Source organism: Nelumbo nucifera, chromosome 3 (assembly GCF_055504915.1).
Source record: "Nelumbo nucifera cultivar China Antique chromosome 3, China Antique-T2T, whole genome shotgun sequence".
Lineage (NCBI taxonomy): Eukaryota > Viridiplantae > Streptophyta > Magnoliopsida > Proteales > Nelumbonaceae > Nelumbo > Nelumbo nucifera.
The window spans coordinates 93,883,718-94,019,636 of NC_142651.1; the positions used below are offsets into that span (position 1 = coordinate 93,883,718).

At 37.3% G+C, this 135,919-nt stretch overlaps 4 protein-coding genes, 1 long non-coding RNA gene and 1 pseudogene across 10 annotated transcripts; 1 reads left to right on the plus strand and 5 right to left on the minus strand.

Annotated features, from left to right (window-relative positions):
• Positions 1 to 2,653: 2,653 nt before the first annotated feature.
• LOC104586585 (small ribosomal subunit protein eS26y-like) lies at positions 2,654 to 3,801 on the plus strand. The gene is made up of 5 exons (XM_010243870.2): positions 2,654 to 2,764; positions 2,865 to 2,957; positions 3,070 to 3,154; positions 3,278 to 3,408; positions 3,519 to 3,801. The coding sequence occupies exons 1-5, from the start codon at positions 2,762 to 2,764 to the stop codon at positions 3,582 to 3,584; spliced, it is 378 nt and encodes a 125-aa protein (XP_010242172.1). The 5' UTR covers positions 2,654 to 2,761; the 3' UTR covers positions 3,585 to 3,801.
• A 10,011-nt stretch (positions 3,802 to 13,812) lies between these two features.
• Positions 13,813 to 20,264, minus strand: ACD32.1 (alpha-crystallin domain 32.1). Its single transcript, XM_010243869.3, has 6 exons — positions 20,023 to 20,264; positions 18,920 to 19,033; positions 18,551 to 18,833; positions 18,053 to 18,167; positions 17,743 to 17,907; positions 13,813 to 14,023 (listed from the first exon to the last, which is right to left on the minus strand). Exons 1-6 carry the CDS (start codon positions 20,110 to 20,112, stop codon positions 13,987 to 13,989), a joined length of 804 nt encoding a protein of 267 aa, XP_010242171.1. The 5' UTR covers positions 20,113 to 20,264; the 3' UTR covers positions 13,813 to 13,986.
• A 15,823-nt stretch (positions 20,265 to 36,087) lies between these two features.
• LOC104586582 (uncharacterized) lies at positions 36,088 to 52,830 on the minus strand. 3 transcript variants are annotated; one of them, XM_010243867.3, is made up of 7 exons: positions 51,444 to 52,826; positions 47,122 to 47,361; positions 41,655 to 41,744; positions 37,824 to 37,973; positions 37,517 to 37,641; positions 36,997 to 37,126; positions 36,088 to 36,437 (listed from the first exon to the last, which is right to left on the minus strand). In XM_010243867.3, exons 1-7 carry the CDS (start codon positions 51,999 to 52,001, stop codon positions 36,312 to 36,314), a joined length of 1,419 nt encoding a protein of 472 aa, XP_010242169.1. In that variant the 5' UTR covers positions 52,002 to 52,826; the 3' UTR covers positions 36,088 to 36,311. The 3 variants fall into 3 exon arrangements, with proteins under 3 accessions (XP_010242169.1, XP_010242170.1, XP_088757063.1); XM_010243868.3 differs by lacking the exon at positions 41,655 to 41,744 and having other exon boundaries at positions 51,444 to 52,830; XM_088900937.1 differs by lacking the exon at positions 36,997 to 37,126 and having other exon boundaries at positions 51,444 to 52,830.
• Positions 52,831 to 57,410: 4,580 nt separating this feature from the next.
• On the minus strand, positions 57,411 to 63,911 carry LOC104586581 (uncharacterized). Its single transcript, XR_733477.3, has 3 exons — positions 63,353 to 63,911; positions 63,095 to 63,215; positions 57,411 to 60,903 (listed from the first exon to the last, which is right to left on the minus strand). It is a non-coding gene; the product is annotated as an uncharacterized LOC104586581 (long non-coding RNA).
• A 5,947-nt stretch (positions 63,912 to 69,858) lies between these two features.
• LOC104586580 (26S proteasome non-ATPase regulatory subunit 11 homolog pseudogene) lies at positions 69,859 to 103,098 on the minus strand (annotated as a pseudogene). Of its 2 annotated transcripts, none has more exons than XR_016083741.1 (3): positions 102,759 to 103,098; positions 102,585 to 102,661; positions 69,859 to 71,433 (listed from the first exon to the last, which is right to left on the minus strand). The product of XR_016083741.1 is annotated as a 26S proteasome non-ATPase regulatory subunit 11 homolog pseudogene, transcript variant X1 (transcript). The 2 variants fall into 2 exon arrangements; XR_016083742.1 differs by having other exon boundaries at positions 69,859 to 71,379; positions 102,759 to 102,961.
• A 5,721-nt stretch (positions 103,099 to 108,819) lies between these two features.
• Positions 108,820 to 118,132, minus strand: LOC148801734 (uncharacterized). 2 transcript variants are annotated; one of them, XM_088901905.1, is made up of 5 exons: positions 115,233 to 118,132; positions 115,074 to 115,142; positions 114,317 to 114,435; positions 110,636 to 110,739; positions 108,820 to 109,659 (listed from the first exon to the last, which is right to left on the minus strand). In XM_088901905.1, the coding sequence occupies exons 1-5, from the start codon at positions 115,301 to 115,303 to the stop codon at positions 109,555 to 109,557; spliced, it is 468 nt and encodes a 155-aa protein (XP_088758031.1). In that variant the 5' UTR covers positions 115,304 to 118,132; the 3' UTR covers positions 108,820 to 109,554. The 2 variants fall into 2 exon arrangements, with proteins under 2 accessions (XP_088758031.1, XP_088758032.1); XM_088901906.1 differs by lacking the exons at positions 108,820 to 109,659; positions 110,636 to 110,739 and adding an exon at positions 111,991 to 112,203.
• Between the last annotated feature and the right edge of the window lie 17,787 nt (positions 118,133 to 135,919).

The window sequence follows — 135,919 nt, forward strand, 5'->3', positions numbered from 1 at the left end:
ACAACTCCGTACAAGGCTCAGAGACATTACCATACAGCACCTGAACCTCGGGTATCTATAAAAAGACCCCAGGACCACTCCAAAAGGTATGCGCACATAAACCCTCACTCTCTCATATTCTCTCCCATAAAGGATAATTCGCTAACTTAAGCATCGGAGTGACCCCCTGGGTAAAAATCTACCCAGGCGCTCTAACCTCTCTTCCTTTTCAGCTCTCAGCTCGGACCCCCAGCTTGGCTTTATAGCTCGACATTGTAGCTCGACTCACACCGTAGGCTGAACCTGATCCGAGCCACCTCATCAGACCTAAAGGAGTGAACAAATTCTGTGCCTCATCTATTGGTGGGACCATTTTTGGCTTCACCAGTAATATTTACAAAGTTTAAATTATAATGATAAGTTTTTAACCATACATTAAATTACTCAATTTGATCAATAAACATAATATAAGTTTTAAACTATATATTGTATTAATCTATTGAAAACCAAGTTTTAAAGAATATGTTTCATTTTTTTTAAGGAGGAGAATAAAGAAAGAACGAATTCCACGAATAGACCCTAGAACTGACCTCAGAACCATCAAAGCCAAAACCATCTTAGAAACCGACCTTTATAGGATAGATTCTGGTTCCAAAAACCTAAAACTGACCCTACATGGTAGGTTCCAGGTTCTATTATGAAAATGAACCAAAGTGATCCATGCTCACCGCTACAAACTACATATTGCAATATTGGTCTTATTTATAATTTTGTACAATTGTGCCCTTTTTATTTCACTTTTCTTGTTACTTAATTTATCTAGGTTGGGAATAGGGATGTCAATTTTTCCCATTTTTCCTATTCTATTAGAATCCGTTCCAAATGGGGCAAGGATGAGGATAAGTTTTCGAGCACAGAGATGGAGAAATTTTCATCCCATTGGTGGGGATGGGGAGAGTACTTCCTACCTCATCGGGTTGGGATTTTTGCAGGAACAGGGATGTGAGCAAGGTTTAAAATTTCAATATGATACGACTGATACGGGGCGTATTGTATCATGTTTTTGAAAAATAGATACGGGATATACATAGTGTTTCATCTTTTTTCATGTGTATTGAACCCTATCGAGGGTGTATCAGGGCGTACTGGGGGTGTATCGAGGCATATTGGGGGTGTATCGGGGCATATCGGTAGCATATCGATGAAAAAGATACAACAAAAAACTAAAAAAATAAAGGGAGAAAGCAAGCTTCTTTTCCTTGAAATAAACCTTATTTCACCCCCAAAATGATTGTAAAACTCCAATCCTCATTCCTAGAGTGCTAGATTTGCAAAAATTTGCACCAAATAAGTGTGAATCGTTGATTTTTTTGGAGATTTTTCAAATTTTGAAAAAATATAAAATAGGCATTTTTTTTCAATTTTTTATAATATCTTGTGATTTCTTTTTTCTTGAATGTTTAAATTTATGTTGATCTATATTTCTTACATTCAAAATCACATTTTTTTTGTATTATTAATAGATTTATGGAAATTTCATAAAGATATTTGGGGAAAATATAAATTAACAAAAAATTTGAAAATGTAATTTTTTCTCTGCCTATAAAGACTAAATATGTTTTAGATCTATGGATTTATCTATTATATCCATAGAGCAATTGAAATTTCTTCTTTAATATTTTTTATATTTTAGAATTAAAAAATAGATAATAATTAATTATATTTTAACATTTTATCACAACAATTGAATATATTATAATTCTATGGATGATCTATCATATCCACAAATCAATTGAAAATTCTTCTTTAATAACTATTTTTTTTTATTTTTATATTTTTAGAATTTAAAATAAATAAATAATTAATTATATTTTATCATTTGATCACAATGATTGAATATATTATAATTATATGGATGATCTATCATATTCACAAAGCAATTGGAGTTTCTTCTTTAATAACTATTTCTTGAATATATTATATAATGTTTATTTATTTTTTATAATTTTTGAAAATAAATAATAAATAATTATTAATAATATTTTCACTTAGAAGTTGTGCCAATGCATGTTTTATTCTTGGATAGGAGAGTTGGAATTTTCCCATCCCATAAAACATTAAAACTTAAGAATTATAATTTATAAATTACAGTTAAGCATAAGATTTTTAATAAAATTATAATTAACTATAATATATTTCTTCATAAAACCATTAATATATATTAATTTAATGTATATACACAGTCTTATATTTATTATTGTTGATGTATTTTTATGATTTATTAAAGTATTTATAGTATTTCCAAGCGTATCTATACATATCTTAGTTTTTCTCCAATACTCATATATGTCCAATGCCTATCTTGATACATCTCTTAAAATTGTCTTCCCAATACACTTGACATTTCCGACTCCGCACACTGCATTACCATTCATTCCTATGCCTAGTTGGGAACGTTTCGTTGGTAGCAGATCGCTACCCATTTTACTCATCAACCCGTTTATAATTATAATTTTATAACCAGCCTAAATGGATGTTTTCTAACCGATCCGGTCAGTCCCACTTCAGTCCAACCAAACCGCATTTCTCCCGGCATTTCAGCTAGCCGGTCCGGTCTGGTTCAGAACACCGATCGAGGGTATTCATATAATTGCAGCATAAGTGACGTATGCCCATAAATTCCATTCCAAAACCCTAATCCCATAAGGCATAAGAGACCTTTTTCTCTGTTTCGCTCCATCTCGCACTCCTCTCCCCTTCGAGTAACAGAAGTCTTCGAACAATGGTACGGTATTTCCAGATCTTCCACTACTTCTCTCCTCTCACTGGTTTCTTCCTTTCTTTCTTCTCACATGGTTTATTCTCTTCTGATATGATCTCTACAGACATTCAAGAGGAGAAACGGAGGACGAAACAAGCATGGCAGGGGCCATGTTAGGTTCATCCGCTGTTCTAACTGCGGCAAATGCTGCCCTAAGGTTCTCTTTCCTTTTTTCCATTTTTTTTTTCATTTTTTTTCTGGCAAAAATTGTGTTTCATTGTATTTTTATCAAAATTTGATTGATTTTTTGTTATTTTTTTTTTCGTCAGGACAAGGCAATCAAGCGATTCCTGGTCAGAAACATCGTAGAACAGGCAGCAGTTCGTGATGTTCAAGAAGCTAGTGTTTATGAATGTAAATTTTCTTACCAGATCCTCCATTTTATTCATTCATTATTTATTTTTTGGCGGATCTATTTTCCTTTTTTCTTTTTAGTTTCGCTTAATCTATTTTATCTGTGAATCTGTATTTGTAAAGCCTACACACTTCCAAAGCTATACGCGAAGATGCAGTACTGCGTTTCCTGCGCGATCCACTCTCATGTGGTTCGTGTGAGGTCTCGCACCGACCGTCGCAACCGTGAGCCTCCGCAGCGTTTCAGACGTAGGGTAAGATTAACACTCTTGATCTAATGCCTTATTCTCAATTTTTATTGATCAATTCTTTGGCTTATTTCTTTAAATTTATGTTTAATTTGGTTTGGTTTGATTTGATTTAGGATGACATGGGTAAGCCAGGACAAGCTCCACGCGTAACTGCTGCCGCTGCTCCAGCCCGCACGTGAGGGGTTTTCAGTGCTCTCACTTTATTTTGTTAGGCTTTATAGTTTTCTTTGCGCTTAAGCAAATGTAGTCGACTGAGAGTTGGATTTTGTTTATGGGATTTAATCTACAGTTCAGATTTCAGTGATTGAATATCGTAAGCATTTTGCAATTGAACCTCTATGAAATATGTTGGTTTTGCAACGATTGATTATTTAATGCTATGGAAATTTATTGTCATTGCCTTTTCTATTTCGGTCTTTTTGTTGGCATGGTTTGTAATCACGGTGGCTGCAATAGTATGTGTGACTAGGCGTTAGCAGTGATATTTTAATGCAATTTTTTCTTACAATCACAATAGGATAAATAAGAAAACTAAGCTATACTTTCAATTTCCAATGCGTCACCACGCAGGGATTGCCTAAATCCCTCCATCAAAAACTAGAAAGCAATTAGACAATTCCACAGGCAGCCTTTTCATGAAACCAAATAGTATGGTGCGTTTCAGTGGTTCAGTATAAACAGGCACAACTAAACATGCATTTTTACCAAGCATTGCCATCTTTTTTTTTCTAGTCCATGTTTTAAGTCATACTTCATCTGCTTATTATATCATTGTTGGCCCCCAGATCCTATTTAATCTTTTATTATGGTTATACCAAGATATATTTCATAGATATTGATGATAGGTTTGAACATTGATTCCATTTCATTATAGATACTGATGATCTCTGTAATGCAATATCATGGTTGCCCACTTTTTTGTTTGAAGTTTTAAACCGTTTATCTTCTCTTTAAGAGTAGTATATTCATACCAGAACAATGTACATAAATTCCTTGGTGTCCTAACTCATTGAATCATTTTAGTTTGAATGCTATGCCCTCAGGTTAAACCGGAGGTGTATATTGATTATGTGATGGCCTTTTTTCATCAGCAATTGTGTCATGGTCATTTTTCTGCAACATCCAGTTTACTGGCTTGTTGAAGAATCTATTGTGTTTTACCTATAGCACAAGTTCTGATTCTTTGGTCTTGAGTTGCTCTCCAGGTGGTCTAGAAGGAAAATTACCCATTGTTGTCTAGGTTCTCTTCATGTCCAATATTTTCATGCAATCCTTGATGAACTATGTGAAAGCTTTTATGGTAGTTGTCTCCTTGGTTAGTAGGACGTCAAGTATAACGTTCATGTCCTGAAGTTCTGATTGAGGTTGTAAGTGCCAGTCACTTACATTTGGTAGGTGGGCACATTACTTGCTTGACATCTTGATAGGTTATGTGCGAACCTAGACTTGTATTTAAAATTACCTGGGTTAATAGTGCCTTCGCAAGAACTCTGAAGATTTACTGGGTTACATATAGGTGCTTGTGTTGCCTGATTAACTAAGGTAGTAAGGTGGTGTTTGGAACTGTGGTCACCTTGTGGGTGGACCGTTTTGGTCCATGCCACGGGATTGCTACAGAATTCAGTTTGCTATGGATGGGATTGGTACACAATATATTTTAGATCGGCATTGTCCACACCCTGAAATTTCCTCAACACATGTACATGTGTACATGTACATATAGGTGCTTGTGTTGCCTGATTAACTAAGGTAGTAAGGTGGTGTTTGGAACTGTGGTCACCTTGTGGGTGGACCGTTTTGGTCCATGCCACGGGATTGCTACAGAATTCAGTTTGCTATGGATGGGATTGGTACACAATATATTTTAGATCGGCATTGTCCACACCCTGAAATTTCCTCAACACATGTACATCTGCCTTGAACTATTTTCACTCTTTTTTACTGTTGGAAGCTTTTTCATTGCCTCTCCTCCATTGTTGCTCCTCCACCGCCTGCCTGTGCATTGCAAGCATAAGCTCTCCTTTGCCGCCCCTTTGTTTTTTTAATATTAGTTGTTCAATGTTTTTATTAATAAAATAATATTTTTTTTATTTTAAATGATTTTACTATTATTTTTTATTAAAATTAATATTTATTGGTTTATTAAATCATCAATGCCTTTTTTTAATTTATTTATCATATAAAATGTAAAAAGTAGACATTTATGATTTGACTTGATAGATCACTTCATAAACTGTATATGAGATACATAGAATCAAAAGGTGTATTGTGTCCAGTCCACAGTTCAGAATGGCAGTAGTGTGGCGTGGATTGGTATTGCAAGTTTGCCACAGTAGTGTAGTGTGGACTGGTTAAAAATGCTATTTAAAAAAGCAATATTGATTTCAACTTGCACAACCAAAACTGGTTTCCACCTGCTAACGAAAGTGCAGCTGATGCTTTCAAGTTTCAATCCATCATGGCAGATTTCCTGATTAATTCTCATGCTTTAGTCATTGCTGTTAGTCTGGCTCAGGCTTTTTCTAACCAAAGTGCAGCGGATGCTTTCAATCCGTCGTAGTAACTTTTGCATGGTGGTTGAGCAAGCAACCACTTACCTTTTATTCTGTTCTACCAGAGCAGAAGCCATATGTTGCATGATATGCATAAAATGGCAATACAGACTGATATGGTCAGTATGTGTTTATATATAAATTTATATTATTCTTATGGGTTCTACCATGAAATGAGATGTCTAAAATATTTTTGACCAATCAGCTGGTATCATAGCCAATCAGGTATTATTTATCAAAATTCATTGACAAAAACTCTTCCCCATGCTATTTCTTTCCCGCATCATAGACTTTCCCTATTCTTATATATGAAGTTTGTGCATAATTTTATGGTATTTAAAGATTGTGCATAATACGTTTATAAGTTTAGTAAGGGTTTATATTAAGCAATTTATATAAATAGTGTATACTTCTGAAGTTTAGAAATTGTAATGGGATCATGTGTGTTTTAAATTTTTAATTTGGTAACTTGGGTCGTGTGGTATTTAAAATTTTTAATTTCAATATGTACACAGATATGCTGTTAAAAGTATGTATTTCTTGAGGTTTAGAATCTGTACTTTTGTGTCTTGTAAGATTCATGTGGGCTTTTCCTGCTCTGCTAAGATTTCTTTGCAACACCCGCTTGGAACCTGGTTTTTATATTTTTGCACTAGTTGCCATTCGCTCTTGGAAGTGTGGCTTTTTATCATGGGCGGGGTTACAAGAGTTTTATATTAGACCATACTGTTTAACGAGTGCGGATATTCTGTTATTCTAATTAATAAATTTTAAGGTGGCCGTCCCCCCACCTTGAGTGAAGTTATGTTAAAAAAACGAGAGACGGGGAGATTAGGGCATTTTGTCATTAAAAACTCATCCAATTTTGAAATTGAAAAAATGAGATAAAACAGGGCTTCTCCCACAAGTTCCTAAAAGGAATCATTTGCTGCTTTGTCAGGTTTCTATGTGCCTCCCTGATGAAATTTCACTAGTTCTGACCTCTTTTATCACCACCTACACGCCAATTCATGGCACAAAAGAAATCGGCGCTCTGTTATCTCCTCAATGCACCAAAGAAATCTCGACTTCTCAATCAGAGTCCGGGTCACCTGCCAACAAAACACGTTCCAATCCTTTACTAACATAATCTTACTCATGTTGGTGGAAGGTTCGAATGTATTTTGTTTAAAGATCTCAATTCATTTTTTTTTTATGCAAATTAAAAAAAAATCTCAACTCAATCAATTTATGCAAATAAAGTATAAGCCAAGATTTTTAAACCATTCCTTGGATGGTTGGACCGTTTGGACCTGAAAACTAGTCAGGTGTTGGTTCTGTTTTAGAACTGTTGTTTTATTCACCCTAGATAATGGTTTTTGGGCCAGATTTTTATTTTATTATTTTTTAATTTTTTAATTTTCATTGAACTGTTGACTGGGAAACCTGGTGGCCAAAGCGGCTCTAGATTTACTCATTCATATCATATATTCTTCAACAAAATATGCCTTCTCGCCTTCTCAGTGTCCGTCTATTGAGAGTAAGCGTAAGGAAATAATGGAGAATCATACGACTTCAATCTTGGAGAAATTAACTCAAAAGCGTAATCATTGTTTGCTTTAGTAGCAAATTAACAATGAGCCTCGCTACAATGATGATCGTTTCTTTTGTTTTGATTTATGTTGTTGGTTAGCATGTGATCTAAGGTGTAAAACTTGTATTTCAAAATCAATTATATCAGTTTTGGTTATGTGATGTCATCATGATTAATAATTGAGTTGGTTCTATTTCTTTCTTGTTCACCCCTCGACTAGTTGTTGTCCTAAGCTAATATATAAAATTTTCTTTTTTTTTGTAATTTTTATTATATTTTATGTCTAAGATGGTAAATTTGATTGACAATATATAAAATGATTTTAGTTAAAAGACATAAATAATTTACTATTTTATTATCATTTTTATTAAAGTTATATTATCACAAATCAAGTCTTTTGTTGTTACTTATATAAATAATTATCTGTTAGTCTGGTCTATCAGGTCAGACCTGATTATCCCAATTCTTAATTAGGATGGTTCTAGGTAGGGGTGATCATGGTTTGGTTAACTGAATCATGAGGGTTTTTTAGAAACCGAACCAGTCCTACTGATTTTTTCATATCTCCAAACCAAAACTCAACTGATGCCATCAGTTGGCCGATTCGGTTATTGGGTTTTTTGGTGTTTTATATTTATAACATATGTTATAAATAAATAAATATAATATAATATATTATAAATAACAAATGACATATAATATATTATAAATATGTATATGACATTATAAATACTATAAATATATGATATATTTATAATATATTATATATTATAAATAGATAACTATAAATATAATATATGTATATATTTATATATAATATATAGATAATATGTGAGATATATTAAAAATATATATAATATACATATAAATACACATCGGTTGATTCGGTTAACCGTCAATTTTTTCTAGGTTAACTGAAAACCAAACCGGTCTTTTGGTTTTTTAGAAATACTGAACCGGTCGATTTGGTTAACCACATTTTTCGGTTTGGTTTTCTTGATTCAATTAGTTAGGCTTTTCTATTTTTTATGAGCACCCCTAATTTTAGGTGTATGGTTTTGCCCCAATTACCAATCAATTGGGATTGGGACACCTTGTCCATACTCAGACCTGACTCGTTGACAGCCAAATTATGCCCTAAAATGAAAGTGTTAGCTTTACCTTTCAAAATTTGTATTTTGAAATTGGCAAAAATCTTTGTATTTATAATTTATCCAGTACAATTTTATTATCTCAAAATTTTGATTTTGATGATGGAAAAATTTGTTCCTTCGAGGGTATTCTCGTGCCCATTGATTTTATTCCCCGTTATGCTGATGTGGTTCCATGAAAATTAATTTGATATGGGCACATAATGGCTGATTTAATTTGATATTTCATACTAAGGGTGATTTAATTTGATATTGCGACCTCATTTGGCACATTCTAGGCATGACGTGGATTTTTTTTTTTAATTAAAGCGTACATGGGGAATTGATGGAAACATCAAATATAGTATCTTGAAACACTTCTGTTAAGGTTAATTACTTTATAGTCTGTGATTTCACTAAATTAATAAAATCGATCTTATGGTTTTAAAACTACTTAAAATATATCTTTTAAAGTATTTAACCGTCAAGAATTATAGAAAAAAATTAAATGGACAAAAATATTCCCAACTGTTCTTTAATTTTCAAAATATACCTGCAAAGAAAACTCGGCTGGTGTTTGAATGGCTGCACAGGAATCTTGTCACTACTGAAGAATATAACATCAGGGATCAATCTATTCAGGCACCCTAGCCAAGAAAACATGCCCAATAAACCCAATAGCGGAAACTGAGTTGAAAGACACATTCTATAACATGCAAACCTCTAGATGGGGTTGAGTGAGAATGGATGGCCAATAGCGGAAAATACTTCTCCTGTATTCTACCGAAGGCATTTTATATGATAAATTTAAGATTTAGGATTTTGGGTTTAGTGATTTAGGCTTTGAAATTTAAGGGTTTAAAATTTAGATTTTAGGATTAAGATTTAGGGGTTTAAGGATTTAGACTTTAGGATTTAATGATCATATACTTTAAATTATAGGGTTTAAGGTTTAGGAGTAGAAGCCAAGTTTTGCTCATAGCAAATTTGCAAACATGATAATATGTGAGTGCCTGAGTGGGGTAGGGGGATTTGCAAGTTTGCCATGTCGCCGAGGGTTCAACAAGTCATGGGTTAGTTCAGGGGCGGAGCCAGGGGGTGGCGGAGGGGAACCATGGCCCCCCTATGTCTTCAAAATTCCCATATAACCCATTTAAATTTCACTTATATTTTGAATCCCTTATCCATGTTTCTTACCTTTTGACCCCCTATCCATATTTTTTAGGTTTTTAACCCCCTTCAAGAAAAAAAATCTAGCCCCACCTTTAGGTTAATTTTTCACTTTGTTTTCACTTTTCAAATTCAGACAATAGTTTTTTTTTTTTTTTATTGCCTTCAAAAAAAAAACTACTGTCTCAATTTGAAAAGTGAAAACAAAGTGAAAAATTAACCCTTTTTCACTCTTCCATCCATAAACCATAAACATTCCTAGAAATTAAAATACATAAGAAGGCTAAAATTTCATTTATCACACTCTTATGCTCAGCAGTCAACTCTACTCGTCAGGGCAAGCGTCCGGTGACCACTTAACCATGGCCAGCTACCTCTCTTCTCTAGAAAACCAACACTTTCAGCTGATCTTGCCAACTTCCCATGACCTAAACCATTATCTGAAAGCCCTATTGTCATTTATACAAAAATTCCGAATTTTCAAGTGAGATGCCCCTTCTTTTATAGAACCAGAAAGGGCTACACAGAACGGGGGTAGCGTCTCTAGAATCAAAGCAACAAATAACACTTCAAGGCCTAGGAATGGAGCTATTAGAAACTTCGTTGGAGTGCGCATAGTTAGCTAACCAGTTCGCAGCAATATTTCCTTCTTTGTAGATGTGCTGATACTCGACCTTTCCTTCAAATCATTCCATCAAAGCTCTGCAATCTTCACTAATTAGATGCACTCTCCACAGGGGGGTTGGAAATTCTTTTCAAACAATCAATTACAAGCTTCGAATCTCCTTCGATGATCACTTTGATACAAGAGGCATGCCTGGCAACACATCCCTGGCAAAATCGACTTTAATAGCCTCATGTTCAGGACTAGTCCCTCTAACGGGGAGAACTTCCTTCTTTCTCAAATCACTTTGATCTCCATCTATCACACATTGAAGATCCAAAAACGCATTGTAAGCTCTTTCAATGATAAAGGAGGGAAACATATTCCTATTTTTAAATACAAGATGCCCCTTTGAATCTGTTCCTAGCACTGTCAAGAAATGTTTTTACCAGACTATGTTGGTCCTTGTTCTCCATTCTATGGTCCAGACTCATTTTGAAGAAAACATATGTCATGTACTCTGTGATTGGAGGCTCTAGAAGGCATAAAAGGAGTCCAATAGAGTATTCATCCATCAAAGTTATAATTCACCATTAATTCTAAGTCTACAATAAGATCTTGGTGATATGAATTGCCATATTCATAGTTGACAGGAATTCAACCAGATGTATGCCCCTACTACATGTCTTTGAATCTGTTCCAAAGACACGTTGCAATGGTTCTACCAACTTCATATCTCTCCACCACACGACCATACAAAAATCAGCCTCTGGCATACTAGTTGAAAGCTTTTGTATGGATGCTCGATATAGACAACAAACAAATCATGTTGCAATGGGCTTGAAAGCTGCTTCCGGATTTTGAGAGCAAGTAATTTTACTACAGACTGAGACTAAGAGATGTGCCCAGAAATTCAGATTTCTTCTGGGAAAGAAGCAACTGAGGCTCATGGAAATGAGTTTTATGCAAAGTTGCAAACTGTTGCAGTATGTCTGGGTTCTGTTTAACTGAGAAGTGAATTATAAGGGTGCAACCCTATAACATCCATAAATCAACAACTGGAAGGGCCAAACAAATTCTAGACCAATCTCAACCAAAAAAATGTCTATGCTTCTGATATTAGCATACAAAACTGGAAGAGTGTACAAGTTACATGCTTCAGATAAGTTCGTGTCTTACCATATCTAGATTAAGATGAACAGAACTTCACTCTGGTCACAACTCAAAAGGAGATACTTCTATTTCCTTGACACTGGGGGAAGAAAGGTAAAAGACAAGAGAAGACATAAACTGGAAGAGACTTATCCTAACATATCACTTGATCCGCTCATCCGCATGCTTAATGAATATAAATCAGAAAGGCCAACTATAATGCTAAGGAATGGAATTCAAACTGTGCCCCTAAGTTCCTAATAAAACCATGAAAACTCTCTTTTACCTTGGTCTTCCTCCTTTAAATTGTACGGGGGCTCTTTGTAATAGATCCACTGATTGGTTGGTCCCTAATAAAGCTCATTCTGCTAAAAACAGTACCCCGGCCACTGGGAAAGGCAAATAGATCCACTGATTGACCAAGAACACAAAATAAATTGTTTTCCATTTAATTAAGACAATTACAAATAAACTGGGATTTCAACAAGGTGATTTAGGGGCATAATTTATCCATGGATAATCCTTGAACTGAACTACAAGAACTTCATGAGATTAAAGTACTTCCAATATTCATAATAGAAGTATTCTTGTAAAAATCTTTAGTAGAGTTCACTCAACAAAACATACCGATTAGAAATACATTCTGTATCATAATTATTGCTCTAAACTAGAATTAGAAATTCCTGAACAGTATTCCCCTAAACGGAATTTTGAGCAAAACTTCTTCTTTTTTGACAATTCTCTATGAATCATAACATAAACCCTAAAACCTGAAGAAGCCCAAATCGAATCAATTCCATAAGATTTTATAGCAGTTACCGAGAAAAAAGGAACTCAATGCGGTGATTAAATCAAGTAGACCATTTTTGGGAAATTCATATAAACTCAAGATCAAAACGCAAGAAGTTGTGGATAAAGGGATTCTTTTCTACAATTTCAGCACACGGGGAACAAGATCCCCCAATTCAATCACAAGGCAGAGCTACAAAATATCTTCTTACCAACATAAATTCAAAATAGAAAAAAGAGATATTGAGAGTGAGAGGGAAACAAATGAGATTGAAACTCATTCACAAGAGAACACTTGTTGCGGTAACCTCCAAGCCTCATAAGTGCTGAAACACATGTCGTCAATAGAACCGCTGAGGCACCATCGGCATTTGGAGTTCTGCAAGCACTCAGATTTCGAAGCCATCTGTCTACAATTTGGGATCTGGTTGTTCTTCTGGAGACTCAGAGAACTCCGAAAAGAACCCGATGAGATCCATCGATCGCCGCCGGCTCCATGTGGTAGCGAAGAGGCAACATAGAACGTATTGAGGAGTAAGAGCAGAGCAATAGTTAGAAAAACAGAAATCCTAACCCTAGACGCCATGGAAATTGCTCTCAACTTGCAGTGACGAACAACGCTTAAACAGAACGGTCACGGTTCTGTTGGTCCGTACTGCCTCCCTCTTTACTGCGATTTGCAGATCAGCTTTATTAGGGCAAACCTGTGCCGAGTTCGGCTTCAGTCAGGGGAAAGCTCATTCGAGCAGCTTTTACTGGCTTGACAATACAGCAACCTACCTCCGTACCTGTGCCCACACCGTTCGCAACGTTGCATTGAAAATACGGGGAGGATGACGGTTCAGCCCGAGGTCAGAATTTGTAAGCCCAAAATACATGTGGATAGTTGCCAGCTCCGAATTGAGGCAAATTCACAGCGGGTATGGATGCGTAGAGTGTGGGTTTTTGAATTTTTAAATGTTTATAACTCTACAGTGGAAATAAAAAATATGCATCGAATATGTTTATATTTTTCATTGAAAATCTCTCTCTATGAAACAAGACATACAAGTATGAAGATATTAAAAACAGCTCAAATAGCCTCTGCCCTAATTGAAGCCGAACTCCATTATAAAGTAGTACACAAGTATGAAGATATTCTCAGTGCAAGGCAATAAAAACTGCTCGAATGAGCTTTGCCCAGACCGAAGCCGAACTCAGTTGGGACATGTTGACTCCTGCCCGCTCACAAGGGTGTGCCTACTAAATCCAGTCTCTCCTCACGGCTGTGTTTGGTTATGAAGAAAAGTAAGAGAAAATCAGTAAGTTGAGGGAAAGTAGTCACTTATCAGGAGTTTCATAAAATTTGTTAAGAAATTTCCCTGAACTTTGTGTTTTTCTTTCTTACCAAACCAAACACAGCCTAAGCAAAGTAGTAAACCATGCACACTAATCGCATTTATTAATTTCCCATTCTATTTATCTGTTCAGTAGTATCCGAAGGCTGCATCTGCATAGTCCTTACAGCAGTAAGGTGGTTTTTATATGCATACATAATGAACTTCAGAAATTAATTGATAGGATTTATACAAAACAGCTAAACCATATACATTGAATATGTGAATTGAATTTTCAAAGCTTAGGAAGGGTGACTTGTAGGACTCCATCCCTGCACAAATAGCAAAACACCCAAAGTTCAGTAAATCCATTACAGCAGAAACAGAACATGCAAGCAGAGAGATACAGCATATATAGATATATCATTATGAAGGGTTTTGTATTCATAATTCAAACATGCAACATAGAAATGTAATAAAGACCCTGAAAGGTTCATCAATGGATAAGCTAAGTGGCTTCTAAGGAAATTTGAGATGTCAATTAGGGTTGTTCTACTAGGAGATCAAACTTCAGCAGGAGTAATACAGCAAGGCTGCAATTGCAAACTTATTTTCCTGGCTATATTCAATGCGGAAAGGCACTTCACTAAAACTAGGACACCTTCAAGAATGTGTTTATTCCACCAAAAAATATGTTGAGTTTCTGAATGAAGTTTTTTTAGAAGTTGCATTCTGGAGCCCATAACCTAGAACAAACACCTTCAATTAGGAGTAAACCAGAGAGCAACTAAATTAATTTTTATATCTGTATTTAAGTGAATGATGCATCTAACCTGTACTTAAAAACTATAAAACTTTGAAGTTTCTGTTTATTCTATTGAAATATGTCAGAGTTCTACATTCATATTTTTCAATGAGTTGCACCATAGAACCCAGAACCCGGGTTTCACATTTCAGCAGTAAATCCAGGTAATATCCATATAGCCCAAACTTATACTCTTAAGACAACCACATATATGATGATAGATAAGATTCATTTTCACTACTGAGAGGCTACTAGCAACTTTATGGGCAGGGAAAGAGGATGTGTTATTTCATGCCTACAACATCCTCCATCTTTTATTAGTCTAACGAGACTGCTTGTACCTTGAAACCTTTTTCATTTGACCCTATTGTAAAATGGAAAATTCATTTGCACTCCCATGCTTTTACACTAGTGCAAATGAAATTACACTGCAAGACAAACCAAGCTCTACTAAGAACATGAAATATATTAATAATGGTGAAGCACCTTATGAGATCCTTACTTGATATATAATTGTATCCAAGTCTCTGATAGCAGGTTGCAAGAGCAAACATGGTATTTTTATTCTCAAACTAGGGTAATTGCCAATTCTGTATAGTTTCTAACACCTTAAAAAATTCTCTTGCTAAAACTTCTCATAATCCCTTCTTATATTGTCATCAGCATTCCACCCCTGATTGCTCACATAACTCTCCAACTGCACTCGAACTATACAGAATTTCAGAAACTCCTAACCAGCCTATTATGTCTGGTTCCACATCTATCTACCACAACAAGCTACTGATTTTACTCTTCCAAGATTGGTCCATTCTTATGAGAGCCCTTTGTAACTACTAAGAGTTGTTTCATTGCAACCAGGGGAGCTTTAGCTTTTAGTTGCACAAACTCTCATTTCAATGCAACTTTCCTCATCTAATAGCAGTCTTCTCTCTGTGCAAAATAAATTCAGTACATCATAATTTCTCCTTTGGATTACCTCATTGAACCTCAAACACTTTCCTGTTTCTGATAACGGCATTAAATATCTGACTAAACCAAATCACCTTTTGCCTAAAAGACAACGAATTTCAATGTGCACCCACTAAGATGGAAACTTGAAGGTATGTACTCCGTTGCATCTCTATGAGGAGTCATAACACCCAACTTGTGTTTGGGAGGATGAACAAAAATGTCACTACAAGCTCAATCTATGCCTAGTTGTATAAACAGTTCAGGCAGATTAAATAGTTTATGTAATGATGAATAATGTAGTAATTCAAGTAGAGATTGCAGGAAAAAGAGGCACTGTTAGTTTGAGAAACTGTGTCCACTCTATGCATGTATTTCTAAATGTTTCTCACAACATAGAAGAATTGCCTAACAAGCAATAAAATCCCACTAAAGATATGCACAAAACCCGGTCAAGTACAGGGGAATAATTAATCATGAGGGCAGAAAATGGACACAAGACCATGAATGGGGGAGCAATATGAGAAGGTGTGTCTAAAGATTCAAGATCCTCCAAATTCATGTTTTCTTTAGTGAATGTGAATTATGAATCAAAAGAGCATAGAGGTATATATAGAAGTTAAAGATTTGTTTACTACACCATTATCCTTATTTGAACTGAAAGAAATACTGTAAAATAGGTTAGAACCTTCTCTGCACTCTTTCACCCACCTTATGGATGGGTTTGTTTTCCAAGACAGGAAAATAGAACGGCCATTATCTAATGTTAGTCCCAGCAATGGGTGAACTGGACATGGAGTTACAGACCTAAGCTTTTGGCATTTTTTTTTCTTACACAAAGTGGCTTCTCTCAGACTTGAACCTGCATTATCATGCTTGTCAGCCTGAGATTCCATTCTCATAGTCTTTACAAATGCAGGAATAAAGCTCCTCACTTCCTTGCAGTCCTAACCTTGTCATCCCCGTTGCTGGAATTCAAAGTATCTGTTAATTAGGAACGTGGGATTATGACTCAGGTTCCTAAGATCAATGATGGAAAGAGAAACGGCAATGCTGTTATGGAGGGGGAAATCTTGGTTAACATGTCTAATCCTCATGGTCAAGAATGGTCCTTGAATCAAGTAGAGAAATCACCAGTAGATCCTTTTGTTTATCATGCTTCCTTTCCAATGGAGAAAACATCCACCATGTAATACCAAAGAAATCTTAAGAGAAATAAATCTTTAATTGTGATCATCAAATAGATTACCTCACTGTTGGATTTCACATTACCTTAACCACATCATGCCTTTCTAGGTTAAATATCTTGATCATGTAGCATGCTATTTTTTATCCCACAAAACAATATCGCTTGTTGTATATTTGTATCTTCCTCCCAACTTCCCTAAATCATATATAGACTCTAGTATAGGGTAATACTACAGAATCGAAAGGATTCAAGTATTTTCATCTGTAAGTTTCTTCTTCATCATATATCCAAATCAATGGTAGTTTACCCTCCCTACAGATAAATAGATACACTGTCATTTTGACTCTTTGTAAAGAGTAATCATTTCAACCATTTGGAAGGTGGGTGTGATGCTTGAACGGCTCATTGCTTAGCACAGTGGTAAAACTTTGGACTGACAAGTGAGAACACGGCTTTGAGTATGAGAGTAGCCACTTCATGAAAGAATATGCCAAAGGTTATGTCCACATCAAGTTCATCCCTCCCAAAACCCACATAGCCAGGATCAACATTGGGTGATGTCACTTTCTTGGTGATGCCCAAAGAACCCTGCTATAATTATGTCATTCTAAGACTAAGCTTCTTGTTAGATAATATCGATACCGGGAAGCTACATGTAAATCATTGTACAAGGTTAAACTAGGACAGACTTCAAACATAATGGCAAGTAGATTGAAGCAAACCATATTTAAAAATAACACATAAAAGGAGATGACAAAACAAAACATAAAGATTTCAGATTCCCTTTAGTCAATCTATATTTTTCTGAATATGTTCCTAAACTTGTGGAGAGATGGATTTGGCAATGCATGATGTAAGCCATATTAAATTGAGGAAACCATATTAAAAGATCATTATACTGAAGGCAAATGACAAAACAAAATACAAACAATTCAGTTTCCTTTTTAGTCAATCTCTATATTTCTGAATTTGTGCCAAAAGTTGCAGAGAGATGGATATGATGAGCATGATGTAAATCAAGCAATCCTATAACATTAAGGAAGCAGATCAGAAGGCAGAGACCTAAGAAATCAACAGGAAAATGACAAGGGGGAACTGTTGTTACTTACAGAAACTCAGCTGAAACACTATCCTTGTTCACATCATTAGGAAGTGGCCAAACAACCTGGTATGGCCCTTGTGACATTTCCCTTCTGCGATATGCTGCTATAGGATACCCAGAACCACAAGCTACTTGCCACCATTGGGTTGACTGTTTACCCATCACAACCAAGCTGTTGACAAATGGCATCACTTGTCAAAAATTCAGAAGCTACAGAATTTGACTTGGATGAGATTTTGAAGCTTGAATGATCCTGGAAAAATATCTCAATAGAAATTCAGAAATATTTACACACAATCCTCAGAAAGGCATCTTACTTTTGGTCATCAACCTCCACCTTTATGTCATTAGCACTGATCCCAGGAAGTTCTATTCTGACAATATAATTTCGTCCAAACTCTGCAACATCCATCCGTGGATACCATTCATTGCCTGCATTTAACGTAATAGAAATAAGAAAGAGCAAATTAAATTTTTCAAGAACAAATTGATATTAGTAACAACCATATTCTCCTTTACTTGGTAGATCTCACCCTGACTCTACAATGAAGAACAACTACTTGGATAATCATTTTGTAGATCTTTTCTCTTTAATTTTTCACATTAGCCTCTAATAATAGCAACTTAATATGCACTTCTAGTTAGAACTCTGACATCTTTGAATGCAATTTTCCTTAAACAATATAAAGACCACTTCTACAGTAAGTCATAGCTGATGCTATATGGCATACTTATGAAGAAAAAGAGGGAAAAGACAGAAGAAACAAAGTATGTTTTAAGAAAGAATTATTTATCATATCATGAGAGCTTTTTACCATTAGATCTTGAATTATGCCTTATGTACTTGGAGGAAAACTGCTTTCGTCCTTCCAATCCTTCATTTGGTCTGGCAAATTTAGGAGGCTCAATTGCAGCTAATCTACAGTCTTGCTTAGCACATTGGCGATCTGCAGTGTTTGGTAACTCAGGTTCCTTTTTAACTGGTTTAGAGAACATGGGGATGGGGACTCCAGAAACATCTGAAGAAGAGTTTCCATTAACAGAACCAGAGCAACTGAGAGGCACACCAGACTGAACCAAGCTACCTTGCCCAGAAATCTAGAATCACAAAGCAGCAGATAGTTATTTCCAGAACATTTGAAAAAATAAATGAAGAAAATAGATGTAAAAAGAAAGTTCGTCACCTGTTTGTTTGAAACTTGTCTCATGAAACAAGCTTGGGATATTGATCCTTGTCGTGCAAAGAAAAGTCTATTATCACGCCTCTGGATTACAGAGTTCACACTACTACTGCAGTTCTGTCAAGAAAGACAAATATTTTAGATGGGCATAAGTACGTCAGAATGATGGGAAACCATACAAATGTTACTGATCATACTGAGCTGGTGATCCTCGGTTATTGAATATATAAGAAACAAAGAAGCTCAGGTAAAGCATGAATGGAAATTTTATCTGGTCCGAACTATAAAAAGAACATGGTGAAAATCAATGATCAAACGTAGAACCTAATTTTATCAAGAAACAGATGAACTAACATTTATTATAACCCAAACTAAGAATTTTAAGTTTCTCTTATTTAGCTGCAAATCTATTTATTTATAGTCTGTGCACGCATGCAATAATGCATGTCCCAATCAACAAGAAGAATCACAATTTATCAAAAGGCAGCCCCAGAATAGAAGGTTGAAAATTTCTTTTCAATTTGAAAGCACACTGTGATCTCACTGCAGGAACAGCTACCCATTAAACCACCACGCATCGGTAGACAATCGAGCAATAGTTGATAGTCCAAACTTCTCTCTCTACTCACCACCGCCAAGAATTAATGCTAAATTTTCAAAAGCATAGCAACAACTAATTTGAAATTTTGTTATAGATGCAGAAAGTCAGTGCAGACAAAGATGGCAGCGTTGGGAAGTGGGTTCACAAATAACGAGTACAAATACAAATATGTAGAGTGCAAAATCTTGTATTTTGTATGTATTTGTACTGTACATATTTGTATTTGTTTAATCTTTCAAGCAGAGTAACTTACAATAGGCATTAACATATTATAACATTATGATATAAAATAAAGCTAGCAGATTATAGCATTCTATACGAAAACAGTAAACATAGAACCTATCTATAAAAAGAAAACATCAAATCAAAACATTAAAACAGTGAATTTCACGACCCCAACTTCATATCAGAGCTAATTTCAAGTTCAAATGATCATGAAACAGGTAAATGGTTGAGGAAAAAAAACTGGGATAAGCGCTCTGAACAGAATTGTGGAAAAGGTTACCACAGGGAAGACGTGACTGGCTGATAACTCCTCGTTGCCAGCAAAGTGGCCCATGATCAAGTTCATCCTCCTCGCCACTTGGTTCTCCATCGTAAACTCCCCAAGCCCAGAAAATTGAAGATAAACTTGGCTAAAGCCCTCCACAAATGAAGCAGAAGTGTTGTACGTGGAGAGCAAATGACTACTAAGATATGTTGCCCAAGCTTAAGAGGAAAAAGTGGTCGACAATCCCGACAAACCTGGAACTGGAAGATCTTTTCCTCAACCAGTATAGATATTTTTGAGGGAAGATTTTAATGGGTAGAACATAAATATCTTCTTCATAGCATCCAAAATTAGGATCAACGTGTTCAGGATAAAGTGAAGCTTTCTTGTCTTTTAGCAAGTTCAGCCCATAATATCTCTAGTTTTGCCTTGAAAGCGAACGAACCGAGAGATCACCGTACTGTCATCTGTGTGGGAAATCTCTTTATTCAAGAGTAGAGTAGCAAGTTTAAATCCTGCATGGAATGGCAGGTTTCAAGATAACGGGTTGTTTTATTCTGAGAAATATATGGATATTGTTACAATGATTTCAGACCACTGTTTGAATCAATGTGTTTATATATATTTTTTTCAAATATTTATGTAATCAAATTAATACAAAAATATTAAGAAATAGTGAAATATTAGTCTGTGAGAATCATAGGGTATGAGAAAACATCAGCCTCTCATTTCAACCCAATGTTTTGATAAGTCTATGCTTTTTAATCTTTGAGCTGTGATAAGCAAATATGTGACAAAAAGTCTTGTAAGCATTTGGTTCTTTTTAAGAGATATCTTCAAAAAGTCTTTCTAAATCTTAAACATCTTGTACACATTTTGTTAAGTGCAATATTGCATTAGCCATGGTTTATACTGCCTCAAATGGATGAGTCCTTTATTTTATTTTAGGGAAAATTTTCGATTAGTATCTTGTAATTTCTGTCTAGTGCCACTTTCGTCCCAAATTTTAAAATGTGATAATTCAGTTTTCAAACTTTTAAAATGTGACAATCTAGTATCTGTCATTAATCAGTGGTTAATCTGTTATTAAGTGACATATGAGAAGGGTACAAATGTCTTTCGAGTGTTATTTAATCTTCTTTATCAACCATCTAAACATCCTTGCTTCTTCCATTCAAGAAAGTTGGGGTTATGTTTGAGTGGACATTTTGGTGATCCCAACTTTGTTGAATAGAAGAGGCAATAATTTATTTATTTTTTTTTTGTGAATAGGTATAAAGAAAATTAGATGACACTGGAAAGGCATTTTTATTTTTTTCAAATGTCACTTAATGGCTGATTAACAGCTAATTAACGACAAGTACTGAATTGTCACATTTTGAAAATTCAGATACTAATTATGGCATTTTAAAATTCAGGGACCAAAATGACACTAGACCCAAAATACATGATACTAATCCAGAATTTTCCGCTTCGTAGGTGTAGACAACAGTGTTAGCCCATCCCCGACCCTAGTGGCAACGGGATTTGATCTCTGCTACAACCCAGACCTTAACCAATTGAGCCACTTGACGCTGTCTAAAAAGGATAGACCTATAATGTGGGCCGTGTACATGGCACGTATTGAAGGTGGCCCGGATGCCATTCGCGTCGTGCTGTATCAGGCCTTGGGCCTTGGTGGGTTATATTTGGGCAGCCAGGTCACCTTCCTATATAGGTCAGGTCTGGCATGGTTGTGGCCCGATTCCCAGTTGTGTCGGACTGGGCCTATTTTTTTCTTTTCCAATTTTTCTAAACTAAGAAAAAAATAAAAAATAACAAAGAAAATTAACATGAATAATAGACAATAAATTGAAAAAATTGTGAGAATTTTATTTCATTTCAAATTTAATGTGTACAAAAAAATAAAAAATACAATGAAATTGAAGATAAAAATTATAATAAGATTGGATTATTAGAAAATGTTACAAATAATTCTCAAATCTGAGCCAGATTTCCTACTAACCCCATTCTGCTGCCTTTCCTACTGACCCAATCACTTGGTGACAGTTGTCCCATTTTTATGTGATCTCAATTCTACGTGCAACAATTTACACGTGTGATATCTTCTGCTCCCACCCCCTTCTAACGCTGATTCAACTCCGGCTGGTAGGAAATCCCCCTCCCCCTCTGGTTCAACAATGCTTCAATTTTCATTAAGACATACCTTCCCGAAGCAAGCCCATGTTCGTTTTAACCAACTTTCACGGGAACCTCCTCCTAATTCTCTCTCTGATAGCTATATGCTTGTATCCATGCCGGAGACTATCGGTGACCGTGAAAACTCCGTTAACGCCGCCGATGAGCCAACAGTAATCCAGAAAAAAGAATTTTCGCTGTTGCAGATGGTAACTGATGTAACCGTTTTTGGTCACGTACCATTTTTTGTGATGTATAAATTTTTTGGCTAAGTACCTCGTTGTTTGACCCGGTGGTGACGCCTTGGTGATGCTACTTGGTGACGAACTGCCTGGGGGCGGACTGCCTAGTAGCGAACTGCCTGGGGGCGAGTTGCCTGGTGGCGAACTGCCTGGTGGACTCGTCACTTGACTTTCTCCTAGGCGGCTTGCAACTCAGAGGATGGTGGAGCTCCCTAGTGCAGCGCAACCCAACTACCCTTCGCGTGAGGTGATTTCCTCTCCTTTGTAGGCGGCGGGAGCTGAGGGACCTGCGAGAACTGAATCAGAGGACCCGGGGGTACTTTCCCGGCGGGGACTCTCCGATGCCTAAGTTAGCATTCTGATTACAGAGAGCTTGGAGAGAAATGAGAGAGCTAGAGAGCAGGGGTTACCCTCCTTTTTTCCACCTCCTCCCCTTTGGGGGGTGAGGTCTTTATATACCGGAGTCCTCGCGGGTTAGGTGGGTGAAAAGCCTCCAAACGGTAAGACTCGTCACATCCCGTCAGAACCGAGATACGGTGCTGAACTCCTCGAGGTCGTCAAGCTGGCGCTTGTGTCAGGCGGCCAGGTCGGCACCTGGGCCAGATTGTCAGGGCAGCACCTGCATCAGTCGGCGGGTCAGTGTTTGGGCCAGGTTGTCAGGCAGGAGATCTTCCTACAATACTTGGGGATGAACTGCTTAGTGGCGAGCTGCCTATGCAATGCCAAGTTGTCTAAGTTGCCAGGCTAAGGGTGAATTGCCTGTGGCAAGCTACCTATGGCAAGCTGCCTGTGGCTAGTTGCATGTGGCGAGCTGCCTGTGGCGAGTTGCCTATGGCGAGCTGCCTGTGGCAAGCTGAGCTGCTTGTGGCGAGCTGCCTATGGCGAGCTACCTGTGGCAAACTGCTTATGGCGAGTTGCCTATGGCGAGCTGTTTATGGCAAGCTGCCTATGGCGAACTACCTATGGCAAGCTGCCTAGTTGTCAAGAGGCTACACTTAGTTGGCATGAGGTGCCAGGTATCACAATTTCACTGGAGGGCCAAATCTGCCCTCATCAGTAACGACTCTCACCCTTCTGCTCGGTCCCTTACATTTGGTCGCGGCATTGATTCTCATGGCGTGCTTCCTTCCAAATTACCTAGCTTTCTCGTGCGTAGTAAAATTATTCTCCTTTTCTCCGTCAGCTCTGCTTAGCCTTTTCCCTCTCTCTCTGCTTTCGTCTTTCTGAATTCTGACACTTTTTTTTTTCAGGATATATGTTCTGCTCTTGTTTTTTACTGTGCTTCCTATTAACGAAGAAAGTAAATTAGGTCGAACATTGGCATGGTAAAGTCGTTTTTTCCCTAATTTTCTTCAATTATAGTTTACCAAATAACATTTTTCTTAATTTTATGGTGTATTTTGCATGAATTTTCAGGTACATCTGTTACCATTGCTGTGCGTATTTTCCGGTGACGCTGCATGTAGAGGATATAAAGGCGTTTGAATCCAAAGGAGCTTATGGTATGCATTTATTCATTCAATTGCCAATATATGATGTTTCAGTTCTTTTTGGCCTGCCCGACGGTCCTGAATCCTAGACCAAGACTAGGTTACGCTGATTTTGTTCATGACGGACTCTATCCAATCTGGGCTAATACGGAGCTGGTCTATCAACTTTTGCGATTGGAACACTGTTGAACCAGAGGGGGAGGAGGGGGATTTCCTATCAGCCGGAGTTGAACCAGCGCTAGAAGGGGGTGGGAGCAGAAGATATCTCACGTGTAAATTGTTGCACAGGATTGGGGTCACATGAAAATGGGACAACTGTCACCAAGTGATTGGATTAGTAGGAAAGACCGAAGAATGGGGTTAGTAGGAAATCCGGATTGGGCCCGCATGGCCTAAGGTAGTTAAAGTGTTTCAAATAGAAACATCCAAGGTACCAATATTGACTGTAATATTAAAAATTAACTTTGGGAATCTTGATCAAATTCTCACAAAATTTGTCTTTACACTCTTACACTTGCAGCTGTGCATTGGAAACATTTCTCATAAATGAAAAAAATATAAATACGAGATGTTTTGGGGCGGGGACGGTGTGAATACTGTTCAGTTAGAGTAACCCAGATGACAGATTTTGGGGGGACTTGGATCTCCTATCCACTGGTTGTTTCCGCATCTCTACCCACGTGATATAACAGCCATATAGGGAGATAATCCCAATACACGGCAACGGTGTTGCGTGAGTATAAATGATAAATTGGTAGAGGGTTCGAATGCAAAACACTGGGATTCTTGTGCTAATATGCCCCCCCTCAAACTTTTATTAAATTTGGATTGAAGAAGATGAAACCATAGTTTTCAAACCGGATGGTCGGACTGAAAAATCATGAATCAATTAGGTGATCGGTTCCATTTTACCCTATAACCATTATTTTACCAAAAACTGTTGATTTGGTCAGCAAACCGTTAACCCAGGCGATCAAATCGTTCGAACCGTCCAATGGTTCAGTGGTTTTGTAAATTTTTAATTTTTTTTTATTTTTTTTGTCAAAATAGGCCGTCCATTCGATTCGAATGGTCCGGCCGCTTGACCTAGAAACTAGATCCTTGACCGGTCCATTGTCTGGTTCAGTTTTAAAAACCTTAGATGAAACTGAGAGGAGAGTCCTTTAATTTAAAGGGTGTAGCGCTGATGTTATTACACCAAGGGGGCATTCTTTTTTTGGATTTTGAGAAGGGGGGGGGGAAGTTGGTTGATGGGATTTTGGTTCCCATTGACCAAGAATCCCATGTTCATTTTTCATATTAATGTGGGGACCAGGGAAAGTTTATTTTCGTGGGTATCACTTACCCATCTCCCAGGTGGGTAATAACTTTTCCACCTAGGAGGAAAGTTGCTAACACTTGAATGGGACAAAAATGCCCCTTTTAATAATGAATTTTTATGACTAAAATGGTCATTACCTTATTTACCTAAGAAATAAAAGAACATGGATAAATGCACTTACCTGGGAAAGTAACTTACCGAAAAGCGAATAGGGCCCAAATGACAGGGGGAAGAAGAAAGGGAGATACCCTAGGCAGATATCCCCCAATATAATGGGGAATCCAAAAGAAGATGCTTCTCCCCTTGCAAAGCCTTCTTTTGCTTTGGTTCTTTCTTGTCTTTCTACCCTCTCTAAAGTCTATTCTCGTTGTTCCAGTATTTTTTTTTTGTGCCAATTTGGAGTAACGTGAACAAGTTGTCTTCTTCGATCCCTAAAGAAATGCTTAAGAAATCTCATGACCTTTTTTGTTAGGCATTGGTTGGTAAGTGTATTACGCATGGTTGCTCACCCCTACCAGAGAGATCAAAGAGTTCATTGATAAAACTTTCAGTTTGAAGAACCAAGTGTGGATAAATAAAATAGCTCTTAATTCTAAACACATCTTGATTCGATTTGCTGAGGAGGATTTTCCGAAGGTATGGATGAGCAAGGTTTTTAAAATTAAATCCTTTATGTTTCATTTATTCAAATGGATGCCTAAGCTCGAATCTAGCTGGGAATCTGGATCAGTTTTCCATTTTTACTAGTGTTTTTTGTTGAAGGCAAGATTTTGAAAATCAGATTGGACTGAACAGATGGCAAACCAGTTGATCCAAGAACCATTCAGGCAACTAGTTCCGTTTTACCCTAAAATTATTCCTGTGCCAAAAACTGTAGACTTGGCCAACAATTCATTGACCCAAGCGATCGAACCATTTAGCTTGTAGATCCAAACAACAGTTTTTTACCCTTTTTATTTTAATTATTTTTTTGCTTGTTCGAACTAGACAACTGAACATCCGACAAAAACCAATGGCCAAAGCAATTCCAGTTCTAGATTGGTTTTTAAAACATTGTTTGAAGGGATGCTTCATTTGATTGCTTTTGGTAGTCGGACCAGTTCTCAATTTTGATTAAACGACTATAACTTTAACCAAAACCATAATGACTATGGTTTATGTGGAACTTAATATGCTCAAGCATCATCCGAGCAAGATATGGGTTGATACTCGTCATGATGGAATTCGGCAAGCCGAGTGTGAAAACCTCCTAAAATACTATGATAACTACCATAAGGTTTGATGTCACGCAATCTAGAAGCTCCCTCGTGTCTAGTGACTCGGACTCCAATCTAGACATCTACCTGGCTAGGCCGAGCTGCAATATGATCAAGCTTGTGTTCGGATGACCGAGTTGAAGTATGTTGCAAAGAGAAGGTGAGAGTGCCCAGGTGTCTTTTTACCTGGGGAGGGCACTTCGATGCTTAAGTTAGAAAGTGTTTGAGAGTTCTTTGGGAGATTGAGAGAGTTCTAGAGTACTTAGTGCGTGTACCTTCTCAAGTGAGAATAGGTGCCTTTTATAGGCACTAGAGCTTAGGGCCTTCTTGGTAACGGGCCTGAGCTCTTCACAGAGCTGTTTCTGTTTTATCTGGCACGTTAATGCGTCAGTTACGAGGTCCCCATGGAGGCTACGGTCTGCCCAAGTAAAGTCGAGGCATGCGACACGGCGGGCCGTTCTAATGGTCGAGGCATCGGTGCTCTTAGCAGCATACTACTGGGGATAATGGTTAGCGAGCTCTCCCTTGCAGGTCATCTTGAATCTCTACAGCTCGGCTGACTTCTAGGACAGGTTGCTGCAATCTTACGAGGTCTGCTAGTTCGGTCTTGCCGAGGTGGAGGTCGGCCCGGGCGAGGTGCTCCAAGCTAATTTACTGAACTGGTTTGCTGACTCTGAGTTGAGGTGTCAATCAAAGGCCACATGTCACCATACCAAATTACCCCTCATCAAGGTTGGTCATTCTGTTGCAACTTGTAAACACAATAAGCCTAATAGACATTCTAGTGGTAAGAAGGATCCGGATGAAGGTTATAAGGAGAAGTATCTTGTTGATAAAGACAAGAAGGTAGTAGCACAATATTCTCCCATTTCGAAAGCAACAACAATGTTGAATCAAAATAGCCAAATACAGTCTTGACTCCTGAAATTTCTTCTAAAAATCCTAGCGTTAACCCAAGAGATGGAAATACATAGACAACATAGGTTTTGGATCCTCCTTTGTCCAATCCTATGACCATTCCTCCTAATTAGGTTACTTCTAAAAACCCTAGGTTTGAAGAGAAAACCCAAGACTCTAACAAGGTACAAGTGGCTTTGGATTCAAAAGATGAGGTGCAAAAAGTCTCGGCCGATCTAGTACATTGTCAAAGCCTGAAAGGTATTTGAAGAAATGCCAACATAGGACCCCTAAAATAAATAAATAAATAAAAGAACAAGAAGATCAAAACATAGAAAAATGTGTTGCTATATGTGAAGGAAGTTCTAAGATGGTTGAGGTCCCGATTGTTCTCAATGAAGACAACCCCATTTAAAATAAAAATATAAAAGCATAAAAGGGATTTATGCAGGTAGGTGACCAAAGACTGAAACTTATTCGACCCATCGTGACGGGATTTCTCTGGCATGATTTGGTGATTGGTGTTGGAGAAGAGGTGCAAGGTCAAATTAGTAGCTCTCGTCATTACAAAGTGTTAAAGGTGAAGAGATGAGAGATCCATCGTATGGACGCCCAGATCTTGCGGAATAAGGGGGCAAATTTCAAAAATTTTTCTCCCATTAATTGGGAATCGCATTCCCTATTTAGAAAAACATATTTTTCAATGTTCAATCTTGAACCATGAACCAAACCAGATCTGAACCAAAAGGAGTAGGAGGGAGGATGTACCTGATACGGAGAAACAGTATCTCCCAATGGAGGTGTTCACGCCCAAGGAAGGATCCGAAATCTGCTCCCACTGAAGATGGCGCAATGCAGGATGGACCAGAATCAGCAATGTTCTTCCAAAAGAACTTGACCCTTCGCAAGAATCAACTGGATGGCTTATGAGTACAACTTCAATTAATCTTTTCCCAAAAGATTGGTATCAAGATCAGATCTTGATTTCTCCCAAGAATTGGAGATCGAACTGAAGGTAATGGTGGCGGCAAGAGAGTATTTGCAGGGTGCAGAATTCTCTCTTCTTGTGATTTCAGCACTCAAGAGGATCTGAATGTATGTCTTCTCTAGGCTGCCGCCCCCTTTTTCTTTTGTTAATCCTAAAGGATCAGCTCCTAATCCCATTAGGAGCTGTTTATCCAAATCATATTTGGATCAGCCCTCTCTTTAGGTGATAAGGTTAAACCATTATCTTATCTGCAGATTAGATTATCTTTCTCCTAATCTCATTAGGAGGATTCTAGATCTAAATCACATTCAGATCTGGACTCTCTGAGTGGATAGGGTCTTGACCCTATCCTATCTACTAATCCATCTCGGAATTCGCCCCATTATCAACTAAATAAATAGCCCAGTTTGAAATGGGTTTTAGGCCCATTAAGCTTATGTACTCACTTAACCTTCCTAACTACTGCCCAGTTGGGCTTCCTTGTATGGCGTGGGACCCAAGCATTGATCTACACATAAGCCACATGGGTTCGGCCCAGCCTTTGTTACAAGGCCTGGCTGAATACACTGTTATGGACAATGCACCCCCTGAAACCCATCAAATGGGCTCTATGGGCCCAACACTTACCCTAAGTGGTCCCTGGGCCAAGCCACCTTGTAACACGCAGGGACTGTGGGCAGATGCAAGATTAGCCCATCAGGTATTACCCTCAATGGTCTTACACATAACCTCTCAGCCCATAATGATCATACACTGCCCGACAAGAGAGGACCTCTCCCTCGGCTACAAGGAGCAGTGTTGCACTCTCCACTTATATGGATCCTAGGAATTAAAACCTTCTTGCAAACATTTTAGAAACCATAATATATATACTTTTATATCTCATATAAAATACTTTGCAAAACAAATATCAACGGTTGAAATCGGCTGCCGATAGTCTTGGTTTCCATCAGTGAGAGTGCATCCCCGATCATTACCTTTATCCGACAAAAGGGTTGATCCTGTCACTATGATCACCCACTCAGATGAATTCTCAGATTGTCTCAACATACCCAGGTTTTGACCCCCGCTAAGAATCTCACTGATTAGTACATCAAAGACAGCCCAATCCGACACCTAGTGCAGTATCATAATCGAGTCTAGGGGTTCGGTGTAACTTTCTAGTTTTGCCCATCAATCTCCAAGGTCCAGGGCAATACTGGAAATCTGGTCAAGTTCATAGATTCAATTAATCCCACATTGTATGTGCCTAGGGTCTCACCCTAGCAGCTGAGACAGGCCACCCCAACCGACTTGGTGGCACCACAGTGTCAAGCTTGTCAGGATAGGTCTCCCCAGACCGACCCACTGGTTGTGAACATTCTAAACTAACACGAGTCTCATTAAGTGTCCAGTTTAAGGGTATTACACAGAAACATACCAAGGGAACACGAATCAAATATGCACTTTTATTCATTTACAATAAACTCATAAAATACATAATTCTGATTGAAGCTAAGGGCATACAAAATTGTTTAACAAAATGAGCTTTGAAGTGACACATATAATGTTTATTGGATATGTAGCCATCCTTGTGAAGGTAGGCAATTGCAATGGTGATAATTCAATTGAAAATGATACATCCAAAAAGAAAAATGACCCAAATAAAGTTTGGATGACAGTAGAGAATAAGAAAAAGAATAGGAAAAAGAATTTTAAGCCTATGAAGGCTCAAAAGACATCTCAATCAAATCTAGTTTGAAGATCTTCAAGAACAAACAAAGCTTACGATTCCCGTTATTCTTGATTTTGTATTGTTCTTAGTTTTTTTGCTTGATTATAGGGCTTTCTACTCATATAGTTTTGAAGGTCAAGTTTTATGCCCTCCCTTTTATGATCATTAACAAATTATTCTTAAAAAAAAGAAAGGGAGATACCCATATCAAAAAGAAGATATTGCAACCAAACAATTTCGGCAGACCTTAGAAAGAGCTCAAAATTCGGCTTCAGTTCTAGAGTGAGAAACTATAACCAGCTTGTGAACTCCCTAAGAAACAAGATTAGATCTGAAATAAACTGTATAACCGCCAATTAAGCACCAGCCATTTGGATAGCTGATCCAATCAACATTAGATCAAGTATAAGAGAATGCAACATTAAAGGATTGTATTTCCTACTTGGTATATGAACATTTCAAATGTTCCAACCATTCTTTCAAGATCTAATTAAGAGGTTTGATGGAGACAGTCTCAGGATCGATGCCAATTTGAGTTGAACACCAAATGGCTCTTGTAAGCATGGTTTTCAAAACTGGACCAGACCGGAAAAACTAGGAAAAGATTTGGTGACCGGTTCCATTTTACCCCAGAACCGTTATTTCACCAAAAATCATTGATTTGGTCAGCAAACCGCTGATCTAGCCGGTCAAACCATTCGAACTGTCCAACGGTTTTGGCCATTTTTATTTTTAAATTTTTTTATTAGAACGGGTTGTTCGTTCGGTTCGAACGGTTGGACCCCTGACCGGTTCGTTGTCCGAATCGATTTTAAAAACCTTGTTTGTAAGGGAGCAAGTAAAGAATAGGTGGTGAAATGTTTCTCAATGAAAATTGTTGCAATGCTAATATGAGATTGGGATCCATTTAGAACATTCATCTTTGGTTAATATTCCATGCCATAATTCTTTCTATGTGATGAAAATTTCAACAATTTCTACTTGATTTGAGGACCAAACCATTAGGTTTCTTCAACCACTCCATATTCACTCAACTTTAACCTCTACATTTACTCCTCCTTTAATAGCCAATAATCATATTGTTGGATTAAAGAGTGCAATTGTGTAACCTCCACAACTATTGAATAATTCATTTGATGGGAAGACATACAGGCTAAAAGCTTTCAAAAGTGAGTTCGAATTAATCCAAATTCTTTCCTACTCCAGTTTTGTAAGAATCTCTTACATTCTTTTAGTTTAGAGGTGATTACTTAAAAAGATGAAAATCCATGGATTTGCAAATTCCAAGCATATAGAATCACATCATGGCAACCTGGATGCTTAGTCCAAAAAAGGTAAGAAGTGGAATTGAGGCTTTTGGTTGACGGGGTGGTAATTATGGGTAATTAAGTTGATGGAATGAGGGGGCAATGTGTGGTAGGTGATAAATAGTTAAATACTAGAGTTGGGGTATAATTGTGACCAACTTTTGGTTATAAAAGCATGCTCTAACCGTTCTAGAACTTTTGTTGGACCATATTATCCATTAGTCCCAAGTGAAAGAGAGCCCACAAAGTCCAAATGTAGGAGGCGAAAAAAATTGAATGAATTTGTTCATGGATTTGGATAATTTGGGCTTCCTTCTCTAAGGCTTCGTTTGGTTTGTGGGAGATTTGGGTGGGATGGGATGGGATGGAATGGAAAAGTGTAAAAATTTAACTTTCCATTGTTTGGTTTTATATAGGAAAATAGTAGGAAAATTATCATCACAAAACAGAGTTCTCGGATGTTCAATCCACAAAGTTCTCAGAGGTTCAATCCGCAGAGATCAATCCGTCGCTTGATTTCCCTTCATCACCAGTGAACGCCTTGGTGAGGATCGTGCGAAACTGGAATCCCGTGTCTGTGAACCCAGATCTAAGTTCTACCATGGCAGAAAACCTCCGATCTATGTTTGCATTAATCTGGGTTCTACCATGGTGGAAACCTCTTCAATCTGTGTCTGTGAACTCAGATTTAGGTTTTATGATCTATGTCTGCGAGCGCCAGAAGGTAGAAGGGAAGAAGATTACCAACAGCGATGGTGGCGGTAAAAGGTAGAAGGGCAAAGGAGATTACCAGCAATGGTGGTGGCGGTGATTACCAGCAGCGGTGGTGGCGATAGAAGGTAGAAGGGCAAACCCAACGGCGGTGGTGGTAGTGATTACCAACAGCGGTGCTTACCAGAAGGGAAGGAGAAAGTGAAGGTGGGGCAAAGGATGAGGATGAAGAAACTCGAGTTTTTTCCACCAGGGTTGCACTGTTTTGGTCCAACCCCGATTACTCAATTTTGGGATCTCGCATCCCACTTTTTTCTCATCCCATCCCCCTATTTCCCTTGAAACAAATGAGAGAAAAATGAATATTTTTAAAATATTCCCTTTTTCTCATCCCTATCCCACAAACCAAAGGAAGCCTAATAGTTCTTATGATCTTGATAAAATACATGTCACCTATATAAGAATTACCAAAATGTTGATTGGAGATTAGAGATGTATGATTATATTAGGATTCCAACAACAAAGTAAGCCACCCAACTGACCCTAACTTCTTTGTACAGGTAGTGGTCAAAATGTAATTTCATTGCTAGAGCAGCATTATTGGCAGCTAAGAGATTGGTTTCAAAGAAAGTGAAATATTAGGAATTTTACAGAGTTTTTAGAGAGGAATCGAATTGTTTTTGGGTTGTTGGCTCCTTTAATGTTGCAAGATATGATAATCAATTGAGAAGTAATACAAATACAAATAGCTAATTAAATAAAGTGTAAAAACTAAGGGTTCGTTTGGTGTACAGTTAGAATCAGAATCGGAATGGTCTATTTCCATAGTATGTTTGATTCAAAAAAGAATGAAAATAAGAATTAAAATTAGCATGAATAGGATTTTATTCCCAAAGAAAAGGCAGGGAATGACCATTCCCTCAAATGAGAAAATGTCATTCCAAGAAGAACAAAACAGTTGGAATTGAAATAGCCCATTCCAATTCCGATTCTAAACGCCTATTCCCGCGAATCAAACTAAGCCTAAATGTTGAATTAAGAAAACTAAAAATCCATATCAAGTTACCTGGGCTGATAATGTGGGAACAAGGAAGGGGACATTAGCCAAATCCCGAAAGCCTGATTTAGTGATATAATGCGCAAGACACTTGGCTTCATTATTGGGAAGAAGCAGACACATACTTTGAGAGTATAGTGCATGAAGAGTACTTAGAAGCTGAGAAGAACCACTTGGCATTGCATCCATGTATCTGGCTTGGCTGAGTTAGGCGAGTTGACTCATTGGTATGAGGGTGTTATTGAGTTGTAGGGATACCTGTCACTACCACACCTGAGAGATCAAATCAGCCCCCCACATAATTGCCCCTCACAACGTCCCACAGCATATCTCTGCCGTATATTGGGAATATTTTTTGATGAGATCATCATTTTTTATATTATCATCGAAAAATGTTTCCAATACATAGCAGAGATATACTGTGGAACGTTGTTGGGGGCAATCTTGTGGGGGCTGATTTGATCTCCACACCTGAAGTAAGTAGTTATTGGAAGAATCTAGGCGCCATGGGTGCTTATGGCCTCCTGAACCATCTTCAATATCTTCCCCTAAAGGGGTGAACACCGGTATATTGAAAGGTTTTTCCGGCTTACATTCAGCTCAAAGCCAATCACTAGGAAAGTCAATAAACTTATTCTTGATAAACTTTTTGTCATCTCTAATCTCTGGATTAAGGCACTTGCAATTGTTCTACATATGACCTACCAAACCACAGTTAGCACAAATAGTTCTAGGTAGTTGCTTATAGTAGTACCTTAACCACATTGGCTTACCTTAGTAAAAGATAGAAGTGACTGATGTAAAATGCCTGCGTAAGATCAACTATGATTTTCTTCTTAGGGCACACTTGTTTTCTAGTAAGTGGGTATGGGTAAGTTAATGGGTCCCATAGAAAAGAAAGAAACCCATATTTTATTCGTGTTTTAGAATTAGTGGATCTCATAAAAAATAATGATTCTTGATCAACTTATTTACCTTAATAATGGCACTTTATGGATAAAATAGTTATTGTATAACTTTACTCAAAAAACAAAAAAACACTGGTAAGTATGCTTATTCCGGCAAGTTTTTCCAAAAAATATTTGCATGAGTAAGAGCATTTAACCAAGTAAATGACTTATTATTTAAAGAACGAGGCCTTTAACTTATAGGCCATGAGTAAGATGGCCTGTTGGAATCTTCTCCTAGTTAGGAATGACAGTACCTACATATCAAAAAACAAAGCATACTCTTGAATCCTCGGCCATCCCTCTTGGGATCTTATGTATCTGTAGCCATGCATATTTTTTGCATCCACACATAACAATATCCAGCTCGACGTATAAAACCATGGCCCACCTTCAAGAGCTGTGTTTTTCTCACTTACCTCTTCAAAGACAAGCTCTGTATTGCCCCCATCAATTAATGAAGTTCATTGCTACTATTGAAGTTAAACCCCAAAGAGTCTTCACATGTTTTTCTAATGTTTCTTTGCTTATCTGCTAGCTGTCTGGGGAACATTCGACCCTTTAAAGTAAGATCCGAAACTTTCACTACTTCAATAGGGTCAATATTTGGGATTCATTGATCTTGATCACCAGACCAGATACTGTAATTGTTTGAGCAAAGTAATCCTGGAGATCTTGATCCTCATGTGCATCTTGGGTTTCAGCTATGAAAATCACTTCTTTACCTTTGGAAGTGCCTGCCATGGAGGAATGAGGAATCTAACTTCAATCCAGGCTTACTCCATGTTCTGATTCAACCAAATTTCTTTTTTGTTTTTGTCCTTCCCTCTCAAAGTTTAAATTAATCCAATAAATGACCAGCATTGAAATTATTAATCACATTATTGCATATCCTACTCCCCCAATTTCAAGCTCTCTGTGTTCTTGAACACCATGTATAAAACCCAAATAGCAATATGTTCAACTTCAAGCAGCTAAGGCTAAGTAAATGGTTCCCAACCATTAAATTTCTTAGGGTCCGTTTGGTTCACAGTATGAATTGGAATCAGAATAGTTTATTCCCATGTTGGAATTCCGGCTAAGAATTGAAATCAACTGGAATGAAAATGGGATTCTGATTCTACTGCAAATGACATTCTATCGGCCATTCCTTCAAATGGAGGAATGACATTCTACCAGGAATTGGAAATGGGATTCTGATTCTGCCCAACTAAACAGTTGAAATCGGAATAACCTATTTCAATTCCAATTCCAGACCCCTATTCCCACAAACCAAACTAGCCCTTAATTTCAAAAGCTAGTAAAGAAAATTACTTGACTTTCTGAGTCATTTTTATTTCAATTTATTTTATTTTTTTAATTTTAAAAACATTACTGATTAACCATTCAGACCGAATGTCAAACCATCAATCTAAAATCGGTGGCCAAAGAAGTTCCATTTTTGGGTCGGATTTTACTTTTTTAAGACTTTGGAATGTTGAGCATCAGCCACACAATTCCAACTTGCAAGCATGGTTCAAAGTATTGATATGTCTGTGTATGGGCAGAGGCATATCGGTACTTAAATACACACGAAATTAGCTTTTTTTTTTTCAAATTTTGGTTTTTGAGGAGTTAAAAAGGATTTTTTTTTATTAAAAAAGGATGAGATCCCAAAACACCTTTCGGAACCCAAAAGATACAATAATACGGGGCGTATCGTATCGCTTTTTTGAACCTTACTTGCAAGTTGTGCTACTTTACACGCTCGCCAAGGGGCCTTTTTTCTTTTCTTTTGATATATAAAAGAATTCCTTTAGAGGGAATATCTTCAGACTTCAGTCTTGCCTAAACTTAGCAATTAGTAACTAAAACATGTAGATGCACAGACAACAGTTACCTTCACTTCAATCATTCAATGGTTGGGCACCTTCAAATTAATCAAGAAAAAGCAATGCAGCGTTACTTGCTAACAACATACGAGCAGGCGAAAGGTGCAAAAATATAACAGCTCCTTTTCGTACGTGGTGTTAAACCACTTGCCTAGTTTTCCAAGATTCAAGCTCAACTCCAAACAAAGAAAATAATGAACAATTAGAACTTTAAAATAGAAAAGAAAATGTTTTTAAGGGTTACAGCGAGAATATTCACAAGTAATATGATACAGTCAAGAGCTTGGCTATTTATAATTGCATATGTACAGCATGTATAGAAGGATCAGAACTCTATGCCACTATTTAATTGAATAGAGAACGAGGGTCTGCCAACATTGCTGAGAGGGGTTTCAACTCTAAAAACTACACCAGAGCTCCCAATATTCCCATTCCACTTCGACCTGCCAAGCTATAATACACAAGAGAATAATTCAGATACATTTTAGGGAAATATATATTATTCACAAAACATCACCGATAAATAAGGACACAAACAAACGTATATTTAAAGCTTATAACTAGCCCTGCTGAGAGAGATTTCAACTTTAAAAACTATACCAGAGCTCCCAATATTCCCATTCCAAACTATTACTATAAACTTTAAACATACCGTATGCATCAGTGAGTTTAATTCCTTCATTCAAAACTATTACTAGAAAAATGATAAGAAAATGGCTATAGTATAGTTATAAGCTTATAACTAGCCCAAGTTGAAAAAATTCAGTGTCTGGAAAATAGTATCATCAAAGGATCATATGATTCGTGAACTATGAAGAAAGTTCTTGCCACCAAATGTTGGCATACCATTCCACTAAAAAGCAGATCCCCTCTAAGAATCATTTTCAAAAAGATAAAATCATCTAGTTGATTTTTCTGAGTTTGCCTTCGACTTGATACCATCTTTTGTGTGTGTGGGGGGGGGGGGGGGGTGCCAACAATTCCACTGGAGGGTAATCTTGGTTACTTACAGATATTGATGCAAAAGCAGAAGGATAAGATGCATATGCACAGCCACAGATTAAATTCAGTTTGTCCTTCACAGTGTGAATGACCTCTGCCTGCAACCCAGGATTGCTTCCACCAAAAGTGGGGCATATGCTGAAGAGTTAAAAGAAACACAGAATAAATAATAAAAAAAGGAACAATTAATAATGCTTATAAGAAAAGGAAGAATCGTGTGAAACTCAATAAAGATATATCAGACCCAAAGGTGCTTAAAGGCTTGCCAAAAGGTGGTTTTGCCACTTCTCTTTGCAATATATATCGGGATGAGATCCCCTACCTCACCTGGGGTGGGGGGTGGGGGGTTGGGGGTTGGGGGTTTGGATTCTGGGTTTGGGGGAAGGCTATCCCCCATTAATAAGTTATGTAGGTCATCATTCAAAAGGCTATAGTACTCAACAAAAAGTAATGTTAGATATCTTATATGCAAGAAATCACGGCAAGAATACAATTAGAGATGAAATAATACAAGCATCCATTACACACCTTAATTGGACAGTTGGTCTCATCATGAGACCAGATCTCTTCCAAGCTAAAGCTTGTGAAAGGCCAAGGGAAAAGGATTTATCAGGCCACTGCACCATCGGTGTAATGCACGTTCCCCACTTGTTCTGCAAGAAAGATAAAACATTAATATTTTGCTTCCAATAGAGAAAGCAACATCAGGAGTAATTGTGATAACATGATCCCTTTCAACAAATCCGTTGTGCATAAGACGCCCAATGGCACTAATGGTAAGGTCACCAGACGGAAAAAGAAACAACCATACAAAGTAAAAGGTTCAGCATATAACCTTGCAAGAGTAGCTAAATCTCATTTCCCCTGGGTATTGACCTTGAGCTTGAAGCAGTCCACCAAAAACAGGTAGAAAAGCACTTGAAGTTAGCCCTTCACCAGCTACATAGGTAAACTGCCCATTTGGAAACTGCAAATCCATGAAGGACTGAAACAGAAGATAAAGTTAGATAGTCCATCACCAAGATGCTCCACAGTCATAGGAGTAAGAATTTTTTACAGTTATAATGGTATTGGTTTCAGAAGAGACCGATTTAAATGGTAATCATTAGGAATCACTTGTTTAACCCAGAATACTACAACTTAGGACTCAACGATAACTCAAATAGAGTAGATTTTGGTTGCAGACAGAATACAGGAGACATTGATGTCCACTGATGCTCAGATTTATTGCATCCATACAGAGCTCAATTGTTCAACAAGATGAGACTGAGAAAAGGTCTTGGAATACAGCAGATCAATGTCTAATTAATTTAACTTCTATGAGTGTGAAGGTTGTGCTCATTTCATCTAATAGCACTGTTTTATATGAACTTATAATCAATGTTTCAAAATATCAATCCCATGTATTAGAAAAGAAATCACAAAGATACATTTGGCCAAGAAATGCCAACCATCAAATGCAATCTAAGAACTAAAATGCGTTCTACTAAAAAGATGATAAAGCAAGAGTAACCTTCCAGAGCAGTACTTTATTTTTAGATGAGTTACTGGGAATCTCTATTGCACTGCATACAGAGCATATGATTTGCAAACTATGTGCATGGATATCGTTGCAAGATTTTGGATTCAGCAAGACTGAAAAATAGTCAGGGGACATGAATAGTATAATTTTTTTTTTATCAATAACACTTTCATTAATTCATCAGTAGAAAATTTACAAGTGGAAGACAAACACACTTATCTTCCAAGAGTCACAAAGAACTTCAAGAAATGAAAAAAGAAAATACAAAGACACAAAGACACTAACGTTACAGCTTAGTCCAAAACAAAGAATCCCTTTCTGCCCCTTGTTTTGCTAAACCGTCAGCTAGGGAATTAGCCGATCTTTTAATCCAACATGTCTTAACTTCCATCTCCCGCACCAGCCATTTGAATTTCCTCTTCTCATTATTATACTTCCATAAATCATTTTGATCTTTAGTCAGCCACCCTATCACCACCTCTGAATCCCCTTCAATTATAAGTTTCTTGATGTTCAATTCCTTAGCTTTCCGGGCTCCTTCCATAACTGCACATATCTCAGCTCTAAGGGAGTCACCCACTCCAATTGGGCCTGAGAACATAGCAGAGATGATCCCATTTTCATCTCTAAAGACACCCCCGATCCCTGATTGTCTTGGGTTTCCCCTACTGCATCCATCAAAGTTTAATTTCAAGAATCCACTAGGTGGGGGGGGGGGGGGGGTCCAAGCCACACTCATTACTGACTTGGTCTGCGTGCAATTTGCAATTTCACCCCACTTCCTCAACATGTCATCCACAGTGTAATCTGTGAATATTTCCAAAGATTTCAGCCACTGTACCGCCCTAAAATGTATGATAGCCCTCAGATCTGCTGTTCCTCTCTGAGTTTTTGAGAAAATCCTGGAGTTTCTTTCTTCCCACAGTGTCCAACATACTGCAGCCCTTAGTCCTCTCCACATTGTCCTTCCCCTTTTTAACCGCCACCTAAAAAAGGAAGGTGAGAAAAGGCCCTGCATGTCTGATGGGGGATTCCAGCTGCATCCAAATAAGGAGAAAGCCCAATCCCACAATGACCTCGCAAAGTGGCAAGACACAATTAGGTGAAAACCAGTCTCCCCATCTGCTTTACACAGAACACACCACTGAGGTGATAAGCAAGTATTGGGTCTCTTCTTTTGGAGTAGATCACTAGTGTTGATTCTTTCCAGATAGGCTTCCCAACAAAAACTACCAACCCTAGGAGGTATAGCTCTGCAGAAACCTCACCAACAGGGAAAGGGGACAAGGTAGGACTGGTGGACTGACTTAAGACTTTGAAGAACGAAGCACAAGAGAAAATGCCATTGGGGGTAGGTGTCCAAATTCTAGAATCCGCCCTAGTGGGGTCTAAGACAACGTTATCAAGAAGTGCAAGAAGGCTCGAAATACAGTCGAAGTCTGAGTCCCTCAAATCCCTTCTTAGACCCAAGTTCCACCCAATCCCAGAAGTGGATGAGGACGGGGTGGTGAAAGACGAGATCGGCTCATTTTTCAAATCAGAAAGAGCATACAAAGACGGAAACTGATCCTTTAGAGGGGCGCTCCCCACCCAGGTTTGTTCCCAAAATTTTATGGAGTTACCGGAATTCAAGTCATACCTGATATTAGGAATGAAAACTGGTAGCAGGTCATGAATGACTTTCCAAGGAGAATTGCTTTGATCCTAGCTCTGATTCCAATGTCCCATCCATTGTGCTCTAGCCCATGAATACTTGCCACTATTCTAGCCCATAGTTTCTCCTTCTCCATAGGAAACCTCCACAACCACTTTCCCAGCAGAGTCATATTCCACAACCACTTACTCCTACACACTATCTCCCAGCTAACTCTATGATCCCTCTTCTCTTCTCCCGACTCCCACAGGAAATCTCTCATTATCTTCTCTAATCTGTTAGCAATCTTCACTGGGATTTTAAACACCGACATGAAAAAGATGGGTAAGTTAGCAAGTGTGGCCTTAATTAGTGTAATTCTCCCACCAAGAGAGAGGTAGTTCTTTTTCCAGGATACCAATCTTCTTTCAAACCTTTCCATCACCGGGTTCCAGAAACTTTCTCTCTTGGGATTAATTAGTGTAATTCTCCCACCAACATGAATAGTATAATTTTACATTAAACATTTAGTTTTTAATTATATATCTTGTATGAGTAATAAAATAATTGTTGAGAAAGAAAACACAATTAATGTAAAATAATAAGTCAATGCAAACAGCAATAAACAATTAAAATAAACAACATTATGCTAAATTATTAGCAATAGTTACAATTTATGCCCAAAACTTCTCCAGGGTACAACATTCTTTAATCACATATTGAGAAAGAGAAGACTACCCTCAGGTGTTGTAATGGTGTCTCTGTCCAAATCACCTAATGGGCTTACCATAGTCAACTGAACCTATTCAGATTGATATCTACATATGGCCAGATTACATGTAACCCATCTACCCTATCTGTACATTATCAAAATATCCCCCAGAACAACTGATTCCTGTAAATCCTTTCCTTTGCCAAAGCATCAACAAAGTCATTTGCTGATCCATGTATCCATGAGAATGTAGTTCTTAGTTCTTTTGTCATGTTCCCATACTGTCCTTCTAAGTGCCATGTTCCCATACTGTCATTCTTTGTCCAACCAAGTGCAACCTTTGAGTCTCCTTCAACTATTAAGGTTGTGATATTAAGAAACTTCCCAATCTTAGCCTGTTCTTTCTATTGTTTCATTCATCCATTTTTAATAAAGCATGAAATTGTTGTAATTGATGTCAATTATTTTCAATGACAAATAATTGAATGAAATTCTGTGGCCAATTTTAAAGGAAAGGTTGCATCTCGTGCCTTTCCGTGGGGTTACCTGTAACTCTTATTCGCTGGATTAATAAAATCTTACTTTTTTATCAAAAAAAAAATTGTTGTAATTGATGTCCTTCCCATGATAGCTTCAAAAAATAATGATGTCCTTCCTATGTTCTCTTAATATTGGACATGTCTACTAGCCAAAATAAATAGAGAATATTTACAGAATGAATAATAAGCAATATCACATGACTGACCAATGTATTAATTTTTTCTTTGTGCCAAAACCTAAAAACAAGTTTTAAACTTACACAAGCCAATGGGTTGAGACAAATCATTGACATCAACAGCCACCTTCTATGCTTTGACCACACAGCTGGACAGAGAGAATGCATTCCATTCTGTGAAATACAAAAACAATGTCTCAACATTAATCAAGGCAAGTGATGCAAGAAATCATTCATATCCCAGATCAGGCCTTGGCAAACTAACCAATAATTATAATATTGGAGAAGGGAGTCCATGACCTAACAAAACAGAGTAAAGAAAAAGAAGGAAGGGGTTGATATATATAGTAACACATTTTATTAATATGAAGAGAAGGCAAGGTACACAAATAGCAACCCATAGGTAGATAAGTTCATCTCACCCAGAAGAAAAAAAGTAATTACAATTGAACCAAGAATATCTGTTCCCTGTTTGCCCTTACTTGGCCAAAGTGTCAGCCAAGTCATTTGCCGACCTGGGTACCCACTTATAGCTTATCACCAAAGTCCTTGTTGACCATTCAATTTGCTTTAACACATTTCTAATTCTTTATAGCTCCAAACTGCTGTCTTCTATTCCAAGTGTGAAGTTAATGAGGCATTAAGAGTTCTCTTCCCTGTTTTACTCTTGTCTCAATGTAAACAATCTCTATTAGACACAAAGTATCTAAACCCCCCAAAGTATTACATCTGAGCCAAAGACAGACCGTCTCTCCTTCCTCTTTCTACATCTTTACTATAGTTATTATTAGTTTTTTGGTAATAAATAAAAAGGAAAATTTTTAAGAACTAAAGAAGAGATTACAAAACAGGTGACAAGACATTATCCACAGAAAAATAAAAAACTCAGACCCCAAAAAACCCAAGAACCTCCTACCCCTTTGCACACATACTTTTTCCCCAGCAGATCTCCAATGACAAAAACCCCAAGACCACACAAGAGACCCAAACTCTCCTCCTGCACCCCAGACCCCAGACGCGTCCCATTCAGCATCCACCTCATAATCAAACCTCTGCACTAGATCTATTAACACCCAAACTATTCTTCTTTTCCAGCTCCAAAAAGATTTCTCTTGCAAATTCTTCCCCACCCAAGAAAAAGAGCCCCAATATTTTGCATATTTGAACTTCTGTTTTAACAATCTTTTCCAAATCAAGTTTTTTTTTGGCTATCCTCCTCACTTGATCTAAAGTCAGCTTATCATTTTCCTCTTCCCCTTTTGAAACGTTTCCCTCATCTTCACTCTCTACCCCCAACAGCTCTTCCTCTCTCATTTTAAATCAATCTTCTTGAACATCAGAATTTATTCCTTTCTTCATCTTCTCCACTTTTCCCTTCGAATTATCTGGAGAGCTACTCCTAATGTTTCTCTATTATTTATTTATGACCTTCTCCCCTTCCTCTTATAGACCCTCTTGAATTTATTACAAGGATCTGCTCCTAAAAGACCATCTTTCAACCAATAAAAAACTTCAGTAACATGAACTAGGCGACCATTATTTAACCCTTTGGGTTTTCTCAAGTTCGCCAAAGGTTTGTCACCTTCTCTGGCCCTGCAGTCATGCTTGTAACCCTTTTGCACCCCAAATCCACCCCCAAGTTTCCACAATCACTTCAATAGCAGTCCCAGAAACCATCATTTCCGCATCTCCACTCAAACCTTCAATTTCTTTGGACTTCTCAGGGCCTTCTTTTCCCCACCTTGGCAATGTAAATCTTCCACTCTCAGAAGAGTCAACTCCAATAGCTTCAGAGGCATCCCCCACCTGAAGAGAATCTTTCCCTAAATTGATCTCATTCATACTCAGAACATCTGCAACATTGTCTTGCTTTTCCGACCTTGTTGTATCAACATTATCTGGCATTGCCTCTTCAATTGTACAACCTGAAGTGACATTCTCCAAGCAGTCCATTGCCAAATCTCCAATAACCGATACAAAACCCAACTTCAGTCCTTTACCAAAAACATCTTTACTTGCGGTTGATCAATTACCTCTTTTGATGCTGTAAGAATAGAACTCTTAGCTCTATTCACCTTCAAAACCTCCTGCAAATCCTCTTAGCTTACCGACACTTATCCCATTGTCTTCCTTCAAAACCTTTTCATCATGTTGAACAAGCCTAGTAACCACTACGGGTGGCAATTTTTCAACCCAACCTGCTAACCCGCCCAACCCAACCATTAATTGGTGGGTTGGGTTGTATCCATTTAGTCCCGGGTCTGGTGGGTTGGGCAACCCAATAAGGGAGAGGCTTAATGGTTTGGGTGGGTTGGGTCATGGTTATCCAACGGATAACCCATTAGCCTCTTCATATTTCCATAGGCACTCTCTTTATCGGTCTATCCTCATTTGTCTTTTCTAGTAAACAAATACCAACATTTTAAAAACGACCCGGAAACGGAACCGTTATGGCCATCGGTTTCCGGGTCGACAATCCGATCGTCCAGTTAAGGACGGCCCGTTCTGACAAACAAATTTAAAAAAATAAAAAAACAGTCAAAGCCGTTGAACAAGTTGACGGGTCGACCACCTGGGTCAACGGGTTGTTGACTTTTTCAATTGTTTTGGCCAAAAACCAGGTTTGGGGTAAAATGAAACCGCTTGCCTGGACGGTTCCCGGGCCGAAAGATCCGACCGTCCGAGTCAATGGCGGTTCGAAAACCTTGGGAGAAAAGAAATCATCAATGTTTTCGAACCGCCATTGACCCGGACGGTCAGACCGTTTGGCACGGGAACCGTCCAAGCAAGCGGTTCCATTTTACCCCAAACCCGGTTTTTGGCCAAAAAACGTTGACCCGGGCAGTCAAACCGTCGATCCGTTAAATGGTTTTTGACCATTCCTTATTTTTAATTATTTTTTTTTATTTTTTTAATTTGTTTGTCAAAGCGGGTCGTTCGTTCGAACCGAACAGTTGGACTATCGATCTAGAAACCGGTGGCTAGAACGGTTCCATTTTCGAGTCATTTTTTAAAACGTTGTTTTCTCCTATGATTTGTAATTGTAAATGGTGATCAAATCGATTAAGGAAACAACATCAATGGCTCTCTCGAAGCGGTAGCAAAGCCCTATCTTTTTTTCTGATTCATTTGTTTCATCATTCACTTCTTAGTAGATGCTCAACAAACTGAAAAATTCAGAGGGCGCAGAGATATACTCAAGGGTTTGGGCTGAGTGTTGTAATTGTTTGCATTGGGAATGATGAGGTACATGAGCTCCCACTCCAATGTCATTGCCAATTGCGATGAAATACTCAATATGAGCCCCTTCACCTATATAAATCTGGTTTCTGCATATTCATGTTTTTGTTTTTTGTGTAGCTTTTTGTTATTTTTCTATAATTTCTCCTTTCTTCATTTTTTTATGTTTTCTATAATTTTTGTTATATTATTTTACAATTTTGTTATTTTTATGTCGTTTCTGCTTTCTTTTTTTTTTGTAATTTCTAATAGTTTTCTACAGTTTTCGTGTTGTAATTTTCACAGTAATATTGTTTTTTCCAAGGTTTTCGAACCGCCGTTGACCCGGATGGTCGGACCGTTCGGCCTAGGAACCGTCCAGACAAGCGGTTCTGTTTTACCACAAACCCAGTTTTTGGCAAAAAACCATTGAAAAAGTTAACAACCCATTGACCCGGGCAGTCGAGTCGTCAACCCGTTCAACGGTTTTTGACCATTTTTTTATTTTAAATTATTTTTTAATTTGTTTGTCAGAACGGGTTGTCTGCTCGAACCAGACGATTGGACCGTCAACCCGAAAACTGGTGGCCAAAACGGTTCCATTTCCGGGTCATTTTTTAAAACGTTGGTTTTTCAAAAATGAAAGTTGCATATTTTTTCAACTTTTTATGTAATTTCTATTAATTCTATGCATTCTTGTGTTTTTGTTTAATTTCTATTTTATTTCACGTAATTTCTATTATTTTTGTGTAATTTTCATTATTTTATCTAAATGGATTGGGTTGGATTGGGTTCAGGTGGGTTCGGGTTGAACCCAACCCATTTAATTCTATCTAATTGGGTCATTAATGGGTTGGCACCTCTAGTAACCGAACCAAACCCAACCCGCCCAATTGCCACCTCTAGTAACCACCCAATCCCACATGTCAAGAGGATTTGTAGTTATTATTAATAAAATCTTGTTTGTACCAATGAGGAAAAAAAATAACATAAGGGCATCTATTGGAGAGTTTAGAGATAAAGATTAACATTCATGAGGTCATACAAAGTAAAAGGCCTTCTTTGTCCCATTCCATATGTGTGTGATTCGCAACATGGGTTGCAAAACCACTTATAACTTACTAATCTCCTATTCTGTTGTTCTAGGAATTTGGTAGAATTTCTTATAAGTGATGCCAAGTTAATGCCACCAGATAAGATAAAAGACTATCTAGATAAAGGCTTGAAGGCTGCTTTCCTTTGTCAGTATGGTAAAGGGGAATTCCTAAACTTTCACTGATAAGAAGCAGACTCAAGAATCATTGATATATTTCATATCTATTGTGGCTCTCGGGGTCCATACAAGAGAAGATCTCAAACATCAGGGAGGGAGGTTGGTCCTATGTAGCTTCTTCATCATTAGTAGAACCATGACCATTTGGAATCATTCTGCACCCCAAAAGAATATGTCATTAAACTGTAATCTGGCTGCTCCAGACCATTCAAGAGGGGCAGGAGTCCTTTCAGAAATCATGTGGGAGATATTATTCAGGTTTATCTGTTCCTATATGCACTAGAAATTTCATACAAGCTGAACTTATGTCTTTGATTCAGAGGTAGGGATAAAATACTTCTTTATGTGATGTGACAACAGGATAGAAGTTTAGGAGGATTCATAAGTGGTAATTGGTAGATATAGAATGGGTTTACTAGCCCTTGGCTCCTATTTCATCTGAATACGGTGGCTAAATCTTTGGCATCAAGAATGAACATCTCTTTCAATTACGTAATGCTCCACAGAATCACTAGTCAAAGAAGATGTAAATTTGGCAAAGTTGTTTTGAGGATCACCCATATTGGGCAAATTTGGCAAAGTTGTTTTTGTATTTTTGTACCTGGTAGTGGATGGCTAGTTCCATCCTATTTCACCTCCCCTTCTGAAAGTTATTTTGGCTTAGCTGTAATGTATTGTTTTGGCATTCTTAACTTTAATCAGGCTCCTTTATCTAGTTAGAGGTCAAAAAGAAAATAAATGTATTCAAGCAATACTTCATCATGAAACTATAATGACCTCAAGAAACAAGATTATGAAATGGCAAAATGTTTCTAAACGAAAAGAAAATTGTTTAAGAGCACACAAAAACAGATGACTGCAAAGCAATACATATTAGAAGGGGGTAATAACATGCAATGATTTGGGGAAAATTGCAGGTGTCACTATCAGCAACATTTTCCACAGAACACAACTTAATATCTCCATGTCCTTAAGTATCTTAGTAATGCTCTCATCATGGTAGTTACCTATGGTGGGTAACCCCAATTTGGCCAATAAGAAAAAGTAAAACATCCTTACCTTCCGATCATAACCATACCAAAGCAAGTGTTGCTTTGATAGATGAACTGGCAATAAAAGTGTTGTATCACGTACAAAAAGGACTGGTCCAAGCTGAACAAGGAAAAGTGGGGAATTCTCATTTCCAGAAGTGGAACCCCCATGCGATGCCTCTACTCTCCACAAGTCCCCCCTTGCAACAACAGAACTTTCAACATCATGTGTTCTACTGTCATATGTTGATGTAATATTAATGGTCCCCTAGACTCAAAAGTAAAATGAATCAGTTCTTGAAAATTATATTGAAAAACAGCTAGTTAAACAAGTTTTTCAAATCACTTCACTGACAAAAGAAATCCAACTTCTACAGCCAACAGATTATTATATGCAAGTTTTCTTCAAAAACATTTATTAGCAAAACATCATAATAAGAAATTTGACAGGCAAATATGCAGGATAGATGATGTTTCATATCATACAAAATGCCAAAAAGAAATAATAGATAGATGTAACAGCCACAAGCCAAAAATTGCCCAACTAAATATTATAGGATTGTGGTGGTACATTTTTTTATCAGCAACACAATAAAATTCATTAATATTAGAAACCAGCAGTATAACAAGAAGTTACGAAAAAAATACAACAAACTCAAAGAAACTAATCCATCCCAGAGTATTATAAGTGAGCCCAATACATAGATTGTCTCTGAACCTCTTGCTTAGCTAAACCATCTGCTATTTAAACTGTTTGCAGATCTCCTATCCCAGTTAATTTGAATCATGATTTCTTTTGATAGCCATTTGAAACACTGAAGTCATTCCTTAGGTGCCAAGTCACTCCCTCCCCCCTTTCAGCCAGCCCAAAACTGTTCTCGAGTCACCTTCAATAATCAGCCTTGCAATGCCCAATTCTTTGGCTTTCTCAATCCTGTAAACTGCTGCCAAGAATTCTGATTTAACCACATCGCCTTGCCCAATTGAATCTGAATACAAGAAAGTATGTTTCCTTTATCATCCCTAATTACTCCTCCAATACCCAAAAGGCCCAGATTGTGCACACAACTACCATCAAAATTCAGCTCCTTCCAACTCTTTGTATTCTAGAGGATGAATCAGCTATTGCACCCCAAGACCTGAAGAAATCTTCAAACTTAAAGTCTGAGAAGAGATTCAAGGTTTTATCCCAATGTGCCACTCTTGAAGTTTTATTTCGAATAAAGTTAACCTTTTTTTCAAAAATAATAGATATAGCACTGTTACCATCATCTTATCATGTTCATTACAACCTAACTCTTTAACATATGCATTCTATAATTTCACAAGTATCATATCTAGTTTTTCCTTTTTTTAATCCTTTTTTGGTAACAAGTAAACATTTAACTTTTTTTGGAAGATGTGCTTCAGGAATGCTGTCTGTGAATTGTGAAATGGATACAAGGCTGTGACATGAATGAAATATAACAAGTAAAAAATGACAAATAAACTAGAATGTATAGGGATAGCACTAACTGCCAGTGAGGTATACGGAAAGTAGATATCTAAAATTTGGCCACATTAACTTGAATAAGTTTTTTTTTTTTTGAAAATTGAGAATTAATTCATTAATCAAAGAGAGATCTGCTATACATAAATCCAAAGAGAGGCTCAAGGTGCAGCCTAACTCTAAGAAAGTATCAGAACTACATGAGAAAACAGAAAACCACTAGTAGAGAGGTAGTACACAATTACAAAGCTGCACAAAACAAAGAGTCCCTGTTAGCCCCTTGTTTTGCAAGAAAATCAGCCATTTCATTTGCCAATCTTCTTACCCAATGGATCCTCACTATCATATTTCTTCTTAAGAAGATCTCTTAAACCCCAGACAGTTGAGTCTGGGTTCAGCAACCAGCCCACAACAACCTGGGAATCCCCTTCAATTATCAGCCTTTTTATACCAAGTTGACTAGCTATCTGAATCCCCTGTACAACAGCTAGAAGCTCTGCTTTGGTAGTCTCCTAAACCAACTGGGCCTCAGAATAATGCTAAGACATCTGTCCTTTAGGGGTGGATTCGAGCCAAGCTGAGCCGAATAGTACCAGGCTCGAGCTCGGCTCGAGAATGTTCTACAAGGCTCGAGCTCAGCTCGAGTCAAAAATTCATAAGCTCGAGCTCGGCTCGGCTCGAGCTCAATTTTAAGAAAAAAATATTCTTCGAAGCTCCTCTCCAGCCAGACATTAAGGTCCAACCCCAATCTTGGCCATTCAAAACCTTCCAAAATCTGCCTAGGATTCAAGGGCCTCCTAAAAATCATTTGAAGTGCTCCACAAATATACCTGCTATGTCATCCTATGAGGAAATCTCTTCGTAATTGACCTTTAGCTTACCCACAAAATTTTTCCTCCTCCTCCCATTGGCTAGTGCATGAAAAAAATTTTGTATTCCCATCACCTTCCTTAATCCAATTATTCCTTGATTTCCGCCTCCAAGAAATTTCGTCTCTCAAGAGGACATCTTCCAACTCCTTTTTTAATTTCCATCTTGAGTCCCTCTCTTGGTCATTCAAGGAATCTTGACTCTCCTTTCCATCCAAGTCTTCACTTTGAGACATTAAGAGGGCTTTTTGTTCCTCTACTCTCCCAAACTGAACCTTGTTCCACTCCTTCAATTTGGCCCCAAGTCTTTTCAATTTCTTGTGGAATCTAACCCCCTTCCACTTCACTCCTCTCAATTCCTCATTCTACCATCCCTTTATCTTATTCACAAAATCTGGATGAGTTAACCACATATTTTCGAACCTGAATGGTCTTGGTCCATTTCCCAAGGATTCTTGTCCAAGTTTAATAGGGCATTGATCAGAGGTAACTCTAGGTAGGGATCTAGGTACTAAATCCTTCCAATGATTTTCCCACTCCTCATTGAAAAGAAATCTATCCAGCTTAGAGCAGACAGGGTTTTCTCGGAAATTTGACCAAGTGAAAATAGCTTGCAGTAGGGGAACCTCCTTCAACTCACAAGTACTAATGAACTCGTTAAACTTACGCATGCTAGTTGTGATAGTCTGATGTGGGTTGTTTATTTCATTACAAAATCTGATTACATTAAAATCTCCACCCACACACCAAGGTCCTCCCCACAAGCCATGTATTCCATACAATTCTTCCCACATCTCGCTTCTTTCCTTATAGTTGTTTGGCCCATACAAATTGGTTAGAACCCAAACAAAACCACCATCCACATTTCTGGATTTGAACGAGATTGAGAAGTTGCCTAACAGCTCCTCTAGAGGTTCCACAACATCTTCCCACCAGATGGTGACTAAACCTCCCGAAGCACCCCAAGATGGCAATAAGGACCAATTCACTCCTCTGGCTCTTCACACCCTTCTAATCCAATTCCTGTCGAACTCCTGTAGCTTTGTTTCCTGCAGCGAAACTACATCAGGTCTCTCTTTCCTTAACAGGTCCATAATTACTCTCCTTTTCCTAGCACTCCCTAGACCTCTAATATTCCAGCTAACAATTTTCAAAAGAAAAAACTTGCTAAGTAACCTTTATAACCCCACCAAAATCCCCTTACTTTGCCTCTTTTCTTCTATCCCCTTACTTAAACATGAACAAGAACAGAGTTTTAAGTAGTGAGAATGAATTGTTTCTGCAACAATATTTTGTCGTCAAAGGATGCTGAGTTAAAGAAGGGTGGATAGTATTCGATGTAATGGACTGATTTCTACTCATAAAAAAAAAAAAGGAAAAAAGAGGCTTCAAACTTATTCCCATGCATTGTGTAAATCTTCCAGGATTGAATCATAACTGACCATGTTTTTCAGTTGCAAGTCAATCAAGAGCCAGTTGATCTACAAGAAAGTGGAAGCAGCAGAACCAGTAACCATACTATAAATCCTAAGAGTGAACTTCGAGTAACAGTTGACCCTTCACTTTACAAATTTTCTACAGATCCACCTTTCATGCCAAGACACAAGAATGGCAGAGGAGATTATCAAGGGACATTGTTTTTGCTCACTATATTAACAAGGCCAATTTGGGCATGGAATTCGATTAACCCCTTCCGAAGTGCATGACAGCGTACAGTTCATGTACTATGATCATTTCCGTGTTTTAAGTTTGCATACATGATATCAGTAGTTCTATTTGCAGTATTTAGAAAAAGACTCGAACATAGTTCTAACCCAACCCAACTAAACATTTGAATACTATATATCTGAGGCTTAGAGAGACAAGGAAAATAAATGAATTAAAAGACAAAAGCCACCAATAAAACTTACTAAAAAGAAACATAAATGAGATAATAGGAAAATAATCATTGATAGATATCAAAACTAAACAAATTAATCACCAAAGTCTTACCTGAGACTTTCCAAAATGACCAGAAGATTTCAGATTAAAGCCGAAACTTTCCTCATCCATAAATTCATCGCGAATAGAGTTGTCTTCTGCAAATCCGTAATCCCTAAACTGTTCTGCCAATGATTCAAAATCCGCCTTCTGCCCATCCACAACCACGTCCCTTCTTCGAGAATCCAAATCCGCCCTGAGCGACACCACGCCACTCTCATCTTGTCGGAATGGCATAGGCAACCTACGGAAGAACTGCTGGACAACTCCATTCAAGCAAGCCCCAAACTCTGCCCCGGCTTGCCCCAGCCTATTGCCAATATCAAAGATCGCAGAAACTCCATTAATTCCCGAATTATCCGTAGCTAGACCGAAGTCCCTTTTTCCGAAACCCTGGGTCGGGAATTCAACATCAAACAGCTTTGGCGTCTGAGGACTCGGCCATGAGAAAGACGACGGATTCATGTGAGAGTGAAGCAAGCCATTGAAACCCTGCGCGAGCCGATCCGCCAAATCGTGGCCATGTCGTTGCACCTCTTCCCATGCTTCAAACGATCTCTCAACCGACATCTAGCAGCAACTATAGGACTTGCTCTTCTCAATAAGCAATCAATCAGGACGATAGTTTAAAAAAGAAAAATTACAGATTTGAAAAACAAGAAGCTAGGCTTTGCCTTCCGAGGCAAAATTAGTCAAATAAACGGCCATGGAAAGGAAAGAGTGATACAAAGGTTGGAATTTTTTGAGCCAGAAGTTCCGCAGGATACAATCACGACATGAGAGAGGTTAAAGTAGGGTATCAATAAGAACCTCGAAATAATTACATACATGAAGAAGAAGAAGAAGAAGAAGATGAGTGAAAATTAGGGTTTCTCATGCCCTTCAATCCGCTAGAATAAAGGCTGAAGTTGGTGGACTCGGGGACCGCGTCACAAAAAGACCAAAACAAAGCATAACAATGCGTTTGTTTGCTTGCTTGCTTGAGAACGATGATGGGCTCTTCTCTTAGGCGCGCGGGGGTGCGTACAGCGCATATCCTTTGGACCGTGAATTTTCGAGTGTATCTCCGCTTTGGCCTTTGGGTCACACAACAGCTGGGGCCCCGAAAATTGTGAATATGTTTGAAAGTTAAAACCATGGGCGTGAAGGGTAGGAGATAAAGATAGGGAGAATGACTGGTCACACAAGGTCAGAATTTTGTAAATATCTGTTTTCTTTCCGTTTCGAGTGGAGGAATCTTCAGTTCTTCACCATCATAGCAGCTCGATGGAGGCGAAATGTAAATCAATCTTTCAAATAAAGTGACCAGCTTAGCTTAACCATCTTCTATATGCGAAAGCCATAATTGATGCAATACAAAGAAACTTGGACCATTTTGATTGGAAATTGGATCAGTCTTTGGAACAGTTTAAGAATTTATTTAAGTTTTTTGTCTCTATAAAACTTGTATATATAAGCCCAGAACTCAAACTTACTCTGCCCATCTCCTTCTGCCAAAAGAAATCCAACTTGGGATAACATCCCAGACTGCCACTGGCTGAACCTTGATTTTCTTTTTCTTTTTTTTGTGTGTGTTAATATAGATTATTTTTTATCTATTCTATCAACATATATATATATATATAGTGAGTTGTGACTCATCCGGACCACACCGTTCATTATTTTGATTTTTGAATCGGTGGTTTTGATACGCCAGCAGCTTAATTTGTACACGTGCCAAATTGCAACGTATAGGGCCGGCCAGCAGAACGCCAGAACCAAACAAAATGCTAAAATCCGGAAGCTCCTCCCTCAAGGTCGGAAAAAGACAGAAGACACCATCATTATTCATTACCAGAAAGAGCCAAGGGCGCGAGTGGATAAGAAGAAATGGGAGTGCTGGTTCTGGTGGCAGCCAGGGATGGATGATGGGTTGTATTGGAATTTTGAATGCAAATTTGCATGATTCGTAACGTGACTTGGTTTCCACCCTTAATTCGAGCCCCGGTATATAGATCTGATCTCAGGTAAAGGCAGCCTCGTTGAGAGTCCTCTGTGGAAGAGTTGGTGCCACGTGTAATTTGTATCATCCAATTTTATTATATTAAGAAATTATCTAAAATTTACTCTTAAATGGGAATCCCATATCGACCTCCTTTAAATATGTGTTTGGTTCTGTTTATATTTTTTCATTCAACATTTGTACTTTATTTAATTGTAAAATTGAAAAAGGTAATAATTGCAACAGTAAAAAAAACGCTTAACCGTTTGTGAAAGTTTAAAAAATAACTTCTCCAAGTGGTAGACGTGCATAAAAACCAAAATCCATTTATGTCATTCTCAATGCATACAGAAGAGCATGAGAGAGAAACTACTGAAGTGGTGGTCTATGTGACAGTGTTTATTGAATAAACACCCTCTAAGTATCATTAGTGTTGTTTATTGATATAAATTGCCATATCAGCATAAATATAATTTTTATGACCAAATTGTCCAGAAATTGCTATGTCAGATCACCGTACCACCCCTCTCTCTAGCACGGTTATTAACCTCGTCATCGGAGAACTTTGGGCTCAAAGACTGGATTTCACCAGATGATGGGCTTGGACCTTTGGCAGTGATTATAATGTGGTGGTGAAGCTTTGAATGTTCCTATCTGAAGCCAAAGGTTGTGTTTGGTTGTAGTGCAATCTTATTTGTACTAATACAAATACATGAGAGAGCAAGTGAAAAAAATGTAAATTCTTGTTTAATTTTATTTTGGGCTTAAGTTTATTTTGCTTCGCATTTTATTTTACTTCATTTACACTACAATCAAACAAAATATGCTACAACTTGAAACAAAAATAGATCATAATTTACATTCAAATCATTTGCACAAAGAACCAATTTGGACCTCTGTGTGCTTTCTCATGATCGATTATGTTCCTGTTATTTGACTTTGAGTTGTTTCTCTGTGCTTAACAAAAACTGAAGCAATAAGCATTTGGCTATACGTAATATATGCAGAAGGCTACACATAATAAAGTAGTCGAGTATCGAAGTCATCTGGTTCATGTTTCTCAGGGGTTGCAGGGCCCTGCAACAAGATAAGAAATCCATGGCTTTTGTTTATAATAGAAGATAAGAGAACTTTTGAAGAAAAACTAATACCAGAAAGGCAAAAAAAGTCCACCTCTTTCAACAATTTCAATCAAAAGTTAACGAAGGGCCAATGGACTGATGATCTTTCATCATTCTTGCTTAATTCACAGACAAATTACATTTAATCCATGGCAGAGTACCAATTGGAGTATAGATCTGTGTAAAGTATTTGAAGCGCCAAATATAAAAACTACCAAGGAAGAAAGAAAAAAAAGAAGAGCACCCAATGCAAAAAAGTGGGAGAAAGCCTGCTTACAAGGTGGTGAGAAAGTGCTTGCTGTAGGTATGCCGAGTTTCGTAAGGAAATATATTCGTTGGATGGTTTGGATTTTTTTTCATCTTATTAGTTTGTCTATAAATTTTAATTCTTTTCTAAAATATATAATTATCATTTTATGTATTTTTTTTGTAGTTTCTGATTATCTAATGTTTTTTGAAAATTTTATCATTTTCTTATTTTCTGAAAATTTTAATTTCTTGCTATAATATATAATTTTTTATTTTTTTATCATTTTATGTATTCCCTTTTTCAATTTCTGTTTTTATCCAATCTTTATATTCTTCCCAGTTTTTTTTGTCGTTTTCAAATTTCTTGTATTTTATTTTGCATTTTTGGTGTTTTCCTATAATTTCTGGTGTTTTTTATAATTTATTTTTCTTTCATTTTTTCTATCTTCTACAATCTATACACTTTCCTGTATTTTTTGTTATTTATTTGTAATTTTGTGTTTTCTATAATTTTCTACAATTTTTGTTTTCTGTTTTTTTTTTAATTCTAGTGATTTCTATAACTTATTTTTTTATTTTCTAAATTTTTTAATTTTTTTTGCAATTTCTATCATTTTCATTTTTTGCAATTTATGTGTTTTTATGTATTTATAATTGAAAATATTTTTGGAAATTTTCCTTTTTTCATGTTTTTTAGTTAAAATACATGTATATTTTACATTTTTTGTAAAGGGTAAATTGGTAATCTAATAACATCCATTAGTCTATTTAACGTTAACTCATAGATAGAGATGAGCAAATGGGTAGGTTCTACCCAGAACCGAATGGAACCAACCTCAACCAGCCTTAGAACCAACCCTACCCAATATGTTACAAGGTAGGGCCTAGTTCCAAATTCTTGGAACCAACCCCCACCCAAGTTGGTTCCAAGGTCTAGGGGTTTACCTTACCCGAACCAACCCGATGAACCAGCCTTGGTTGGCCTTGGTGGAACTTGCCTTGGAACCAAACTTGCTTTATGAACCCCAAAATATTTTTAATGATGTGAAAATTTGAGCCCAAGAGAACTCATGGTTACAAAAGCCATGGTCTCACTTGACCATTGAGTTACTTCAGTGATTTGATCATTTGTTTTCATTTTAATATTTGTATGTGTATAATAAATAATGTAAAAGGTAATATTTACAAAATTTAAATCATAATGACAAATTTTCAACCAAAGATTAATATATTATGATATTTTACATATTAAATTACTCAATTTAATCAGTACAGATAATATAAATTTAAACTATATATTATCATTATTGAAAATCAAGTTTTTTGAAGGACATGTTTCATTTTTTTGGGGGGCAAATTCTTAAACTATCCCTACTGTTTAGCTAATTGACAAACTCTACCTTTATTGTCCATATATTGTCTTAAAGTGCTCCTACTATTTCTGACAATTGACTAATTATTCCCCTACCGTTAGGGTTCTGTCACAAATCTGTCATAATCTACTCACATGCCATTACCACACAACTGTTATATTTTGAAAAAATGACAATAATACCCTTGTCTTCACCTCGACGTCTGTTGTCTAAAACGTGGAAGGGGGGGGGGGGTCAGTGCCTGTTGAACCTCAGGAGCATGTGCTTGATTTCATTCACCCCTAGTGTCGATGCTTGCAAAGCTACTCTTCTTCTCGAGATCTACGGTTTAGGGAGAGAAATGACAGTTTTCATCCGAACAAGTTACCAATCCACTCAATGACTAGGTGAGAGATTATAATGGAAAACCCTAGAATTGAAAACCAAGAAGCTTAGGATTTGGGGATTTATAAATCTTAGTTTATAAATCGCTGGTTTTGGTTGGAAACTCATATTGCGATTTTGGTTGGGAACTCAAATAGTAGTTGTCAATATCATCAGCTCCTACAACCCAACTCATATAGGGTTGAGAGAGAATTTCGACAACTCCGCCTTGACTCTTCTTCTTCTTCTCCAAAGTTTTTGTCATTCTAGTTCCGCTAGAGATCGTTTGCAGACTAGTTTGGTTTGTCGAGGAAGGACTGTTGAAAAAATTGTGACCTGCATTGAAGTTGGCCATTGTTGTTTGACGCCACCGACCCTTTGTATTCCAACAGTTCAACATTCTGATTTTTTATCACCGGCACCGATCCTCTGTATTCAAACTTCTCTTGGATCATGATATCATTTATTAGGAGGTCAACCAATCAAGTTGCTCACGAAGTGCCAAAGTAGCTCATAATTTCATAAATCTTCCTTTCATCTCCAGCAAACTAGACGAGTGGAGGTGGACTTCAAAGACCTTTTGGTGGAATGAATGCTAGAAGTGGATGTGGACTTTGGAAGATCATCTACATGTTTACCTTTGAGAAGAGGTGGAGAGGTTTGTCTTGCTAGAAGTGGAGGGCTTCTTAACCACCCGATTTTGTCTTGCTTTTGAAGAAATTGGCCCAGGAGTATGGATACGAACAAAAGGGCATTGTTTCTGAGCTCAGCCCATTCTCTTGAAGCATGGCTCGAGCAGATGGAGGAGATGGGAACCTCTCCTTCTACAATTGTGATTGGTGAGTAGAGGACTTCAAAGATTGGGTGATGACCAGGAGCCTGTCAATAAAAGAAATTAAAGGAGCAGAATGTTAACAAAAGCAATTGAAAAACAGAGAACCCAGGACTTAGATAAGAGAAATATGTTTTCCTCTATATTATTCAGAAGTCTTGAACCCAATAAATAAACAAATTCATAACAAAAAATGCATGTAAATAGGACTCCAAACAAACCCACATGAGACTACAACTAGAAACATAAATGTGTAGAAAACAATTAATATTATCTTAACAATCCCTCCCTTAAACTAAACACGGTAATGCTTCAGTTTACTTGTGCAGCAGCAACATCAACATTCTTCAAAGTGCAAACACCCATCAACCTTCTCAAAATTTGGAAGGGAGAAATTTTGAGAGACTTAGTAAATATATCAGCCAATTGTTCATCACTTTTGCAATACTTCAGATCAGTGGTGCCATCACTGCTGAGATCTCTTAGAAAATAGTATTTCACACTTATATGCTTGCTTCTTCCATGTAACATAGGATTTTTGGACAACTTGATGGTTGCTTGAATTTCAACTCTTCAAGAATTCTCGTTAGCCAAATCGCTTGACAAGCACAAGATGTTGCAGCAACAAATTCAGCTTCTATGCTTGACAAGGTGACAATCGATTGCTTCTTGGATGACCATGAAATAGCACCTGTCCCAAACATAAAAACATAACCCGAAGTACTCTTCCTATCATCTTGGTCTCCTGCATAATCGTTGTCAGTAAATCCCAGCAAATTAGACTTTGCACCCCTTTTGTAAAATAGGCCAAGAATTTTGTGCCGCCAAAGCAACCACCAATCTGATTGTGTCATGTCTTGCAACCGGAGAGAAAACTTTTGTATAGTCAATCCCATATTGTTGCTTGTATCCCTTGGCAACCAAGCGTGCCTTGTACTTGTCAACTTCACCATTTTCTTTCAACTTTATTTTGTAGAACCACTTTACACCAATAGTTTTGTGTCCTTTCGGAAGGTCAGATAGTTCCCATGTATCATTTCTTTCAATGGTATCAATTTCATCATCCATCGCTTTTCGCCATTTTTCTTCTTTAACAACACTCTCAAAAGTTGTAGGATCACAATCTAAAAATAAAGCAAAGTGAGTAATTGGTTCTTGAATTCCAATTACCTCATAATCTTCCATCCAAGCAGGCCTTCTTCTAACACGACGAAGAGATTGAGCTTCTTCTTCATTGACTTCAGTGTCTGTTTGCGAAGTTTCAGTGGTTGTTGGGGTTGTACTTGATGAATTTTCATGCATACAAGGTGCTGAAATTTCTTCCTGCTCATCATTGTTGTCATAAAGGACTTGGGTAGGTTGTTGCCTATTCCAATCCAAGTGTTCTCTTCATCAAAAACAACATCCTAGCTGGTCACAATTTTCTTTGTCAGTGGATTGAATAATTTATATGCCTTGGATGCTTCACTTACACCAAGAAAGACACATTTTTTTCAATCTTGTCATCAAGTTTCTTCCTTTTCTCATCCGAGACATGAGCATAAGTGATGCATCCAAAGATTCTAAAATGATCCACAACTAGTTTTCTCCTACTCCAAGCCTCTTCTGGTGTCATATTTTGAACAACAAAAGTTGGACTTCTGTTCAAAACATAAATGCTCCAGTTTACTACTTCTGGCCAAAAAGTCTTTGGAACTCTTTCTCTTGCCAATAAGCTTCTCACCATGTTGAGAATGGTTATATTTTTCCTCTCCAATACACCATTTTGTTGTGATGTATACACAGTTGTAAGCTCTCTTTGAATGCCATGCTCTGAACAAAAAATTTCAAATTCTTTTGAGCAATATTCACCAGCACGATCTGTATGAAAGCTCTTAATGGTCTTTCCTACTTCATTTTCCATACGTGCTTTGAAGTTTTTAAATGTAGATAAAGCTTCTGATTTTTCCTGTAAAAAATAAACCCAAGTTTTTCTTGAAAAATCATCAATAAAGGTAATAAAATATCTTTTACCTCCATTAGAAGATGAGTTTATTGGTCCACAAATGTCCGAGTGCACCAACTCCAAAACATCCTTTGCTCTCCATGACTTTCCTTTGGGAAATTGAGAACGATGTTGTTTGCTAACAACACATTCTTCACAGACTTGAGAAGGGGTAGTAATTTCTGGAAGGCCTGTGACCATATTCTTCTGTTGAAGGGTCTTCAATCCACCAAAGCTCAAGTGACCATAACGAAAATGCCACAACCATGAAGGATCTTTTATTTCATCCATCAAACAAGATTGAATACTTTCAATCTTTAATGGAAACAATCTGTTTGAACTCATTTGAACAACTGCAATAGCACCTCTAACAGGGTCATAAATTTCACAAAGACCCTTTTTAATAGTGATAACATAACCCTTTTCTTGTAACTAACCGACACTCAATAAGTTACTTTTCAGGTCAGGAACATACAACACATTAGAGATTGTTTCCACAAGACCATTCTTGGTTCTTATCTTAATATCACATTTTCCCATCACTTTCACATTAGAACTATCACCAAAACTCACAGTAGAATGAAAATCTTCATTTAAATAAGAAAAGGAAGACTTACTTCCACTCATGTGGTTACTGCATCCTGTATCCACATACCAGATTTCTGACTCGGGTTCCTTTCCGTCTTGAACAACCATCAACAATATTTTTGCCTCCTTTTTCTCGATAAAATTTGAAGTCTCTTCCTTTTCTCTGTCATTAGGTAACTTAGTGTAATATTCAGAACGATAATGACCGAATTTATGACATCGAAAACACTCTATTTTGGATTTGGCAGATTGTTGATCCTGTCCTCTGCCTCTACCTTTGAGAGTGATCATCATTGCCACCCCTTCATCTGCCTCTGCCTCTGCCTCTACCTCTACCTCTACCTCTAGAATTTGAGGAAGAAACAGGGGTAGAAGTTTTTAAAGTTTGCTCCTCTGTAGTTGAATCTCAATTCATGTTCTGTTCATGGACCAGCAGAGAACTTTGGAGTTCATCAAGGGAGAGTGTGTCTACATCCTTGGATTCTTCAATTGAACAAACAACATAATTGAACTAGGGTGCCATGGACCGCAATATCTTCTCAACAATGACAACATCTTCCATTTTTTCACCATGGAACCGCATTTTATTTAATAGTCATGATCTTTACAAAATAGCTGGTTACAAATTCACTATTCTTCATCTGTAGAACCTCAAATTCCTTTCTCAAGGCCTGAAGTTGTGCATGCTTCGTTTTAGAAGAGCCTTGATATTTCTTCTTCATTGAATCCCAAATATCCTTGGAACTTTCTTTTTCGCCTTCAGATCTTTCAACTTCAGTCCCTCCAACTCCTTGTGTTGAGTGTTTGTGAATTCTGCTCCAGCCGTAGGTGTTGCTACACTAGTTTCAACAACATGCCAGTACTCTTTAGACTGCAACAAATTCTCCATCAGCATGCTCCAATGATCATAATGGCCATCAAAACGTGGAATGGCTGGTTGAACAAAATTTTCAGAAGCCATTTTGAAAGGCTCTGATATCACTGTCAATAAAAGAAATTAAAGGAGCAGACTATTAACAAAATCAATTGAAAATAGAGAACCCAGGACATAGATAAGAGAAATATGTTTTCCTCTATATTATTTAGAAGTCTTGAACCCAATAAATAGACAATTTCATAACAGAAGATGCATGTAAATAGGACTCCAAACAAACTCACGTTCTGCACAATTACTTTAACTATGGACTCTAAACAAACCCATATTCAAATATTATAACTAATCTCCTAAAGTCTAGGACACATTAACTGAGACTGCAACTAGAAACATAAACGTGCAGAAAACAATTAATATTATCTTAACAGAGCCTAGGGCTGAACTTGATCTAGATGAATGGTTTGCGGGGAAGACTGGCGTTCACTCCCAAACAAGCTCATGGAAGTAGCTCTTTACCCACCAAGCCTTGACCACGTCTAAGGACCTGGTCAAACCAACCTTGGCTTTGGACATTGAAAAAGATTTGGGTGTTATTATAGGCAAGCAAAATGGTTCAGATCGTACAAGAGAACAATTAATCAAGTCCTGACATTGGCGGCATTCCTGATTAGCCACATCGGTGTTTTCCGCACAATGCAGGTTTGTCAAGTTTGACGCCATGTTTGATGGTACCAATGGCTATTTCGTTCATCCGGTGACAACTCATACAATGGTTTGGCTTTGGTTTTTATTTTAAATTTGAACCAAAATAAAGGGCAAATTTGACATTTTCATTTTTTCCATTAGCATTTAATGATGATGACAATTGTCAGAGACAGTAGGGATACTTTAAGACAATATATGAACAGTAAGGGTAGAATTTGTCAATTAGCTAAATAGTAAGGATAGTTTAAGAAATTTGCCATTTTTTCTTGAAGAGGGAGAGTAAAGAAAGAACAGGTTCCACAGGTAACCCTGGAACCGACCTTCATAGGGTAGATTCTGATTCCAAAATCTTGGAACTAACCCCTATAGGGTAGTTCTAAGTTTTACCGTGGAATCGAACCGAATTGACCCATGCTCACCCCTACTCACAAACATAGGGTTCCTTGGATGTTTTGAAAAGTTATGATGAGTTTAAGAGAACTGGTAAAAAGTCATGGTGGGTTTTAGACAATTTTCCTATTATATTTATATAAAGTTTTATGCAATGTTGAGATAACTAGACTGGCCATAAACCCATGAAAAAGGTAAAGGTTCATGGGTTAAAGGTTCAATTAGTGTTAAACTAGAGGTCAAACCATGCTGATATAATAAATAAAATTCAAAAAATATTAATATAAAGAAAAACTAATCCAATATAACAACAATACTTTAAACTTTCAAAGTTTAACACAATACATAATCCAACAAACCTATATTCAAAACAAAATTCAGAAATTAAAATTTTATTTCTTTCACTTTTCAGACTTTCAACGGCATAGGCTAACCTACGAGGCTACAACAATTTATGTGATTGTGCCCGAGTTTAGAAGAATGAATAATACTAGTATCAAATTGAAGCAAGCTTGTAAATATTAAACAAAACTAATTAGGTCATGTTTGGGAGTGCTTATGTTAAAAATAAGTGCTCATTTGAATAAGCACTTCTTTGCATTTGGCACCTAGTTTTTTCAAGTGCTTATTTTAAAAAATAATTATTTCATATTTAGCGTTTGGTGGTCTTTTTCTCCAATAATCATTTAAACGAGCACTTGTGACTCTTTTGTCCTTCATTTTTTTTTCAAATTTTCAAAATATCCAATTCAAAGTGAATGAATAAAAGTACTTTGGTAGAAGTGCTTTTATAAAAGTAGTTTTGTAAACGTGCTTTCATAAAAATACTTTGACAAAAGCACTTTTATTGAAGTACTTTTATAAAAGTGATTTGATAAAAGTATTTTTATAAAAGTACTTTCATAAAGTGTTTCCATAAAAGTGCTTTTATAAAAATACTTTCATAAAAGTGATTTTATAAAAATACTTTTGTAAATTGCTTTCATAAAAAGGTATACTTGGTATTCTAAAAATTTATCGGAGATAATTGTAAAAGAAAAGAAGGGCAAATTTCTTACTTTTACTGTTTATGTTTATATTTTGTATTGAATTACCCTTACTTTTTCTAACAATTAACATCATCCTTAAATACCACCTTTATTGTTTATCAAATTTTCAAAATAAAACACAACTGATAAAAATTTTCAAGAATAGGAAGCAAACCGTTGCTCCTTCTTCGTCTCTATTTCTGTCTCTATCACCGCCTCCGTCTGTTTTCCGTCTTTGTCTCTATTTTTATGTCCGTCTCCACCTCCGCCTGCATCCTTCTTGCCGTCTCCCTCACCTGAGTCAAACGGCATCCCAAAATGGAAATCAGAATCTCAGAATATTAGAATGGAACCAGCACCAGAAATCTGATGCGGCACAGCGATCATGTAAGCTTGGACAGGACCCTTCAAACCCAAAGAAATACATACGCACTTTTAATAATGCAAATTTGCAGACTTGATTGTAGTATGTCCAATCCTTGTCGCCTTCATCATCTTCATACAAGATCCCTGGGCGTTCACCATTTTTAGTCCCTGTCCTCTGCATGATGGCAGAAATAAGCTCATCAAATTTCTCTGTAGCAGAATTAAATCTATGAATACAACCCGATTGTATCCTACGCAAAAGTATTCCCAAAACCAAGAGATGGATAGTATTTTCCAGGATCTCCACTTTCGGACGCCATTAGTGCAGAAAATTCACTGTGAATGTCATACTAATCATCTGGTGGCTTAAGGGTAAGTGCAGAATCCCAGAATTTCTGCATCATTGTTCTTACCACATCATTGACAGCTCCAGAGCCCCCCTCAACCATGGAAATTGCTGCATGAGTTATCTGCAGGACGTCGAGACAAGCAGCAAAACATCCTTCTCAACCGAACCGAATTGAGAAAACCAAACCTCAAAATGCGGTTAATCGAATCGATTAGTTCGTGATTTTTGAAAAACCGAAAGATCACTTTGATTTTCGATTAACTTACAAAATGATCAACGGTTAACTGAACCGACGAATATATATATATATATCACATATTTTCTATATATTATATATAAATATATACTTATATTATATTTATAATGATCTATTTATAAATATATTATATATTTTTTTAAATATTTATAATACACTATATATCATTTATTATTTATAATATATTATTATACATATATTTGTATAATATATATTATAAATATAAAAAACTGAAAAACCGAAGAATTGAATTGGTCAAAAATTGAAACCAACGGATCGATTAACCAGTGGTACCGGTTCGATTTTGGTTTGAAGAATTGGAAAAATTGGTGCCACCAGTTTGGTTTACGAAAAAGTGCTATGGTTTGGTTAACCGAACAGTGGACACCCCTAAAGTCCAGTCCTGAACAAGCCCAAAATGAAAAAGGGAATTTTCAACTGTGAAAGGGTACTTGTCACTCACTTGGTGAAGAGGCTTTTGACAATTATCTGAAAATTTAAAGATAATTTAAGACAATATGTAAATAGTAAGAATACAGTTAGTCAATTTCATAAAAGTAGGAATAGTCTATGAAATTTGCCCAAGAAAAAATTTGAATAAGGACCATTTAAAAAAGGGTTTTTTACGAAAAAAAAATAATAAAGTTAGTTGAATCGACAAAATTACCCTCCCCAATTCCTATTTTTCTCTCTCTCTCTTTTTATTTCTTCTTCTTCTTCCCCATCGGTACCATCAAACATGATGACCAAAATCTTTCCATATGAGCAAGTTTGTTTTGAATTTGAGAAATGAGAGGCAAACAATTCTGTGTCGAATCATTAAGGGGCTGTTTGGCATTATTGCCATTTCCTGGAGCAACGATGCCACATCAGCACTATATTAGAAAAAATGGTGCTTCAGGAAACGAGCATTTATTTGGAACTGTTTTTCCATAAAAAACGGTTCTCCAAGCCACGCCTCAGAAATCGGGAAGCCATGGATTGGAGCAACGCCAAATTTGGTGTTTCCTGGAGCTGCAACTCATTGCTGCCAATAGGGCTGTGATGTGGCACTAGATAATGGGTATCATTGCTGAAAACGTTTCCTAGATCAATGGTACCAAACAGAAAAAGTTGATGTTGCTCCGGGAAACATCTTACCTAGCAGCAATGATTCCAAACAAAAAGAAATGCACTGTTTTTTGAGAAAACGGTGCTCCAAACCACACATCAGCAGCATTGTTTTATAAGAAAACGGTATTGCAACTACAGCATTGATGCCAAACATATACTAAAACAGAGCATACTTCACATAGGATTTTGCCAAGTCGTGAACTAGGAATAATTGGAAATTCCTTCAACACTGATTCTAATGTGTTCCCGTCCATCAAATATATATTCTAATCATGAACTGGTGAAGCAATATTCATTCACCACCATGAACTGGTTATAATAATACTTGTCAAACTCCACTTGAGCAGTTGAGCCCTAATGTCTTGGGCAGTTGCTTCCCAGCTTACATCCATGGCTCTAGTGCTGCCACATCATTAAACACTAAGGCTGTGTTTGGTTTGAAGGAAAAAGTAGGGAAAGGAAGGGAAAGGTAGGAAATGTTTACAAACCTTGTATAGGCTTTCCTACCTTTCCCTTCCTTTCCCTACCTTTTCCTTCAAGCCAAACATAGTCTAAATGTGAAATTGGTTTGAATAAAAATAACTAGAGGTGTAAAGTGAGTCATGCCAGGCTGGCATGGCATGACCCATGGGAGGCCCGTGCAAAGTGTAGGCCGTGTTGTGCTGGCCTAGGGGGTGTCATGGGCCGTGCCGTAGGCCAAGCTGTCCCATGGGTCGAGCCTTGGGCCAAGTCGGGTTGTGCATTGGGCCAAAGCTATTTATTTAAAAAAATTGACAAAAAAACTTAAAATTTTAATTTTATATGAATTTTGTGTATACTATTGCTTATATATACAATAATTAAATAAATTAGTATAATAAAATTAAAAAAAATATTTATTTTATTAATATATTATATGTTACATATTATTATATAATTATAATTTATATAATATTATATAAATATATATAGGTTGTGCCTCGGGTTGTGTTGGGCCGGGCTACGAGCTGGGCCCACTCGGTCGTGTTGTGTCGAGCCAGTTCGTTGACCTAAAACCCCAGGCCCAGCATGGTCCGCATGATCGTGTTGGGCCTGGCACGGCCCGCATGATGTACCGAGCCTGGCATGGCCTACGGACCATCATGCCGGGCCATGCCAGACCGGTCCAAGTTTGTGTCGGGCCACGGGCCACACAGCCTGATTTACACCTCTATGAATAACCACGCATGAAAAATGGTATGTCATCCACTCCCATATCCTCACAACACCCAAATTCGTCTAAAGAAGACCCACAATGCACATATGAATACACTTAGTAACACGATGCCTAGTTTGGTGGTCACCGTATCAAATGGTAAAAAATTAGGAGTCAAGACGCTAGTTCAAAATTCTGATGGCCATTTTGCTACAAGGAAGAAGAAGGTGGGTGGGGGGATAGACGAAGGGGCAACGACCGGATTGGTTCAGTGGTCGCCATGTTTTATGGTGCCAATGGGGAAGAAGAAGAAGAAATAGAATGGTAGAAAGGAAGAGAAAAATCAAAATTGGGGAGGGTAATTTTGTCCATAAAAGTTGACTTTTTTCCAGCTCACTAACATATCTGATTTTATCGATTCAACCAACATTATTAATTTTTTTTTTGTAAAAACCCTTTAAAAAGGATAAATTTCTTAAACTACCTTTATGGTTTAACAAATTGACTAAGTATACCCTTATTATTTGAAAATTGACTGAGGCCTATTGTTTCTCACAATTGACTAACTCTATTCTTACCGTTTACTTCCATCAAAACTCATGCAAAATGCCTAAATTGCCCTGCGGCTTAAAAAATACAGAGCTTTAAGACAACCCTGTAACTCCCACCAATGGGTGGAGTTACAGGGTAGTGCTGCCGAAGTCGCCTAGAGGAAAAAGAGAGAGAGAGAGATTGGAGTTCAAAAGCAAATACTGCCGACGTCACCCATAGGAAGAATAGAGAGATAAAGATAGATTGGGCTTCAGAGAGGTTGTCATCACCCAAAGGAAGAAGAGAGAGAAAGAAAGGTTGGAGTTCAAAGGGGTTGCCTCCCATCATCGCCCAAAGGAAGAAGAGAGAGAGAGAGAAAGATCGGACTTCAAAGGGGTTACCACCGCCATTGCCCAGAGGAAGAAGAGAGAGAGAAAGATCGGACTTCAGAGGGGGTTATTGTTGTTGTCGCCTAGAGGAAGAAGAGAGATAGAGAGAAAGAGAGATCGGACTTTAGAGGGGTTGTCACTGCTGTCGCTCAGAGGAAGAAGAGAGAGAAAGAAAGACCGGACTTCAGAGGAGTTTCCGCCGCCGTCGCCTAGAGGAATAAGAGAGAGAGAGAGAGAGAGAGAGAGAAAGAAAGATCGGACTTCCGCTGCCATCGCCCCTGTTCAGTTCGCTCATACCACTTTGGTTGTCACTGCCGTCGCCTCACTCATTCTTTGCTTCTTCAGCAGAGCACCCCCACTGTTGAAGAAGAAAGAGGATGAAGTGCTCATTGTGTGCTTGAACCCTCTTGACAAGGCAGGCCACACATTGCAAGTGAAGTTCAGAGAATAATTTTAGAGATGGTTCATAAATGTAAGGATGCATTAGCTCGGAGGAATAAACCATATCCTAGAATTTTCTTTCACCCTCCTTGTATTCATCCTTCAGTTTCAAATGAGCTTCCCAAATTTTGTCAGGTGTAGCACACCGATGATTCGTCTTTCTCATCCCATGTGCAAAGTGATTGCGAGCATGCGACATCTCAGTACACAGGACAAAGCTAATGTTTAATGTCTGAGACTGTGGCTTTGTCTTGTGCATATGGTGCAGATACAATACAATTCTCTCCGATGATTTGGTGTTGACGGAAACTGTGAGAGGAAAATAGAGGGAAGAGAGAGAGTGGTCGGAGGAGGAAGGGTGTGCCGAGTCAAGAGAAAGGGGACAAGGGTAGCATTGGGTTTTAAAAAATTTTAAACATCAGGTGATGCCATATGAGTATGGGTTTTAACGGAATATTAAACCATAACGGTAATGTTAGTCAATTTTCAAACAGTAAGGGTGCACTTAGTCAATTAGTTAAACCATAACAGAAGTTCAAGAAATTTACCCATGATTAAAGCTAAAAATTTAGATTTTAAAAAATAAATCCTTACTTTTAAAATAAGCACTTATTTAAAGCTTATTTCCCAAACACCAATAAATACTTATGTGTGGTTCCCGCCCAAATAAGTGGTTAATGACTTTCTAAGTTGCTAGTTTCTAATGAACTATTTCAGTAATTAAATATGAGGAGGGTGAGAAAGAGGAGAAGGAACCGCCTCCTCTTTCTGTTGGAGGCAATGGCAGTAAATGGCAACTTCTGTTGAAGGCAATAGCGGTGAAGAGACCACTGGCTGATGGAGGAGGGAGAGAATACCTGGAGGTGGCATGGCAGTCGACGGCGACTTCTGTTGGAGGCAATGGCGAATGGTGGAGGGTTTCGTTGAACAAGGAGGATGAGGAACATGTACTAGGGTTTTTTTTTTTTGGGGGGGGGGGTGTTGGGTCTTTTCTCTTTTGTTTTAGCCTCTTGGGACGAGGTAGTCTGAGTTTTGGTCGATTATGAATAGGATAGGGATGTCATTTGGTTTTTTTGCCTTTTTGTGATTAGGAGGGATACGAAAGGGTTGAAATAAAACCAGCTGGTTATTCAAAACTGAGACCGGGTCACCGGTTCCCAGGTTGAACTGATCGGGTGGCGGTTTTTTGCGTTTTTTGAAGAGAGCGGTTTTGGGGGCTATGCCCAAACCAGCTAGGCAGCTAGGTGTCTAGGTCACAGTATGACCGATTTGACCAGCTGGTCCATCCGGTTTTCTAAATTTTGGTTTTATGTTTGATTTAGGGCACTAATCAGGTTTTATTTGTGGTCGAGTAAGCCACTCTACTTTAAATTATATAAATTGTTTTCCCGTTTTTTCTCACTTTTTCTTGCTATATTTTGGCCCGAAAACAGTGAATGAAGATAATCAAGGAGAAGAAAAGGATGTGGGGTTGTCAAGATTTGGTTTTCCCTTAAACTGACGAAATGATAAACTGGGCTTCCTCTTGGTATGCACTTGACCGATACTCCAAAAGCCTTATGGAACACATCAAACTAAGAACTTCATCATTTAAGACCATAACACAAGTTCTTGATATCCTGTTTTGGCCATTTTACGTGTTTTTCTTTCAACACTCCTGCCCTAAAACCTCCATTCTGAAGCTAAATTGACGGAATGATAATCTGGGCTTCCTCTCGTTCGACTCTGCTTATGTTTACCGTGTCCAACTCTGGAATGTCAAGGAACTAGATTGAACAGAACATTGGAAAGGTAATATGATTCGATTACAGTTCAACCACATGTCAAACTGAGAAGTAAATCCAAATGAGCAAACCGAACGCGCAGGATGAGGTTGGAGGTATTGACACGAGTACTCAAAGAAGAGACCATCAAGAAAACTGTCACAGAGGTAGAAACAAAGAAAAGATGGCACAAAGAGCACCTCGAGCAATTATTAACCATAATCATATAAACTCTCAGAACGCAAGCCATTCTACTAGGCCATGAACTCCCCACCCTTCTGTTTTACTTTTACCCTCTGATTCCTAGCTATATACTGGAGCACTTAGAAAGTTGGGATGGGGATCAAAGGCAACCAGACATGAAGATACAGATACTCCTCCCTTCATAGGGCACTGGGACATTTGTCAATGATCCTTATTGTCACAGACAAGATAAGACATGCAATGAAAAGGGATGTAAGACAGAAAATACGTGCAATGAAAATAAGCAAACTTGTTGGAGGTTGGGATTTCTTTAACACCCAACCAATCCCATGACAAACTTGAATGCATACTACTTATCTAATAATTCAGGTAATTTCTAATTATCAAACAAATACAGGGTCAGTAACTCCAGATGTTTAGTTCTCATGATGCGGCAACCAATTTGCATCTCGAACCCAAGTAATAAGATTAAACTGAAAGAAGGAAAAGATGCCCCTATCTAGCATGAATTTTGGAAAAGACAGCAATGAAATTGCACTAGAAAAAGCCACACCAAATGAACAAAGTCTCACATGGATTCCTATGCCATTATCTTGGCAGATCTTATGTACAAACTGTCCACAACCTTGCCAATGTTGGAAATGGTTTCTAATGTTGCTGGGAAGATTGCATCTGGCTTGGGATCATCAAAGATGACGAGGCACCCAGCACCCTGATCCAAAGTCCCGGCAAACTTCTTGTCCAGAATCATCTGAGATAACTTCTTCTCCACATGATCAACAGGCAGTTCAATCAGCTCAGCAACATGAGGAATCTCAACCCTTGAGTAAGGCTCAATTAACCTGCATAGGTTTTGTTCCAGGAGTGTATCATACAGGGACGATAGATGTCTGTGAACAATTGGATCATCCTCTAACTGAGCCCTATAATCTCGCAATGCAGTCTCAAAGAACTTTAAGGAGCGCTTTGAATGAGCATCAGCCACAGCTTTCATAGCATCCAACTCTGGTCCCACATACTGCAGGCCTGCTTTTGAAGATATTATCCCGGCCACATCATCAGCCTGGTTAACCATGATCTTGCACAACAACATGTACTTAAGACTAAAGACTGCCCTAGGATCTTCAAGAGCATTGAAAGCTTCAAATGCTTCAAAGAAATAGCTGTAGGCAGTCTTGTAATCCTTCTCTTCTGCATGGAGGATCCCACTCTGCAAATCTATGGTGCCCTGTTGTGCTGGAGGGACATAGATAGCATTTGCCTCTGTTCTTGCAGCTGTAAGTGCGGCCTTTGCCTTGGGAAGGTTTCTCAGAGAGAAATGGAGTTTACTCTCTAACAAATCTATGTCCACAAGAAGAAGTTTGTCATCTAATCTCCTCACCTCCTTAACAAGGCCTGTTAGAAGGGTTAAAGCTTCTGCATATTCCTTGTTCTCCATCAAAAGTGCAGCAAGCCTTGCTTCTACTCGTTGTCTAAGAAAGGTACGCTTCTCAGCACGTGTCCACTGAACCATTTCTTTGCAAAGGGATATCTGGAGATCAGATGTTCCAGGTATCTTGGCCACAGCATCAATAATTCCTCGGACTATCTTTGCAGTTTTAGCCTTGGGAATCAAGGAGAAAAAGGGCCTCAATTGAGTCAGAAGGCTCCGAAGCTCCTCAGCCCTACTTTCTTGTCTGAGAAGATCTGACAGATTTGAAATGGCTTGTTCTTTTATGCGTAAAGCTTCTGAAGAAGAGGACGGGTTGTCAAGTATGCGGTAAAGCATGGATATGGCCTCTGCTGGGTCCTTGGCTTCTAAAGCCTGTGCTATTGAGTCTGTTGTAGCAGGGAGATCTGATGATGACATGGCCACTGCTGCCAAAATTTGGGTCCTGTGAGCCAATAGTGATCAAACAATTTGATGAAGAAAGCCACAATAATTGAACCTGTTACATGAAAAATGAAATAAAATGTTTTCTGCCTCAAAAGATGGAAAACTCATAAGATACCTTGTGAAGTTTAAATTTTCAAATGAAGTTGTACTTTTCACCAACTTGTTTAAATGGAAAATAGTAAACCATGTACAGTCAATCAATTAATTTAATGAGTGTTGCAATATGCAATTTCCATACTAATTTACTGATGCTTTAAAACTTGTGATACCGCCAACCTTGTTAAATGGTTGGTAACTTCAGATCAGAATTTATTGGAAGTAGGTCCATGGTACTAATGTATTTATCCACAAATTTTCAAAAGAAAAAAAAAACAAGAAGAAACATAGAGTTTCAAAAAATGGGGCATCTACCAGTGTGGATAGAACATCATTTATATTGCAATAGTTTAATGCATCACTAGCCAATTTAAACCTTGAGCTATAACTGAAATTAAGTGACAGAGAGAAGTAAGCTCATTACCTTTTTTTTTGACTAATTTATTAGATGTTGCTAATTAGTAAAGCATTACTTCTTTCTGTACATGGAAAATATCTTAACAGCCTTTTAGTTTTTGGACAAAAAATTAACATGCAAAGAAATAAAGAGACACCAGCACGGTTGAAAGTATCAATACACCTCTGTGTATCAGCAGAGGTGTATCGGTACTTTAACCGATACGCCTTTTATTTATTTTTTAGTTCTTTTCTAAATTTTAATTTTAAGTATAAAGAGTACAGAGAGGAGGGGGAGAAGGGCAAGGAAGAAAGAGATATGAAGAAGGATGACACTGATCTGATGAAAGAAAAGGGAAAAAGTAGTGGGCAGGAGGATGTTTTTGCAGGAGGGAAGATACACGTGGAAGAGGACCAGCTGATGAATTTCGCCAATAGAATGGGTCTTAATCCAGAGAAAACAGATGAGGAGATTATTCAAAAAAAAAAGGCAGGAAAAAAGGGGGGGGGAAAAAGAATGAAAAAAAATGAAGGAAGTGGAGAAATTAATTAATGATGTTGAAGGGGACAAAGAGTTTAATGCTGGGGGGAAGGAGGAAAGGATGCTTTTAGGAAGAAAGGGTGTTTGGGTTTTTTCAGTTAGTTCAATGAAGATCATCAGCTGGAATGTTAGGGGGCTAGGAAGTCCCACAAAAAGGAGGTTGATTAAGGAGATGTTGAAGAAAGAAAAGCCAGATATAGTTCTGATCCAAGAATCCAAGACTCAGGAGGTTGATAGGAAGTGGATTAGGAGTTTGTGGGGAGAAAGAAATTGTCAATAGTGCTATGCACCAACTTGGGGTGCTTCAGGGGGAATCATAACAGACTGGAAGGAAGATATGTTTTCTTGTTGTGATGAGCTAGTGGGAAGATTTTAAGATGGTTTTGATTGGGTCCTTACCAATGTTTATGGGCCAAATTCCTATAGAGAAAGGAATATGATGTGGGAAGAATTAGCAGTTGTTAGAGGTCTATGGGAAGGCCCTTGGTGCTTAGGAGGGGATTTTAATGTGATAAGATATGTGGATGAATCGTCTGAGGAAGACAGAGAGTTACCTTGAGTATGAGGAAATTCAACAGCTTTATTGAGGACTTTGAATTAAGAGACTTCCGACTAGGTCAATCCTGTTTCACTTGGTCCAATCTCCAGGCTAACCTGTTTTTGCTATAGGTTTTTAACGTCTCCAAATTGGGAAGAACATTGGGAGGATTTGAGGGGAAAGTCATTACCCAGAGTCGCATCATATTATTGGCCAATCTGCTTGTTTCAAAGAACCATCGAAGGAGGCCCTTCTTCTTTCAGGTTTGAGAACATGTGGCTCACCCATCCGGATTTTAAGACAAAGGTGAAGGAGTAGTGGAATCCCTATGTGCCACAACCTATAATGGGAAGGGCAAAAGTTTTTGAGAAAGCTGCAAAAATTGAAAGGGGAAACTAAAGAATGGAACATGGTGAAGTTTGGAAGACTGGAAGAGAAAAAAGGCAGCCTGATTGCACAAATTGAGGAGATTGACAGGAAAGAGCTCCAAGGTGTGACAGAAGGTCATGACTCATGATAGAGAAAGAAGATGGTCTCTGAAGAAGGAATTAGAAGATACTTTGTTGAGAGATGAGACTAGTTGGAAGCAAAAATCGAGAGAGAGAGATTAAAGAAGGTGATGTCAACACTAAGTTCTTTCATGCCTTAGCAAATGGCAGAAAAAGGATGAACTCAATTTCTTCTTTAGGGGGGGGGGGGGGACTGAATTTACAGATCAAGTAGAATATGCTAAAACTTTTGTTGATCATTTCCTATCAATATTTGGTAGGCCAATCACTAATAGATGGGATTTGGGAGGATTGGAATGGGGGAGCTTGGAAGAGAATCAAGTGGAAGCCTTCGATAAGAGTTTTGAGGAAAATGAAGCTAAGCAAACCATTTTCTCTATGGATAGATCTAAGGCTCTTGGACCTGATGGTTTCACTATGGCCTTCTATCAAGATTGCTAAGAGATAATTAAGAATGATTTGATGAAAGCATTCAGGGAATTCCATATGGGGAGTAATCCATCCAGGGATGAACTCAGCTTTCTTAGCTTTGACCCCAAAGAAGCAAGGTGCCACCCAGCCAGGAGACTTCAGACCCATAAGCTTAGTGACTAGTATTTATAAGGTAATTGCCATGGTCCTTTCTCTGAGGCTTAAAAAAGTGCTCCCCTCTCTCTTCTTCCAATACCAAGGGGCCTTTGTCCAAGATAGACAAATTATTAATCAAATTCTAATTGCAAGTGAGTGTGTGGACTGGGATTTTTTTTATCACTAAAATGAGAAGGTGTGGTTTTTTTATCACTAAAAAGATTAAAGAGGAAAGGAGTGGCAATCAAGTTGGACCTCGAGAGAGCCTATGATCTTGTGGACTGGGATTTTTTTATCACTAAAATGAGAAGGTGTGGTTTTGGGGACTTATGGTGTAAGTGGATCAAAGGATGCATGCAAACAAGTCACTATTCTGTTCTAGTGAATGGCACTGCAGTTGATTTCATTGAAGGGACTAGAGGCCTTAGGCAAGGAGATCCACTCTCTCCCTTTCTCTTTACTTTGGTAGCTAAGGTCTTGAGTAAACTGATTTCAAAGGCTAAACTCTATGGAACTGATCAAAGGCTAGTCAGTAGGGAGAGATAGAGTTTTGGTCTCACACTTGCAGTTTGCATATGATACCTTGATTTTTTGTGAAGGGGAGAGCAAAGAAGATGTGGAAAACCTAAAATTAGTTGTGAACTTGTTTGAAAGGATCTCCAACTTGAGATAGGTCTTAGAATCTAGTGGCTAGCATCAATTTAGAAGAGAGTGAGTTCAGAGATTTGGCTGCATTGTTGGGTTGTGAGATTGGAGATTAGTCTTTGTGTTATCTGGGATTGCCCCTTGGTGGAAATCCTCGATCGGTCAATTTTTGGAACCCAGTAGTAGAAAGGTTTGAAAAAAGATTGGCAAGTTGGAAGAGGAATTATATTTCTTTGGGAGGGAGAAGAATCACATTGATCAATTCACCTTGGCGAATCTTCCAGTCTACTACATGTCGGTCTTTAGAATGTCCCAAGCTATGATAAGAAGAACTGAGAAAATTATGAGGGACTTTTTGTGGGAGCCTAGGGAAGGGAAAAAAGATCATTTTATTAGGTGAGAGAAGGTGAAGGAGTTTGGGAATTGGAAATGTGGCTCTATTGAGTAAATGGCTTTGGAGATTCCCCAAAGAAAATGAGAAATTGTGGACTAGAGTTATTTCAAAAGTATCCATAGGCAATCAAGCAACAGTTGGGATGTGGGCTGCTTGCAGAGAGCTACCTTGGCTACCCCTTGGAAGGCCATCCATGACATTCTTTCTTTGTTTCTTCCCCATATAAGGTATGACTTGGCTTTGGTCAGAAAATCATATTCTGGGAGGATATCTTGATTGGGTACTCCCCCTTGTTAAAGGTTTTCCCTTCCCTCTTTGCTCTTTTCAGACTCAAGGGTAAACCTATTAGTGAATTTATCATCTCATCTCTTCCTCTTCAAACTTGAGTTGGAATTTGGGTTTTACTAAAACTCCAAGAGAATCTGAAATTTCTAGTGTCTCTACCTTGGTTAACTTGTTGAATTCAGTGGTTTTGGGGGGTAGTGTTTCAAATTCTAGAGTTTGGGCCCTCAATTAGTCAAGTTCTTTTTCTTACAAATCTTTCTTTAACTTTCTTGTTGCCACTTCCTCCTCTCCTTTCCCTATCAAGGAGATTTGGTTTCGACCCATCCCTCCAAAATTCAATGCTTTCTGTTGGGAAGTTTTCCATGGTTCCATCAACACTTGTGACTTGCTTCAAAAAAAAAGACCAAAGTGGCGCTTGCCCCCAAACTAGTGCTCCGTATGCTCCATATGTAAGCTGAATGGTGAGACTACTTTTCATCTCTTTATCTCCTGTCGTTTTGCTAACTTTATTTGGGAGCGGTTTTCCTCTCTGTTTGGTTGCAGTTGGAATCCTCCTACTAATTTGGAAGATCTTTTTAGCTCCAACATATTCAGGTGCTCTAAAAGGAGAGGCAAAGTGATGGGAAAATGCACTAGAGCAGCAGTGGCTTGGACAATCTGGGAGGAAAGAAATATGAGGATATTTGATGATAAGGAAAGGGGTAGAGATGTTGTGATTGAAGTGATATCTATAAGGGTGCCACATTGGATGAAAACTTTGAAAATATTAGAAAATTTTAAGACAAAAGATTTCTTCAAATCATGGGGAACAATTGCAAACGTTGCTTCTAGAAGACCTATTGTAACTGAATTTTGGTCCCCTCTGGATGTTGGGTGGAAGAAACTAAACTTTGACGGTAGTTGTTTGGGAAACCCTGGCCCATCAGGCATTGGTGGGGTAATAAGGGAAGAGAATGGAAATATCATTGCCATGTTCTCAGGCCCTATCCAGCATGGTGATGTGGTTAATTCAGAACTGAAGGCAGCAGTATTTGGAGTTGAGAAAGCTAAAGAGTTGGGGATTAACAGGTTGATTATTGAAGGGGACTCAAAAGTTGTTTTAAATTGGTTGAAAAAAGAGGAAGGAGCAATATGGAGATTAATAAATGAGTTCAAGTGCTTTCAGTGTTTTAAAAGCACAAGGCGCAAAAAAGGTGCAGGGGTCAATTTGCGCCCAAGGTGCAAGGCACAAGGCAAGGCGTGTGCCTTTTTGACGCAAGGCGCAAAAATTTTTAAAAATGCTAAAAAATAAAAAAAAAAGCCAAAACATTCAAAAAATGCAAAAAAAAATATATTAAACATAATATTAATAAAAAATACAAACTTTAAATTTTAAAATAAATGTTTTAAAAACCTATTATCTAAAATTAAAATACATAAACATAACATGTAAAGCATATTCAAATGTGAATTTAAAAATAAAATCAAACATATAAAAACATTTTCAAGTATGTAAAACCCACAATCTCTTTTTTTCCCTCAATTGCGTTACTTAAAGTAGCTAACGTGATGTAAAACATATCACATTCTCGATTCTACGAGCCGCCTTTGTGCCACGCCCCTCAAGGCAAGCCCAAACAAATCCATGTTAGGGTCCTAAATTCTTAGTTCTCACACAAAAAAATAATGATTTTATAATTTTAATAGATTTTTAAGAAGATATTTTAGTAGGAAGAATGAATGAACAACATTACCAACTCTTTAGCTTTTTCAACACCAAATATTGCTGCCTTCAGTTCTGAATTCACTACATCACCATGCTGAATAGGACTTGAGAACATGGCAATGATATTTCCATTCTCTTCCCTTACTACCCCACCAATGCCCGACAAGCCAGGGTTCCCCAAACAGCTACCATTAAGGTTTAGTTTCTTCCACCCAACATCCGGAGGGGACCAAAATGGTGATATTTCCTCAGGCGCACCTTTTAAATCACTAGGTGCTTTAAGCAGGCTTCTAAAGATATGGAAATTCACATAAGATGTGTTGGTTCGGCTGTCTTAATTTGTATGTTTATCTTTGTTGGGTCTTAAGTCATTAGTTATTGGGCCTTAGTTACTGGGCCTAATCTTATTTAGTGTTTATTTTGACTAGGTGTCCCATCACTAATCAGGGGCATTCTGGTCTATTTATGTAACATTATGTAATGTTCTTATATATAATAGATTAGGGCTGGCTGAGAACACTTCTACCGCCCATCTCATATCTTCTTCTTCTTCTCTTCTCATTCGACAGCTCTATTTCAGCAAACATGGTATCAAAGTGCTAATCTTTCGACTGGTTACAGCAGCCGCCTCTTCTTCTACTCGCAGTTAACTCTTTCACTTCTTTTTTTTTGGTTGCTGCAAAGAAACCCTAGGGTTGGTCGTAGAACACAGCTGGACCTACATCTAGGGTTTCCCTTGGTTGTAGGGCCCAAGGGGAGTTAGACCCAGAAGCTGATGCCCTAATAGACGCAGTACAGCAGATTGTAGCCATTCGGCTAAGATAGATCTGTGTAGAACAGATCTAGGCGGAAGGACTAATCTCAACAGTCCTAGAACTGTTCGTGGGTGAGGTTATAACCTGCGATAGCAGTGCTTAGCACACAGTAGAAGCCAACACAGCAAGTTGCAGGCTGCGGCAGCAGTGATTAGAACACAGCAGAAGGTAGCACAACAGATTATAATCTGTGACAACAGTAATTAGGGCACAGTGTGCAGTGCAGTACTCGGTGTTTCAGCTCTGTGTCGGGTTCTCAGGACTGAGTTTACAGTGCAGCAAGTTCCGTAAGTGTGAAACAGTTCACTATATCTTGTGTTTACAGTCTTGACATTTACGAGTAAGAGAAGATGTCTTCCATATCCAGGGAAGTGTCTTCTAGAGATGTTAGGGCTTGTAGGAGATCTCCTAATTTGGAGAATCCAAATCTGCACAGCCTACAGATCACAAGTGTGTTGTTGGATGAGTACAACTTTAGAGAAAGGTCTGTCTCAGCCATGCTTTTCATCACATCCCGGGAACTCACTGGTTACTTGGACGGGCAGAAGAAGGAACCTGAAGTGGGGTGTGCTGAATATGCAACTTGGCGCAAGGAGAATGCTACAGTTATGTCCTGGCTACTTGCCTCAATGACTCCAAGAGTAGCTAGGACTGTTCAACATTTCTTCACGGCTGCCAAGATATGGGAAAAAGTTTCTAAAACCTATGGGCAGAAAAAGAATAATGCCAGAATTTACAGACTGAATCAAGACATTGTTGCCTTGAGGCAAGGAGATATGAGTGTTGCAACATATTTTGCTACACTAGAAGGACTATGGGAAGAGTTAGATCACCACCTTATTATTGATTGGGAGAATGCCAGAGACAAGGAAAAGCATGACAAACAAGTTGAAGAGGGTAGAGCATTTAAGTTTCTAGCTGGCCTAGATCCTATATATGAGAGCATAAGGTCCCAAATTCTGGGAAGGGATGAAATGCCAGACTTACATCATGTTTACTACCTTGTGAGGAATGAAGAAGTGAGAAGAAAAGAGATGCAGGTTGATACTCAAACTAAACTAACTGAACAGTCTGTGGAACATTCGGCCCTAATCTCTACAAATCAAAGGGGAAACAGGCACTCTGACAAGAGACAGCTGAAGTGCACCCACTGTGGAGGGGAAAGGCATGTGAAAGAGACCTGTTGGGTTCTCCATCCGCATCTGAAGCCAGCTGCATTGAGGAAAGATAAGAAGCATCAGAAGGGTCAATTTGCAAGTGTGAATCCGGCTACGGGTCAAAGTGATGATGGTTCAAAACACTCATCCATAGTTACTTCCTCTTCCATGGGACAGACCACTAATTCCCCTGGAACCGGGTCCTTGGGTTTTACTGCCGATGAGGTAGAGGTACTTAGCCGGGCCCTAGCCCGTCTAAGGACCAATTCTCTTCCATCCTCCTCCCTTGCCAGATCAAGTATTGTCTCTACCTTTAGTGCATCTAGTACTATTGATCCTGCCTCTTGGATTATTGATTCTGGTGCAACTGACCACATGATACACATGTCTTCTCTATTTTCTTCCTATCATTTAATGTCTGGCCAAGATAAAATGAGGGTTGCTGATGGTTCTCTCTCTACCGTCTCTGGGAAAGGAGTGGTTGACCTAAGCAAGGACCTCTCACTCAAATCTGTCTTGCATGTTCCCAATCTTTCTTCAAATCTCTTATCTGTTTCAAAGCTTACCAAAAATTTGAATTGTAGCATAACCTTTTTTCCTACTCATTGTGTCTTTCAGGACAGATTGACGAAGAGAACGATTGGGAGCGGTCATGAGTGTGGAGGTCTCTACTACCTTGATGCAGACATCAGTTCGGCCTTACAAACATCTGCTACTAGTAGTCAGTCCAATGTGGAGTCAATAGCTAGGTTACATCTGTGGCATGCTAGGCTAGGTCATTTACCGTTTTCATCATTAGAAGTGTTGTTTCCAGAATTATTCAAAGTTGTTTCAAGTCAAGAGTTAGTTTGTGAAGTCTGTCAACTATCAAAGCAATGTAGAACTGTTTATCCAACTTCGAGTAATGACATTCAAGCTCCTTTTGACTTAGTCCACTCTGATGTTTGGGGCCCCTCTCCCATTATTTCTGTTGATGGCTTTCGATACTTTATCAATTTTATTGATCACTTTTCTCGATGCACATGGATCTACTTATTAAAAGCACGAGAAGAAGTATCGCGGGTAACCATGACATTTTGCAAAATGATTGAAACACAATTTGGCACGAAGATCAAACAATTCAGGTCAGATAATGCTGCAGAATACTTTGAAAGGTCCTTGAATCTGTTTATGGAAGATGCTGGAATAATTCATCAGTCATCTTGTGCTAGTACCCCCCAATAGAATGGGGTTGCTGAACGCAAGAATAGGCACCTATTGGAGACTGCTTGAGCCTTACTATTTCAGCACAAAGTTCCAAAAAACTATTGGTCTCAAGCAATCCTTATTGCATCATATCTGATAAATCGAATGCCATCCAAGGTATTGGGGATGAAAACCCCTTTCTCTGTTCTTTGCCCTCATCTTCCTGACTTTTCTCTTTCACTGAGAGTCTTTGGTTGTGTATGCTTTATACATGTCAAGGATCCGAAGAAGACCAAATTGGATCCTAGGGCTACAAAGGGAATTTTTTTGGGGTACTCCCCTACTCAGAAGATACAAGTGTTATGATCCAGTCATCAAGAAAAAATGTCACAAAGGATGTGGTATTCTTTGAGTCTCAATCCTATTTTCATTCTTCCCAGAATCCTCTTCAGGGGGAGACTAGTGGGATGGAAGAGGATTCTTTTGTTCCCCCATTCTTTGTGCCTCTCTCTACCTCAGGCCTTCCATCTTCTCCTCCTAATCCACCTAGTTGTGGTATCCCGGGTGAATCTAATGAGGCTCCCATTGTACCAACTACTACTAGTGATGTTGCAAATATTACTGAAGACTCCAACAGGCTGCAAAGAGATATCAGAATCACCTACAACAGAAGGAAGAAGGGCCCTCTAACTCATGACAACAACCAATTGGACTCGGATCAACCTGTCTCAGAAACTCAAGGTAATCCTATCAGTTCCTTTGACTTGGATCTTCCTATTGCCCTTCGTAAGTCTACTCGTTCTTGTATTATCAGACACCCCATTGCTGATTTTGCGTCTTACTCACATTTGTCTCCTCGTTATTGTTCTTTTGTGTCTGCTCTCTCTTCTGTGCATGTTCCTACCAGGTATTCTGAGGCAGTATCTGACCCAAAATGGAAAGAGGCTATGGATGAAGAAATGAAGGCCTTAATGAAAGCAGGGACTTGGGAATTAGTGGATCTACTAGAAGGGAAAGGCACTGTTGGATGCAAGTGGGTGTTCACTGTGAAGCATAGGGAGGACGGGTCCATTGAAAGGTACAAGGCTAGACTGGTAGCAAAAGGGTTTACTCAAAAAGAAGGGATTGACTACAAAGAAACCTTTGCTCCGGTGGCAAAACTCAACACAATCCGAGTTCTATTATCATAAGCTGCAAATTTCTCATGGGAGCTACATCAGTTGGACGTGAAGAATGCTTTCTTGAATGGCGACCTGCATGAAGAGGTGTTCATGGATCCTCCACTAGGTTATGGGTTTGGGAAGAAGGTATGTAGACTGAAAAAGGCCCTATACGGCCTTAAGCAGTCCCCTCAAGCTTGGTTTGAGAAGCTATGTGGGGCCATGAAGAAAGGGGGTTACACTCAAAGTGGGGCAGATCATACCCTATTCATAAGGAAGAGAAATGGCAAACTTACAGCACTTATTGTCTATGTGGATGATATGGTAATTACAGGGAATAATCAGGAAGAGATTAAAAGACTAAAGGAGGTCTTGACTGCTGAATTTGAGATCAAAGACCTGGGCCAACTGAGATACTTTCTTGGGATTGAAGTTGCAAGATCCAAAGAGGGCATCTATATATGTCAGCAGAAATACATTCTTGATATTCTTCAAGAGACAGGCATGATGGGGTGTAGGCCAACAGATACTCCAATAGAACAGAATCATGGTCTACAGGAGTCAGTAGGAGAGGACTACCTTGATAAGGAAAGATACCAAAAGCTAGTGGGGAAGTTGATTTACCTGTCCCTCACTCGCCCTGACATTGCTTATGTTGTACATGTTGTCAGTCAGTTCATGCACACTCCTAAAATCCCTCACATGAAAGCTGTGGAAAGGATCCTCAGATATTTGAAGTCTTGCCCGGGGAAAGGGATTCTGTTCAGGAAAAACAGTAAAATTGAAGTTGAAGGATATACTGATGCAGATTGGGCTGGCTCTGTTGGGGACAAGAAGTCTACTTCTGGGTATTGCACCTTTGTTGGAGGAAATTTAGTTACATGGAGGAGTAAAAAACAGAATGTGGTTGCTAGATCTAGTGCAGAGGCCGAATATCGAGCTATGGCTCATGGTGTTGCTGAACTTTTATGGCTTAAGATCCTACTTGGTGAACTTGGAATTAAGATTGAGTGTCCTCTCAGGTTGTACTGTGACAACAAGGCTGCCATCAACATTGCAAATAACCCAGTGCAACATGATAGAATGAAACATATTGAGATAGACCGTCACTTTGTTAGAGAAATAATTGTCTCAGGAGAACTCTGCATCCCTTATACTCCCTCCAAGATGCAGATTGCAGATGTTCTGACTAAAGGGCTAGCTACAATGAAATTCGTGGACTTACTTGGCAAGCTAAACATGATTGACATCCATGCTTAGCTTGAGGGGGAGTGTTGGTTCGGTTGTCTTAATTTGTATGTTTATCTTTGTTGGGTCTTAAGTCATTAGTTATTGGGCCTTAGTTACTGGGCCTAATCTTATTTAGTGTTTATTTTGACTAGGTGTCCCATCACTAATCAGGGGCATTCTGGTCTATTTATGTAACATTATGTAATGTTCTTATATATAATAGATTAGGGCTGGCTGAGAACACTTCTGCCGCCCATCTCATATCTTCTTCTTCTTCTTCTCTTCTCATTCGACAGCTCTATTTCAGCAAACAAGATGGATTAGGAGATCAGCTAATAGCATAGCTGATGGTCTAGCTAAGCAAGGAGTTCAAAGGCAATCTATGTTCTGGGCTATGTTATAGCTAGTGGGATATCCTTTGGGTCCTTTGGGGCTTGTCTGAAACTAATGAATTTGTTTGTTGGGTTATCAAAGGCAATCTATGTTCTGGGCTATGTTATAGCTAGTGGGATATCCTTTGGGTCCTTTGGGGCTTGTCTGAAACTAATGAATTTGTTTGTTGGGTTTGTATTGTAATTAGTGGGGTTTCTGTGGAATTTTTGTCTACCCACAACTTCTTGTTGTACACATTCTTTTAATTCAATGAATCTTTTGTGTGTTGCTGATAAAAAATAATTATATATATATATATTATTTAATATAATTTAAATTTTATTTTTTTTCTCAAAGCTATTTGGATTTTTCTCTAAATACCTAGTTCTGTAGAGGCCCTTCTAGAAAGTTGGAAAGTCATGGGTATGACCAGAAAGGGTAGGATTTTGTGGAAAGAAATTCCTTTGGCAGTTCTGTGGTCAATTTGGAGGGAAAGAAATAGGAGGATTTTTTATCAAAAGCAGCTTCAAATTGAAAGGGTGATAAACTTAATTGTAGATGACCTTAGAGGGTGGCTGAGTACGAATTTGCTCTTTAAGGGGGATGTTCTGACCTCTTGTGTGGCTGTAAACTTTTTTGAGGATTCTTAAAGTTTTGTTCATTTGTACAGAAGCTTGTAAAGTGAGCAGATGTATTTGCACTTTCTACTTTTGATTAATATAAGTTTACTTTACCTTTTAAAAATTACTTAATATAAAAAAGAACTGTAAAAAGACCTGTAAACAGGTGTATCGGGGCCCAAAGATATGATATACCCCATATCGGGCATATCGTGTCAATACTTTGAACCTTGGACACCGGGCATTTAGATCAGACAGCCCTGTCAGTCCAGTCATCCATCCATAATTAGATTTTGTTCAAGGTTTAGTTGGGAAGAAAATGAATTTTATTTAAATAGTAGTTATAAACCAACATGCTATCTTATAGGCAATGCCCCCATGCTGTGATACACTACATATGAAATTGTTAACAACCTTTTGTCCTGTTTAACATGGACAGTCCACGCATCAATGCCATAGGCATCCACTCACCTAGATGTACCACAACAAGGTATTAACCAACCAATAAAGAGAGAAAAAAAAGGGGCCATAATATAATATAACATGTATAAAATGTTAAAAATGATAGCATCTATGTGTAGACATGTGAATTTTTAAGCCAAATAAGTGGACTTAACTTATATGACAGCCTCTGGATTAATATGGGCCTCCATGGGCCCAAGGCCCAAGTCTACATAAATATGTCTTGGTGGCCTAAGGATCCAAGTGTATTAAGTCCAATCTGGTCTATCTCCTATTGTAATAGGGTGGTCCCATTGGCAAGACCACTAACTCCTACATCATTGTGCATGTATGGGAATTAACCCTAACCCAATATCCCACTCACATGGGATTGGTTAGCAAAATGGGCTGAGGTGGCAGTCCTAATCTTTGGCTATAAATAGCCTTGCCTAGGAAGAGAAAGGGTGCCTTTTTCACAAACACACTACAAGAAGATCTCAGACACCAACACTAAAGGTTGCAAGGAACCACAAGCTCTTGCAAATTCCAACAACTACAAGATCAAGAGAGAAGAAAGAAGGGAAAAGCTTCTTCGTTCTCTACAACACACTTGGATTCAAGCTCTCCCAAGAAGATCAAGCCACCACAAAAGGGCCCTTCTTAGAGAAAGCATGCTTCACAGGCGATCAAGCGCGAAGCCTAGAGTGAAGAAATCTACATAAAATTGAATATACCAAATAAGTCCTTCTGAAGGGTTTCGTCAAAGGGGAAGAGAGGAATATGGTTCTGGAAGGGAAGTTTGTGGGTTCTACTCAATGGAGAAAAAGCCCAAGGGTGGAGGCAAAGGATTTTTTTGTTTGAAGAGCAAAAGATTGGCAACCAAACCTAATGTGGCTGAGGAAAATAGCGGAGAGATAGTGCTGTTAGAAGATTGAATCTAAGGAGCTCCTATTTGAGATGCAAGATGGGAGAATTTGTGGAGGTAGGCCGTTGGAAAAAAGCTTTGAAGATTGAATCTAAGGAGCTCCTATTTGAGGAACTAAGATTAAACGGTCAGCTGAGCTTGAAAATCAGGGAAGCAAAGAGAGGGATGGTGCTGTTAGAAGGTTTGGGGGTAATTGAAGGGTTCAAGGAGTTTGTGGAAGGTGCAAGTAACAAAGGCAAACAAAATAGTTGGAAAGAGCTTCTCTCAGAAACTGGAAGAAGGTTTGTTGTAGAGTGTAAGAGAAACCTTAAAGGTTATTTTATTTCTTTGACAGAATTTTTTGGCAAGGGTAGAAAGCAGATGGTCTGCTTCCCAGAAGGAAGGAAGAGTCAGGGCTGGAAGGCAGTTCATGGCGCCTTATGTGAACTGCTGCAACGCTTGGGTGCTAAAAGAGAAGTAATAGTAAAAAGGAAGATAAGCAGTTCTAATAGTATGGTGAGCAATAATAAGCAAGAGACTCTTTTAGTGATAGCTGGGGCAGGTAAATACAGAATGGGAGTAAACATACAGAGAGGTGATTGGGAAAGTAAACTGATAGTTAAAGCTTCAGCTCACATTCTAGACTGGAGGAAAGTTGCAGATCTGTTAACAGCAAGTTTAAAGTTGAAGAGCACATTTATATTAACACCTTTTGAGAAGGACAAAGCTTTGCTGGATCTGCTTGAGAATAGAGTAGAAACTGTTGAAGCCATGTGTGGAGGATCACTAGGAGGTGCCTTTTGGGGAGACCTTTGTTCAGCTTCCATTTTATTGAATGGAGTAAAACTTGAGGAGATTCCTCGGAAGATAGAGGTGCTAGTTGAAGGTCATTGCTACTCAGTGTGGCTGGCTTCATCCGTTGAATCGGTGCTCTGGAAAGAGGCTCGTAGGGAGGGAGATGAGAAGGTTGAAGAAGAAGAACTGCATGGCAAGAAAGGGTTGGAGGATTCAAACAAGAAAAGCACTTTCACTAAATTGGAAAAACAAATGATGGAGAAACAAAAGGGTAGCATTCAGGGGGTGGGATTTTCGCGTGTGGAAGCAGTGAACAGTCTGGAGGGTGGCAGGTCCTTTGCACAGGTTGTAACCGGCACCAATCTGACTTTTTTGAACAAGGAAAAGGGGTTGGTCCAAGGAAGAGCCGAACCTAGACCTGATAAAACCAAACCGAGCCTGGGGTTGGACGTGCATGACTTTCTTAAAAGTCACGTGAGCTTGCGGGTATTTAAGAATGGGCCAAAGCAAAAGCCCATGCAGACTGTTAGTGGTGTTATTAAAGGCCCAAACAGGTCAGCGGGCCCGACCCAGTTTGTTAAAAAGGCGCGTGAGCCTTTAATGAACCACGTGACTGGGGTTTCGACTAAGATAGACAACGTTAACGGTCTATCATCGTCCCCAATCGCGAGACAGGGGAGAATGCGCGCAGTGCCGGAAACCACAGAAGAAGCGGGCTTTACAGTGGGTTTCCCGACGAAGTTTGAAGGAGCTTAGATCCTTGCGATGCTCCTCAGAGAGGTCGAAGCCAAGTTTCGCTAGGGGAAGAACTAAAGAGAAAAAAGAGAAGATTGAAGGTTGGGTGCAGGGCAGTGAAGGCGATGATGAATCGGAGGACCTTTTTGTTGATGGCACTAGCATGGGCAGTGTAAACGACGAAGGTAGTTGTGCTGGAGGTGACATGGATGGGTGGAATATTGCAAGCTTATTTCAGGGTGAAGATGCAATCGGCTTATCTCATTCCCAAGACTACAGAGTGTGCAAGGATTACCAGAAGGGGCAAACCAGGACAACCGGAAGCAGAGCAGGAACACGCCATCTAGGGGTGAACCAGGGGTAGAGTGGAAAGATCACCAGGTTGACCAAAGGACAGAAGTACTTCCCAACCAACTCAGAGAGATAAATGTTTACCAACCTCTGGAACAAGAGAGGGAGGCCGGGAGCAGTCCTTTTCTAGCTTGTCCACCAGTCCCAAGTAACCATGTGATTTCGGTTTGTGCTACTAATATGTCTCGGCCCATGAATATGCAGCCGAGCTAGCAAGTGGGCTCTCCGAGGAGGGGGAGAGGGGAAGGTGCGGGAAGAAAGGTATAGGAGTGGAAAAGTGTGGGAAATCATTGAAAGAGTGTTTAAGGAAGTGGAAGGGAAGCTGATCTGGAGGAGGGAAGGGGGAGGAAGGAAGAGATGAGGGGTTAGTGGAGAGGAGGGAAAAGAATGAGGGTAGAGATGGAGAGGATTACGGGGAGAGAGCAGGGAAGGATGGAGGTAACATGAAAGGGAGGAAGGATGGAGAGGAAAGAACAGAGGTGGGACTAGAGGAGAGGAAGGAAGGGTAGGTGGACAGAGATGGAGGGGATTCTATAGGAAGGGTAGGGGTGGAGGACTTGGTGAGAGAAGACACGATAGCAGAATTTGTAGGGAAGTTGGGTTGTAGGCTGGGAGATTGGAATGAGTTGAAAGAAAGTTTACAGAACAGGAAGAAACAGATCATAACAAAGAAGAGGAGATTGAGTGAAATAGAAAGATTAAAGAGAGATGTAGAAGGAGACAAGAAGCTTAGGGTAAAAGGAGATAGAAGGAAAGGGGGAAAGTAGTGGGTAGGTGGCAAGGGGTTTTAAAAAAGAGAAGTGGAATGAAGATTCTTAGTTGGAATGTGAGGGGAATTGGGAGTGCAAAGAAGAGAGCAACAATAAAAGAGGTAATAAGACGGTATGACCCAGACATTGTGCTGTTGCAAGAGTCTAAGAGAATGGAATTTAATGACAAGTGGGCAAGGAGTGTATGGAAAGCCAGGGAGATTAGCTGGGTGGTGGCTCCATCGTGGGGTGCTTCTGGGGGGATTGTAACAATGTGGAAGAGGGATGTAGTTGAAGGTCTGGAGGGGTTGATCAGAAAGTACTCGGTTTCCATGAAGTTTAAGCAGCAAGAGGATGATTATATGTGGGTGCTCACAAATGTTTACAGACCGAATGACTACAGAGAGAGAAAGGTGTTGTGGGAGGAACTGGCTGATGTTAGAGGGTTGTGGGATGGGCCTTGGTGCATGGGTGGGGATTTCAATGTGATCAGATTCTCGAAGGAGTCCAATAAGGTTAACTAGAGGGTGACAAAAAGCATGAGGAAGTTAAACAGTTTTGTGGATGCCTTTGAGATTAAAGAGATTCCCCTAGCACATAAAGCATTTACATGGTCAAATCTCCAATCTAGACCCGTTTGCTCTAAGCTGGATAGATTCCTGTTCTCTTTGGATTGGGAAGAACATTGGGGAACCTTGGCTTCTAGAGCTCTCCCAAGGGTGACCTCGGGTCACTGGCCCATAGTGTTATGTAAGGAGTAAAGAAGGTGTGGAGGTCCTACCTCCTTTAGATTTGAAATTATGTGATTACTTCATCCAGGGTTTCCTAACAAAGTGAGGGAGTGGTAGCACGAGTGTAACCCGCTGGTGGAGTGGGAGGGGATGAGATTACATAAGAAACTACAATTCTTGAAAGCAAGAATCAAGGAGTGGAATTTGATGGAGTTCGGGAGGATAGGAGAAAGAAAGGGAGACCTGATGGATAAGATTGAAAGCCTTGACTCTAAAGAGGAAAGGGGAGAATTTGGAGAGGAAGACAATGATCTCAGGAGAGACTTGAGAAGATAGTTAGAGGACTGCCTGCACAAGGAGGAAATTAGCTGGAGGCAAAAATCTCGGTGTAAATGGTTGCAAGAGGGAGACAGAAACACTAGGTATTTCCACTCTCTAACAGATGGCAGGAGAAGAAAGAACTTTGTTTCCAAATTGGTAGTAGATGGAGTTGAGTTAGTACAACAAGAGGAGATTGCCAGGGCCTGTGTGGAGCACTTCAAATCTATTCTAAGAAGGCCTGTGAGTAGAAGGGTGTGGGTAGAAGGTTTGGATTGGCCAGATGTAGGGGTGGAGAACAAGAGAAGGTTGGAAAGAAGCTTTAATCCAGAAGAGATTAAAGAGGCTGTGTTTTCTATGGATAGAACAAAAGCTCCAGGGCCGGATGGGTTCACAATGGCTTTTTATCAGGATTGTTGGGATATCTTGAAAGATGATCTCTTGCGGGTGTTGAGGAGTTTTTCAGGAGAGGAATTGTCAATTCGGGTGTAGAACAAAAGCTCCAAGGCCGGATGGGTTCACAATGGCTTTTTATCAGGATTGTTGGGATATCTTGAAAGATGATCTCTTGCGGGTGTTGAGGAGTTTTTCAGGAGAGGAATTGTCAATCCGGGTGTGAACTCTACATTTATAGCCTTAATTCCAAAAAAGAAAGATGCATCCCACCTGAAGGATTTTAGGCCAATTAGCTTGGTTAATAGCTTGTATAAGATCATTGCAAAAGTGTTGTCTTTGAGGCTGAAGAAGGTACTGCCAGATATCATTGCACACTATCAAGGAGCTTTTGTGAGTGGAAGACAAATTACAGATCGGATTTTAATTGCTAATGAGAGTGTGGAGAACTTTAAGAGGGATAAGAAGGAAGTGGTCTATAAGCTGAACTTGGAAAAGGCTTATGACTTGGTGGACTGGGATTTCTTGAGGAAAGTTTTAACTAAATTCGGGTTTGGGGCTAGATGGTGTAAGTGGATCATGGGTTATGTCCGGAATTATCATTATTCAGTGCTAGTGAATGGGACAGTGGTACATTTCTTTCCATCCAGTAGGGGTATAAGACAAGGAGACCCCCTTTCTCCTTTCTTGTTCATTCTAATTGCAGAGGTTTTGGGGAAACTGATTCACAGAGCAGATTCTAGGAGGCTCATTAGAGGCTGGAGTGTTGGGAGGATGGAAACCCCCTCACTCACTTACAGTTTGTTGATGACACGATTCTGTTTTGTGAAGGCGGTAATGTGAGGTTTATTAGGAACTTAAAGTCGGTGATACAACTGTTTGAGCAAATGTTCAATTTGAAGGTTAACCTTGGAAAAAGCTGTGTAGTGGGGGTGAATTTGGAGGAGGGAGAGATCAGGGAGAGTGCTGAAGTGTTGGGGTGTGAAGTTTCGGGGTGGCCTTTGAACTACTTAGGGTTGCCATTAGGTGATAATCCCAAGAGAGAGAGTTTTTGGAACTCAGTGATGGAAAGGTTTGAAAAAAGACTAGTATCCTGGAAAAAGAACTACCTCTCTTGGTGGGAGAATTACACTACACTAGTATCCCAGTGAAGATTGCTAACAGTTTAGAGAAGCTAATGAGAGATTTCCTGTGGGAGCCGGGAGAGGAGAAGAGGGATCATAAAGTTAGCTAGGAGATAGTGTGTAGGAGTAAGTCATGTGGTGGTTTGGGGCTTGGGAGTATTAGGAGAAGGAATATGACTCTGTTGGGGAAGTGGTTGTGGAGGTTTCCTATGGAGAAGGAGAAGCTATGGGCTAGAATAGTGGCAAGTATACATGGGCTGGAGCACAATGGATGGGACGTTGGAATCAGAGCTAGGACCACAAGCAATTCTCCCTGGAAAGCCATTCATGACCTGCTACCAATTTTCTTCCCTAATATCAGGTATGAGTTGAATTCCGGTAACTCCATAAAATTTTGGGAACAAACCTAGGTGGGGAGCGCCCCTCTAAAGGATCAGTTTCCGTCTTTGTATGCTCTTCCTGATTTGAAAAATGAGCCGATCTCGTCTTTCACCACCCCGTCCTCTTCCACTTCTAGGATTGGGTGGAACTTGGGTCTAAGAAGGGATTTGAGGGACTCAGACTTCAACAATATTTCGAGCCTTATTGCACTTCTTGATAACGTTGTCTTAGACCCGCTAGGGCGGATTCTCCCTGGAAAGCCATTCATGACCTGCTACCAGTTTTCTTCCCTAATATCAGGTATGAGTTGAATTCCAGTAACTTCATAAAATTTTGGGAACAAACCTGGGTGGGGAGCGCCCCTCTAAAGGATCAGTTTCCGTCTTTGTATGCTCTTCCTGATTTGAAAAATGAGCCGATCTCGTCTTTCACCACCCCGTCCTCTTCCACTTCTGGGATTGGGTGGAACTTGGGTCTAAGAAGGGATTTGCGGGACTCAGACTTCAACAATATTTCGAGCCTTATTGCACTTCTTGATAACGTTGTCTTAGACCCCGCTAGGGCGGATTCTAGAATTTGGACACCTACCCCCAATGGCATTTTCTCTTGTGCTTCGTTCTTCAAAGTCTTAAGTCAGTCCACCAGTCCTACCCTTTCCCCTTTCCCTGTTGGTGAGGTTTGGTGCAGAGCTATACCCCCTAGGGTTGGTAGTTTTTGTTGGGAAGCCTATCTGGAAAGAATCAACACTGGTGATCTACCCCAAAAGAAGAGACCCAATACTTGCTTGTCACCTCAGTGGTGTGTTCTGTGTAAAGCAGATGGGGAGACTGGTTTTCACCTACTGGTGTCTTGTCACTTCGCCAGATCAATTTGGGATTGGGCTTTCTCCTTATTTGGATGCAGCTGGAATCCCCCATCAGACTTGTAGGGCCTTTTCTCCCCTTCCTTTTTCAGGTGGCGGATAAAAAGGGGAAGGACAGTGTGGAGAGGACTAAGGGCTGCAGTATGTTGGACACTGTGGAAAGAAAGAAACTCCAAGATATTCTTAGAAACTCAAAGAGGAGCAGCAAATCTGAGGGCTATCATACATAATAGAGCAGTACAGTGGCTGAAATCTTTGGAACTATTCACAGATTACACTATGGATGACATGTTGAGGAAGTGGAGTGAAATTGCAAATTGCATGTAGACCAAGTTAGTAATGAGTGTGGCTTGGACCCCCCCACCTAGTGGATTCTTGAAATTAAACTGTGATGGGTGTAGTAGGGGAAACCCGAGACAATCGGGGATCGGGGGTGTTTTTAGGGATGAAAATGGGGTCATCTCTGCTATGTTCTCAGGCTCAATTAGAGTGGGTGACTCCCTTAGAGTTGAGATCTTTGCAGTTATGGAAGGAGTCCGGAAAGCTAAGGAATTGAACATCAAGAAACTCATAATTGAAGGGGACTCAGAGGTTGTGATAGGGTGGCTGACTAAAGATCAAAATGATTTATGGAAGTACAATAATGAGAGGAGAAATTCAAGTGGCTGGTGCGGGAGATGGAAGTGAAGACATGTTGGATTAAAAGATCGGCTAATTCCCTAGCTGACGGTTTAGCTAAACAAGGGGCAGAAAGGGATTCATTGTTTTGGGCTAAGCTGTAACGTCAGTGTCTTTTTCTTTTTTCCTTCTTGAAGCTCTTTGTGACTCTTGGAAGATAAGTGTGTTTGTCTTCCACTTGTAAATTTTCTACTGATGAATTAATGAAAGTGTTATTGATCAAAAAAAAAAAAAGAGCAAAAGATTAAAGGTAAACCAGGCCTGAAGATAAGGGAGATGGAACTGGCGACAGTTCTTCTGGAGGGTTTAGACATAATAGAATGGGTCAAGGATTTTATTTCTGAAGCAGCTTCGAAAGGCAAGCAGCTTAACTGGACAAAGAAGGTTACAGAGACTGGTAGAAGGTATGTGATAGAATGTAGGAAGAATGCTAAGGGCTCATTCATAGCCCTATCAGAATTTTTTGCAAAGAACAGAAAACAACTAGTATGCTTTCCAAAAGGCAGAAACAGCAAAGGGTGGAAGGATGTGACTGCAGATCTTTAGGCTTTTTGGATTGCAAAGAAGCAAATGCTGAGGAAAATACGGGAAGGACTGAGGTGGGCGAGGAGTCCATCAAGACAGTGTTCAGTAATATCAATTTGGAGCAGGAGATGGTGATATGGCACAGAATAACAGCAACCCAACAGTGGTGGTAAATGCTAAAAAGGAACTCTGGGCCAGTAAATGGGTGTTGGTTGCAAAGAAAACTGTTACAGATTGGAAGAAGGTAGCAGATCTATTGATACATAAGTTCAATCTGAAGAAGATGTTTGTGTTAACCCCTTTTAACAGTTGCAAGGCTGTGATTGATTTCTGTGATAACAAGATGGAAATCACAGCTACAAATATTCAAGACAATCTGGGGTCTTTCACAATATTCAAATGGACACCAACTTCTAACTCAAAATCTTTCTGCATTGAGGATGGAGTAATAGTACGCCTGTTGGGTTGCCATTCCATCTATGGAACCATGAAGTAGCAGATTCTATTGCAGCCTTATGTGGAGCTCGGTTGGTAGGGGAGTTCTGGGATGATCTTCGATCAGCTGCCATACTTCTGAGTGGAGTAATACCAGAGGACATTCCAAGAAAAGTGTTGGTTAGGATCGAAGGTTTATTCATTCCAGTATGGCTGGCATCCTCCATTGAAGGTAATCTGTGGAAGGAAGCTCGCCAGGAAGAAGATGAGCAGGTGGAAATCAGGACTTTAGCTGGCAACTCAGGATTGGTTACCCAAAAAGCTTCTGAACCTTTCATGAAATTAGGCAAGCAGTGGGGGAACAGGCAAAAAGGTGAGGGCAGGCTGGCAAGTCAAAGCCATGAGACACAAGTTTCAGGTCTAAAGAAGGGCTGCTCTTTTGCTCAAGTAGTTGCTTCAGTTGCTAAAAGATCAGGCCCTTTTAATTTGAATTTTGCTTCCTTAAAAGGAAAAGAACAGGGTGTGACTGAGGGCTCTCTGTCAAGATTAGGAGTTGAGCCACTGGCTGAACCTGTAAACCAGTTGGAGGGGAAGTCCCACTTAAAATCTCATGTGACCAGTCATGTGAGTTCTGTTGGGCCTAATGCTCTTCTGTTATTAAAAGGCAGTAGTGGGCCTCTTAAGTCTGGACCATTACATTCTAATAAAGAAGCATGTGCCCCTTTAAACAGGCACGTCACTGGGGCAGGACCTCTTCTAGACGAAGGCAAAGGTCTACCTTTGTCTTCCTCAGTGCAGGCAGTTGCTGTAGCTTCTAACGGCTACTCTGTTAACAGCTCGATGAAATGGGTACCAGTGGAGAAGTCTGTTCGTTTCTCACCTGAGAGACAAAACCCTAGATGTTGGCGACATAATGAACCAGAGATGCAAGACCAGATAGTTTCAGAAGAGGAGGATTCTGACTATGAGACAGAATCCGTTGACACAACAATCATCGGCAGTGTGGAGTTGTAGGCTCCCAAGGATCCTCTCGAGGAGGGAAGTCTAAATACTGAACAACTCTTCTTGGAAGAGGAGACGTGTGAGTCCACTAGTGACGAGATTAGCAAATCACAGTTGATTGTGGGTGAAAGCCAGTTGGGAGCAGTTATTTTGAACCCTGTTCAAATGGAGAGCCTTTCATTGCCTCTCTTGGCCGCCAGGGAAGAGGAAATGTGGCCAATAAATTTGGAGGCTGCACAGGTTCCCTCTGTTCCTGCAAACAAGTTCCCCAATAGAGTGCAGTCAGAAATGGCTATCGATCTTGAGGGGCAGGACCTTCCTTTGCAGTTTTGCACAGAGACTCCAGATAGGAACAATCTATCAGAGGTTGTTTCTACCTGTAAGTTCGACAAAGAGTTGTCTGAACATGGTACACCCCAACAGATTGGTAAAACACAGGGAATGGATTCTGCCCACACTCACATCCTTGGAACTTCACTTTCTGACTCCCTCCTTTCAGCTCCCGTGGAACCAGGTATGCCTGTCCATTCGGTTTTAGATACTAACTTGGGTTCTTTGCCTGAAACAGGTTCTCTGGATTCCCAACTAGAAAAAACAGCCAGTAGTGGAAGGGGTGAAGGCCTCCATTTGGGGGAAGATGAGAGAGTTCTAGAGCTGACTAGGAGAAAGGAAGAGGAACTGGAAAGAATTTGGGACCAAATTTGTATGTTGTTGGAGGAATATAAACAAAAAGAGGAATCTCTAAACACAAATGCAGAAAAACTGAATCCTTCTGGATTTGAGAAAGGGGGTGAGAAGGTAGCAGCAGGTGAAGAGCCTTTGAAGACAATGAAGGGAAAGAAGGGTAAGAAAAAAACAAAAAAATCAGAAGTGGAGTGATTAATTTCGGATATTGAGGGGGACATTTAATTTAGTGGGAGAGGGGAGAGAAGGAAGGGATCCAATTAGTGGGGGAGAGTGACTGAAGTGGGTCTTCTATATGTGTTGCCAATGAAAATAGTTAGTTGGAATGTGAGGGGGCTTAAAAGTGCTAGCAAAAGAAGGCTAATAAAGGACTTGTTGAGAAGGTGGTAGATAGAAGGTGGGCAAGAAGTGTTTGGAAGATTAGAGTGAGATGGATTTATGCACCTTCTTGGTGTGCCTCGGGGGGGCTAGTCACGTTCTGGAAAGAAGATGTGGTGGAAGCTCTGGAGGAATTAATAGGTAATTTCTCAATTTCTCTGAAATTCACGAATCTGGGGGATGGCTCTGTGTGGGTACTAACAAATGTGTATGGGCCCAACAACTACAGAGAGAGAAATGAGTTTTTGGATGAGCTTTATGCAATAAAAGGTTTATGGGAAGGCCCTTAGTGTTTGGGTGGGGATTTTAATGTAATTAGATTTACAGAGGAATCAAATATTCCCCAACAAACAATTACAACCAGTATGAAGAAGTTCAATGACTTAATCAATCTTTGTGAGCTAAAGGAATTCCCATTACTCCAAGCCATCTTTACTTGGACTAACTTCTAGGAAAACCCAACCTGCTCAAAGCTGGACCATTTTCTTTTTAATGTAGCATGGGAAAATCTTTGGAGGGGTTTGGTGACAAAAGCCTTACCTAGAATCACTTTTGATCACTGCCCTATTATGTTAGGACAGGAACAATTAGGTGGTGGGCCTAGGCCTTTTAGATTTGAGAACATGTGGTTGACACACCCAGATTTTGTAAAGAAGGTTGGGGAATGGTGGAGTGAGGAATTGAGGGGTGTAAAATGGAAAAGAGTGTGATTCCATAAAAAACTGAAAATGTTGAGGGCCAAAATAAAAGAGTGGAACAGAGATCAGTTTGGGAGAATAGAGGAGCACAAATCCAATTTAATGTCAAGCATTGGGGCTTTGGATGAGAAGGAAGCCCAAAGAACAATGAATGAACATGAGAGAGAGTCAAGATGGAAACTAAAAAAAGAATTGGAAGAAGTGCTCCAAGAGGAAATCTCTTGGAGGCAAAAGTCAAGGCATAGATGGATCAAGGAAGGTGATGGGAATACCAAATATTTTCATGCTTTGGCCAATGGGAGGCGGAGAAAAAATGTTGTGACCAAATTAGAAATTGATGGTGAAATCTTCTCCTCTCAAGAAGAGATAGAAAGGATTTTTGTGGATCACTTCAGGTCAAGGATGGGAGGACCTCTAAACATTAGAGAGAGGCTGGAAAGATTAGAGTGGCCAAGGCTAGACGATAACATGTCAGGGTGGCTGGAAAGGAACTTTGAAAAAAAAATCAAACAAGCGGTGTTCTCTATGGATAGATCAAAGGCACCAGGTCCGGATGGTTTCACCATGGCCTTTTACCAAGATTGTTGGAGAATAATTAAGGAGGATCTGGTTGAGGTTTTCAAGGAGTTTGAAGAGAGACATGTGATTAGCCCTAGAATAAATGCCACTTTTTTAGCTCTCATTCCGAAAAAGATTGATGCTAAACACCCAAAAGACTACATGCCCATTAGTTTGGTGACAAGCATCTATAAAATTTTGGCAAAGGTGCTATCCTTAATGATCAAAGTGGTCTTACCATCTATCATTAGTCAAGCTCAATGAGCCTTCATACAAGGTAGGCAGATAACCGAGCAAATCCTAATAGTAAACGAGTGTGTAGAGGATATGAGGAAATCAGGGGCCCAGGCTTTGCTTGCAAGTTGGATCTTGAGAAGGCATATGATATGGTGGACTGGAGTTTCCTTTTAGAGATACTTAGGACTTGTGGGTTTGGGGATGGTGCTTATGGATGATTGGTTGCCTCACTTCGGTTCATTACTCTGTGCTAGTGAATGGAGTGGTAAAGGATTTCTTTCCAGCCTACAAAGGCTTGAGACAGGGTGATCCTCTTTCTCCTTTTCTGTTTACTTTGGTGGCGGATGTGTTGAGTAGATTGATATCAAAAGCAGATAGGGAGGGGGTAATAGGTGATTTGTTATGGGCCCGCGAATAGGATCTCGTCACGGGTCAGTCCACGGGAAAACCCTCTTGCTTTCCCTTGTCCCTCCTTTTTCTTGAGGTACCTATCTTGGCACCTTGATGGTGATTTGTTCAAGAGATCACCAACTCTCCTTACTCTCTTCTTGATTGAATATTCGATGCCTTTATTGAATAATAGCAGCTCCTTAAATAGGAGATTACAAGAGGTAAAATCCTACTTTTAGGAAGACTCCTTGTTAATTTAGGAAGACTCCCTACTACTCTATCCTATTAAACTGATAAGATAAGATAAGACTTCCTTAATCTATCCTACTGAACTGATAAGATAAGATAAGACTCCCTACTAATCCATACTACTGAACTGATAAGATAAGAACACTGAATAGATAAGACTCCTACTAATCCCTACTACTGAAAGCAGATAAGATAAGATAAGAATACTGAATAGATAAGATAGGATGAGACACTAAATTACTGCTGCTGAGAACACTAAATTGCTGCTACTGCTGCCGGCGTCCACATCATTACTCCCCTCCTGGACTACGAGCTTGTCCTCAAGCTCGAATTCAGGATAGGTGTCTTGAAACACAATCAAAGGAATCCCGGATAGGTGGAATGATTTTGCCCTCCTGGATCGGGTTCCAATGAAGAGGGTTCATCCTCAAACAGCTGCAGTGAGATACCAAGATTTGACCATGCATAGCTGCATTCTTTGCCGCGGGCAACTGCAGCCTTAAGGTACTTCTGAGATGTCTTGAACTGTAAAGTACAAAGATTGTGAAGGCCAAGCTGGTGCCACTAAACTGCGTCATCTGGATCCTCTTCTATTGCCTGCTTTAGTGCGTACAGAGCTCGCTGAGCCTTGTGAACCATGGCAAGTCCTGCCCATGCTATCCGAAGCTCAATTGTTGCAGAGTCCCCTTCTCTGAGTATTGAAGCCATTTCATTCGCAGCCCATGAAAGTTGTTCAGTGGGATCCTGAGACCTTTCTGCATCCTTGATACGATGAAGCGCAACAACATATTGAGTTGACATGCAATTAGGCTCCAGTTTTGCTACCTTCTCCAAGCACTTTCCAGCACTTCTATGATCACCAGCCAAATAGTATGCATTAGCAAGATTCACCCAGATATGTGCAGCCCTAGGATCTGATCTGACTGCAGCTAACAAACACTCTTTTGCAACATTTGCAGTCGCAACATGAGGCATACAAGCTCCTTCACCAGCGATGACGACCTTGGAGTAGTTGCTCTTATTCTTCTTTGAACTCTCGTCGATGGAATCCTCGATGACACCGGATTCCTACTTAATTGGAACATTCTAGGTGTTGCTAACATGCGCTAGGGCAACGACCTGCTACTCGCCGGACAATTCTGCCATGTCTGGTCGGCGGCCGATTGTGGTTGTAGCTCCTTCCGGGTTCCTTTCCTTGCTGGAAAAGTACAACTCCATCAAGCGCCTTAATTCTCAAACGTCGTCCTTGATCTCGCGCACCTCCTTGCTGTTTTCCACAAGTTTGTGCTCCAGATCATGAACACTAGACGTCAATCGCTCAAAGTCACCCATGACGCCTTGCTTTGATACCAAAATGTTATGGGCCCGCGAATAGGATCTCGTCACGGATCGGTCCACGGGAAAACCCTCTTGCTTTCCCTTGTCCCTCCCTTTTCTTGAGGTACCTATCTTGGCGCCTTGATGGTGATTTGTTCAAGAGATCACCAACTCTCCTTACTCTCTTCTTGACTGAATATTCGATGCCTTTGTTGAATAATAGCAGCTCCTTAAATAGGAGATTACAAGAGGTAGAATCCTACTTTTAAGAAGATTCCTTGTTAATTTAGGAAGACTCCCTACTACTCTATCCTATTAAACTGATAAGATAAGATTGAACTGATAAGATAAGATAAGACTTCCTTAATCTATCCTACTGAACTGATAAGATAAGATAAGACTCCCTACTAATCCATACTACTAAACTGATAAGATAAGAATGCTGAATAGATAAGACTCCTACTAATCCCTACTACTGAAAGCAGATAAGATAAGAATACTGAATAGATAAGATAGGATGAGACACTAAATTACTGCTGCTGAGAACACTAAATTACTACCGTTGTTGCCGGCGTCCACATCATGGTTGGAAGATCAGAAGGAATAATGTCTCTGTAACTAATCTCCAGTTTGCAGATGACATTATTATTTTTTGTGAGGGAAGTAAGCCAAGAAGAGTGGGAAACCTTAAGGAGCTAATATTACACTTTGAGAGAGTTTCCAATTTAAAGATCAACTCTGAAAAAAGTTGTGTGGTAGGGGTCAATCTGGATGACAATGAAGTTGAGTCTATTGCTAACTCTTTGGACTGCTCTATTTCTTCTTGTCCCTTGACCTATTTGGATTTACCTTTAGGTGGGAATCTTAGGGAAAGTAGATTTTGGTACCTAGTTGTTGAGAAATTTGAAAGAAAGTTGGCAGCTTGGAAAAAGAATTATACCACTATGGGAAGAAGGGTAACTTTGATTAAGGTTGCACTTGCCAATTTACCGGTCTATTACCTCTCTGCATTTAGGATCCCCCGTAGGGAGGTTAGGAAATTAGAAAAAATGATGAGAGATTTCCTTTGAGAACCAGGGGAGGAGAAAAAGGACCACCTTAGTTAATTGGGAGACAGTTTGTTGGAGTAAGAGGCAGGGGATCTGGGATTAGGGAATTTGGTCTTAAAAAATGAAGCTTTATTGGGAAAGTGGCTATGGAGATGGCCTTTGGAAAGAGAAAGTTTGTGGCACAGGGTTGTGCTTAGTATTCATGGTTGTTCTGTCTCTGGTTGGGATGTTGGGGTATCTCATCGGGCTACCCAAACAACACCGTGGAAGGCAACACATGGCGTCCTCCCCAAGTTCCTTCATTTTGTAAGGTATGATACGTGCTCTGGAAATTTGGTTCTTTTTTGGGAAGACACTCGGGTGGCTAATCAACCTCTAAAAGACCAATTTCTTTCTCTGTATGCCCTTTCCCTTTATAAAAAGGAGGTTATCTCTGTCCTTACTCCTCCAGCTTTACCTTTATCCTCAAGTTGGGACTTTGGTTTTCGTAGGGGCTCAAGGGAGGAGGAGCTTGCTTGTGTTACTGAACTTCTATCCATTCTAGAGAGTGCTTGTCTGGACCCCTCTTCCCCTGATAAAAGGGTGTGGACTCCTATCCCAAAAGGTTCTTTCACTTGTGCATCCTTCTTCAAATCCCTTTGTTTGAGCACTTCTTTTAAGCCTTTCCCAATGAAAGAAGTTTGGACAAAGCCTGTGCCCCCCAAAATTGTTGTTTTCTGCTAGGAAGTATACCTTGGTAAGATCAATACTTTGGAGAACTTACAAAGGAAAAAGCCTTTTATTTGTTTGTCCCCAAATTAGTGTGTAATGTGCAATTCTCATAGTGAGGACTGTTACCACTTACTGGTTTCTTGTTCCTTTTCTACAGCTCTTTGGGATTGGATGTTTGTTTTGTTTGGATGTAGGTGGAACCAACCAACAGAGGTAAAATCATTATTCGCACCAACCACCTTTGTTTGCCTAACAAAAAGAGGAAGGAGTATGTAGAGATGTTTCAAAGCAGCCACCTTATGGACAATTTGGGAAGAAAGAAACGCTAGAATTTTCCAAGATAAAGAGAGGTTCATGACAGAAGTGAAGGAATGTATCTTAACCAGGACTATCCATTGGCTGAAATCCTTGGATTCTTTCAGCTCTTTTTCATTTGATGATATCTGGAGAAATTGGACCACAGTTGCACACACTTCAGTTAGAAAACCAGAGCCACTACAGTTTGGGTAACTCCCCCATAAGGTTTTTCTAAACTGAATTTTGACGGTAGCAGCCAGGGTAATCCAGGACCATCTGGCATTAAAGGAGTTTTGAGGAATGAAAATGGAAACATCATATCCTTTTTCTTAGGCCCGATAGGGATAGGGGACTCTACAAGAGCTGAGATTTTGGCTGCAGTACAAGGAATTCAGATTGCTAATCAACTAGGAGTGGAAAACCTATTGATTGAAGGGGATTCTAAGGTGATTGTGGGCTAGTTGTCAAATCCAGACTCAGTTGTTTGGAGTTATAGGGATCTCATCAAAAAAGTTAAATGGTTAACAAGGCACATAACTTTTGGCTCATCATCTTGCTAAACAGGGATCTACTAGGGACAATTTATTTTGGGCAGCATTGTAATTTTATTTCTGATCTCTTGTAACGGTTAGGGGAGGCTGCATCTCATGCCTCTCCAAGGGCTTCTTGTAAAATCTATTTCCTTTTGGTTAATGAAATCATTTTCAATTATCAAAAAAACAAAAGAAATCTACATAAAATCTCCAAAAGCACCAAAATCAAGGAAATCTACATCAATACTTCAAGAAGTACGAGAAACACACCAACAGTCCTCGTCTTCACCGAATTCGACTGTTAATTAGAGGTTACTCACGTCATCGAGCAAAAATCAAAGAGTTCATTCCCTTGTGTATTTTCTTTATTACAAATTTATTTTTATAATTTGTCTCCATATTTTGTGTTAATCAAATACACGAAATTTGTGTCGACACTATGCTAATGTATGGATCATTAATGAGTTATCAAATGGGCTATGTCATTTTGATCCAAAAGCATCAAAAGAGAACACGGGTGGATGCTCATCAGAAAATAAGGGGTAAAGTCCGACTCCTCTTCTCTACCTGCTCCATTCTGAGTAGAATGCAAACATAGTCACTTGAAGCCAAGCTATTTCTTGGAAAAGAGACTGTATGGAGATAATTTTGGCTTCCAGACTTCATAAAAGCAAAAAAATAAAATAAAAAAAGGAGGGCAATTGATATCAAAGAGTTGGAAAGAAAACGATCTCTGTACCAAACAGCAAATTTTCTTTCCGTACTTCCCCGCCCTAACCATTCATCTCTCACATCTATCCTTCTATGTGTCAAAACTGCTACCTAGAATAATGTCAGAAATAGTTACGACCACTAAAGAATTTTCCGTCAAAGCTAATAGTTTTTTCTTTTTTCTTTTTTTTTATAGATATTCGTCAAAGCTATTAGTTGTAGATACTAGATAGAAAAGCCCAAATTCAACTAAAAGCCTAATCTATAAGGGGAGGAAGATGGTAGGTTCAGCACGAACGAACAGAGTTTGGCACCTCCTGAGAAATGTGGAAAGGTGGAAAGGTCTCATTGAAACCCATTTCAAATATGAGAGTAATAAAGAATGACAAATAAAAGATATATATAACTGAACAATATGAATGAAAAGACAAAACCGAATGATCCAACTCTCCGAAATCAAAAACTGAACACTCCAATCCCACAATTCAAAACACCCGTCGCAGCAGGAACGCGAACGTCTTTATACCGAAAAATATACGGTGCTTTCTTATCTATTCAGAAAGAGAAAATGAAAAGACGAAGAATATGAAAGGGATTTCGTTCTAGACGGATGGATTAAAACGATTAAAGGGAACGAATCCCCCTGTTTTCGAATTGAAAAGATAGGATGAAGAAGATAAGATTATATCAACTAAAGAAAAATAAATAAAAGCAAATATAATAAATCTCTTCAGATGAGTCCAAATTCATACCTCAGAGCTTGTCAACTCCAGTGCGTACGTCCCCAATTAGCCGTTTCTTTGCTTCAACTCCAGTGTAGACAAGAGAACTACACAGAACGATCACATTATCTCAGATCTGAGAAAAAAAAACCCATAAAAATTGCATAGATAGGATCGTCTATGCCAGATCTATCATCCACCTACCTCCGACGACCTTCGCGCCTTTTCCAGGAACAACCGATCAGAGATGAGGCGCCGCAGCTGCAAGGGTTTTAGAGACGGGATAGGCGAGGTGAGAAAAAATGGAGTAAACTAATAAGTATTAACCAAACTATCTCCCTTCGATTTCCTTTTTCTCTTCTCTGATTGTAATTGGGATTTGGGAGGTGATTTCAGCGTCCCTCATTGCCGTTTACTCGTTACTTCGGATTATTTCAGAACAACTTTTTTTTTTTACTTTTTTGTTTTTTAACCTTTCTCATTTTTTTAACGGTCAAACCACCAAACATGACATTTTCTTTCTTGGTAGACTAGAATATGGGATATGGAAAAATCAATTGTGTGGGAAAGATATGGTATGGAAAGAGTTTTGACCAATCAAAACTCACCCATGAATTTTGATAAATAACACGTGATTGGCTATTGATTCTTGTTTATTGATCAATTGTTTTTCAGATATTATATCTTTTTTATAGGCATCAAACAAGCAAATAAAATAAAGTTTAGAAACAAAAACATCTGCATTGGTGACCCATGTTAGCCAAACGATCTACCGTGAAGTTTGCTTCTCCGAATATGTGATTGTAGGGTATGTTGCTGTTGAAACAAGCAGGAATATCTTGGCATTCTACCATTAGATTGCTAACATTCCATTCCATGGAGGATACACATGAGCCCTAGGAGAATTTGCAAGTGACCTTACGGGCTCCTACTATAGCCCAAGCCTCAGCCTCATTGATAGAAAAAGAACAGCGTAATCGACGCTTTAATGGCCTTATAAACCTCAAGGAATATAAAAAGAATTAAAATTTATAAATGATAAAAATAACATATGATATTTCGAGATAAAAGGCTTTTAGCATTCAATGAAATTATAATTAATCAACAAACGACCATAAACTTTTTATATTTCAAATTTCAAGATTCAAAATTATTAAATTTTTTAAATGACCAATGTTTTAGATTATCAAAAGTTATTAGGGTTGTTCATAAGAAGGCCCAACCCGATCAAACTGATCAATCTGGACCGACCCAACCCGAATCAGTCGGGTTATCTTCAGCACCGATCGGTTTTGGGTTGTAAAACATCATAAACCATCAGGGTCGGTTTCGGTTTTCACACAAGAAAACCGAAACCGACTAATTGTCCATTTATGAAGTTTGAATTAATTAAGCCCCCATAACTAATTGTCCCTCTTCAAATCTATTACATTGGCTAGGTTAATGATTGTAATTAACTGTCCTGAAATCTCTCTACAAAATTCACCCAAATCACAATTAATACAATTAAACTTCAAAATGAATATAATCAAAGGGATAGGTTGGTGGTTTTGGAGATAAAACTTAATTACTGAAAAGATATATAACATATATACCTCTATAATAGGCATATTATTATACATGGGTTTTGCTCTTTTTCTCCTCTCCAAAGTCCAAACTGTGGACTAGAAGTATATCCTGTTTATCAAAAACAAGGCTTTTCCCGCGTTAACTACCTCACATGCTGTGGTGCCACAGTCCCCATATATATATTGTAGTTGAGTTTCTGTCAAGCATGGTTGAACTTAGAGCTGAAACTGACTCAAACCGACCCAACCCGATTCAAACCGACTAGGTCAGTTTTGCTTAACACTGGGTCGGTTTCGATTTCAAGTTCAGGTAACCCGACCAAGTCGGGTCGATTGGAAAAACCTCAATAAATCGACCCAATCCAACCCGTAAACAGCCCTAAAAGTTACCCATGATTAAAATTTATTTCATTGAAGGGATCACCATATGAATAATCCATATAATTGATAATAGATTTTTAAGTTGTCCTACAGTTTAGAAAAAGACTTAGTTGAGGGGGTGTTGATAGTGTGGTTTCTATGTGTGTTATTTTTTAATCAACTATAGGCCCTATTATGGCGTGGTTTTATTTTGACAAAATAATTATATCATCTGAAAGAAAGGTTAATAAGTTATTTTACATTTGGCATTCCAATTGGCATATAATCAAAATAAACATGATCTTTGAACAAAATTGTTACCTTCCTATGACAGTCAATGAGCTATAGTATTAGCAGTTCTAGGTAAGAGTGTCAATGGACCACTTTTGGATTGGATCCCATCTGGTCCAAAATTAATTTGGATGGATTGAACAAACCAAGAAGACATAATGGATTGGACCAATCTAGTCCTAAATATTTATTAGATTGGATTGGACCTGGTCCATCCATAATAAATTTATATTGGATTGGGTTGGATTAAGCCAATATTTGATCCATTGATATAAGATAAGAATATAGGTGTCAATGGACTGGATTTAGGTTGAAACCAATCCAAATTAAAATGAATTTGAATAGAATGGATGGTCCAAATATTGAATTGGACCAGTCCAAAATTATCCAAAATATTCATTGGATTGGATTGAACTTGATCCATTTATAATGGACTCACATTGGACTGGATGGGATTGAAACAAATCCAGTCCAATTGACACCCCTAGTTCTAGGAATATAGTGTCTGTTTAGGAGGGCTTTTGGGATGTAGTGATAAGCCCCACATGGGAATGCCAGAAGTTGTGTTTGGTGAAAATCCGAAAAACCATTCACTGTATTCCAAATGCCTAAAATACAAATGAAGTACAAAGTTACTTCAGGTAACCCTCCCAAAAGCCTTTCACCAAGCTGTGTTTGGTGAAAATCCCAAACACGGGGCTCAACCACCACTGCTCAATCACCTCATCTCACCTACAACGCAGAAGCCCTCCCAAATGGGCCCATAATAAAAATGAATCGGCTGAACTTTCTTCAAAAGTCTTAAATTCTAAAAAGAAAGTGAAGAGATTGCCATTGAATCGAAGCCTCATTCTGAAATACTTTGATAAACAACATCCATGAATTTTGATAAACACCATATTTACTATCGCGTTTATGATTCTGGTTTATTATAGTCGAATCCATTAAGATTTCATGCATAAGACGATCGTGTGCCAATTCATATTTACAGCAACCAGTAGACCTTTTATATACTGCCATGAGTTCAGCCTTTTCTGGTAACTTTGAGCTCTTACATTGTATGATTATTAAATATTTTTTCATTTCAAGCATACCCGATATAATAAAGGGAGAATGACTATTCAGCCCACCTCAGAATTCTTAGTCCTACCATACAAGATGGGATGAATTCTGACCGTGGATAGATGCCAAATTCACAGGCAAAATTCGGTTCATAGGGGGGCTACTAGTAGACTATGGGGGTTGTAATTTCAGAATTCTGCAGTGGGCTACAATGTACTTTTCCATATAATAAAAGGCAATGGCAATCCATTAATGGCAACTAGAATGGTAGATCTAAAAGAACTTGTTAACTTTTCTTGTTACTTGTTAGGTTAGTCCCCATGGCTTTAGGGTTTTCTTAGGACTTTTGTGATATCAGAAAGGATGGCAGGAACAAGTTCTCATTTTCAACACTATTAGGGACACCCCCTGATCTCCCATATCCCCCTATTTAAGGATGCAAGCAAATTAGATCAATTCAAATCAGAGTATATGCAAGTTCAATCCAATAATATAAATTTTGAATTCAATCCAATCTCACAAAGGTTAATTCAAATTTGAATCCGTTACGGATGTAGGATATGTGGATATGATCTGATCTGATTTAATTTATGTAAATTTTAACAAATTATTAAAAGGAAAAAACATTATAATCTATATAAAGAAAAATAAAAAATACAAGTATTTTTTCAACTATTTTCGTTATATATATACATGTCTTTTTATAAAAAAAAATAGTATAAATTAAAAAATTAATATAAGCATATTTATAAATAAATAAATAGGGGGATATTAGGATAGGGGTGATCGATTTTAATCTGTTCCTTTTATCTTATCCAATTTGAAAATCCAATAGGGGGATATTAGGATTCGACAAAATAGGATTGGATTTGAATTTGGAATTGGGTCATGATCTAGTCCATTTTTACACCCAATATTTATTCTAACTAATGTTTTCAACCCACCAACCCGACTAGTTGAACCGTTTGAACCATCATTCGGTCAAAATTCTAGGTCTGATTTGCATGAAACTTGCCATTTAGTAGAAAATTGTTGACCTCATCAAAAACCATCCAACTCGAACAATTGAATCGTTGACCTGTTTGACCCGATCAAGGTCACGGATTGCACACTCAATGCATGTGCAAACTTCTGGAGGTTATAACTTTGTGCTTGGATGTCTGATTTGGGTGATCTTTTTTTTTTTATTTTGCATAATTTTTCAAGATTTATGCGTCTGAAGGTGCCAAATGTGCCTTGTCTCGTTATTATTGTAAAAAAAAACCTTTTTTGGCCTCAAATTGCAAATTTTTACCATTTTTTTTACAAATAAAAAAATATAAATATAAACTGAATATAAATAATATTTATATAAAGAGGCAGGAGTAACCAGAACCAAAAACCATAATTAACAGGTTCATTAAGTGAAAAACTACACTACAAAGGTAGCAAATCCCTCTTTACAAAATCGATTGGCAACTGAAATGAATTTCCACATACCAGTATAAAAGTACAAAAGGAAAAACAAACTAGCAAAAAATGGCATAGCATCATTGCTCCCATAAAGGTAAAAAAGAGAAAGATAGACAAAGAAGCATAGTGTTACAAATACAGAGGGAGATTATGCAAATCTCTACCAATGCATATTGGATTAAAAATTTTGGAAACACCAGATTTTGAAGAATGAGGAGGGGGGGGTGTATAGGAACTACAAGGGAGTCATTCATATTCAGGACTTATATGTTATGAGACATATAACGGGGGTTTAGGACTCTTATGTCCACTTAACCCGAGCTGAGTTTGAGGTAGTACTACAAGGACCTTAACTGGATAAATCTCTTATATACAACAGTCTTTTTGTAGGAGACTCCTAAATATTTTGGGATGGTTGAGGAAGAATATTTTAGCCCATGGGAAATATAGGTGCCTTATAAAGGAACTAGGAAAGTTGGACGCTGAACTGATAACTTAATTTAAATGTGCTATGAGGTCTGCACATGTGGTCACAGATGTGTTAGCAAAACCTAAGAAAAAGAAAAGAAACAATTGCTTAACTCCATTTTGTAAATAACAGCCCACCTCCTACCTCCATTCTATTTCATTTGAAGCAGTGGAAGACACTTCATTTTACTTCTCCAAACCAACTAAATTGATTGGGTTTGCCACTAGGTTTTTATTGTTTTTGATCATTTAAAGTTGACAGATCTATAATTTAGTACCATGTTAATCCCAAGCTTTCAGGTAGGTATCAGTTTGAGTTAGAGTTTAAGTTGTCATTTATTTCTTATATTAATTTGAAGCTCTATACTACCTATATGATGATAGTGGGGATGCTTCATAGGGAATTGGGCTTTATTGATAAATATAGGGAGCTGGGCTTTCTTTATAACTATTTATTTGATCTACTAATATTTATTTTTTGAAGAAATATTTAGTTGATGCTTATGAATGTTATTTGATTTTTAAATAACATTTATATATTATTTGGTGAACTTGTAGACTGAAACCAAGTAGATGGGCAAGAAAGGTTTCATTGATTGTTTGATTTATGATGATTTCCAAAAATTTAATAATCAGAATAAAAGGAAGAAATACAATGATCGATATATCCCATGTTGAGTAGATAGATCTACCTGGTTCACCCTAATTCAAGTATTTTCATGCCATACAACCTTCTTGTTGGAGGAAAAGATCAAAAGCATAGATCTAAGTAAACAAGACTCGAAAACCTCAACCAAATAACCCAATCAATCAGCCCTAAAAGATCATTCACTACTTTTATCAGTCCCTAACATTAATATCTGAAATCTTATCATATGCTTATCACTTGCTATCTAAAGCCCAACACTAGTATTATAAACCCCAACCATATGATGAAATATCCACAAGAAGCATCATACATTAAATTTCTTTTTCTAATACTTTCAGATTAAAAATACATGCAATGAAAAAAAAAAGATAAGCCACAACACTATATGAAAGAATTAAATATATAACGGTTTAAAAGAAGTAAATACATTTTTTATTTACCTTCAAAAGAAAATAGTAAACATATATCAGTCTAAACCTAAGATGTCCAAATTCCAGTAGAGAAGCAAATATGGGAAACAGAAAATGCCTCTTCATTCCAAGACACAGATCGAACCATAGAGGTATGTGATGTAGGGTGATTTGGCCTGATCTAATAATAGAGGGACACGTTGACACGACCTAACTGACAGAACGACAGCTCATCCCAACGTACCCAAGTCTGCGACGGAACGAGCTCGGATACCCAAACCACCTCGGGGCAGGCCCACCTCAGAAGCGAATCCACCTCGGGACAAGTTCACTTCGGGGCACGATTGCATCAAGATCACTTCGGTTACCAGGCACCTCGACGTTCGTAATAGGTTGGACCCAGGGGGCATTAGTTCGGGTAATATTGACCGACCTCCACATGATAACCCCGAAGATCTTGTCACCAGATTCCACGTTTCACGGGATCACGCCTCGTAACAGCTAGCCTTATCTCCTCTGATTGATTCGGACGACAGCGATATGATTTATCGGCTGGCGATGTTATCTCCTATTAATTCGGTAACAGGACTCATCACGACAAGAATCCCGGAACCACTCCGAAAAACCCGCGAGGACTCCAGTATATAAAGACCCCAACCCTTTGGGGGCAAAGGTACACATAATCACTACTCACTAGCTCTCTAGCTTTTTAAATTATCTCCAGCTCGCAAGTTACTGACTTAAGCATCGAAGCGACCTTGCCGGGTAAGCATCCCCGGGTTCTCTGATTCTCTCTGTGCAAATCCGTCTAGTCCGTCGTCTACTGGAAGTCGAGTCATCTCCAGCTAGGAGCAGCCAGATTGCGTCGCATCAGTATGGATATCCCATTTAATAAAAGATGTACTATGCTTTGTATTTAGTTTTTTTTAATAATCTAAATATCACTTCAATGCTTATACCTTGTCAACTTTAATTCAACTTTTAAAATCTATAAAACTTTCTAAATATGATTTGTTAAAATATAATAGGCTACTTTCTAGTATGGATATCCCATATAAAACTTTTGAAGTGCCCCTGTAAATTGTAATATCTACCATCATTCCTGGAGGCATGTAACATGGGTCCAAGCAACCAAAACTAGGGGTGCAATTTGGGCAGGCCTAGTTCGAGCCTGAACCAATTCAACTCGAAATTTTACATAGGTTGGGCTTGGATTTTTGGTCATCGAGCTGGATTCGGGCCCAAAAAGTCGGGCTTTTTTATATTTCGGGATGGGCTTGGGCTTAGCCCTTAGGTAGCCCGACCCAATTATATACATTTATACATATATGTGTATATATGTAAATGTTGCATACATATTTACATATATATACATACATATTTGTATATATAACATTTGTATAGATATTTTGCATACATATTTACATACGTACATAAATATATGTATATATATTTGCATAAATACATTTATATATGTATAATTTTAAAGTGGGTTCATTGACCAACCCGAGCCCGGCCCGGGCCCAAACCCAACCCGAATGCATCAAATTATAGGGCGGGCTGGGCTCGGATTAGAAAAATCGGACTTAACCTCAGGCTTGGGCCTTAACCCCAAATTTTAGGGCCAGGCCTGGATTGACCATAAACCCGGCCCAGCCCACCTAACTTGCACCCCTAACCAAAACCCTTCAAAACCTTAAAAAAATTTGAAGAGAAGTAATTTGAGCAATTTATGGTAATCACATTGAAACATGAGAACATCAATACATTAGCCTAAAGACAAACCCTTCTCATTCCCCTGGAACACGAGAACATCAATACCTTTGGCATCATTTTCTTGAAGTTGACCATAAAGAAACTTGCTGGCAGCATTAACCTACTTGGCTCCAAAGACCATGGGTAATAATGAAAATTGCTAGGGGATCCTATAGCAGGTCAACACCATCAATTAAGATAAATTTATTGAAAAAAAAATTAATATACAAGGAGCTACATTTCCTATATGAAACAAATAGCATATACAAAAGCTATACATGAACAAATATGTCTGTTAGATAACCATAAGATTTTTCTACTACCAATTGTAATAGATATATAGATGTGGAATATTTGGAAGAAAAAGCTCTTCCCACACCCAATTATCAAAGAGTCCATAGAAATATCAAAGAGTATGGAGCTCAAACTAGACCAAAGATAAAAATAAATAAAAAAATCATAAAACACAGAAAAATAAAGAAAAGTGAAATAGGAATAAAAAGATGAAAGAATTTAAGAATTCATTAAAAATCAATGTTTTCAAACCGTCGTTGATCCGGATGATCGAACCGTTTGGCCTGGGAATTGTTAGATAACTGGTTTCATTTTATCCCAAATCTGTACCCTGACTACCCCATTCAACCTTTTTTTTTCATTTTTTATTTTAACTATTTTTATTTTTTTGTTGAAATTAATTGTTTATTCAAACCGGATGGTCAAACCATCGACCATCGAATAATTATTACCACCGAATAATTATTATTAGTAATTAATAGTAGGAATTAATTAATTAGAAGTCATTAATTATTATTACTACCCCTCTCTTTCAAAAAGTTGACTCATCAACATCGCCATCATCAATGACAACAACTTGATAAATACATACACTACTGGAAAATTCATCTACAGAGGCAGTCATAACTGCCTCTAAAAGAGTAAAAAATGCCTCTAAAGGTTATAGGAGGCGGCCAGGTAAGTGCCTCTAAAAGCCCTATTGCTAAATGTTTTAGAGGCACTTGGTTGAGCATTAGAGGCAGATTTATAATTCACCTCTAAATTGGACTTTTAGAGGTCCATACGACTGCCTCTATTGCACTGACGCTAAAAGTCATGTATAGAGACAGTTAAAAGTGCCTCTAAAAGTTCAATTTAGAGGCGCATTTGAATGCCTCTAAAGGATTTTGTGGAAATTTTATGTGCCTTTAAAAGAAATCTAAAAGAAGGAAAAATCTATATGCTTTAATATTTAAAGGCACTTTTAGCCACCTCTAAAAGGGTTCCGTTTTTTTTTTAAAAAAAAATGCAATATATTGTAAATATTGCTACATAAAAATTCCAATTGATACATCTGTATAAAAATATATTCAATCACATAAAACCTGTATGAAAATATATATAAAATTCAAAAAGATAAACCTTATCCATAAAATTCCAATTGACTTCCATCATCATTTTAAGAACAAAAAAAAAAATACAACATTCAACCCTCATTATATTCATTTTTCCTTTTGAGTATGTCTTCTTTTTTTAAAAACCTACAAATCAAATATAGAATAGTCCAAAAGAAATTCCTTTTTAACATCTAAAAAAAAAGCTCTTTGTAGTCTTCATCCAATCCTTTCTTCATCTACAACCTACAAAGAAAAGCAACAAAAAGAAAAAAAAAAAAACAAAATACATAAGTATGGTTTTTGTAAATTAATAGCCATTGACTATCTATCTAATCACACATATAGCAACAAAAACTGAAATAAAAATAAAAATAATTATACGTAAAATCCTAGCATCTTGTCCCAAGGGGTGTCAATTGGACTGGATTTGGTCCAATCTGGTCCAGTCCAATATTGGTCCATTTACAAATGGACTGGACCAAATCCGGTCCAAACCCCATACAAACCAAATCCAATCCAGTCCAATTGAAATGCAAATGGACCGGATTGGCCAGTCCAAATTAAATGTTTTCCTCAGAAAATAAAAAAAAAAAGAAAACATTTTCCCTAGAAAAAATTGGTTGCAACTAAAATAATGAAGAGAAACAAAATGTTTTCCTTAGAAAATAATACTCAATAAAGAATAAATTATTTCCCTACTTTCTCAAAAAATAAACAAAATGATTGTCAATGCATATGTACAGTTACTAAACAGTTTTAAGACAATTAATCTGACCATTCACCTATGGAGAAAAAGATCCAAAGCAGTGTTTGATGACCCAGATGAGACTTCAACCATTTTGTTTAAAGTGGACATAAGGTCCAAGATATCTCCCCCTTTACCACATAGGTTCACAAGAAATGCTGTTGTCACAGCTTTTGCCAGTGCAAAGGTGGTGGATCTGGCTGAGAAGCCATTCTCCTTCTGTGTGGAGATGGTAAAAGGAGAAATAGACAGTGTCAGATGACCAGCATACACCTACTATCCTCCATTGAAGATCTTTCAGAGGTATGGATACTGGTTTCAATGCAAAGGAGCTTTATCTGAAGTATTGAGCCATATGTCAATATCTCTCTTAGGGCTGGTGCAAGGTGGGTGTGATTTTAGAGGTATGGATAGATACAACCTAGTTCATACCACTCATCATGACCAACAAGAATTCTTGCTAAAAGTTGGACTGTTGGTCATGGCTGGAAATGGGCTAGCCCAGAGATTGCCAATAGTTCAATCAGCTCAACTTGCATTTGAATTAATTCATGATTCATCCCTACCACTACCTGAATTTTCTAATTTCTTTCTCTTACATTCTTTGAACATGCTACCACTAATAATATCTAAACTGTTCATTAGAGAGAGATAACTCTCTCTCATTTGATCAGAGGCCCCAACATGCTACCACTAATAATATCCAATCAGCTCTCTTCTTTGGTGTTCATTGTTGATTGAAACCTAACAAATAAGAAAATAATAAAAGGAAACTAGTATATATAACCCATAAAATAAACAATTTAGTGTAATAATGTCTATTTTATTATTATAACCCCAAAAAACAAAAAGTATAAAAAAAATTTATAGTGCCATGTAGAAAATAGCTAGGCACTTAAGCAAGGCAAAGCTCCATGGCCGGGTACCTTGTGGTCTAGGTGCTTGCCTAGGAATCACCTTGACAACTATGCACATAAGGTCAACTCAAGGCAGGTTCACCACTATGACAAAATCCTAAACATCAAATCTTTTTTATTAGTTGATATTTTCATTTATAAACAAACGCCAGAAGTTAAGTGCAGATGTACACTATACCACTACCACCTCTACACCCAAAACAAAATTCCAACTAAATACAATTACAAATTTATTTAAGAAGCTAAAGTCTTTATGAGCTAAAGACTAATCCATGAAACAACTAGAATCCACAAAGATGAATCAAAGACCTCTTGTTTCCCCAAAAACTCTGCAACTCTTAAATCCTAATCACCAGTTGTGTCACACATCCCAAAATCTCCCCACTTAAGAAAAAGGAGACTTGAATCATGTTAAAGAATGTGGTACTGTTCCTTCATGATTTAAATTTCATAAACAACCAAATTCTGGAATTAAGTGTAGCCCCAACTTTCATGAATTGCATCCCAGACTATCATTCAACTTGGAAAAAACCATCTCAGTGATTATAGTGCCATGATCCCATGACTATGGCATTCTTTTGAAGGACTGACTTATATAGTTAAATCCATGGTTTAAAATGATAAATAATAATAGAAACATCCAACAGACACAGGAGCGCCAAGCTATCCAGCGCTTCATCAATTGAATACTTACCAATATTAACATACATCATCATTGACCTTTGCATAGAACTCATCTTCCCATGTATCTGTTGCATGCGCAAAGAAAAAATTTTTCTTCTTTGGAATCTCTTTAGGTGCTTCAACATTATCCTATCAAGAGAAGGAAAGCATCATGATAAAGCACATTATCTACCTCATATACCACAAACACTCTTGAATCATACTTAAATTTGCAGGTATCTATTTTAGTTGGGGTTCAACACATAATACAGAAAAAGAGCTCTTATTGGAATATATGGTAATTAGGTTTACATCAAACCCTTGGATTTTGGACTTGCATAAAGCAAAATTCATTGTCTGCTGCCACATCATTATTATTTACATAGCCACTTCTCTTTTTGGAAAGGTAAGGTACACATTGTATATAATGTCAAAAAAAATGCTTATATTTTTCTTTCAGCTTATTAGTTTAACACATTCACATAAAAGACTGTCTTGAGTTGTGTACATTCACCAAAAAGAAAAAGGAAAAAAAAGCTATTATTAGATTATATTAAAGAAAATGATATTTTATCAGCATTAAAGAAAACGATTATTTAAAACAACAATTGTTCTTGTAGTAAATTAAGTTCTCTCTTTATTTCCTACTTAAAATTAAGGCAATCTGAATGTGATCCCAAAATGGATCCACTCCAATATTGAAATACATGTTTATATTAATATATATGCATAAGGAAAATATACATGTCCTACAGAAATATGTATGTAAGACAGAGAAGAGAGCTCACGGGACAGTAGTAGAAGCAGGGGTAGCTGTGACAATAGGGGTAGGTGCAGGTAGAGGAACTGATGGTGACCTGCCAAATGAAGAAAATTAACCAACAACATATAAAGTATAATGGTCCAAAGGCCACTCAAATGCAACAGAAAGTAAATGAAAAACTCACGGAGCTGAGGTTGCTGGTGTAACTTGGGAAGTTGCTGTAGGAGGGGAAGAACTTGTTTGTAGGGCCTGCATATGGAAGGCACTATATTAAACCAGTTCAAAAAATGACTAACTTTAAACAAGATAATTCCTGACTTTTTCCTTCCTTTTACCAAATCTAACGGCTTTCTTTTTGTGTTGTTTCTTAAAAGCTAATCTTCTTTCCTTTGTCATGACCTTCAAAAGAGGCCAACCCATTGACTTTCCTAGATTTTTTTACCCAACTATTCTGAACTTCAAGATGCCCAAGCTTTTTTGCTAAGACACCAACATCATCAACTTGGCTTCTTTGATCATCCACTGGGCAAGCACTCTCGGGGTATACCAACTTAAAGTTTGGGGAAGACTGCCACTATACGATGGAATTTTTTATTTCAGAGGATTCAATTTGTGACGATGATAGATCACTTGAACCAACTATGGCCTTTTTGTTGAAGGGACACCATGTTCCCATCATCCCATGCAAGTTCATTTGGAGGTCCTATTGTGGTCTGCTGTAATTGGTAGGTGTCTAACCAGGGATAGTCTGGCCTGCAGATTCAAGATAGTTTGTGTGGCTGTGTGGACTGGTATTGGAGAGTGCAGATTATTTCTTTGTCCATTGCCAGGTGGCTTAGGGCCTATGGCTGCATTTTCTGAAGGCAGCTGGTTTGGATTGAATGATGCCTAGAGCTCTTGGTGAGGTGCTACTTCCCTTGCCTCTTCAAGGCTTGAGTGGGAAGAGAACACAGATCTGGAAGTTGGTTCCATCTGCTATTGTTTGGACCTTGGGTCCAAGAGGAGTAGAAGGGTTTTCTGTAATAAAAGCAGAGTTGAGGATGAAGCATTCAGTCTATCTGTAGGTAAAAGTGTGTCTGGGGTTTTTAGTCTCCAAGGAGTTTCATGTCCAATCCATGGGTTGGTTATTGAAAGACGTATATCTATGGAATATTTGATGGTTGTATAGTTGCTTGGGTGTTTCCTGTGCTAGTTATACCCAGCAGGCTTTTGTGTTGTAATTAATCCTTGATGAATAAAATTACCTTACCTTTTTTTCAAACAAAAAAAAAGGGTTAAGGATCAAAGAAGGATATGCGGATCTATTATTGGGTAACAGTTGGTGATTCAAATGCATACTATACGTCTAATGATCACCTAACAAGTAGATTGCCTTATACCTTAAGCCTTGAAATCGGGTCACATCCTCTGAATATAGAGTGAAACATTTACAAAGGGCAAGCATTATCTGTGTGTTTACCAAGGAGGGCATTATACCATTCCCCAGTAGGCTAGCCAACAGTATCAACTTGATTCTTCTCATAATCCTCCAAAGAGCTATGGAATGGTAAATGAAACTGATGTTCGTAAGGACTGTAGGAATGCATTGGTTACTAGCAAAACTGAAAGAGGTCTCTATGAAATTTCTAGAACCTGAAGAATTTTATTTTGTCTTGTGAAGTTGGTTATTCAATATTTTGAAGGAAATAGTTAGCATAATTACTTCAAGCTAGAGATAGACATTAATTTTGATGTTCCATTTGGTGGAAATCTGCTTATATTGTGGTTTCTTTTGTTTGGGCATTTAGAATTGTTCTAAATAAATAGAACCGACATGTTAAAGATTGAAGTCTACAATAGGAAAAGAAAATGCAGACCTAAGATGTTAAAGAGAGGATGTTAAGATGAAGTTGAAGCTATTGAAGACAAGGACTCAGCTGATGAAGAAATGGTGTTGTGGATGAAGCTCATGCAATTCAAAGATCAATTGATATGGAGATAGTGATGAATACGGAAGTGGACGTGAATAAAAATTTTGTTTTTTTATTTTCTTCCTAGGGAGAGGAATTTGCAGGAAAACATCCAAGAAATTGGAAAAAAGGTTTTGTAGGCCTATGAAGAGTGGGGAGAAAAATGAAATGGATGGTTTTAACTTCAGGGTAGAGGATGGAAGTTGGCATAGCTAGGGAAATAGCTATGCTAAAGACCTGCTATTACACCACATGTCTTTCCAGAATTTTAGTCGGTGACCAGAACCTAGTTTAGGAGACTGACCACTGTTTAGAAGAGGAAAATTTTCCACAATTTTCTTCTATAAAGAACACCCCATAGAAGAGAAATTTGAGATGGTTACCCAGTGATCTCTGTCAGCTTATAGTAAAAGTAATGATTTGTGTGGTTTATCAGTAACTTTATGAGCAAGCAACCTAGTAAGTTAAATTTTGGAGTTATTGTTTTGTTAATCTTTACTGAAAGTAAAATTTGCCTAGATTTCCAATACATATGATGGAAGAAACTGTTCATCTGTGAGGCCTTATACAAAGACTAATCTAGCAATTGCTTCTACAAAAACAGAACAGACAACATTGCTTCTAGAACCAATCTAGCAATTCTTAAGCAAATGTACAGTTATCATAGCTAAGCAAACAGATTTTGAAATTAATACAACTAAAGAATGAATAGGAAATAATATGGAATAACCACACCAGCCAATTCAGTTAATTATTCCAAACTTCTATTTGGAAAATATCTATCTTGATTATTATAGTAACTTTTGAAACTTAGAATACTGCTATTTGAACCAAGCAACGAAATTCTCAAATCCATTACAAGTAAAATGAACATCTACAATTCCCACAAACTCATATGGATTCCTGAAGTCTAAATCGAAATTCGCACTACCAATCCTATCACTGGATCCAAAACCACAATAAATTGTTTGAAACAAAATGAAAACAAGAAAAGCTTCCCAATCGACACTAAAATTCTAAATCCTGATCTACTATCACATTATATAAATATTAAACACTGAAACACCCTTCAATTGAAAAGCTTGTGAGAGAAAGGTAAGAAAAACACTAATCAAGAGGAAACATATGAACAAAAATAAATCAAATAATCAACGGAAACAACATAGCGGAGGGTATGCCCAATGTTCCTCTGCTTTTAACGTTTAAAAATGGTAAAATTGCCCGACGGTTAGCAAATTATGGTGACCAAATCGTTGAATGCGTATGGTGACCAATAAGAGATCAGCGTTTAGCGATACCAAACACGCCCTCAGAATGTGACACATGTTTAATTTGTTTACAACATTGGAATGACAGGTGAGGACATGTGTTTAAATGGAGATGGGTTTTGGCCTGAAATATATATTTATTATTGAAAAGTTGAGTCATGTTCATTTTACTTATTATGTAAGTTGCATAATCAATATACTTTTTCATTAAAAAATGATATATCTTTTTCTTAAGTACATAAGAAAAATTTTTCCTTATAAAAATAGAGTATATGAATAAAATGATAATTTATTAAAGTTATCTAAGTAAATTTCATGATTAAAATAATAAATGTTGTTATATTTAATTAAGAAAATATTAACTGAGGACTAATTACTTGGGTAACTAACATATTAAAATTGAACGTGACATAGATGTATATTCTCACATGTAAAATTACTAAAACATTTTTTACAGGTAGTTAATATTTACTACATATTACTTATTTAATTTATCTCCATTTATTATTTAAATAAAAATTTATACTATATAAAGTAGATATTACTTTATTTTTGTGCAATATATGATACTTAGATAAATATTACTTTGTTTCACCTTATATTTTTTTATTTTTTATTTTATACTTTTATTTACTAAAACCCCCATCTAGATATTAAAATATTTGATAGAATACACTACATATTAATTGTATCTTACTATTATCATTGTATTTAGACACACTTAGATACATCGATACAGAAATATTTTGAAAATTTTAAAAACTCTAAATCTTATCTAGGTTTTTTTCATTATTATAAAATAATAAAAGAGTATTAACCATATCAATACACATCGATATGTAAGTATTGATGCTTATCGATATTTTAATATTTGTTCCACATATAAATGTATAATATCCCTTATATATTAATAAATTGTCATTGGTCAATGCTCCAAAATATACAAATTAATAAAATTTTATAAGGTGAAAATTGAAAGTTTCACCTAAAATACCATTTATTTTAGATAAGTTATGGGGAATTGATTAATAAAAAAGTTAACTAATTTGTTTATTTCTTTTTAATATAAATATCTTAACCACTTAAAAATTCTTACTCTTTTTTATTTATGTAAATTGATTTTTAGCTAAACAGAAAGATGCTAAAATTAATGAAATAAAAATGTCTTTTAAATAATCTTTAAAAAAAAATGATACAAAATAAAAAAAAATAACAATAAAAAAATTATTTATAAAAAAACACAATACAAATAAGCAAACAACTCACTTAGGTGGCGTTTGATAAATCTGGAATTTCATATCTAAAAAGTTAAAAAGATATTCTTTGGGTCGGAAATCTGAAAAGAAGCATATGTGCTTTTCTACATTTTAGAAGCTCTAAATCCATAAGTTTGTTTGTGTTTAATTAACCCTTTAGCATTTGAAATTCACAGATTTTATTATTTTACCCCTAGAACATTTGGAAATGTTGAGTTCAATTCGGTGGAAAGACAAGAGAAACAGAGAGAGAGAGAGAGAATGGTCGCCGTTGCAGCGGCGGTGGTATGAAGATGAGAGAATGAAGTCGAATGGGGGAAGGGTATTTTTGACTTTAACCACGTCTAAAATGCACATAAGAGCGTTAAGTGACGAGCCTAAATCTTAAAATTTCATATTTAAAAATAACTTTTCAGATCATATTTCATATGCAACATTAAACAAAAGTGGCATTTGAAAAGCAACATTTTCAGATTCAGAGTTCTGAAAAATGCTATCAAACACCACCTTATTAAAAAGTAATGAATCTTAAATCTAAATATCATATATCATATATTATTAATAGTAATATTTATTTATACACGTGTGTAATACATGCTCCTACTATATATCATATATAAAAAATGAGTGTTTTAATTAATATTTAAAAGTTTTGACATATAGGATATTTGTGCATATTTTAAAAGAATATAAACTTAAATTTGATATTAAATTATTGTATTTTTTTGAAATATATAAATCCATTTTTTTATTATGAAATCATATATATAATTATTAAAAAAACAATATTGTCTTTTTCAAGATCAAGTCATTGAACATATTGATAAATTATTGTATTTACTTAAAGAGTATCTATTGTATTTACTTAAATTATTAAAAAAACAATATTGTCTTTTTCATGATCAAGCCATTGAACATATTGATAAATTATTGTATTTACTTAAAGAGTATCTATTGTATTTACTTAAATTATTGTATTGTTGTCTTTTAAGATAACAATATTGTCTTTTAGGCAGAAAACTTTTTAAAGAGTATTTACTTAAACATATCTACCTTTTATAAAATGATACATATTTGGATTGTTTGTTACATTTATAGTGAAAAATAGTTTTTATACAAAATACAATGTTATAATTGTTATTATTTAATACAAATGAATGCAAATAGATGTTATTATATGTCACATAAGATAAAACATTTCTTAAATAATAAATGTTCAAATGGTGTTTCTTCAAAAAGTGATTCTAACAAAACTTAAGGTTAAAACGTAATATAAATAACTACACTTAAATAATCCAACCAAATATATTGATTTTAATCAACATTATAGGCCTATTAAATTCACATTTAAGAGTTCATTTTTGACTTATCACTTTTACAAAAATTAAGCATGAATGAGCCAATACGATATTTAAATTACACAATTATTTAATTTATATTTAATAGTGACTAATAATTTATATTCATTTAATATCAAAGTGTGATATACCTACAATCTTTTTATATTTGGATAAGAATTTGGTTTTATTCCTATAAGAAATGTAATAACATGTTCCTCATATTTTTTAATACATATTCATGTTGATAAAAAAAAAACATTTGATAGTAGACATCTATTTCTATGTGAAATCTATCAATTATGTTAAAATTTTCATATAAGACCCATTAATGTTTTAATTAAATAATTTAATATAGATTCAAATTGAAGAAATTTGATGATATTTCCTATCTATATATATAATAAAATTGGACGGTCCATGTCAGCATGTATCTCCTTTGAGAGAAGATATTTATCTATTTTCTCTATTTTTCTTATTTTCTTTTGTTTTAAAATATAAAGCATTAATTATTGTTTATCTTGATTAGATTAATAAAATTACACACTATTAGAGAAAGCCTTTGGATTTTCCAATGCCTTTTTTTAATGCATGTTATTATTACATTTAAAAAATGACATTTAAGAGGGAGAAGAGAGACCTTTGGGTTTTCTAAGGCCTCTTATTTTAATACATGTTATTATTACATTTAAAAAAGAGAGACCTCTGGGTTTTCCAAATCCTCTTATTTTAATGCATGTTATTATTATATTTATATGAGAAAGATAGAATAATAATAATATAAATCAAATAATATAAGTGGTTGTTTGGCATCATTGTCGTTTCTTGAAGCAACGACTCCATACCAGCACCAAATAGGAAACAACGGCTGCTCCAGAAAACAATTATCTATTTGAAACCATTTTTCCATAAAAAAAAGGTGCTTTAAGCCATACCATAGAAATCGGAAAGGCATGGCGCAACACCAAATTTGGCGTTTCTTGTAGCTACAGCTCGTTGCTGCCAACACGGCAATGATGTGGCACTGGATAATGAGTAAAAGTGCAGAAAATGTTTCTTAGAGCATTGGTACTAAATGGAAAAAGTTGTTGCTCCAGGAAACGTCCAACCTGGCAACAAAGATTTCAAACAAAAAAAATGCATCATTTTCTGAGAAAACATTGCTTCTGCAACTGCAGCATCGATGCCAAACATTTACTAAATAGGTTGAGGTTAAACAATAAAAAAATTATTAATTTAAAAATCCACTAAATTTTCACTACAAATAAATATTAACAAAACTTAGTAAATATTAAAAATGTGTTTCAATTCAAGTTTTAATAGTATATATATAATAAAATTGGACGGTCCATGTCAGCATGCCCCTCCTTTGAGAGAAGTTATTTATCAATTTTCTCAAGTTTTTGCATTTTTCTTATGTTCTTTTATTATAAAAATATAAAACAATAATCATTGCTTATCTTGATTAGATTAATAAAGTTGCACACTATTAAATAGAGACATTTGGGTTTTTCAAGGCCTCTTGTTTTAATACATGTTATTATTACATTTAAAAACGATATTTAAGAGAGAGAGAAAGACCTTTGAGTTTTCTAAGACTTCTTATTTTAATGCATATTGTTATTACATTTAAGAGAGAGAGAGAATAGTAATAATATAAATAGGTTGAGGTTAAACAATCAAAATATTATTAATTTAAAAATCTACTAAACTTTCACTACAAATAAATATTAACAAAAATTATTAAATATTAAAAATGTGTTTCAATTCCACTTAAAAATCAAACTTAACAAACACTAATAAAAATAAGAAATTTAAATATAAAAAATATTAATTGATAGTTTTAATAATATTATTAGATAACTTATGAGTTGAGACCTTTATTGTGCATAATGAACTCTTTAATAATGATAAAAAATAATGAAAACTTAAAATACATAACCTATTTTATTAACAGTATTTTATTGTAAAAATTACTCATATGCAAAAAATTACTAAATAATAATGAAAAATTTACCAACAATTAATTAAAAATCCAGAAAATAATTAAAAAGTACAATTAATAGTATTTTATGATTATAAAATACCCAATCCAGAAATTATTGAAAATTAGTTGTATTTTTTATTAATTATGGTATTTAATTAGTTATTTAATTTATTTTTACTGAAAGCAAATGCAAGTTAATTTTGTAGTGACTAATATGCAAAAATAAATGCTAAAAATACTAAAAATTATTGAAAAATTAATTAAAGTTCCGAAAATTCTAAAAACCTAAAGCTTAATTAAAATGAAAAAATAATTAAAAATTAAATTAATTGTATTTTATTGTAAAACATACTAAATAATAATGAAAAAAATAATGTGTTTTAATTATTAATAGTAATATAATTAAGAATAGTTATTTTTAAATTGTAATTAACATTTATTATAATTTAAGCTATAAATAGTATAAAATTACATTTAATTACCAAAAAGTTATATTTAATTACCAAAAAATTACATTTAATTAGTTTTAGCCAAGAAATTAGCAATATTTCTGAAAATATGATAATTTCCAAAAGTTACTATGTTTTAAATAAATATAGTAATTTAATAATTACAATATTTTAATAATTAATAATAAAAAGTAACAAATCGTTTATACTTAACCTAACCGGTTAGATCTATAAATTTGCAGGCTCAAGTAATTATTTTCTTTTGATTTAGGTGTATTTGAGATATGCACCATGCCCACACATTATCAGGGATAATCAAATTCGATGTCTAATTGGGTATCAAACTTTTGGAGTCCAATGATGGTTTTAGCAGATAGGGCCCAAGCTAAACAACCCCTAATAAGCCCAACTTGGGAGTTATATGCATATATGGTAAATATTATTATATAATATTTAAATAACAAATTTATATTAATACATATAGAAATGTTATCCATTTTTTTATACTAAACTATAATTAAATAAAAATTTTAATTTGTAAAAACTCATAGTTTTATAATTAACACGGACCTCTTTATCAATAGAAAATGTGCAAGCTCGAGCTCGAGCCTGGCCCGACCATCAGGCCTAGATCTTGAGCCCGAGCCCAACCCTTATATAAAGCCCAAAGCCCGATCTATACACAAAATATCTTATTCTCGGTATACTTTTATAAACTAATATTATATAAATTTGGTAATAATTTAACAAATTAATAATCTAATTGATATTTCCTAATAGTAAATCGATATTTATTAATAATTTAAGAAGCATATATATTATATTTATTATATATAACATAAGTACTTTTTTATATATGTAATAGTATCGAGTCGGGCTCGGGCTTATTTGAGAAAGCCCGAGATCAAGCCCACAAGCCTGAAATTTTGTCCATGCCTAAAAAATAACGGGTCGACCCGGCCCATGAATATGTCTAATTGTATACATCAAAAATCATATGAAATAAAAATGTAAACATCTTTTTCAATTTTTTTAAAAATGGACCTCTCACAGCTTGGCCCTGTCTACGACCAGGCTTGGCTCAAGGTCATGGAACAGCCCAGCCCATGGCACAACATGGGCCCATGCAGGCTCAGGCCGTGAGTCGTGTCGAACCGACCCCCCAAATTATCCCAGGGGAGGGAGGGAGCCACGGCCCAGGACGCCCTATGGACCAACACGGCATGGCCCGCACTTTGTGCGGGCTGCATGCGGGTCATGTCTTGCCAGCCCAACACGACCCAATTTACACCTCTACTTGAACCTGCCCAATACAGGGGACAGGGCAAGGAAATTCAATGATTCCTCATCCTTGATGAGGAGTGGGGTGCCTTGCCCCTCAACTCACCCGACATTAAGGAGTGGTTGCCTTGCCTTGAACTCGCCTGATACTAGGGATGAGGCGGGGATGGGGTAGAGTGTCTTGACTATGGGGCAAGGACAAGGATGGAGTGCCCTTCCCTGAGCCCACCCCATTGTCATTCTTATATAATTGTTAATTATTAGTGAAATTAATAAAAATATTAGCTTTTGTAATTATTTTTATCAATTTAAAATTAATCAAAATTTCATTTAAAAATAATAATAATTATTAAAATTACTACAAATTATTAATAAAACTAAATTTATTAAAAATATTTGTTCATATTAAATTAACAATAATTATTTTCTATAAATCAACATTAAATGAAAAATACAATTATTAAAATTTTAGATATTAACAATAACTTTGAATACTTTTAGTTAATTAACAACAAATTTTGATTATTAATTAATAGTAAATAAAATGTTTAGATCTTTCAGATTTTTCCGTGCATCGCACGGGTCCCCACTAGTATATTTTTAAATATCTATTCACACTAATAAAGAAAAAGTGTTAGATTATGAACATCCATCATCTGGAATCCACAAATCATGTTAACTTTTTTTATGATTTACTAATCTATTAATATATATTAAAAGCCTCTACCTTATGTTGTAACTCTCTCAAACTACCATGTCAAGGGGTGCAATCGTCTACAATCTCTATCCAAAAAGAAACTGAATGTTAACCCCCATCATAAGCACCACCTTTCTCTCTTTCTCTCTATTACTTCTCCCAATTCAAACAAGCCCTCTGCCTCTCTATCTCTCCGCTACTTCTCCCAATTCTAAAACAATAGAATTATATATTATCTACAGTTATTTGTTTTAGTAAACGATAGAACCAGAACGAATGAAATTGATGTTTAAAATTAAAAAAAATTGTAAATAAATATAAAAAATAGTTTAAGGGTTCTATTGATAAAAGAACAGTTGAAAGGTTAAGTAACAAAATTGTAAAACAATAATAAAGTATAACTTTCAATCTAGCTACAAGAAAAAGTTAAACTCAAGAATACATATGATCAAAATGACATGGTTTTAATTTGAAGCTTTATGATCTGTTTGCTATTTCCTTAAACTTGGGTGTTGTATTTTCGAAGCTGGCTGCAAAGAACTGGTTGATAGTGTTTCTAGTAGTGGGTTGTTTTGTCATAAGGATATATGGTTCCTTTGCAAGGATATTTTGTTTCTCTGTGCAAGCAGGTCTTTTAAGTTTTGCTGGACTCCTTGTGAAGCTCATGGTGTTAGCCATGAAATTTCTGGGCGTGAGTATGTGGTATATTTAGTATTTTAGTTACTTTTTGAAGTGAGATTTCTTTTTTTTTTCTAATTAATAGGGAGGTTAAAGGAAGTTAAAATTTGTTTAGTTGAAATTTTGTAAATGGACAAGTGTCCTTTCATGAGTAGGAAAAACTTAAGGGGTACACACTGAGAGGACAGATCGAGGAACCCACTCCCCCACATCAACAGGATTAAAATTCATTTTAACATCTCTCTCAATCTATCAATCCCCACTTTCCTAAAATTCCCACCCACTTCTCAATTATCTAAAATTCTTCAGAAAATCTCCATCTCTATCTCAACCTAAAACTTCCACTAGGAAATAGGAATAGCAACAGGGCAGAGCGGGGACAAGGAGCTACATCTCCGTCCCCATGAAAATCCCTATGTTCGTCTCCATCCCTACCCTCACCAGCTAGGACAAGGGTATCCCCATCCTTGTCCTCGTAGGATCCCCACTCCCTATGAGATTTTTATAATGTCAATCATTTTGTTTTTGTTTTTTATTTTTTAAAAAAATTAAAAATAAGATATTTAAAATTTACAGTCCTATTAAAAAAAGATACAAATATATTTAAACATATTCAACCATATTTTTAAAATATTAATATACATATATGCATACATATAAAAATGCATAAGCGAAGATCCCCACGAGGTAGGGATCCGGGGGCCCTACAAGGCAGGGAGTGCTCTCTTCATCCTCACCCCATCTTTGCTAATGAGAATGAAAATTTTCCCATCCCCGTCACCACAGGGAAAATCATCCCCATCCCCATCCCATTCAGGACAAATCCCCACATGATCAAGAAAATGAAGAAAATTGCCACCCCTAATTCCCACATCCCAACGTCCATATCCTGCATGCTCTTCTTATTTCCCTCCCTACACTAGTTCATCTTTTTTCCTTTTTCCAACTCCATATCACCACCATATCAACCTAATGTATAAATAAAATGGAGTATAGGGTAAAACATTAATTTATATATTATTAATTTGATTTAAATAATAATGTTTTTTTAAGTTACTAATCTTAATTTTGATAGTACTAATATGATTACATTAAGCAAAAATTACTAATATTTAATTATAGTAATCAGATTTAAATTTGATTACATGTAGATGAATTTAAATTTAATGTGATTTATTTTCAACAATAGTAATTTAATTAAGTTAGTTATAATTTGGATTATGTTAAATTAATTATTTTAAGTATTAATTAATTATATTTAGATAACTTTACTTAAACTTAACTAAAAGTAAGGTACTCACTAAAGAATAAATCCCTATATCCATTGTTCAAGAATTAAAAGAAGACTCTAAATCTATTAATTAAATTTAAATTTATAGATAAAATAATTAAATTTGGATAATTAATTAATATTTGTGAGGATGTAATTTAGTTTATGTTAAATTGGATAAATTAATTTAGATAATATTAGTTTACATTAGGGATGACAATTTTTCCTGTAAAACTAGGGCTCCCACCCTGAATGGGGTGGGCTTTCCCTGATCTTAAATGGGGGTGGGACGGGGATGGGGAAATTGATTTTTTCCCGAATTGGGGATGGGGCAGGAATGGGGTTTATATATAATTCCTCGAACCTGCCCCCAAACTAGGTTATGCAATGATGTGTGGACCATATGACCCCATTCCTAACCCCAACTTTAAAATAAATCCCCATCTTAGACGTTGATCCCTAGGATAAAAATTACCCTCCATCCCTAATCATCGATAGAGACGGGTTCCCTATCAGGGGCCTGAATCCTTGAGATTTTTAAATTAAACTCTTTTAGAAAATATATTTACTTAAACCAAGGAACATTTTTTAAAATATAAAATATTTTAAATATATTTTGATATATAATATAACTAATATTATATATATAATTAGGGTTGGGGCAGGGTAGGGAATTAATTCCCTATCCTCATTCCCCTCCCTGGTCAAGTATCACTATCAATTCCCATCCCCAACAATGCAATCTCCATCCTAGACCCCATTGGGTCAGGAAAGCCAAATACCTCACAGGGACAAGGAAAATTGCCATCTCTACCCCATAATTGATGGTAAATTAGTAAAATACCCATGTATTTAATATTAATTTCTAACATACCCTTGAGTTTCTCCTAAATTCCTAAAATCCAAGGATCCCATAATTCTATTTCTAAAATACTTTCAATTTTTCATATCCAATTCCTAAAATACCCCTAAATTTCCATAATCATATTTTCAAAATACCCCTAAATTTCCATAGTCATATATTCAAAATACCCCTAAATTAGATGTATTTTTAGGTGGGTGCTTTGCCCCAAACCTGCCCAACCACTAGGACAATGTAGGGGTAGGGTATCTTAGTTATGGGGTAGGGACGGGGAAGGGGTGCCCCATCCAATTGCTCACATACATTAAATAACTACTGTTAAGGATATTTAATAATCACTATTAATTATTAACAAAAGTTATTAACATTCATAGTTAATAGAAGTTATTAAGAAAAGAATATTTAATAGAAATTATTGTTAATTGAAAGAATTAACTTAGATTAATGGGTAAACTACTTACACCTTCCCTATAGTTTGACCTCTACAAAAACCTCTCTTGATATTTGGTGTAAAATTATTATAATGCATATATTAATTACTAAATTAATTTAATTTTCTTATCACCATAGTGCCCTTGTTAAGGCTTCAATTGGACTAAGAATTGATCTACCTAGTTCAAAAGTCCAACAATTCTTTTTGCTTCAAATTTATTAAATAAATACCATGCATCACACGGGTCTTGACTAGTTATTTTTACAAAAAAAAATAAAATCTCATATATGTACAAATTTTATAAAACAATGTCAAGTGAGATCCACCAAAATTTTAGATTTAAATAACAAAAATACCAAAAAAGAGATAATGAGGAATATTTTTGCTAATTTTTGAATCAAATGTAATTTCCAAAATTCCTCTAATTCTATTATAAAATTTATGTTTTTGTTAAATTACACTAAATAACATTCTTCATTTCTTCCAACATTCTTCTAGTAAGAAGCACTAATACATAGTAGAATTTAGCAATAAACTAAAGGGTTAAATACTTAAAGTCCACCTATGGTTTAGCAAATGGGCAAAATCTTACCTTATTGTTTAAAAAATGGCATAAAGACCCTTAAAGTTTTCTAACAATAGACAAAATCCTCCCCTACCGTTTGCGTGCCATTACAATCCATTCACATGTGATGTCATGTGACTTATATAATTTTTCTTAATTCTAAGCTACCTTTTTGCGATCGATTTTGCCCTTTATTGTTTTTTCAATTTTCAAAATAAAACTTAACTTACCGATGAAAGAAACCTCCAAAAATTGGATTATTTATTCTCTTTCTACTATTGCCGGTTGATTTCAGGTGAGAAACATAGAAAGTTTGTGTTTCAAGTTAGAAGAATCTTGAGAGACAAAGAAATTTGTAGTAACTTTAGATCTAGGCGGATCTGAAATAAAGGTAGCAGATCTAGGCTAATCTGATTTTGGGACTTCAGATCTAGAGTTGTTAGGGCAAATCTGGGCGAGGATCTGGTTAGCAACTTCAGGCTCTATCTCCGGTGGAATGGGGCAGATCTGGACGAAGATTCATGTCAGATCTTATTTAATGACCTTTTTGGAGCCTATTAAATGATGCTCCTGTAAAAGACAAAAGAGAATAAGGGCATGTTCATTTCCTCTTAATTCTTATCTCTTAAGAGGAATCTCTTACCTTTAAAAGAAAATTGGGTGTTTGTTAGTGCAACCATACAACTTTTTGTTTTCCAATGATACTCCCAAAAAGACAAACAAAAACTCTCATATATAGGGCAAAATGGATATTTGATGATTTTTAGAATTTAGAATTCAGAACAACATTCTATGCATTCAGAGTTCAAAGGAAAGAAAAGTTCACCAATACCAATATATCTCCTAATGTGATTATTGCACTAAGAATCTAGGCCTTCAGAAGAGATAAAGAAGCTCGACTTTTGCAGATCCACTAGCAATTCTAGATGCACCTCGGTTTTCCCACCAAAATTGTGCTTTGTAGCAAGCTTATGGTGTCACGGTTAACTTGGAGATAATCACAAATTTGGTAGCTAGAGTGAAAAATAGATGACATGCCAGTCAACAAGGAGTTAATTGTGATACATGCGCTTCCAATTAATTGTAGATTTTGTACCTGGTTAGTGGTTTTCATGAATTGACATTAAAAAAAAAAATTCTAAGTTGGTGTGCTCTACCTAAAAGGCATTTGGTCAGTTTTATCAACAATGTTACATTTTGAAAATTTGAAGAAAAAATAAGGGTAAAATAGTCTTTTCAATCTCTCCTTTATTGGTTCTTAATGGTTGTCCATTGTTAGAAACTATAGGGATACTTTTAAGTCATTATCCAAACAATAGGGTAAGTTCTTGTCTATTTGCTAAACCATAAAGGTAGTTTAAGTACTTAACTATAAACTGAATGGACCCTAGTGGTGACAAAATGGCTTTACAACCACCATGTCTAAAACCACCTTAGTGAGCTTAAGAAAGAGTAATTAAAAGGCATGCAAGAAAAGAAAAGATTCCTTGGTTTGGTGAAATTGTTTAAGGGAAAGAAATCACTCAAGAGTATGTGGGTGCTTAGATTGAAAATGAAAATGAAGATTTACAATCAAGTTATAGGACTAGGTTAGTTGTAAAAGGTTTGATAAGTTCTCTTCTCCCATTATAAACATGCTATTAATATGTGTTGTATTAATAGATTTAAAAGTTGGGGTTGGTTGTAAATATAGATTTAAAAGTTGAGCAACTTGATGTGAAAATGACTTTTTAATGGTACTTTGGATGAAGAGGTTTATATAAAGTAGTTAAAAAGATCTAGGCCTTGTTCACTTTTCGGTAAGTTACTTACCCGAGTAAATGCAATTACCTGGGTAAGTTTTTCTTGGGAAATACTTCCCACGTAAATGCATTTACCCATGTTCTTTTATTTCTCAGGTAAACAAGGTAATGACCATTTTAGTCATAAAAATTCATTATTAAAAGGGGCATTTTTGTCTCATTCAAGTGTTAGCAACTTTTCTCCTAGGTGGGAAAGTTATTTACCCACCTAGGAGATGTGTATCACTTTCCTGGGTAAGTGATACCCAAGAAAATAAGCTTTCCCTGGTCCCCACATTAATCTGAAAAATGAACATGGGATTCTTGGTCAACTATCCCCCTCTCAAAATCCAAAAAAAGAACACCCCAAGGTAAAAGGTAAATAATACATAGCATGTAAGCTAAAATAGAGTTTATATAGGCTGAAACAAACTTTAAAAAAGCAAGTGTACAAGTGTGCAAGTTAGTATTAACATATGTGATATATGATATTTTGATGTACCTTTTATGACCTACGTCAAATTCAAGACAAATATTTGCTTTATATGGCCGTATTGATGTTATGTTTCTTGTTAAACAATATGCTAACAAAATTAGTACGTCAAAAAAACAACTAAATAAGTCCTTTGCTTAAGGGTGCAACTAAACAACTAAACAATCCAAAATCCAATCCTATTTGTCGGATTCAGATATCCCCGTCTTGGATTTTTGAATCGATTCAGATCAGATAATAGGATCCGATTAAAAAATGAATTGAATTTAGCTCACCTCCTATCTGATCCGATATATATATATATATATATATATATATATATATATATATATATATATATATATATATATATATATATATATATATTATTTATAAATATATTTATATTGTATTTTGTAATTTTATTATATTATTTATTTTTTTATAAAAAGATGTATATATCTGATAAAAAATAGTTGAAAAAATACTTGTCTTTTTTGTTTATTTTTATATAAACTGATATATTTTATTTTTCTTTTAATAATTTATTAAACTTATAAAATAAATTGAATTGAACCATATTCGAATTTAAATCAATGTTTGTAAGATCTGATTGAATCTTTAGATCAAATCAAATTTATAATTTATAGTATTAGATCGAATTCAGATATACCATGATTCAAATTCAATCAGATTCATTTGCACCGATTCAAATCCAATCGAATCCATTTGCATCCCTACCTTTGCTATGAATGATTTAGAACTTACATACAGCCACCATCACTGGTAACCCTCGCACAAATAAAATGAACAAACCGTTAATAAGAAATGCGAGGAATCCCAAACCCAAAGACCTTACACATCTGGGAATCCCAAACCCAACTGTCAACAAACAAAAACCAAAGAACGTAATGTAGTAGCAGTTGGCCAACCACCGATAGAGAAAATGACAAAAACTACATGCAGTCACAGTAGTCCAACCAAAAGTAGCCACAATGTGAAAAATGACAACCAACGGGGACAAAGATGAAGCAAGAACAATATCATACAACGGACAAGAGAGCAACGGGGAGAATTACAACTCAAAATGCAATAGCGAAGGAGTCCGAATCTGCTGACCACAAAACATTACTCACCACGCGCATCCTGCCACACATCGAGAACATTGGTGAGGTAAAGTACAATTAATGTTCCCGATGTATAGTAGGATGCACGTGACCAGCAATGTATCGTGGTCAGCAGGTCCGAACTCATAGCAAAGCACTTGCATGCTCAAATGGGAGACACAGAAAAGGGTTCCGGTATATAGGAGTGTCCACGGTTAAGTTACCATGGGCAGTTTTAGTAAACCGAACTAGTACCACCGGTTAATCGGTTTTGGTTTTCTGACCAATTCAGTTTTTCAATTTTTTGGTTTTTTATATTTATAATATTATATTATAAATAATAAATGATATATAATATATTATAAAAATATATAATATATTTATAAATAAACTATTATAAATATAATATATATATATATAATGAATATATATTAATATATAATATATAGAAAATATGTGACATATATTAAAAATATATATAATATACATATAAATATATATACCGTTCTGTTCGATTAACCACCAGTTTTTTATAAGTTAACCGAAACCAAACCTATCCTTTAGTTTTGAAAAAATATCGAACCGATCAGTTCGATTAACCACATTTTCCAGTTCGATTTTTTCAATTCGGTTTTTCGATTTTTCTTGAACACCCCTACCGGTATATGGAGACAGAAAGAAAGAGAGAGGTTGTGGGGAGCTCAAGGCAAAATACATCATGGACAAAGAAGACATGAAGGTTCTCGAACCATGCATGTGCCACATAAGTGAAAAATACACAATGGGTCATACACTCTTTGTCTTATAGTTATTAAAATAATTAAACAATAAAATATTGAAGGATGCATTAATGAATCCAAATTCAGTTATATTAAAAAATTATACACTAAAAAGACAAAGCAATAAGTCATTAAGTTGAGCCACTTCAACTGTTATCAAATAACCACCCCTAGAGCTCTATTTGTTACCAAGTTGGAAGTACTCCTTGCTGAAAGGCTAAGCTGGACTATAAGGGAAGCTTCAGCTTTCTGACGAGCCTGAAACTCAGAATAACAGAGTTCATGATCTCCTCTTACTGGGACAGGGGATGCTGCTGCTACCAGGTGATGGCACACCGTTTGTACACTAACTGAGATGTTGGTGGGCAATATACGCATAATTTTGTTTTGATGTTTTAGGTGTTAAAAAACAGACACCAACACAAACTATGGAAGATATCAGACATATTTGGGATTTCTGGATAATAATATTTTAAAATAATAAAAAACAGTATCATATACAAGTATACTATAGATATTAAAATAATTGAAATATATATATAAAAAATATCCAAAATTTTCCTTTTTGATCAATGGTCTGAAATGACTGCAGTTTCCAAATTTAGAACCTTGATTTAAGCATTAAGGATAGTTTTTCCCCTGTATGGGATATTTTTATGATAGCAATAATTCTTGTCACAATCTTGAATAGACTCACCAAATGCAGAAAATTGACATGTGATTAAGTACTAATTAAGGTATTATCATCTTATTAAGTTTGATCTGATTCCAAAATTAGGTATTCTCTCTAATATAATCTGAATTTTAAAAGATAAAATAAGGCCATTACCCCAATGTTGGTCCCAGCTATATGTGGCCTGGAGAGGGGTGGACTGGATGCAGACCTAACTTTTGGCAGGTTCTGAAAAGATACAGCTCTCTAATTAGTAGCATTGACTTACAATTCTGTTAAGTTCTTTAGTTTTTCAAATGTTTCTACTATCAGCCCCATGACATTGCTTGTAGAAACAACACTGAGGCAGTAATAAAGCAATATAATGAGTTCAAAAAACACTATGAGAATAGTATTAGAAACATTAATGGTGATGATGCACTAGAGAGGAGTTTAAGCAATCAACACAAACAACATAGTGAGACAATGGCAGCCTATATCTTCTTCATTTACAGGAAAGGGGATCATGACATGGTATTTGGTCACCTCCAGTCCAAGGAATAACCAAACTAATTTTTGAGGTCTTCTCTTTGGACAATCCGGGTTTCTTCAGGGGTTTCAAGAGCCATGAGGGTGGGACTTTTCAAGTGTTGTTGTTTCCAAGAGTTTCAGTACTGTACTCTGGGATATCACTCTATGGAAATAGTTGCAGGTCAAACAGTTTTTAGAGTTGACCTAAATAGGGTTTCCATCTTTTTGTTTATATATGTCCTCCTCTCTAGTTCTTATCAATTTGTAAAATGAACTTCTTTGGATGGCCTCTTTAAATTTCCTCTAATTGGTGTAGTATGCAACTGCATGGCTAATAGACTAGGTATAATTAGCAAAGCAATTGACAGCTGCAGAGTTGCATGGAATATGTTGCAATCCATGCTTCGCTGAGTTGAATACCACTTGGTTTAAAAGGAAAATTCTATAAAAGTATAAAACAGTTCTGAGGCCAGTTATGTTGTATGGAGCAAAGTGTTCAGTAGTCAAGAAACAAAATGTCCAAAAAGTGAATGTGGTAGAAATGAAAATGCTATGATGGATGAGTGGAAAAATTAGAAAGGATAGGATTAAGAATGGAGCTATCTATAGGAACCTAGGAGTAGCTCCAATAGGTGATAAAATGAGAGAGTAGACGGAGATAGTTTGGGCACATGCATAGAAGATCACCAACTGCGCCAGTTAGAAGAAGTGGTTTGTTACACATTGAAGGGGGCTAGAAGAGCTTGGGGTAGAACAAAAAGAACATGGGTAGAAGTAGTAACAAATTATTGGAGCACTAATAATTTAACAGTGGATATGGATTTAAATTGAACGGATTGCTGAAACAGGATTCAGGTAGCCGATCCCATATAGTTGGGATAAGGCATGGATGGCAATGATGACAAATAGAGATAGAACATACATAAAATTAGAAATGTGTATATTAGAGAGAACTTTGGGGTAACAACAATCAGCAAAAGATGCAAAAAAGTATAGACAGATGCCAAGTATCTGGAATAAAAACCAAAGAAATCATTTGGTTAAGTTTGAAGCTCTAAAAGGCTAATAAGATGGCCAAAGAACCTGACTGGTAAGAGGATATTGTTTAGATGGTGCATTATGAAGGAAAAAGATTCATACTGCCAACCCAATTAGATGATAAAAGCAGCAGCAGCTGATGATGATGATGATGATCAGAACTGAATTCAAGAAACTTAAATATCACAAATGCACAAATTAGTCCATCTACAGACGCAATCTGTATATTAAGTCATAAATGTAGTCTCCTCAACCGGCTTAAATTACCAAACTGTTGACTTGTTGAGGAAGGTTTACTCCAAGTTGTTTATTTCCAAGGCCCTCAAAAACATTTATGTCATAAACTTACAGTTCCTCGAGTGTTTCAATGCTAGCAAGTGCCACCAGAATTGATCCACTAGAAGGGATCTGCCATGCACAATAAGCTCAGTCAAGTCATCCTATCAAATGGTTCTGTTAGAGCTATAGAATTAGAAATGC

Excerpts from the sequence above, each read along its gene's own strand:
- LOC104586585 (XM_010243870.2), top strand. Across the intron at positions 3,155-3,277 it reads AGAAGCTAGTGTTTATGAAT|CCTACACACTTCCAAAGCTA; the intron begins GTAAATTTTCTT and ends GTATTTGTAAAG. Across the intron at positions 3,409-3,518 it reads CGCAGCGTTTCAGACGTAGG|GATGACATGGGTAAGCCAGG; the intron begins GTAAGATTAACA and ends GATTTGATTTAG.
- ACD32.1 (XM_010243869.3), bottom strand. The coding sequence starts at position 20,112 with ATGGAGAACCAAGTGGCGAGGAGGATGAACTTGATCATGGGCCACTTT. Across the intron at positions 19,034-20,022 it reads CCAGTCACGTCTTCCCTGTG|AACTGCAGTAGTAGTGTGAA; the intron begins GTAACCTTTTCC and ends CTTTCTTGACAG. Across the intron at positions 14,024-17,742 it reads AGTGTTTCAGCTGAGTTTCT|GGATGGAGTCCTACAAGTCA; the intron begins GTAAGTAACAAC and ends CTATTTGTGCAG.
- LOC104586582 (XM_010243867.3), bottom strand. The coding sequence starts at position 52,001 with ATGTCGGTTGAGAGATCGTTTGAAGCATGGGAAGAGGTGCAACGACAT. Across the intron at positions 47,362-51,443 it reads GTCATTTTGGAAAGTCTCAG|GGGACCATTAATATTACATC; the intron begins GTAAGACTTTGG and ends TTTTGAGTCTAG. Across the intron at positions 37,127-37,516 it reads AGACCAACTGTCCAATTAAG|CATATGCCCCACTTTTGGTG; the intron begins GTGTGTAATGGA and ends TTAACTCTTCAG.
- LOC148801734 (XM_088901905.1), bottom strand. The coding sequence starts at position 115,303 with ATGCAGGCCCTACAAACAAGTTCTTCCCCTCCTACAGCAACTTCCCAA. Across the intron at positions 114,436-115,073 it reads CCTGCTTCTACTACTGTCCC|GATAATGTTGAAGCACCTAA; the intron begins GTGAGCTCTCTT and ends TTCTCTTGATAG. Across the intron at positions 109,660-110,635 it reads TCAAGAAAATGATGCCAAAG|CTGGAGATGACTCGACTTCC; the intron begins GTATTGATGTTC and ends GGCTGCTCCTAG.